Source organism: Pan troglodytes, chromosome 11, assembly GCF_028858775.2.
Source record: "Pan troglodytes isolate AG18354 chromosome 11, NHGRI_mPanTro3-v2.0_pri, whole genome shotgun sequence".
NCBI classification, from domain to species: Eukaryota; Metazoa; Chordata; class Mammalia; order Primates; family Hominidae; genus Pan; species Pan troglodytes.
The window spans coordinates 115,158,037-115,279,932 of NC_072409.2; the positions used below are offsets into that span (position 1 = coordinate 115,158,037).

A 121,896-nucleotide genomic window follows, 5' to 3' on the forward strand; every position below is an offset into this window, starting at 1 on the left:
TGGCTTTCTAGAAGTTCAATATCTAGAGTCTATAGATAGGGGCATTCTTAATCCTCAGCTTTTCTTTTTTATTTCGTTTTACTTTGAATTCTGGGATACATGTGCAGAACATGCAGGTTTGTTACATAGGTATACATGTGCCATGGTGGTTTGCTGCACCCATCGACTCATCTAGGTTTTAAGCCCTGCATGCATTAGGTATTTATCCTAATGTCCTCCCCACCCTTGTCCCCCACCCCCTGACAGGCCCCAGTGTGTGATGTTCCCCTCCCTGTGTCCATGTGTTCTCATTGTTCAACTCCCACTTATGAGTGAGAACATGTGGTGGTTGGTTTTGTGTTCCTATGTTAGTTTGCTGAGAATGATGGTTTCCAGTTTCATCCATGTCCCTGCAAAGGATATGAACTCATTCATTTTTATGGCTGCATAGTGTTCCATGGTGTATATGTGCCACATTTTCTTTATCCATTCTATCATTGATGGGCAGTTGGGTTGGTTTGAAGTCTTTGCTATTGTTAATAGTGCTGCAATAAACATGTGTGCATGTGTTTTTTATAGTAGAATGATTTATAATCCTTTAGATATATACCCAGTGATAGGATTGCTGGGTCAAATGGTATTTCTGGTTCTAGATCCTTGAGGAACTGCCACACTGTCTTCCACAATGGTTGAACTAATTTACACTCCCACCAACAGTGTAAAAGCATTCCTATTTCTTCACATCCTCTCTAGCATCTGTTGTTTCCTGACATTTTAATGATCGCCATTCTAACTGGCGTGAGATGGTATCTCACTGTGGTTTTGATTTGCATTTCTCTAATGACCAGTCATGATGGGCTTTTTTTCATGTTTGTTGGCTGCATACATGTCTTCTTTTGAGAAGTGTCTGTTCATATCCTTCACCCACTTTTTGATGGGGTTGTTTCTTTCTTGCAAATTTAAGTTCCTTGTAGATTCTGGATATTAGACCTTTGTCAGAAGCATAGATTGCAAAAATTTTCTCCCATTCTGTAGGTTGCCTGTTCACTCTGATAGTTTGTTTTGCTGTGCAGAAGCTCTTTAGCTTAATTAGATACCATTTGACAATTTTGGCTTTTGTTGCAATTGCTTTTGGTGTTTTAGTTATGAAATCTTTGTGCATGCCTATGTCCTGAATGGTATTGTCTTGGTTTTCTTCTAGGGTTTTTATGGTTTTAGGTTTTAGGTTTAAGTCTTTAATCCATCTTGAGTTAATTTTTGTATAAGTTATAAAGAAGGGTCCAGTTTCAGTTTTCTGTGTATGGCTAGCCAGTTTTCCCAGCACCATTTATTAAATAGGGAATCCTTTTCCCATTACTTGTTCTTGTCAGGTTTCTCGAAGATCAGATGGTTGTAGATGTGTGGTGTTATTTCTGAGGACTCTGTTCTGTTCCATTGGTCTCTATATCTGTTTTGGTACCAGTACCATGCTGTTTTGGTTACTGCAGCCTTGTAGTATAGTTTGAAGTCAGGTAGCATGATGCCTCCAGCTTTGTTCTTTTTGCTTAGGATTGTCTTGGCTATAGGGACTCTTTTTTTTGTTCCATATTAAATTTAAAGTAGTTTTTTCTAATTCTGTGAAGAAAGTCAATGGTAACTTGATGGGGATAGCATTGAATCTATAAATTACTTTGGGCAGTATGGCCATTTTTCACGATATTGATTCTTCCTATTCGTGAGCATGGAATTTTTTTTCCATTTGTTTGTGTTCTCTCTTATTTCCTTGAGCAGTGGTTTGTAGTTCTTGAAGAGGTCATTCACACCCCTTGTAAGTTGTATTCCTAGGTATTTTATTCTCTTTATAGCAATTGTGAATGGGAGTTCACTCATGATTTGGCTCTCTGTTTGTCTATTATTGGTGTATAGAAATGCTTGTGATTTTTGCACATTGGTTTTTTTATCCTGAGATTTTGGTGAAGTTCCTTATCAGCTTAAGGAGTTTTGGGGCTGAGACCATGGGGTTTCTAAATATACAATCATGTCATCTACAAACAGAGACAATTTGGCTTCCTATTTGAACACTCTATATCTCTTTCTCTTGCCTGATTGTCCTGGCCAGAACTTCCAATACTACGCTGAATAGGAGTGGTGAGAGAGGACATCCCTGTCTTGTGCTGGTTTTCAAAGGGAATGCTTCCTGCTTTTGGCCATTCAGTATGATATTGGCTATGGATTTTTCATTAATAGCTCTTATTATTTTGAGATGTTCCATCAATACCTAGTTTGAGTTTGTAGCATGAAGCAGTGTTCAATTTTATCGAAGGCATTTTCTGTGTCTATTGAGATAATTGTGGTTTTTGTCATTGGTTCTCTTTATGTAATGGATTATGTTTATTGATTTGCATATGTTGAACCAGCCTTGCATCCCGGGGATGAAGCCAACTTGATTGTGGTAGATAAGCTTTTTGATGTTCTGCTGGATTTGGTTTGCCAGTATTTTGAGGATTTTCGCATTGATGTTCATCAGGGCTATTGGCCTGAAATTTTCTTTTTTTGTTGTGTCTCTGCCAGGTTTTGGTATCAGGATGATGCTGGCCTCATAAAATGAGTTAGGGAGGATTCCCTCTTTTTCTATTGTTTGGAATAGTTTCAGAAGGAATGTACCAGCTTATCTTTGTATCTCTGGTAGAATTTGGCTGTGAATCCATCTGTTCTTGGGCTTTTTATGATTGGTAGGCTATTAATTACTGCCTCAATTTCAGAACTTGTTATTGGTCTATTCAGGGATTAAACTTCTTGGTTTAGTCTTGGGTGTATGTGTCTGGGAATTTATCCATTTCTTCTAGATTTTCTAGTTTATTTGTGTAGAGGTGTTTATAGTATTCTCTGATGGTAGTTTGTATTTCTGTGGCATTAGTGGTGATATTCCCTTTATCATTTTTTATTGTGTCTATTTGATTCTTCTCTGTTTTCTTCTGTATTAGTCTGGCTAGCGGCTTATCTATTTTGTTAATCTTTTCAAAAAAACAGGTCCTGGATTCGTTGATTTTTTTCAAAGGGTTTTTCATGTCTTTCTCATCCAGTTCTAATCTGATCTTAGTTATTTATTGTCTTCTGCTAGCTTTTGAATTTGTTTGCTCTTGCTTCTCTAGTTCTTTTAATTGTGATGTTAGGGTGTCAATTTCAGATCTTTGCCGCTTTCTGATGTGGGCATTTAGTGCTATAAATTTCCCTCATAACACGCTTTAGCTGTGTCCCAGAGATTCTGGCACGTTGTGTCTTTGTTTTCATTGATTTCAAAGAATTTATTTATTTCTGCGTTAATTTTGTTATTTGCCCAGTAGTCATTCAGGAGCAGGTTGTTCAATTTCCATGTAGTTGTGTGGTTTTTAGTGAGTTTCTTAATCCTGAGTTCTAATTTGATTGCACTGTGGACTGAGAGACTGTTTGTTATGATTTCTATTCTTTTGCATTTGCTGAGGAGTGTCTTCCAATTATGTGGTCAATTTTAGAAAAAGTGAGATATGGTACTGAGAAGAATGTATATTCTGTTGATTTGGGGTGGAGAGTTCTGTAGGATTCTATTAGGTCTACTTGTTCCAGAGCTGAGTTCAAGTCCTGAATATCCTTGTTAATTTTCTGTCTCGTTGATCTAATATTGACAGTGGGGTATTAAAGTCTCCCACTATTATTGTGTGGGAGTCTAAGTCTCTTTGTAGGTCTCTAAGAACTTGCTTTATGAATCTGGATGCTCCTGTATTGGGTGCATATGTATTTAGGGTAGTTAACTCTTCTTGCATTGATCCCTTTACCATTATGTAGTGACCTTCTTTGTCTTTTTTGAGCTTTGTTGGTTTAAAGTCTGTCTTGTCAGAGACTAGGATTGCAACCTCTGCTTTTTTTTTTTTTTGCTTTTCATTTGCTTGGTAAATATTCCTCCATCCCTTTATTTTGAGCCTATGTGCGTCTTTGCATGTGTGGTGGGTCTCCTGAATACAGCACACCGATGGGTCTTAGCTCCTGAATACAGCACATCGATGGGTCTCTTTATCCAATTTGCCAGTCTGTGTCTTTTAACTGGGGCATTTAGGCCATCTACATTTAAGGTTAATATTGTTATATGTGAATTTGATCCTGTCATCATGATGCTAGCTGGTTATTTTGCACATTAATTGATGCCATCTCTTCATAGTGTCATTGGTCTTTACATTTTGATGTGTTTTTGCAGTGGATGGTACCAGTTTTTCTCTTCCATATTTAGTGCTTCCTTCAGGAGCTCTTGTAAGGCAGGCCTGGTGGTGACAGAATCCCTCAGCATTTGCTTGTATGTAAAGGATTTTAATTCTCTTTTGCTTATGAAGCTTAGTTTGGCTGGATACGAAATTCTGGGTTGAAAATTCTTTAAGAATGTTGAATACTGGCCCCCACTCTCTTCTGACTTGTAGGGTTTCTGTAGAGAGATCTGCTGTTAGACTGATGGGCTTCCCTTTGTGGGTAACCCGACCTTTCTCTCTGGCTGCCCTTAACATTTTTTCCTTCGTTTCAACCTTGAAGAATCTGAGAATTATGTGTCTTGGGGTTGCTCTTTTTGAGTATCTTAGTAGTGTCCTCTGTATTTCCTGAATTTGAATGTTGGCCTGCCTTACTAGGTTGTGGAAGTTCTCCTGGAAAATATCCTGAAATGTGTTTTCCAACTTGATTCCTTTCTCCCTTTCACTTTCGGGTACACCAATCAGTTGTAGGTCTTTTCACATAGTCCCATATTTCTTGGAGGCTTTGTTCGTTCCTTTTCATTCTTTCTTCTCTAATCTTGTCTTCATTCAGTATTTCGGTAAGTTGATCTTCAATCTCTGATCCTTTTTTCCACTTGATTGATTTGGCTATTGATACTTGTGTACACTTCACGAAGTTCTTGTGCTATGTTTCTCAGCTCCATCAGGTCATTTATGTTCTTTTCTAAACTGGTTATTCTAGTTAGCAGTCCCTGTAACATTTTATCAAGGTTCTTAGCTTCTTTGCATTTGGTTAGAACATGCTCCTTTAGCTCAGAGGAGTTGATTACCCACCTTCTGTAGCCTACTTCTGTTAATTTGTCAAACTCACTTTCCATCCAGTTTTGTGCTCGTGCTGGAGAGGAGTTGTAATCATTTGGAGGAGAAGAGGCATTCTGGTTTTTGGAAGTTTCAGCATTTTTGCGCTGCTTTTTCCTCATCTTTGTGGATTTATCTACCCTCAATCTTTGAGGCTGGTGACCTTTGGATGGGGTTTTTGTGTGGGGATCCTTTTTGTTGATGTTGATGTTACTGCTTTTTGTCAGTTTCTCTTCTAACAGGACTGTCTTCTGCAGGTCTGCTGCAGCTTGCTGGAGGTCCACTCCAGGGCCTTTTTGCCTGGGTATCACCAGTGGAGGCTGCAGAAAAGAAAGATTGCTGCCTGGCTCTTCCTCTGGAAGGTTCGTCCCAGAGGGGCACTAGCCTGATGCCAACCAGAGCTCTCCTGTATGAGGTGTCTGTCGACCCCTGTTGGGTGGTCTCTCCCAGTCAGGAGGCACCGAGGTCAGGGACCCACTTGAGGAGGCAGTCTGTCCCTTAGCAGAGCTCGAGCGCTGTGCTGGGAGATCTGCTGCTCTCTTCAGAGCCGGCAGGCAGGAACGTTTAAGTCTGCTGAAGCTGTGGCCACAGCGGCCCCTTCCCCCAGGTGCTCTGTCCCAGGGAGATGGGAGTTTTATCTATAAGCCCGTGACTGGGTTGCTCCCTTTCTTTCAGAGATGCCCTGCCCAGTGAGGAGGACTCTAGAGAGGCAGTCTGGCCACAGCCGCTTTGCAGTGCTGTGGTGAGTTCTGCCCAGTCCATACTTCCTGGCATCCTCAGCACTGTCAGGGGAAAGCCACCTATCCAAGCCTCAGTAGTGGTGGACATCCCTCCCCCAACCAAGCTCGAACGTCCCAGGTGGACTTCAGACTGCTGTGCTGGTCGCAAGAATTTCAAGCCAGTGGTTTTTAGCTTGCTGGGTTCCATGGGAGTGGGACCTGTTGAGTGAGACCACTTGGCTCCCTGGCTTCAGCCCCCTTTCCAGGGGAGTGAAAAGTTCTGTCTCGCTGGGGTTCCGGGCACTGCTGGGGTACCAAAAAAATTCTCCTGCAGCTAGGTTGATGTCTGCCCAAACAGCCACCTAGTTTTGAGCTTGAAACCCAGGGGCCTGGTGGTGTAGGCAAACGAGAGAATCTCATTTGCAGATTGCAAAAACCATGGAAAAGCATAGTACCTAGGCCAGATAGCACAGGCCCTTACAACTTCCCTTGGCTTGGGGAGGGAGGCCCCTGGGTCATTGCGCTTCCAGGGTAAGGCAATGCCTCACCCTGCTTCTGCTTGCCTTCTGTGGGCTGTACCCACTGTCTAACCAGTCCTAATGAGATGGACAGGGTACCTCAGTTGGCAATGCAGAAATCGCCCGCCTTCTGCATTGGTCTTGCTGGGAGCTGCAGACCAGAGCTGTTCCTATTTGGCCATCTTGCCAGGGCCACCCCCAGTCCTCAGTTTTTCTAGGAACTCAAATTGGAAATCAAAAACTAGATCTATCTTTTTTTTTTTTTTCTATTTACATTCCTCCTATAATAGTGTCAAACCTCCCTGAGGCATAAGAATCACTTTAGGCTTACTAGGGGAAAAGTCATTTACAAAATATAAAAGAGAAAAATACATTTAAAATATATTATCCTTATTACATTCTTTCAGACTTTCCATAATGTCCTTTACTTTATCGCCTGTCACCCAAACTCCCTGTCAAGCCCTGCCCAAATTGCCAACTGGGGTAATGACAGTAACGATTGTTGATTGGCTCTTAGTATCAGACAAATGTGCTTTTAAAGTTTACCATAAACTTGTAGATGTTCATCTCCCCATTGAACAGATGAGAAGTGGGATCTTAGGAAAGGAGACTTGTGCAAAGCAGCAGAGCTAATTTCGGGGAGAAAAATAGTTTAGAAAACTCATTTGTGTCTTGTCTGCTTTTTCTCACTTTGGCTCAGAAGTCATTCATTCATTCAAATGCTGCAACTTTAAAACACAGCTAGAAAAACATCCATTAAATAATATGGATGTTTAACACACTGCTCAGTAAACAGCAACCAATATTACTTATTAATATTTATGATGACCAGGAAGATAAATATCTTAGTGTGCAGAGAACAGAGTCCATCATGGCCAACATCTTGGTACAGTTTGATATTTCAACAGCTGGGCAGGAAAGACAGTAAAGTGCTTTGTGAAGACAGGAGATCCTGGGTGAGATGGAAGCAGGGGGTTTGGTTTCCCCTTTTCTTTTGGATGGGAATTCGGAACACCTGGGATCTTGTTCAGGTTTGGCTAATACTGTGGAGAGACCATTTAAGGACCTTGTAGTTTAGTTTCCTTACCCATAAAATGACAGGTCAGGATGTTGGCAGCGAATCTGTATGGCTCTGCAGCAACTTCAGTGCTTGCCACCTCAGAAGAAAGAATTTGAGGGGCATAAGGCAGAGGGAGAGACTGGGGCAAGGTTTAGAGCATGTCGACGAAAAGAGTCAAACTCTGTAAAGTATTTGAAGACATTTATTCTGAGCCAAATATGAGTGACACAGCCCCCAGGAGGTCCTGAAAACATGTGCCCAAAGTGGTCAGGGTGCAGCTTGGTTTTATACATTTCAGGGAGGCAAGAGACATCAATCAAATACATTTGAGCACTACATTGGTTTAGTCCAGAAAGGTGGGGCAAGTCAAAGGGTTGAGAGGGTGGGGCGTGGGTTTCCAGGCTATAGGTGAGTTTAAATATTTTGACAATTGGTTGAGTTTGTCTGAAGACCTGGGATTCATAGAACAGGAATGTTCAGGTTAAGATAAAGATTGTGGAGACCTAAGTTGTTTTGAAGTCTCACAGTGCTGCCCTTAGAGACAACAGATGACAAATGTTTCTTATTTAGATCTTAGTTAATCTCTTTAGGATTGGGAGGGTCTGGAAGAAAAAGATCCAGCTATGTTAATAGATTCTTTACAGATGCAAATTTCCCCTATACAGAACAGCCTTGCAGGGCCATCACAAAATATGACGAACGTGTTTTGGGGTAAAATATTTTGATTTTCTCCCTTGTCTCATGTTATGCCAGAGTCAGTTTGGAAAGTAAGTCACAATATATAGGGCTAATTAAAACCCATCTGATGAGAATTTGTGATTTGTAGGGAGTGATGCCCCAGACCCCTTAGATAGGAGTTTGGGCAAGATTAAAAAACATAATTTAGTCCTCGTGGGGGTTTCACCCTGTTGCCCAGGCTGGTCTTGAACTCCTGACCTCAAGTGATCTGCTTGCGTCAGCCTCCCAAAGTGCTGGGATTATAGGCCTGAGCCACTGCACCCAGCCTGATCTATGCTTTGCAGGCACTTTATCTGTGATATTTCATTTAATGTGTATAACATCATACCCATTTGGCTTTCTAGAAGTTCAGTGGTTACAAGTCTAGAGACAGCCATTTTTACCATCCATATTCTATAGACGTAGAAACTAGGGCTTAAAACGGTAAAGTCCCTTGCTCGAAGTCTCGCTGGTAAACGGGAAGCTAGGAGTCTCAGGTCTGTCTGGTTCCAGAGCTGCTGCTTTCTGGAACCCTGCAACATGGTGGCGCTTGTTCTCCATTGCAGAGCATTGGGGTTGGTCGTAAGGTGATGGCGATGGCGGTGGCCGTATCGTGGAAGGAACTTCATCCTTCGCAGACCAAGGGAGATCGAGGAGAGTGCAATGTGCAGATTCAGACACTAGGTGGCAGAGTGCCACAGGGCGGACAACTCGCTAGGCCTGGACCTGCGGGGTGTGGTTCTCTCCTGCGTCCTGGATTCTTCTAAATTAAGAAAAGGCGACGCGCTCCTGTAAACCCTGTGGTCTTTTACACTAGGGCCAGGGTATGTGCAACTAGATATATGCCCAAACTGTACGTGTTTCTTCCTTTATTGCGAGACATGAAGGAATTAAAGAACGAAAGAGGAAAGGAAAAGAGCAGGGGACTCAATACTGTAAAAGGCAAAGATTCCCTTTAAATTGCTTTTTAGAAAGTTTTTTCAAAAAGATTTTTAAAGTTTTTTAAAAACCATTTTAATAAATTATAATGTTTTATTTGGAAACATTTAATATTAAAATTCATTTAATTTCCACTTAGTTTTTAAAATTATTTTTATTTTACTCTGTCGCCCAGGCTGGAGTGCAGTGGTGCCCTCTCCACTTACTGCAACCTCTGCCTCCTCAGCTCACGCGATTCTCCTGCCTCAGATTCCGGAACAGCTGGGATTACAGGCGCCCACCACCATGCCCAGCTCATTTTTTTGTATTTTCAGTAGAGAGGGAGTTTTGCCATGTTGGCCAGGCTGGTCTCGAACTCCTGATATCGAGTGATCCGCCTGCCTTGGCCTCCCAAAGTGCTATGATTACGGGCGTAAGCCACTGTGCCCGACCTCCACCTAGTTTTTGAAAGAAGTAGTTCTCTTTGAATTTTTATTTTTTAATTTTTATTTATTTATTTTTTGAGACGGAGTCTCGCTCTGTCACCCAAGCTGGATTGCGGTGGCGCAATCTCGGCTCACTGCAAGCTCTGCTTCCTGGGTTCACGCCATTCTCCTTCATCAGCCTCCCGAGTAGCTGGGACTACAAGCGCGAGCCACCACGCCCAGCTAATTTTTTGTATTTTTAGTAGAGATGGGGTTTCACCGTGTTAGCCAGGATGGTCTCGATCTCCTGACCTCATGATCCACCTGCCTCGGCCTCCCAAAGTGCTGGGATTACAGGCATGAGCCACCGCGCCCGGCCCCAAAATAGGCTCATCTTTTGATGTTGCCCACAAGTGAATAACGTTAAGGCAAAAGGTAGGTCTAGTGTAGCTGGCCCTGGAAGCCCGTCTTTTGGCCTTCACCTTACTTTAGGACGAAGTAGGGTCTGTCCAGTGGCCTACAAGAGGAAGTAATTCTGCTTTTTCCAAAGTTGCCTGGAGCATGTTTTCAAAAATGAAGACTCTCACTTTAACCATATGAAGTCTGGTGCACACTATTTTGCATGCTGTGATTACTGGTTATTTAAGCTTCATCAATGAAAAGAAACAGCAGAGCAAGAGTCAAGCTTTAGTCTAATAAGAAATGAGAAACTGAAGCTGTCAGCCACCGAATGGGAACGAAGGGGCACTGAGCCAAGGACATGCCACCTTCTTACTCTACAACTCGGAACCTCACAAGGGAGGCTGTTTTGCCTCTCTAGTTCCATGTTAAGCTGGTTTTAATCTCCATCTTGATTGCCTTCCTTCCAAATGGATGGATATATTCAGAGAGATTGTCCTGATCCATCCTGATTGTCTGCCAATGTGTCTTCTGATATGGGTAGGGCCACCTGGCATACACTTGCAGGGCCATGCTCTTGTGAATCAGGCAGTCACATTGCATGGCAAAGGAGACCTGCATTTGATGTTCAAAAATGAGAGAGCCCAAGGAGCCTCAGCTCTTGGTTGCAACACTGGGGACAAACTATGAATTATAAAGTGCGTGACACAAGGGCTTAAGGTCAGGAACTCCTGTGGCATTTTGGTTTAGCTCAGTTGGAAGTGTGGGAGGAGTGTGATGGAGCTGAACCCAGATTACGGAGGAAGCGTCATCATGCCAGACCAAGCTGAAGCCATTGAGTAGCTTTCAACAGGGAATAACATGACTGTACTGAAAGCGGCAGGGCTGACAGTGGGGAGACCAGTTCAGATGACCTTGTAGCAGTCCAGAAGAAATGATGGTGCTCTGAACTATGTTAGCAGCAGTGGAAGAGGGTGGACCCAAGAGCTGTGGGGAGGAAGAACCTGTAGACTTGATGACCACCTAGCTAACATATTCATGGGAATGAGTCTTGGAAGTTCTACAGCGCACCTGGAGGGTTGGTGGGATCAGCGAGGCCAGCACTGAGAGAAACGCAGGCGTGGATGCCCTGGCACAACCTCGCAGCAGATCCTAATTCCTGGGAGGACCCCTTTCCTTCCCACATTTGACAAAGACAGTCTACGCAGATTCCCTAGAAAAAGCTCCTCGCTGCCCACAGGTTGCTTTTTTTTTTTGTTCCCCATCAGAGCAGCCTGCTGGAACTCAGCAAGGCAGTGGACAATCCAATGGTCGTACCAGCTATTGTCCATACCTGTGGGATAACTAGGAAGATAGTTATTTTTGTGTGAGTGCCTGTGTGCTCTGGGGAGAGATGCCAGTGAGTGAAACTGGAATGAACAACCTGACCTCGAGGAAAAAAATGACCTTATCGTTAACAAAATAGCGAATGCTTCCACAGTGCCTGTTTGTACAGAGTGCTTCACAAGCATGAGCTCATGTGATTTCCTCATCACTTGCTTTTCCAGCTGTAACAGGTTTGGAGAAGGCAGCTGTGGATTCTCTCTAGCTTTTGTTTGAGAGGTTTCTCTCTTCCTGGTCAAGAAGCCACATGACCTGAATGTAACTAGGACGGTGTTGTTGAGCACTTGCTTGTGGACTCCTCTGGGGTCTGCAGATGACTGGCAGGATGCTGGAGCCTGCAGGTTTTGCTAGTTTCCTACTTGCATGGATTCTTTCTTGCCCCAGCTGTGGATAGGTTCCCAGGCTTCATTAGAATTCATGGACGGTTATCTGCAAAGACTTCTGGACAAGAAGGTATAATGGTTCTTTTATGTGTCAATTTGACTGTCAAGGGATGCTCAGAAAGCTGGCAAACCTCTGCGTGGGTGTCTCTGAAAGGGATGAGCATTTGAATTGGTGACCGAGTAAAGAAGGCTTTCCTCACCACTGCGGGTGGGTACCATTCAGTCTACGGAGGGCTTGAATAGGACAAAAACATGTAGGAAGATAGAGTTCCCGTTCTGCTTGAGCTGGGGCCTCCATCCTCTCCTGCCCTCAGACACTGGCTTCCCTGGTTGTTAGGCCTTTGGGTCTGGGCTGGAGCCACACCCCTGGCTTTCCTGGGCCTCCACCTCACAGATGGCAGACCACAGGACTTCCTGGCCTCAGTAATTGCATATGCCAGTCCCTTGTAATCGATCACTTTCTATACATCTATATATACCCTATTGGTTCTGCTCCTCTGGAGAGCCCTAATACAATGGAGTATCACAGGAGTGTGTCCCCCAAACCCTATGCTGTGTAGCACCCTGATTGCTGTGGCACCTTTCTTCTGATGTAGGAGATGTTAATACTGGTGGTAAGGTTGAAAATAATTTTTTAAAATGGCTAGACACACAAAGTAGCAGTGTATTTAAACCTTGTCTGCTATTTTAGTAGCATGAGGCGTTCCTGAATAAAAAGGAAATAGCAGAAGCAAGCAGGCTGGTCGCTTGGGAAGGGCACCTTGAGGGGCCCTTATCAGAGCTGCAGCCCGAGGTACTGTGGCAGGTAAATAAGTTCTGTTCTTGTTGACCGATCAATGGAAGTGTTTAGACTTGCCGGTGAAAACCACAACCTAGAGAACACAGATGGCCCCCCTGCAAGGGCAAGGAGTCTCTTGGAGCTCAGACTTTCGCATAATACATTTTCTCCACAGCGCCTGGAAATTGTGTTCTTGTTGATTTTCTGGGAGACAGCAAAGCCTCCCTCCTCCTTCCCCTCATCCTCAGGGTGGGAGTGACAGCCTCATCACTTGCATTTTCAAGTAAATCTGGCTTGGAGAAAGCAGCTGTGGATTGTCTTTGGCTTTCTTTCTAGAAGTTTCTGTCTTCCTAGTCAATGAGTCACATGATTTAAATGTAACAAGGGCATGGTTCTCAGGTGCCTGATGCTTCTGGGCTTTGTAGAGTACTGGCCAAACCCGCCATGGTGGCCACGGTAGGCTGGGGTGTGGGACTCAGGCACACAGAACACTGCACAGTTGGGACTTCAAGAGCAAGGGCATCTCCAGAATCAGACTTCTGTGTCCTTAAGCAGGGTCTAGAATGTGTCAGGGAACCAGTTCTGGGCCTGAAGAATTGTCATTTGTCCTGTTGTTCCTAGATTGTCATAGTCAGAGGAAGAGACTGTCTCTCAAGCCCCAGGCAGAATTTGGGACCGTCGATGTTTGTGTAAAGGCAGGTATGACTTGCAGTCTTGCCTTTGGAATACATTTGTCTTCCTAAGTTAATCTGTCACAGGACACCGTATTTGATTTCTTGTCTGGAATTTGAGTCTCTTATCACTAGAAATACGGTGTTGCTTTGGTGAAGAATGCTTTTCTCTCTGCAAGAGGGACCTGCCTGGCTTTCTCACTAATAGCTGTGTGATCTCGGACAAGTTACTTAACCTCTCGATGTTTCTGTTGCTTCATCTATAAAAAGGGGATAGTAATGGTGTTCAACTACTTCATAGGTTTCTGGAAAGGAGAAAATAAGGGAACGTGAGCAAACACTCAGAACAGCGCCTGCTGTGTGGGTAAGTGCCATCTAAGGGTTTGTTATTTTTCACGACTTGGAATTGGAACAGAATATGAAATAAAGGGTGTCAAGGCAAAGCAGGCTTGTCAGTAGCTTGGAGTAGTGGCACAAGTCTTGGCTTAGAAGGCAGGAGGCCTGCTTTTTCTGATCAGCCTTCCCGCTAAGTAGTGGGCTCACCCTGAGCCAGTCTGAGCTTCACTTTATTTTAAAATGAGGTGGTAGCTGGGTGTGGTGGCTCATGCCTGTAATCCTAGCACTTAGGGAGGCCGAGACAGGAGGATCATTTGAGACCAACCTGGGCAACATAGTGAAACCCCATCTCTACAAAAAATTCGCCAGGCGTGGCAGTGCGCACCTGCAATCCCAGCTACCTGGGAGGCTTTAGGTGGGAGGATCACCTGAGCCCGAGAAGTCCAGGCTGCAGTGAGCCATGATTGCGCCACTGCACTCCAGCCTGGGTGACAGAGTAAGACCTTGTCTCAAATAAAATAAGATGAGGTGGTGATAACAAATGAATGCATAAACAAAAGGCAGACTATACATACAGTGCACTACTATTCAGCTATGAAAAGGAATTAAGTTCTGACATGTGCTACAACATGGATGAACCTTGAGGACATTATGCTAAGAGAAATAAATCAGACACAAAAGGACAACTGTTGCATGATTCCCCTATGTGAGCTATCTAGAATAGGCAAAGGCATAGAGACAGGAAGTGGAACTGAAGCTACCGGGGTTGAGGGAGGGGATATGGACAGTTTTGCTTAATGGTTATGGAGTTTCTTTTATGGGTGATGAAAAAGTTTTGGATCTGGATAGTGGTGCTAGTTACAAAATATTGTAAATACAATTCATGTCACTGAATTATACACTTAAAATAGTAAAGATGGCAAACTTCATATTATGTATGTTTTACTACAATAAAAAAGTCGAACATAATTAAAAAGAAGAGTGAAGTAGGCTGATGTTGAAAGAAAAAGTTACTTGCTATAAACGTGGAAACTTTTCTAGACCATGAGGCTACCAGACAAAAAAGTGACTAGCCTGGGCAACATAGTGAGATCCTGCCTCAACATTAGCCTGGTGTGGTAGAGTGCGCCTGTGGTCCCAGCCACTTGAGAGGCTTCAGTGGGAGGATTGCTTGAGCCCAGGAGGTTGAGGCTGCAGTGAGCCGTGATTGCACAACTGCACTCCCGCCTGCGTGATAGTGAGTCCCTGTCTTAAGGAGAAACGAAAAAACCCCAAACACATCTTATTTTGTGACTGACATGATACACACACACACACACACACACACACACACACACACACGTAAAGCTTCATGAAATGATGTTACCATCAATATATCTGATACAATCAAGATTTCAGCTTTATTCAACTTTTAAAAATGCTTGTAGTTACATTAATTTTGTAACCCATTATGTCCTGTTTTAAAAACATTGTTGGTCAGGCACGGTGGCTCATGCCTGTAATCTCAGCACTTTGGAAGGCTGAGGCAGGTGGATCACCTGAGGTCAGGAGTTCGAGACCAGCCTGGCCAACATGGTGTGAAACCCGGTCTCTACTAAAAATACAAAATTAGCTAATGTGGTGGTGCCTGCCTGTAATCCCAGCTACTTGGGAGGCAGAGGCAGAAGAATCGCTTGAACCTGGGAGGTAGAGGTTGCAATGAGCTGAAATCGTTCCACTGCACTCCACCCTGGGTGACAGAGGGAGACTCTGTCTCAAAATAAATAAATAAATAAAATTAAACGTTGTTGGGAGACTGGGAGACACATCCAAGCATGAGCCACTGGCCACTAGGGAGAGCTGATAGGTCAGGCTGAGGAGTGAAGGGAACTGGTGGGGTTGCAGGTAGTAGTAGTCTCTGTGCTGGCTGGGACCCTTCTCAGCTAACCTCTCGCACTCCTTACCAAGGCCTTTCACAGGGGGGCGGGTGGTGCTCATTTGGAGTTTAGTTGAACAAGTGTCTGTTTATTTGAAGAAACCTTCCCTGCCTCATTCCCGCCTGGGGGAGCCCATTTAAATGTGTGCTAGTTGTTGGATTTTTGGCTCAGCACTTGGACCCTCTTCCTCCTGGAGAAGCACAGAACATGTCTCTTTCCTGTTGGCATAACGGCCCCCTTCAGATGTGTTACTGACAGCCTTAAGACTTGCCATGAACGGGCACGGTGGCTCACGCCTGCAATCCTAGCACTTTGGGAGGCCGAGGCGGGCAGATCACGAGGTCAGGAGTTCGAGACCAGTCTGGCCAACATAGTGAGACCCTGTCTCTACTAAAAATACAAAAAATTAGCGAGGTGTGGTGGTGTGCGCCTGTAATCCCAACTACTTGGGAGGCTGAGGCAGGAGAATCGCTTAAACCTGGGAGTCGGAGGTTGCAGGGAGTGGAGATCTCGCCACTGCACTCCAGTCTGGGCGACAGAGTGGGACTCCTTCTCCAAAAAAAAAAAAAAAAAAAAAAAAGTCACCTCCTTCTCCAAAAAAAAAAAAAAAAAGTCACCTATCTTAGCTCCAGGATCTCTTCTGTTTTTGCAGGGAGAAGCCAGAGGTCGTCAGGCATTTCAGCCTCCCTCCATGAGCAGGAGGAGGATCAGACCACTGGCTGATTAACCCCATCATGTTCAGTGCTTCCAAAAGTGTTGAACACGATTTTTATCTTTGTTCCCCCACTAGCTCCACCTGCTCTCCTGTAAGGCTGTTGTTCATGTTTGACCAAAGTGATGACCACAGCATGTTCCACCTTCAGAGCAGGCAGAAGAGCTGAAATGTCCTTGCGCAATGAGGATTCCCTTAACTTCATTAGCAAGTGGTAACCTCTCCTCTCAGTCAGCTCCTCCACTTCCTCCTCCTGGGGTTAGTATGGCACAACCAATGTCCAACTCCTATGTGACAAGTTAGTCTGGGATCAGCTGTCAAAGTTAAGGAAGAGATGCCTTCAGGTCACTGCCCAGAGACAGAGCTAGACTTGCTTGATAAGACTGCCTCAGAGTAGTTCTTCCACAGGAATTCAGAAATGACTATGCAGCCTTTTCCTGTTGGCCACAGGAAATAGCCATGGCTTGTGGTGAAATAACGCTCACCAGCTAAGGGTTTAAGGGGACTCTACTATGACTCATGCCTGTCCTTGCTTTGATCCTCAGTTGGAAGCCAAAGGCTGTGGAGGTCAGATTTCCGTAGTGCTTTATGGTACAGTCTCCTCAGTGGGAACAGGCTGGAGATGGAATTCTTCCCTCATTGGTGCTTCACCCCGGTACTCGTCAAAAATACCGCTTGAAACTAGCTCCCAAGGCTGTGTGTGGTGCTCACGCCTGTAATCTCAGCGCTTTGGGAAGCCTAGGCGGGTGGATCACTTCAGGCCAGGAGTTCGAGACCAGCCTGGCCAACATGTTGAAACCCCGTCTCTACTAAAAATACAAAAATTAGCCAGGTATGGTGGCACATGTCTGTAATCCCAGCTACTCAGGAGGCTGAGGCAGGAGAATCACTTGAACCCAGGAGGCAGAGGTTGGAGTGAGCTGAGATCGTATCACTGCACTCCAGCCTGGTGACAGAGTGAGACTCTGCTTTAAAAAACAACCCCCAAAAAACTAGCTCTCAAGACTTTTATGATAGCTCTCTTCTCTTACAGCTGTTTTTGGGTTACCACCCCCATATTTTCCAACAAGCTACCATTTTCTACCTTCCGCTTACATTCACGGTCACTGGACACTTAGCAGATGATGGCTCTGGTTAGTGGCTTCTTGATGGCAGCACTCAAGGTAGTGATAATGGTGTGGCTGAGAACTTACAAAAGGGCTCCACCACAGGAAAGGCTCTGCAGACATCAATCTCAAGGGTGGACCAGAGTTCCTAGCTCCACCCTTCCCCACAGGTATTTAAGTAGGTTATTAGAAGTATGCCTCCTGAGCAATTCCAAAATCCTGGCCGGAGCTATTATTGGGAGAGAATCCCACTCTGATGGGTTTATTGCATTTTATGGCTGCAAATCCTCTTTCTTTCTATAGCCAAACATTGCGGCATGTGGCCTTGCAGTTCCTTTCACTGAAGGATTTGTTTCCCAATCTCTTTGAATCTGGACTGATCTTATGATTTGCTTGGGCCAATGGAGTGCTATGAAATTAATGGAGTACGAGTTCTGAGCCTGAGCCTCCAGGATCCCTGTCCACCTGTGTTCTTGCATTTCTGTTATGGCCATGAGGACGCACTTTAGCTGCCCAGCCTAGGTCAGCTGACAGCTGTGAGACCGGCCAAGGTCCGCAGAGCCACTTCGCTGGGCACCCAGAGGTGTGAGCAGTGCATGCTTACTACGGTAGGCTACTGAGGCTTTGAGGACTGTTACCTAACAATATCGTGACCATAAATAACCGAAATGTCCCACTTAGAATGATGCACTTCTTGAAGAGTTATCAGAAGCAACTTTCACCTTCAAATAAAATAGTTCCCTGTAGATTGCTTCTTTCCTTGCATTGCCCCAAACTGAGTATCTTTCACTGGTGTTTAGTGCTATATATGTATTTCATATCTTGGTAAAAACTGGACAATGAGCACAAGTGAAAAGTCATTCTTTATTAGGCATCAAATGAACAGGAGGGGGAAGCAAAGGGAAGAGTGACTGCCTACGTTTCTGTAGACTCTGGCTAACAGCCTGTCTACCTGGATGGGTGGATTGCTAATAGCAGTTAATGTTCATCATGTTGGCACCTGGGTGAAACTCCTTTCCATGCAGAGGTAAATGTAGGTACAGATCATTGAAAGGTAATCTTTAATTAACTGATTGTTTTTGAGACAGAGTCTCACTCTTGTCGCCCAGGCTGGAAGTGCAGTGGTGTGATCTCAGCTCACTGCAACCTCTGCCTCCTGGGTTCAAGGGATTCTTCTGCCTCAGCCTCCCAAGTAGCTGAGTAGCTGGGATTACAGGTGCAAGCCACCACGACCAGCTAATTTTTGTATTTTTGGTAGAGACAGGGTTTTACCACGTTGGCCAGGCTGGTCTCCAACTCCTGACCTCAGGTGATCCACCCGCCTCAGCCTCCCAAAGTGCTGGGGTTATAGGTGTGAGCCACCGCACCCGGCCGAGAGGTGATCTTCAGAAGACTTACTGGTGGGTGATGACAGTGTTTGGGCCCCTAATTTTAAAAAGGATTAGAAGCAGTGACAAGAATTTGGCAAAACAAATTTCTGAACCCAAGACTGTTGTGCACTGGCAAATGCAAGATGTTTGTCCTCAGCTGGAGTCCCTAAACTCCGACACACACAGGTAAGTAAAATGACTGTGCTCTACCTTTTTAAATATGTGCCAGGCACAGTGACTCATGCCTGTAATCTTAGCACTTTGGGACGCTCAGGTGGGCAGATCACCTGACATCAGGAGTTTGAGACCAGCCTGGCCAACATAATGAAACCCCGGCTCTCCTAAAAATATAAAAATTAGCCAGGCGTGGTGGTGTGTGCCTGTAATCCGAGCTGCTTGGGAGGCTGTGGCACGAGAATCGCTTGAACCCAGGAGGTGGAGGTTGCAGTGAGCCGAGATCTCATCACTGCACTCCAGCTTGGGCAACAGAGTGAGACTCCGCCTCAAAAAAAAAAAATGTTCTACAGACCAATATCTATAGCAAGGTTTATAAGACAGACACCAAGCTTCTGGCTCTTTGGTTATGTACTGGTCATATATCTCTGATGATGACTGAATGAAGCATATGGGGAACTTCATTAACGTTCCTTTGGTCATTCAAGGCCTTCCATCAATCAATCTCAGCAAGTGTCCTTTCTGAGTGTCTTGTCTCTTGGAGGTTAATTTATAGATGAGAGAAGATATAAACAAGTTGCCTCCTTTCCCAGTGAAACACTGATGTCTTCTCCCTGTTCTAACTCATCTCAACTTGGTCTCTGAACTTAGCGCTGTGTACATACCATATGTGTCCTTAGGCAAGAGGATCTTCAATTGGTTCCTGGGTTCATTGGGCTCCTGTGGCTTTCCAACACAGATTACTCAGTCTCTTGCATCTCAGTGTGAACACCTAGGATGACCGTTTTTCTGCTCTGGAAAGGAAAAACACTGTGCACTTCTGCCCGATGGCAGAATCAGAACCCAGGATGGAATGCAGAGGCAGCAGCTGAGAGGGCAGCAGTGCAGCACACTCTCCTCCATGCCACCTGGGTTTCCAGAGGAGACCATGATTTTTTAAATTATTTTTTGAGACAAAGTTTTGCTCTTGTTGCCCAGGCTGGAGTGCAACGGCACTATCTCGGCTCATTGTAACCACCGCCTCCCGGGTTCAAGCGATTCTCCTGCCTCAGCCTCCTGAGTAGCTGGGATTACAGTTGCCCACCACCATGCCCAGCTAATTTTTGTATTTTTATTAGAGACAGGATTTCACTATGTTGGCCAGGCTAGTCTCGAACTCCTGACCTCAGGCGATCCACCCACCTCAGCCTCCCAAAGTACTGGGATTACAGGCATGAGCCACCGCACCCGGCCAACCATGATTTTTAAAAATGTGCATTCATAAGGGAGTGAGCTGATACAGAAACTCATGGGATTAGCATAAAGAAACATTTCTTTCTAAGGGAAATGTATGAGTCATTTTTTTTTTCTTATAAGACTGCTGTGAGTCAAGTTCTATGACCAAATTCTGGATGAATACAGGATTTATAAACACTTGATATATTGTACAAGCTGTAGAAAGACTTCCTACTGGGCAATGGTATCTTTGCAGAATTTGTTTTTTATACTGGGAAGCAAAAGTTCCACAGGGAACAAGTTAACTCCTAAGGTTTAGTCACTGGAAACTGCAAAAGACGAAAGCCTACAAAGATGAAAGAACAGACACTTGAGAGCTCCCTGATGGACAGGAATCCTACTCATCAGAGCCCTTCCTCTACAGCAGCATTTCTCAGAGTGGGGCTTCTGGACCAGAAGCATCGGCACCACCTGGGAACTTGTTAGAAATGCCAATTCTTGAGCCTCTTTCCAGACCTACCGAATTGGAAAGGCGGGGTTGAGGCCCAGCAGTGTGTTTTCACAAACCCTCCTGGGGATTCCGATGCACACCAAAGTTTGAGAGCTACACGTTTCTAAGAGACAATCTGGGCAGACTGTACACAGGAAATGGCTTTCCTTTCCCAAAAATATTTCTTCCCTAGTGCCCTAAGGCATCCACTGTAGATAATGGGTTACATTCTCTCTCTGCAACTAGGATGGTACTGGTATGTACCATCCCTGGGGATTATTAAGAAACTAGTCATCCAAATAGTTGTCATTGTTCTATGATTAAGTCCCCAGTGACAGTTTTGTTGCTGTCCACCAATCAACTACTAAGCCATTTGGTTACACAGCAGCACTTCACTTCGAGGAACCAGTTTTTGTATGGATAAAGAAAATCTAAGTTACGCTGTGCCAGCAAGTCACTCCCTAGCTTCTCTGGCTTAGCATAAAAAAGGATTATTTCTTGTTCCTAATACACCTGCAACACAGCTTGGCAAGGAAACTCTATTCCACGTAGTCACTCAGGGACGACGCTAATGCGATGTCTGTGTCAACACTTGCTTCCGTGATCATCACTATGACAAGGGGAGTACAAGATACGGTAAACTGCACTGGCTTTTAAAGCTTCCTTCTGGAATTGACACATAACCTTTTCTGTTTAATTGGAGAAGTCACATGGCCAAGTGTAACTTCAAAAGTGTGTGGGTAGTACATCCTATCCTGTTGTGCCCAGAAAAAGAACTGGAGTATCTGAGAGAACTGGAGTATCTGAGAACGGCCCTCGTGACTGCTATTCAAGGTTATGAGTGGGCCACAATGGCCATCATGCAAAGCTATGTGTTCACATTCAAGAAATAGCAGGGCTGAGAGTTTCCAGTTTTTACCTTCTTTCACTATCTCTTTGATTATATTGACTCTCAAATCTGCACCTTCCTTCCCAAGGTCTTTTTTGATCAACCTTTTTCATTTTCTTAAACTTTAAAAAAAGAATTGAAGTTAATATACATACAAGAAAGCACACACGTGTGTCTACAGCCTGATGAATGGTCACAAAGTGAGCATAACAGTGCAACTACCCCCCAGGCAAGAAATTGACCATTACCAGGAACTCACCAGCCCCATTTGGGCTCCTTCCAGCTCCCTCATGGCAACACTCCTGACTTCTAACACCATCAGTTATTTTTTTACACTCATTCATTCAACTAGTATTTCTCAGCTAGGCACCGGAACTTCTCAGTCCTGGCAGATGGTGTTACAAACCGAAGCATGAGATTTCATCCTAGTAAGCTTCCTGTTGGAAGACTGGATTTTTCTGGGGGTGGGGGTGACATATTTTAGGCAAGATTGGGGGTGGGTGAGCTCTCTCAACTCTCAGGGATTTTACCTGATAAATATTTTCCTTATTACCTGTTTAAGCACATCCAGTACTTCCTAAAAGAGCAGATGGGACCATAGCAAGAATCTCTTTGCTGCCCAACACAAGAGAAGCGGCCTGCCCAGCTGGCACTTGCTCTCCTACAACCAGCCTCAACAAGGCATGGAGCTGCCTGCACCAGTGACAGCAAAGCAGCACCTGCCTGTCTGCAGCTCCGGGATTTTCTCTGGCTCTCAGTCGTGCAGCCTTAGCCTCCCAGGTGGTTTCTAGGGCTGGGTAACTAGTTCCTTCTGGGTTGGGGAATGGGGAACAAGTGTAACAGTTATTTTGGCTCAAATACAAGATTCACATTTGGTTTTAGAAATAGGAATATTTGTTATGCAGCTTCCATTTTATGAAAATGAGGGATCTGTTTTCCATCCTCTTACCTATTTAATCAACAAAGGTCTTAATGGAGATGCAGTGGGCAGCTGGATTCTTAAAATGCCAGCTCCTTCCCGATATCCTCTAAATCAGACATTTCTGTCTAAGCATGCACCTGCAAAAATGATACGTTGTTTTCCAGCTTCACTGCAAGATCCTTGCCAGAATTCAGGATAGGTATCTCAAGGATATCATTACAAGTTCCAAATAATGCCATCTTTCACGCTTGAAAAGCCATGACTGTCTGGTCCCTGCAGGGAGTAGCTGGTGCCTTCAGTGGGGAGGGGTTCGAGCGTGAGCAGCTCAGGAACGTTGTGGTCTACGGTTCAGCCACATCCTTTGTGGTAAGAAACTGCACCAAAATGTACTTTATATTTTTATAATCAGCTGGCTTTTAAATTACAGCCATGCTGAATAAGAGCAGAGAAAACATATGATTAGTAATTTCCTTATGCAGAAAGTAGAACAGTTTCTGGCTAACGCCTAGGGCTTTAAAAAAAAAGTGCTTTTAGTAAAAAAAGAAAATGGAAAACTCTTTATTCCAAAGCCAAAGCAATGGTTCATGGCCTCCTTCTGAGCAGTAATAGTCCAGCTCCACGAGGAAGTGGAAATGGAAAAGATTAGCTTGGGAAAATATTCTAAGAGCTGTCTGCCTGCCCAGCCACTGTCACCTATATACTGAGCCACCTTCTCTGGTCCTTACAAGCACGGAAAAATGGATCTGTGGCAGCCATGGTTCCTGGACTTCTAGAAATGACTATATTCCAGGAGATGCAGAAATGCTACTGAACATGGATGTGCAGCACCACAGAAAACCTATGTGGGATCCTGATCACCAGTGGAACCCTGGCTCCTTATAGAGCTAAGGTAAAGCCAATGTTTGTTTTGAGGTAGTTCCCCCACCCTGCCTAACATGTTTGGGGAAGAACAGATGTATCATGTCTCATACTTTGGGAGCAACAGCTTCTTACTGTGGACCAAAGGCTATGTTCAGAAACACCTGGGATGCTTGTTAAGGATGGGGATTCTCAGACCAGGCTGGAAATTTGCTTTTTTGTTTGTTTGTTTCTTGAGAACAGAGTCTTATTCTGTTGGCCGGGCTGGAGTGCCATGGCGCGATCTTGACTCACTGCAACCTCCGCCTCCTGAGTAGCTGAGATTACAGGCGTGCACCACCACGTCCGGCTAGTTTTTTGTAGTTTTAGTAGAGATGGGGTTTTACCATGTTGCCCAGGCTGATCTCAAATTCCTGAGCTCAGGTGATCTGCCTGCCTCGGCCTCCCAAAGTGCTGGGATTATGGGCCTGAGCCACCGTGTCCGACTGAAATTTGCATTTTCTACCTGCTCCCTCTGGAAATTCTTAAGTATCTCATGAAGGGAAGGCTTATACAAAATCATAAAAATGTAATTCTACTTGTAGCAAGTTCCCCCAAAAAAGATCTAGCAGGATTTAAAGAAAGGTTATGTTTGGTCATTATTTCCTTTGAAGGAGAAATAGTTTTCATATGTGATTCCATCTGCAAGGATTGTCAGATATCAGCAGTACTTCAGTAGTACAAAAATCAGGGATAATGTTGTTCTCCCAAGTATTAACTTACAAGGAAAGGGCTCAGAGCTTCATTTATTTTGGAGACCAGTGCTCCTAGTAAACGTCTCCAGAAGCACCCTTCCTCCACCTTGGTGAGACATTTAGTTGTCAGTTTAGTTGTAATAGTGTCAGGACAAGTTGCCAGTTTTTTTCCCTTTGTTTGTTTCTTAAAGAGATGGGGGTCTCACTACATTGGCCAGGCTGGCCTCAAACTCCTGGACTCAAGCAATCCTCCCACCTCAGCCTTTGTCCCAGTAGCTGAGATTACAGGTGTGAACCACCACACCTGGCTTAGTTTTACTTTCTTAAGGTTAAACTCTCAAAAGTCCCACTGTTCCACTCCTGTTGTCTTGGGGTGGCTCCCAACTGTCCGTGGTTCAACTTCCAAGGCAAGGTTTCTGGGAAATTGTCTTTTCATCACTTAAAGATTTAAACCTTCCTTTTTTTTTTTTTTTTTTTTTTTTCCGAGACAGGGTCTCACTCTATTACCCAGGCTGGAGTGCAGTGGCACAATCATGGCTTATTGTAGCCTCAACTTCCTGGGCCAAGGTGATTCTCTCATCTCAACCCCTAAGTAGCTGGCATGCCACCAGTACATGCCACCACGCCCAGCTAATTTTTCTTTTGTAGAGATGAGATCTTGCTATATTGCCCAGGCTTGTCTCGAACTCCTGGACTCAAGTGATCTGCCTGACTCAGCCTCCCAAAGTGCTAAGATAATGGGTGTGAGCCACCACACCCACCTAGACTTCTCTTAAGCTGGAAAATAAGATCAGGAGTTGCCAACCCCATGCTGGTCTTACTTGGGAACCTTGCCCAAGCCTCCTGTCACAAATCCCTTTTATGGAGTTTGTGCCTCAATAAACTGCAGCTGTACCAATGGGCATAATCAGGCTTGTTTATATAGTATACCAGGATCCCAAGATAAAAGGCATTCTAAATGCCTAGTGTGATTAGAGCAAACAAGGTACCAGCTAGCATTCATTACTTAGAGGTCAGATACCTATCTTGTATCTGATAAAACAAGCACTCATTTTCTTTTTCAAAATCTAGCATGAGAAATCAGAACGGCAGCATGCAGACACGGGGATTCATTTGCTCATTCATTTACATTCATGCCTTTCCTTTCTCAGATGGAACAAAGAAAATTCCCAGGCCCAGGAACCACCCCAGGTACTACCTTATTTGCTCAAAAGGTAGGTTATGCCCATAAGGGGCAGACCACGCATGGCTCTACCTCTCTCTCTCTCTCTCTACACACACACACACACTCTCTCTCTCTCTCCTGCTTTTATTGTGCCATTTTGGATCTGTAGGAACTTGGGCTTGAAGAGCTACATGATCTGAAATTCAGCATGTATCAGCTAGTAGGTTATGTCCCGAGAGGGATGTGCCTCCAGGTGGCTGTGACCTCACTTTCACAGTTCATGCAGAGGAAAGTCATCCTTGTGGTCCTGGGAGAACTGGTCTGTTGCTGCCCAGGTTTGCCTGCACTGCCAGCATGGCTCTCACAGCCCCCCAAGTTGTTTTCCTCTGAAAGGTTCAAATCTTGACTCTGAAACAGACCTCATAATGAAACACCTATGGGAAAAGTCTATTCTCTGGCCTCTTTCCTGAGCTCAATAATGTTTAATTTTTAAAAGCGGGGGAGGGAGGGAGGGAAAGAAGTCTCTGATATTTCTCCAGTGCACTTGGCTCTCATAGATGGCCTTGGCCAAAACTCACCACCAGCGATTGTGCCACAACAGCTGGTTTGAATTCTGGCTGTCATGCTGCTTCATTTAATGAGATGGTCCCAACTTACTTTACTGTTTAAAAAGAATTTGAGGCCAGATGCAGTGGCTCATGCTTTTAATCTCAGCACTTTAGGAGGCCGAGGTGGGCTGATCATGAGGTCAGGAGATCGAGACCATCCTGGCCAACACGATGAAACCCCGTCTCTACTAAAAATACAAAAATTAGCCGGGCGTGGTGGCAGGCGCCTGTAGTCCCAGCTACTTGGGAGGTTGAGGCAGGAGAAAGGCGTGAACCCAGGAAGTGGAGCTTGCAGTGAGCCAAGATCATGCCACTGCACTCCAGCCTGGGCAACAGAGTGAGACTCCTTTCTCAAAAAAAAAAAAAAAAAGTGTCCGGCTTCATCTCTCTCATCTCTCCTTTCTTGTCACTACACGTATCACCTAGTCACCCAGCAGTTGTACTCAGAGTCAAGGACTAGTGCTTCTGCACCTGAGAAGAACCATCTGGGGCTCCCCATCGGAAAAGCGCTTTGTCTAAGGAGGCCTCAAACTTCAGCCTCCCGACTTGCAATCTGAGTCAGGAGCCAAGCTGTGGAAGTGGACAAGCGCCCTCGGAAGACCCTGTCTCCCTGTCAGAGCCGACTGGCACACTCACCCTCCCTGCTCAGCTCAATCCATCAGCCTGTGCTGCCACTGCCGTAAGTCAATCAGCTCGGGGCGGACAGCTATCAGAGATGAAACAGGGACAAGGAAAAGAGCTTAATGAAATTTTATTTTGAAAATATGGCAAGAGTCTAAGGCACTTCAAACATTTAAATACATAGAGGACCAAAGTAAATGTGACACGGTAAAAAGGAATCCATAAATACAAAGAGAACTACACTGTGTTTCTCTAGAGGCAAATACAGAGCTGATTCCTCTGACACAATCCAACCTTTAGCATTGGAGTTGTGCAATTAATACAAATGATGATGTTACGTGTAGTTCTTCATGGCTTCAGTATGGAATACAACAGCTGAAAATACTGTGTCAAGTTCATATAGATACCCTTTTTATAAAAAGTCATATATTACATCTACCTGGCTAAGACCAAATGAGCATCATCTTTTCTAAGTTTTATACTTTGAGAGTTGTGTCTGGCCCAGGCCCACGTTACCAATGATCAAAGTCATCTCGACTTCCTTATTTTAAAATAAGACAAAAGAAAAATCCAAAACTATGCTGGAATGAGATTTTGGAAGAACTTTCTGGTGGTTCCACATTTAGTAAATATAAATATTTGTGGAAAAATCTTAAAACGTCTCAGTGAGAACCAGACACTTCTTTGTGGGAGTGAACAGAAGGTGCCCCTTCAGATCAGAATTCCCTATGACTGTACAAAACAGAGCAGAGACTCAACAGCAACAGAGACTGGGTTAAAGTGTGCCCTACACAGAAGATGGCCAGAAAGGAGGTGCGTGTGCCCAGGCTAGCAGTCTCTGCACTGTGAAAGCTTCAGCCTTTACCCCTGGGCTTGATGCTTCTGTTTGCTGGTGAGCTCAGGCACAATACGTATACATTCAGTATCTGTCACCCCAACAGGAACAATTAGCAGCTTAATAGTGGCATGTAAATGAAGGGCTATTTGCATACAATCAATCAAATGAACCTCGGTGGGTGGGGCCAGGAGACGTCTTCCTTCCAAGCCTAGGGGTGCCCTAGAGACCAGGAAAGGAAAAAAACTGGGGGTTAATAAGTGACCTCAGGCAGATGTGTACCCTGTGACATAGGTTCTTGGCCCACCACAGCCAACAAACAGCTGTGAGCCCGAGCCAGGAGAGCTCTGGCTGAGAACAGGGAACAGGTGTCCACAGCTCCAAGGCCAGCTGGGCTCAGCAGTGCTATGTCCGGCTGTCCTGGGAAGTCACCTTCCCACTCAGAGTGAAATGTGGAGTACACTTCCCACTCAGAGGGAACTGTGGACTACAGGCTGCCTGCCATCTGCTTCAGGAACAATGCCAGAACCATGGTGAAATATCCCCATGGGCTCAGGGGGTGCTATCTGGATAATTCTGCACAGAATCAAAACCTCTATGGGAAGCTGTGAGCATATGTCTTGCAAGGACAAGCAAGGCCCAGCCTCTGCTAAAACATTAGTTCTCCTGCCTTTTGCGGGGTGGAAGCAGAAAGGATGAGCTCTTAAGCTCCAGATTAAAACTTCCATTTTCTGAATCAACATAAAATCTGTCTCCCGTCAATTCCTGGAGGAAGGGGGTCCACCAGTCTGGTAGATTTCAGCCTATTTACAAATGCCAAATGCACAACACTGACCGGAGACTGGGCTTTTGCAAAGTTGACATGGGCATAGAGAAGAACAGCGATGTCCTTGTGTCCCGCTTCCAGGGCGATTGAGAGTGCAGTGCTGCCATCCTTAAGATAAGATGGAAAGAACAAGCCATGTTGGGTTTCTCAAACCTCCAGACAACCGAAAGGTAACTAACAGAACAAAACACCCTCCAATAATTGGCAAGGTTCCCCAAATATCCCTACTCGTTCGGGCTTCTGGGAAACTTTTTTGGGACCTCTAAGGGTGAAGGCCTGAGGATGTGAAGATGAATGAGGCAGGACTCCACCCTCCAGAGGTCCCGGTTAAGAGGATTATCTTACTCAACCATTCTGTCCACCAGGAGGGGGAAGCAGAAGATGGGGATAGAAAGTTTTTTTTTCTTCTAATTATGAATGACCAGGCAAGCAGCAGTAGTGTGTGTTTAGAGACTCTGCAATTTGCCAAAGATCTTTTACCTTTCCTCTTAGAGAGGGCACTGTGATCCTAAAACCCTAACCACCTCGGTTTAAGGCTACAAGTAACATCTGTGTGTAAGCACACAATCGCAGTGGGTTGCACAGATCCATCTTCTGGAAATAAGAGGGGAAACACTACATATGGGTGAAAAAAGCTTCACTTAACTGCTTGATTTCCATTAAATTTCAGGGATTTAAATGGATATAAAGGAGTATCAAGGGAAAGAACAACACAACTTGTTTTCTGTCTAGTGTGTTTTTTGAGACAGGGTTTGTCTCCCAGGCTGCAGTGCAGTGGCACGATCACACATCACTGTAGCCTTGACCTCCAGGGCTCAAGTGATTCTCCTGCCTCAACCACCACCGTATCTGAGACTACAGGTGCATACCACCACACCTGGGTAATTTTTTTTTGTAGAGAGAGATGGGAGTCTCACTATGTTGCCCAGGCTGGTCTTGAACTCCTGGGCTTGAGCGATCCTCCTGTCTCAGCCTCCCAAGGTGCTGGAATTACAGGAGTGACCCACTGTGCCCAGCCTATCTAGTCTTGAAATAAGGATTTCCCTCTGGTCAGCAGCAGCAGCAGGACACAGTTCTCTTTGGTTTAATCTTATGATCCTTCCCCTCACGAGCTTTGAAAGATAATAGAAGTAAAATTAAACAAAAACCACAGCACAGCTAACAAACTCTTCTGGAAGAAAGAAGTCAGAAGCTCTCCCTCCCACAGAGGGGGGGAAGGGAATCTGCTACAGCTGCAGCTTCCGTGTGCTCCTGTGGAGATGGCTGAGTGTGAAGCTAGTCAGTCCCTCATACCAGTGAAAAACTCCGCTGGTTTTTCTCCCTGCTGGCTTGGGCCCAGAAGAATCTGACCTACAAAGGATATTTTCCTAACTTTTTGGTGTTTTGAGCTAAAGAAGCTCTGATCCAAACCTGTGATCCATAGAGATAGACTTTGAAAACCGGAACCAAGCCAACCCGACCTCTGTGACCTTTAAACCATCTCACTGCCTACATGCTAGTTCCTACCTTCTACCTATCACCACTCCTCTCCTTTGGCCTAGAGACACGCAGAAGTACCCGCTTTGGTTGAGTTTCCCGGTCAAGGAGTTATCTGGAAATGTGGACAGCCTGGGAACTGGGAGAAGAGAGCAGAGTGGTGTTGATGGGACACACTAAGCAGAAATGGGAAAGTGCTTCAAGAAGTCCAGCTACTCTACAGGCTCCGGCATATGCTGGTCACAAGCTACTCACTTTGATGGGTCACAGTGCCTTCACTTTGGGTGGGAAAGGTTCACTATAGTAGGAACTGGTTTCAGTCACCGTGTAACCCCAGCCTGTAATGATAGTCCAGATTTCCAAGTGCACCTGTCAGAAGTCACCTACACTGAATTTGATTCTGCAAATCCACTGATTTCCCTTTCATAGAGGGGCTCTTGGACACGCCCGTTAAATCACTTTTTCATTTCATGAATTTTTGGGGTAGGGCCTATTTATTCTGCTTTGGGTGCTAGTTTATGACAGTGTTAGTTTGCACACAGTAAGTGCAGCCAAGCTTGGCTGTGAAGGGAGGCACCTAGATGGCGACACAAATCCCAGAGGAGAGCAGAGGAGGATTTGGTCGCTCCTGGCCAAAAGGCATTCCCAGGGCTCCCGTCCAGAGTCCCCCAGACCCCTGGCCAGGAGGCCCGATGGAGACAGCTTACGTTGTCCTCTAGGTGACCGTTGCAGCCGGGCTGGGCCAGCAGCAGCTTGACGATCTCCACGTGCCCGTGCTCGCTGGCACACATGAGGGCCGTGGAGCCCTCGTCATCCTGGATGTTGACATCAGCCCCACAGGCCAGAAGACCCTTCACCATGTCTATCCGTCCGTGACTGACCGCCAGCATGAGGGCCGTCTGTCCCGCCTATGGGAAGAGATGACAAGGACTTCAGAAGTACGTACTGAGCTGGCAGTGGTGGCCTCTAGTGGGGCTGTGCTGGGGGAAGAGTGTGGTGACAGAAGGGAAAGAACTGGCGATGGAACTACTTGGGGCAGGTGGTGGCAAGCAGGGAGAAACCAGCTTCCCATGAGCTCTGAGCAAAGGAAGGGCATAAAGTAAGGAGCCAACTTCATTTTAGCGTGGAGGATGTTTCAGTAGAGTAAGGGGCTGGGAGTTCAGGTCGTGTTTAAAAGTCAAGCTGTGGGCCTGGAGTGGTGGGTCACGCCTGTAACCCTAGCGCTTTGGGAGGCTGAGGCAGGCGGATTGTCTGAGCTCAGGAGCTCAAGAGCAGCCTGGGCAACACTCAAACCCCACCTCTACTTAAAAAAAAGCCAGGGGCTGGCGCAGTAGCTCATGCCTGTAATCCCAGCACTTCAGGAGGCTGAGTCAGGTGGATCATGAGGTCAGGAGATCAAGACCATCCTGGCTAACACGGTGAAACCTTGTCTCTACTAAAAATACAAAAAATAAGCCGGACGTGGGGGTGGGCGCCTGTAGTCCCAGCTACTTGGGAGGCTGAGGCAGGAGAATGGTGTGAACCCGGGAGGCAGAGCTTCCAGTGAGCCAAGATCGCACCACTGCACTCCAGCCTGGGCGACAGAGTGAGACTTAGTCTCAAAAAAAAAAAAAAAAAAAAGCCAGGTGTGGTGGTGTGTGCCTGTTAGTCCCTGCTACTCGGGAGGCTAAGGCAGGAGAATCACTCCAACCAGGGAGCCCGAGGTGGTTGCAGTGAGCCAAGATCACGCCACTGCACTCCAGCCTGGGGGACAGAGCAAGACTGTCTCTTAAAAAGAAAAGTCAAGCTGTGAACACATCTGGACCTGGGACACTGTTTGCTATGAAGACACTACAACACAGAGTCAGGAAGCAACAGTCACTGAGTATCTGATGGGGATGCCCAATCATTTATATGTAGGGGAACTAACAGTATTTCCATGCAAAGTACGCAAATGGATGAAAGGCAAGGCAAAGGAGGGAGAAGTTTCCAGTGTGAAATTTAAGCCCGTATTTCCCTGGTATGTTTGGTCAGCAAGGAGTACCAGGCAGTGTATGGACTCAGGGCAGGCCTGCAAACAAGTGCACTGTGGTGGGAGCGTGGCATCTATGCCTGCTCTGCCAGAGTGGCCACCGCAGTCCTGTCTGCTGCCTGCTGGTTAGGGGTGCATTCCTGAGCACAGGAACCAGGCGCACTAACCTGACTAGCTTTGGCATTCACATCCCCACAGCCAAAGAGTTCTTCCACAACCCGCATGTCCTTCTCTGCTTCCACAGCGGCGAGGGCCGCCAGCATGATGGGGGTGTAGCCTGCCTTGTTCTGGTGATCCACATTACACACATCTGCCAAAAAAAAAAAAAAAAAGTCTCTTAGGAAGCAGCCCCTTCTAAAGACACTGAAGGGATGGTGTTTACAGGAGCCCAGTAAAATGGTACCAGGTGGCTGGAGACCAAGAGTGACTTAGAAGGAAATGTGAGAGATGTTTTCATACTAAACCGAAAACCTTTCCCCCCCCCCCCCCATTTCACAAGACCTGAAGCAAGAGAAACAACGGTAAGCTTCTACAGCATATCTTGTTTGCAACTGGTGGCTGAAATGCAATGGCTTGGAAGTCTGGGTGGTGGTTCTAATGGCTGCTCTTGAGAATAAACGATCATATGGAATCTAGGCACTCAGCTGTGTTTAGGAAAGTGAAGCAGGTAGTGAGCTACTCATCAACGAAGTGTTTGTAAACGCTTACGTATGGAACGTTGGACAGGGTGGCACCTACTTATCCAAACACTACTCATTCTGAGACTCTGAATTTACTACTCTGGCCTGTCGGGGGTCCTGAAAAGCAGAATTCCAATCACATAACATCCAGCTCCAGAATTCATGGTCGAGAGCAAGTGCAGTTAAGTCCCCTCAACAGAACCGATGAACCAGACCTTTTCTATTCTCGTAATTCTTAAGGAGTCTTCAGGGATAAAATTATCCTTCGGGCATTTAAAAGTTCCTTCGGCCCTTTCTTGGAAATGACCGGAATGGGGAGTGCCAGAAAGCAGCTTTTATGTGGGACCAAATATGAAGTTAAAAATGTTCAGAATGTTTCTATCATAAAGGAAAATAAAAGGTACCATGAACATTTACCTTAAGATCCCAAACAACCCCATACTAAGGACATGTTTTTAAAAGCGGGTGTTTTTAATGCAGAAAATAAAAGGCCCTGTGGCGGAGAAGCAGGTGAGTTCGTGTGCGCTTCGGGGCTCCTCAGCACCTCGGACTTTGCGGACTTTGCTCTGCATAGATGCTGAAGCATCCTAGATCTACACCTTACGGAGCCAGAATCTCAGCCTAGAAGGGGGAGCAGTAACCATCAAGATAAGTGATTAACCCAAACCATCCAGCAATGGAATTAAAATTACTTAATTTGCCAAGATGTTTTATCAACTTCTAAGGGTATACTAAGCTGTTCCTGTCAGGAGTGATAGTGAAATCTTGTTTTCAGCTTCCCTGGATATTATCTACTTCTGTTTAAACAATCACTCCGGCTGACTGTATCACCAGCTCTGTTTATAGTCTAGAAAGCCTGAAGAGGAGGGGCTTGAAATTCCTTCCTGTAAGATGGAAGCAGTTATACCCTAACATGGCTCCAAAAAGAGGGAACAAACACACTTAGAAAGGAAGGATAAATCTGCTTGGCTTTCTTCTCTGCATCAATTCCAAGTTCCCAAAACAGAGCAGAAGCGATTGGACAGTGGATGAAGACAGAATTTCAGAAAATTGGACAGTTGGATTGCATATTCTAAGGTTCACACTGCATCCTCATTAATCAGACTGAGATACGGTGACTTCTCTGTCACACACTAGAAATAAAAATATGTATTACAAAAATTAAAAGATTTGGGGTCTATGTGGCATCAGGCTGCTCCATTTGAACAAGAAGTTGAAAGCTCACAGTTTCTTGAGGGTACCATCTGTGTATGTGCCCCTCCCTCACTTCATGTCTAAGATGTCAGCTGGCTCTATTCTGGGATAACAAGTTTCTACTATTCTATTATGGTTGAGAGACAAGAATAACATGCCCTTTGCTCTATGCTGTTTCCCCAGTAACAGTATATTTTGGTGAGAATGGTGATCATTTGACCATCTGTTAAGGTGGCTTTGCTTAGTCCCCATCTTGACTAACCACACACTTCTGCAAGGACAGCAGTCATGGAGTAAGGTCAAATCAAGTGGTCCACACGCACCAAGGCTGTGACCCTGGGCCCGTAAGCAGCACTCTGCCTCCTGAGTGCAAACCGGCCAAGCCCGCGTGATTCAGCTCAGGAGCGAACGTGAGTCATGCTTCTTACCAGGGATACACCTCTCACTTGAATGCAGCTGAAGTGCAGCAATAAGATCCTCAAAACCTCCTTTCAAAAACAGATCTAGAATCTGTGTCACGCAGTTTTGTTTAAACTTCAAGCCTCTTATGAATGACTCAAGAAAATTCTTGCCATGTCATGTGGAAAAGCAATAAAAAGGATTTTAGCATGGTCAGAGAATTCAGGAGTGGCTCAACCAGGTTCTCTGAGGTGAGTCACAACCCAAGTGCTGTCAGAGAAGAGGGGGTGGAAGGGCAGCCAACATACCGGCATCTAACAGCAGCTTCACAATCTCGAAGTTGGAGTGGGACACGCTGTAATGGAGGGCTGTGTTGCCGTTGCCGTCTGCCAAGTTGATGACATAGCGGAGGACATCTGGGGACATGGCCTCAAAAGCAGCTATGTAGTCCCCCACCATGGCTGGAATGGCTGACTTCTGACTGGACACGCGGAACCACTCGTGCTGGAGGGTGTTCAGACAGAACCTCTGCCAAAACACCAAGTGGTCGTTAGTTCTTCTATTTATAGACTTTTTGAGACCTAGTTGAAAGCACAAGTAACCTGTCCTTTTATAGTCAAAGTATATATATGCAGTTAGAATCTGCTCTCAAAAACCAACAGCCCTAAGAGAAGCTTCAAACACCAAACTGGGACATTTCTCCTGATTTTAAACGACGTGTAGATTCTAATGTCTATAAAGGAGACCAGACAGCACCGTGCAGAAGCAGAGGCTCTGGAGCCAGACCACTGAGTTTCAAATGCAGGCTCTGCTACCTAAAAGCTTTATGACCCTAGGGAAGTTATGCTGCTTCCGTTTCCTCATCTGAAAAATTGGATAATACCATGCTTTCATAGTTTTTGTGATGAGAATAAACACTCAGGCTTGGCTCCATGTATTAAGCTATTAATATTATGTAATCATACTGGCCTTGCAAACAATTTTCATAGAAATTAGGAAGAAATTAACTAGCCTACACTGAATTATGCTGCTTCCTTCCTATCCAGACCAAACTCACCTCCTTCAACTCCTCAGCACAGCACTAGGTTGGGAGACTGTACGTGTATAGCCAACCCAATTCCCACCCCAATCCCAAATACAACTGTTCAACCACGGAAAGGGAAAATAAAAGGGAAGCCCGTCTGGAACTCATTTCATTCTCTCATCAGCTCCACTCTGACTTCCTTAGGCTGTGGACACATGAAGAAGGCACTTGCTTTGTGGATGATCAACTCAACCCTGGGTCACATGAAACTCAGTGGAGACTGAGTAGTCAGTACTGGTGATGAGGATGACTACAGTGTCTTTTCAATGGGCCTTCATATGAGTTTAATATTCATTTCTGCTGTGCTTACTCTTTAAAAGTTTAAAAATGTATCAAAGAAAGACAGCCTATGTCAGAAGCACCAGAACCCAAGAGTCCTCTTTCTGTAGAAAAGGTAGAGTTGGGATTATAGAGCTTCCATCTCTTTATCATCCTGCTACTGATTATTTAGTTTTAACCATTTCAATCACATTTTGGGTCACGTGAAAAGTGTCCTTTTTCTTCTGTATATATTCAGATTCCTGTGTCTTTGGAGTTGTCACACTGAAAGAAGGGAAATTACGTGTTCTGGTCATCCTAATTCTATTACTGCTAAATAACTGGTGTCCTGACATGATTATCTAGCCCTGGCATTGTGTTCACTCGTCCACTACTTTCATACCAAATGAAAATTCAATTAAAAAGATGTACCCATCACAGTGTGTGTGGATGACACCATGCTCGGCAATTTGGAGGATGCAGGAAAACAGAATCCTTCCCAAAGGCCACGTAACCTAGTATTTTGAGAACAGTGAAAGAAAAGTGTACTATGGCTATAAAATCTGGGGTTGTAAGGCACCAGTTTTAAGTTTAGGTTAAACCTGATGGGAAATACTGACACTGCAGTGAGATTTTATGGTTTTACTAGTGACCAAGGTATAGCCAGGTATTTTCATGAATACAAATCCAAGAATTTCAATATGTAGTTCTATGTTTCCCCTTGACTAGGAATTTTTTTTTTTTTGAGAGGGTGTCACTCTGTCTCCCAGGCTGGAGTGCAGTGGCATGATGATGGAGCACTGCAGCCTGAACTTCCTGGGCCTCCAGCTATCTTCTTGCCTCAGCCTCCCAAGCAGCTAGGACCATGGGTACATGCCATCATACCTGGCTAATTTTTGTAGAGACAGGGTTTTGCCATGTTGCCCAGGCTGGTCTCAAACTGAACTCCTGGGCTCAAGTGATCCACTGCCTTGGCCTCTCAAAGTGCTGGGATTACAGGTGTGAGCCCCTGTGCCTGGACTTGACCAGCAATTTTATTTAGTACAGCTGGCCCTCTGTATCTACAGGTTCCATTTCCATAGATTCAACCACGGGCAGAGTGAAAATATTTAAAAAATATGTAATACAAAACAATACAGTATAACAACTATTTATATAGCATTTACATTGTGTTAAGTTTTTGAGGCCAGGCACGGTGGGTCATGCCTGTAAATCCCAGCACTTTGGGAGGCATGGTGGCTCATGCCTATAATCCCAGAACTTTGGGAGGCCAAGATGGGCGGACCACGAGGTCAGGAGATCGAGACCATCCTGACTAACACGGTGAGACCCGGTCTCTACTAAAAATACAAAAAAATTAGCCTGGCGTTGTGGTGGACGCCGGTAGTCCCAGCTACTGGGGAGGGTGAGGCAGGAGAATGGCCCGAACCCGGGAGGCGGAGCTTGCAGTGAGCCGAGATCACGCCACTGCACTCCAGGCTTTTTTTCAGACAGAGTCTCACTCTGTCACCCAGGCGTGAGTGCAGAAGTGCAATCTTGGCTCACTGCAACCATCACCTCCCGGGTGCAAGCAATTCTCCAGCCTCAGACTCCCGAGTAGCTGGGATTACACGGGTGTACCACCATGCCTGGCTAACTTTTTGTATTTTTAGTAGAGACAGGGTTTCACCATGTTGGCTAAGCTCGTCTCGAACCCCAGACCTCATGTGATCGGCCTGCATCGGCCTCCCAAAGTGTTTGGGATCATAGGTGTCAGCCACTGCACCTGGCCCTGTATTAGGTATTATGATATAGAAATGATTTAAAATATATGGCAGAATTTAAAGTATATGCATAGTTTATATGCAAATACTACACCATTTTACATAAGGGACTTGAGTATCTGTGCATTTTGGTATCCTTAGGGGATCCTACATTTTCTCAATGCACTAATAAAAAAGACAGCTGTCAACCAGTGGGTTAGTCTGGCCTATGAAAGAATGTGCACATAACTTCGACACATGAGAATATGTCATTCTTGGCCATGGTGTCAGATTAACCACTGCCATAGAAATACTTGTGTCCTATGTTGTACCATTCGTGATCACTAAGGCAACCACAAACTCTTTGCTGTTTGCTCTGAATTTCTTAGACTGCGAGATGACAAGTGCGGTTATTTTTAGTTTAAAAATAGTGGCCGCCTGCATTCCACATCAGAGCATAACATACAGTTTCATAACTGAAAGGAATGCTGACCTTGGCTCAGATAGGTTTCTTTTAAAAACATATGCTAACTTAAAAAAAAAAAATTCTTGGATGCTGCTCCCTGGATCTTACTGTTCTATAAATAGAAATGAAATGTGTAGAAAGATGACGACTGACTGCAATTAGCCCTCCTTTCTGTCTGCAAGTGTATGCCTCACAGATGCCTCCACCCCAGGAAAAGTCCAGGGTGGGTAAAGGATGTCCGAAGTTGGGCCTCAAGGAAACGCTGGCAGTGTGATCCAGGGAGCAAGACCACATGATGTTCACCCAGCCCACTCATGCTGGAAACAGTTCAGGAGAAAAGCATGCAAGCAACAACTCGGGCAGCCTACAGCTGGCCTTGACAATGAACCCACTCATGCACTTTGTACACACTGGGGATGGTGTTTGCAGGTCAGACTCACCATATCTTTGCTGGTCAAAGCTTTGGGGTCATTTATAGTATTTTTCAGTAAGTTGCATGCAGACAACATCTTTTCACTTAATTCATACCTGAAAGGAGAAAAATCAAGTTATGATTGGTCACAAGAAGAAAATCAATCATTTTTATTTCAACCCAAATATGTAATTTTTTTTTTGAGACAGGGTCTTGCTCTGTTGCCCAGGCTGGAGTGCAGTGGCATGATTTTGGCTCACTGCAACCTCCGCCTCCTGGATTCAAGCAATCCTCCTGCCTCAGCCTCCCTAGTAGCTGGGACTACAGGTGTGCACCACCAGGCCCAGCTAATTTTTGTATTTTTAGTAGAGACGGGGTTTCACTATGTTGGCCAGGCTGGTTTTGAACTCCTGACCTCAGGTGATCCACCTGCCTCGGCTTCCCAAAGTGCTGGGATTACAGGTGTGGGACACTGTGCGCAGCTTCAACTTTTAAAAATATATTTTTAAAAGGCAAGTGGCCCCAAGCCAGCCTAGGCAGGTCATTATGGCACAAGGTGCTTGGGTGGAGGCAGCACAGAAATCCTTAGGGATCTAAGGGTTACGTCCACTGTGCAGAGCCAACACCTCCAGCCAGAGATTGAGGCCTTGTTTGGGAGGGTGACATTCGGCTTCACCAATTGGCCTTTATAACATTCTGGAATAACATTTAGAGATTTTTTTTGCCGTTTTTAAGTTTGTTTTTTGTTTTTTTTTTTGAGACAAGGTCTCACTCTGTTGCCCAGGCTGGAGTGCAGTGGTGCAATCACAGCTCACTGTAGTTTTGCTGTCCCAGCCTCAAGCAATCTTCCTACCTCAGCTTCCCAAGTAACTGGGATTACACGTGTGTGCCACCGCACCCGGCTTTCTATTTGTAGAGACAGGTTTTCACCATGTTGCCCAGGCTGGTCTCGAACTCTTGGGCTCAAGCTATCTGCCTGCCTGCCTCAGCCTCCCAAAGTATTGGGATTATGGGTGTGAGCCACTGTGCCCAACCTGTTCTAAGTTTTTAAAAAATATTTTTAATTTTAAGGGGGTTGAAGGAGACCCAAATTACTTTTTTTCTGAGACACGGTCTTGCTCTGTCACCCAGACTGGAGTGCACTGGCTCACTGCAGCCTCAACCTCCAGGGTTCAAGTTATCCTCCCACCTTATCCTCCAGAGCAGCTGGCATGTGACACCATGCACAGGTAATTGATATTTTTGTAGGGATGAGGTCTTACTATATTGTCCAGGCTAGTCTCAAACTCCTGTGCTCAAGCGATCCTCTTGCCTTGACTTTCCACAAATTACCATATATCCATTGTGCTGACCAGTAAACCACACATCTGAACCCACATTTGGTGACTCAAGTGTTTAACCCATATGAAGAGTAAAAAAATGACATATGGTATATAAATTACATCTCAAAGCTGTTAAAAAGCCACGTGAAACACTTGGAAATATAAACTAAAAACACTTACCTTGTGTTAATGCAGTTAAACTTTCATTTGCCAAATTAAATAGAGGTAAGTTTTCTGAAATGTTCTATTTATATTTCACATAGTGAAGAACCACACTGAAGTTTCCACCTTTTCTACTCTATTTTATGAGCATCAAATCCTTATCTAACGGTCTTGAAAACTTCCACTTTGAGGCACATGTTTCAGCCAACCAGAGTGTTTCTCAGCTACTATTTATGATATACCCAACTCCATTCTTGTGGTATTCCTGATCATTCAATGTGTAACAAAATACAAACATGTAAGTGACATGCATCATCTTTACAGTATATGTGATGTTTGGCTGAGGCCTCATCCACACAATGATCCTGTAATAATGATACTGACACCTGTATCAAGATAAATGGCTAAACATAAAACCTGGAATCCTAAAGTAGGTTGGCCACCAAAAAATTAAAATGTCTTTATAAGGTAAGGTGTTCAAACAATGGAAGTTTTAGTGGATTGTGGTTCCATATGTTAAATTATATAGCAGAGTTAAGGTTTCAGAAAACAAGGGTGATTAGGTATCAGGCCATTCTACCATAAGAGATCTAAGAGTTGCAATACTCTGCACTTGTATATATTAGTATCTCAAGATGTGTATACCTCTGAGGAACAGATAAAAGCAAACATTTAATTACAAAAGCTCTGAACTGGCCAACTCTATTGCCAAAGTAGATTAAATGTGGGAGGGGCAAGGGAGGGAAGGGGAATGTACCACACCTCTCTCTGATTTCCACCTTCTCGGGTTCACATTCTTGAACCTGCATTTCATCTTCCACCCTGGCAGACTTCAAACCTTCAATATTAACTGCATGGTGCCCTTCTGCCATTCCCCGAGTGTCTTCATCCTCCTCCTCCTCCTCTTCTTCAAGAGGATACTCAATGACATCACACTCGTCATCTGACTCGGAAGAAGAGCTTTCATCTGAGCTGGAATCATCACTTGAAGTTGTTTCATACCTAGGTGGCAATTGGGATTTCAGGAGATGCAAGGTGTGCTCACGAAGACCCAGTGATAGAAATTTCTATGAAGGGATTTGCTAATTGACTCCAGAAATTTCACTAGTGGTTTTAGATCCTGCACTTAGAAGTTCAAAGTAAGGTCTATTTAAATGCCTGGTGGTTTTGAATGGACTCCAACTTAAATTGGTGATCGGTATCATATAACCAATTGGTATCATGTAACACTTGTTAAAGAAAATAATGGCATCTCCGGCTTAGTATAAATCAAGAGAAAACATACTGTATGGAAAACAGATCGGTAGGTGCTTTTTGTCCCCCCCACCCCATTTCTTCCTATTTCATCCTATTAATTCTCCCAGTATCAAGGTGAATAGATTACATAGGCAATCAATAGTTTTTCTGGTGTATGCCCTCCAAAATCTCCTGGCCATTATCACTGAATAAAACTTCTAGATTTGGAAAACAGGCACCATAAGGTTAAACACTAATGGTACACTTTGTATTATTTCTTTCTTGTGGGGGCCATGTATCAATTCATTGATTTGATTCAATTGTAGGACAACAAAGGGGCTTAACTATGTACGTGGGCCAATGGAAAGAGAAGGAACAAACAATAACCATTGTATTTAGAAAGCAAACTGGTGATGTGGTTATCAATTGTGAAAGGCCCTACAATTTGGGTCGTAAACATGGAGAGCTAAGCACAAGGACCCATTTTGAAGGAATAGATGACGATCGTTGGCCCAGAGAGTGATGCTCTCAGTCTTTTTCTGCTCAATTGTGAGTTCTCATATAGGTAAGTACAAGTTGTCCAACACAGTGCAGGAACCCTGCTGCGTTGCTGAAGACTATTTCTTTCAGATCAGAGGTGAGGAGATGTAAACCGCTCAGCTTCATCAGGTATCCTTAAGAGAGTGACAAATCCTTAAAGACAGCACCAGAGGAGGAAAGAAAAGCCCAAATGCACCTTTCTGCCTTTCTGAGGAGGGAATCTTTCATCACTGCGCTGTGGCCGCTTCCCCGACTAGGCACCTTGAAATGTGACTTAGGCAGGAGGCAAAGGAGACTGACAGCATTAGCCTCTGGAACCACCATCTTTCCTTACCCTCCATTAATGCCAACAAACTGAAGATTCTTTTTTGCGCCATTTGAATCTTTGTTACCATCTTTCTTCTTCATGATGGACTTCAGTGTACTTTCATTGTTTGTACATGCTGTGAAAAAGTCAAGGCAGTAAAAATGAAAACTCACACCCATACATGTTAAATGATCTTTTTTCCTGTACAGTTCTTTTCTCATGCATGTAAATGTAGATCTTGGCATATATATGTGAGAAGTTTCTACAAAATTCAATGGGAAAGTGTGTGCATGCAAAGAAAATAATTCAAAGTTCCATTAATAACATTCTTCACATGGGAAAAAACTCAATTAGTACTTCCAGACATAACAAAGCCAGTGAAAACTGACATTTGTATCTGGCTTTATTGCTTATAAAGTGATGTCGTGTCTCACGAGCCTCAAGGACCATTTACCTACTAAACAGGGATTATTATTTTTCTTCAGCTGAGATAACCTGAAAAAACTTATGCCTGCCAGAACGTGAATAAAATGCTATTTAAAATGTTTCATAATTTGTAATATCAGGTAAGCTTTCTTGTACAGCTTTCTTTCTTTGGTAATTTTGAGACAGGGTCTCTTTCTGTCACCCAGGCTGGAGTGCAGTGGCGTGGTCTCAGCTCACTGCAACCTCCACCTCCCAGGTTCAAGTGATTCTCCCACCTCAGCCGCCGGAGTAGCTGGGACTACAGGTGTGCACCACCATGCCTGGCCAATTTTTGTATTTTTTAGTAGAGATGGGGTTTCACCGTGTTGGCCAGGCTGGTCTCGAACTCCTGGCCTCAAGTGATCTGCCTGCCTTGGCCTCCCAAAGTGCTAGGATCACAGGTGTGAGCCACCATGCCCGGCCTCTTTGGTAACCTTATTTAAAGATATTCTGGGCCTACCTTCGGAATAACGATATTAACTTTCTTCCAGGTCAATTTAAAAGGTACATTGACATTAAATTGGAATGCTGGCAATGCTGGCCCTAGAATCCTGATGCCAATGACTGTGAGTGAGAAAAGTTACCATAGAGGCCAGCGGCGATCTGGTCGTCTGTCAGGTTCACTGGAGACAGCGTACCTTCCTGAGTGGGGAAGGCATCCAGGCTGCTGATTGGCTTTCCTTCTAAGGTCCCCACTTCTTGCTCAGACTGGGATGTCTGGGAGCTTAAGGGACTTCCTGACTGAAGGCCTCCACACTTACAGGTATATCCCAAATAATTGCCTATCAGGAAAAAGAAAGGTACAGAGTGTGTGATGCTAGGACTGAAAAAGCAGGCTTAAAAAAAAACAATTCTTGCCATTCATAATTTAAAATGGGCCTATTATCCCAGCCACCAAAACTCAGAAGCCCCTTTGACTCTCCAGACTTCCTGATTTCATGAGCATACGCAGACTGCCGAGCCATTCTAACTCCACAGCACCTCTCCTTTTCTCTGTTTTGGCTGCTACCATCGTAGCCTTGGTTTCTAGTCATGGAAGTAGCATTCTTACTGCTCCTCTTCCATTACTGTTTCCACTCTGGCACAACGCTTCAGAGCATTACTCCCAGCCAGCTCCAATGCCATCATTATTCCAGCTAAAACAAAATGTGACAACGCCTAAAAAGCACCCACTGCTCAGGAAATGTAGTCCACACTGCAGAGCCAGAGATTCTAAACTATCCATAACCTGGTACTGGCTGACCCCCCAACTTCCTTTTCCACCCCTCCTGTCGTCCTTACTGGGACAGGGACTGCATCCCATTAAGTGCCCGTACTCGCTGTATAGAGATGCAGGTCTCTTGTTTCCCGGCAGCATGCCTCAGCTTATGCCATTCTACTACCTGGAATACCTTTCTTCCCCCATCTTCACACAGCCGCACCCTCCCATCACTGCCTCTCCAGGCCCTTCCCTGATCTCCTTCACTAACAATGTTCTTGCCCTGAACTCTCACAGCCCATCTTTTGTACCTTCTCCTGGGATCTGTGATACAATGTACAAGATGACTTGTATGATGGTTTTAGACTCCCTTGTAGATGGTCAATATTTTGAGGGCATCAAACAGTTCTGATCAACTTTCTCTTAACAAATCTACTAGAGTGCTTTTGTATATGTTAGCCACTTAAAATCTGTATACTGACTGAAGCAATTTGGATTAAATAATATGTTGTAATTAATGTATACAGATATGTCAATGAAAAGAGTCAAACTCTGTAAAAAAAGAGGTTTACTCTGAGCCAAGTATGAATGACCAAGGCCAAAAGCACAATCTCACGAGGTCCTGACAACATGTGCCCAAGGTGGCTGGGTTACAGCTTAATTTTATACATTTTAGTGGACTAGAAGTTACAGGCAAACACAAATCAATGCATGTAAGGTATACACTAGTTTAGAAAGGTGGAAGAACTCAAATAAGGGTGGGCTTCCAGGTCTTCGGTAGATTCAAAGATACTCTGATTGGCAAATGGTTGAAAAAGTTAACTTATTATCTAAAGGCCTGCAATCAACAGAAAGGAGTGTCTGGGTTAAGATAAGGGGTTGTGAAGACCAAGGTTCTTATTATGTAGATGAAGCCTCCAGGTAGCAGGCTTCATCTACATAGATGGTAAACGTCTCTTTTCAGACCTCTATACAGATGGTAAATGTCTCTTTTCAGACCTAAATAGGTACCAGACTGAATCTCTCCTGATCAGGAAAAGGCCTGGACAGGTAAGGGGATTCTCTACATAATGTAGATATTCCCCACAAGAGACAGCCTTGCAGGGCCATTTCAATATACATCTAAGAGGCCGGGAGCAGTGGCTCATGCCTGTAACCCCAGCACTTTGGGAGGCCAAGGCAGGTGGATCACCTGAGGTCAAGAGTTCGAGACCAGCCTGGTCAACACGGTGAAACCCCGTCTCTACTAAAAATACAAAAATTAGCCAGGCATGGTGGGGGGTGCCTATAGTCCCAGCTACTTGGGAGGCTGAGGCAGGAGAATGGCTTGAACCCGGGAGGTGGAGGTTGTAGTGCCTAGATTGTGCCATTGCACTCCAGCCTGGGTGACAGAGTGACAGAGTGAGACTCCATCTCAAGAAAACAAAAGAAACAAAACAAAAGACAAAATACATCGAAGAAATATATTTTAGGGTAAAATACTTCAATATCTTTTAGGGTCTGCTGTCATGTGATGCTATAGGAGAGTCAGGTTGGAATTTGTTATCTTATTGCTATAAAGAGTCTGTTTGTCACTCCTAAGATTTCTGTTTTAATGTTAATGCTGGTCAGTTGTGCCTGAATTCCAAAGGGAGGAGGGTATAATGAGGCATTTTTGACACCTCCTTCCCATCATGGCCTGAACTAGTTTTTCAGGTTTACTATGGAATCCCCTGGCTGACAGGAGGGATCTATTCCGTTGGTTAGGGGGCTTAGAATTTTATTTTTGGTATACAGATATATTGTAGAATTTTCAATGTGGGTGATGTGGAAAAATGTTTGTAATATATGGTTAATTGAAAAAAGCAGATAATAAAATTCCATGTATTGTGTGATCCTATTAAAATACATTACCACACACACACATACACATACACACACACACACACACACACACACACACACACACGAAAAGTTATCTGACTCTGTGCTAAATGAAACAGCTATGGTAGTTTTAATTTTTCCCTGGATTAGGCTGGGTGTGGTGGCTCATGCCTGTAATTCCAGCACTTTGGGAGGCTGAGGCAGGTAGATTACTTGAGGTCAGGAGTTTGAGACCAGCCTGGCCAACATGGTGAAACTCCATCTCTACAAAAATACAAAAATTAGCTGGGCATGGTGGTGAGTGCCTGTAATCCAGAGCTACTCGGGAGGCTGAGGTAGGAGAATCACTTGAACCCGGGAGGCAGAGGTTGCAGTGAGCCAAGATCGTCCCACTGCACTCCAGCCTGGGCGGCAGAGCGAGACTCTAATAAAAAAAAAAATTTCCTTGGATTTGCCATTTTTTCTATAGTGAATATGGGTTAACTGTGTTCAAAATCACTTTTAAAAATGAAAAATTATTTCACTTAATTGTCTAAAAGTTTTATCCTAAGGATGTACAAAAAGATACAGAAGGCTATTGTTTCCATGTTTAAAACAGTAAAAAGAGGCAGACAGTCTGCTTGTAAGAAACAACCATATAAGCACTGGTATATTTATACAAAGGAATTCTATATGGCCATTACAAATCTTGATATAGGAGAATATTAACATAGATGAGCATGATGTGTATTAAAAATAGGTCATACAATAATACGGAGAAAATAAACCTACTTTGGTAAATAACTTTTTATTTTAATTGGGAGAGTGTCTTGTCTTGTGCTGTTGCCCAGGCTGGAGTGCAGTGGAGCAATCCTGGCTCACCGCAACTTCTGCCTTCTTGGTTCAAGAGATTCTTGTGCCTCAGCCTCCCGAGTAGCTGGGATTATGGGCACCTGCCACCATGCCTGGCTAATTTTTGTATTGTTAGTAGAGATGGGGTTTTACCATGTTGGCCAGGCTGGTCTTGAACTTGTGACCTCAGGAAATCTGCCCGCCTTGACCTCCCAAAGCGTTGGGATTATAGGCATGAGCCACCACGCCTGGCCTTATTTTTAATTTTTGTCTCCGTTCAAGTTTTTTTCTTTCGAGACAGAGTCTTACTCTGTTGCTAGGCTACAGTGCAGTGGTGCGATCTTGGCTCACTGCAACCTGCGCCTTCCCGGTTTAAGCAATTCTCCTGCCTCAGCCTCCCGAGTAGCTGGGGCTACAGGCAAGTGCCACCATGCCTAGCTAATTTTTGTATTTTTAGTAGAGACTCGGTTTCACCATGTTGGCCAGGTTGGACTCGAAGTCCTGACCTCAGGTGATCCACCCGCCTCAGCCTCCCAAAGTGCTGGGGTTAGAGGCATGAGCCACCGTGCCTGGCCTCTCAGTTCAAGTTTAACGGAAACTAGAAAAGATCAATGGGCTTATTCCCTCTAATGATACATCACACAAATCAGCGGCCTGCCCCACAACACAGCTCAGGCCATTCCCCACCAAGAGAAGAAAGGCTGGCCTCTCCACCCCTTGTAGGAAAGGCCTGCCTTATAGCACACCAGAATTGATCTGAATCTGAAGTCTTATGTTTGACTCATGGGGAAAAAAAATACAAAAGAGGTTTTGTTCTCACTGCTGCCTACTGGCATTAGTAAATAATTATATTTACATATATATGTATTAGAAAAATCATGGAAGGATATACAGGAAACCCATTTAACACTGCTTTGCTAAGGCTAAAGAGTCACAGGCTACTATAACTTTTTTGTCTCTAGTATTTCCTAAATTATACTTTATAAATTACTAACAAAAATTAAACATTTAAATCTACTCACAATGTCAGGTGATTACAACTTTATCCCTTTCACAGTAAAGCTCTGAAATCTCTTAGATTCTTAGAAGAAAAGCAGCTTAAGTGTTGATTGTATTTTGAGGCAATATGAAGAAAAAGAACGAATAACGAGCCCTAAAACTGCTCTGAGTTCTATTCTTCCTAAGAATCACCTGTGACATTGGCTAAAATGCAGATTCCCAGGCACATGCTGCCAGAAGATCATTCTGCAGTTCTGGGATGGGGGCCAAGTGATGGCATTTCTGACATTCCCCACCACCTACAAGAATCACTGATGCAGGTGGCCCACTTTGAAAACTGGTTTAAAACAATGACGCTATAGTAAAAGAGTGAGAGCTGGCAAAAAATTCAATGTAAGGCATTAGAAATCATCTAAATTTTTTTTTTTTTTTTTTTGAGACAGAGTCTTGCTCTGTCACCCAGGCTGGAGTGAGGGCTGTGGCGTGATCTCAGTTCACTGCAACCTCCGCCTCCCGGGTTCAAGCAATTCTCCTGCCTCAGCCTCCCAAGTAGCTGGGGCTACAGGTGTGCACAACCACGCCTGGCTAATTTTTGTATTTTTAGTAGAGACCGAGTTTTACCATGTTGGTTAGCCTGGCCTCAAACTCCTGACCTCAAGGGATATCACCTAATTTTTAATTCTCATACTTCCAGCTAAGGATTCTGAAGGCCAGCTAGGTTCAGGACTTGCCCCAGGCCACAGAGCTGAACTAGAACTCACATTTCCTAATTCTGTGAACAGTCCCTTGTCCACAAATCAACAGCACAATGCTTTCTCCTTTAGCTGTGGGACATGGGGGCTACCTGGACGATTCCTTTACAACTCCAACTTCCTCCTCAACACACATACACACAATACTGAATTCAGCCGTCCAAACAACGTTTAACACTATGTGACCTGATGTCCCCTAACTGCAAATATGAAATGCCTAATGTGCCTTTGACTTATTTTAAGCAAAGTAAATAAAGGAGGGCATTTATCTTCATTTTTCCTTCTCCAAGTCCATTCATCATTACTTAGAAAATATTGCAGCGGCCTCCAAAAAGTCTCACTAGTTAATCACTGAATGCCAGAACACTCTTTTTTTTTGAGATTGAGTCTGGCTCTGTCGCCCAGCCTGGAATGCAGTGGCGCGAACTCTGCTCACTGCAACCTCCACCTTCCGGGTTCAAGTGATTCTCCTGCTTCAGCCTCCTGAGTAGCTGGGAATACAAGCGCCCGCCACCACGCCCAGCTGTTTTTTGTATTTTTAGTAGAGACGGGATTTTACTATGTTGGCTAGGCTGGTCACAAACTCCTGACCTCAAGTGATCCACCTACCTACCTCGGCCTCCCAAAGTTCTGGGATTACAGGGGTGAGCCACCGTGCCTGGCCGCCAGAACACTCTTTTTAGAGAAATGCTTGTACGAAGCACTTTCCTCTTCAATAACCAACAATGACTTTTTAAATGCAAATACATGATAGTTTTGACTATTATTGAAACCATAAAACAGATACAAAAGTAGATAATAGTTTAATAAACTCCTGTCTTCCCATTACTAGCTTCAACAATGATTAGAAAATATCTGGTTTCCCTGATAACTCCCTCTGCCCACTCACACTGGATTATTTTGAAGCAACAGCTAGAGATTCAATCATTTTCATCCATAAATATTTCAGTATATGTCCCTAAAAGAACTCTAAAAAATGCAAACCATTGAGGCTAAAACTATCAAATCTTAAAAAAAGATAAGTATGATTATCACATAATCCAGTCAGTATTCAAATTTCTCCAATAGTCTTTTTTTTTGATATGGCATCTCACTCTGTCACCCAGGCTGGAGTGCAGTGGCGTGATCTCTGCTCACCGCAACCTGTCTCCCAGGCTTAATCAATCCTCCCACCTCAGCCCCCCAAGTAGCTGGGACCACAGACGTACAAAACCACTCCTGGCTTCTTTTTTTTTTTTTTTTTCGTATGTTTAATAGAGATGGGTTTCACTATGTTGCCCAGGCTAGTCTCGAACTGCTGGGTTCAAGCTCTCCACCCACCTTGGCCTCTGAAAGTACTGGAATTACAGGCATGAGCTACTGTGCCCAATCTCCAATAGTCTCTAAAAAATTTCTTTAATAGGGTGTTTGCATCAGAATTCCAGTCATGTATTTCCATTGGTTGCTACTATTTTAAAGTCTTTTAATCCATAGGTTCTCTCTGTTTAAATACAACTTAAAATTTTTAAAAAATTCAAACACAATTTATAGACAATAAAATGCACAGAATGAATTACAGACAGGGTCTCACACTGTCACCCAGGCTAGAGTGCAATGGAATGTGATCATAGCTAACTGTAGCCTTGAACTCTTGGGCTCAAGCAATCCTCCCACCTTGGCCTTTGGAGTAGCTAGGACCACAGGACCCAGGGGCTTGTGACCATGCCCCACGAAAATGCACTGATTTTAAGTGTAAGTCGGATGGAATTTGGTAAATGTATACGCCTGTGTAACCACCTCTGTAACAGAGATACAGAACATTTCTAACAACCTGGTAAGCCTTTCCTCCCACCCCTTCCAGATAGTGTCACCCAGGAATACCAGGTGCTATAATTTTTCTCACCACAGCTTACTTTTGTAAACTAGGGCTTTTTAAAGCTTCTCCAATCAAGGTCCACCTCCTCCTGCAGGCATCCAAGGGTCAAGGTGGAAGCTTTCATCTTGCCTGCGGGAACTTTACCTCTCAGCTACTCCTCCACTCTGTCCATTCTGTTCAGAGTGGTCCTGTGACTTAATTACTCCAACTCTGTGAGTAGGGAGTAATTAGATCATCCTACAGGTCTGGAAATGCACCATCCTTCACCAGCTGAATTTGACCCATACTCTTTTCAAGGCTTGGCCCAAGTTCTATCTTCTCTAGTCTTTTTTCTATGATACCATTCCAACCATTCCACAGAGATCTCTTTTTTCCCCATCATTGTCCTGCAGCACTTACGGTCCAGATTCAAATATGCCCTGTCTCCTCAATGAGATGGTCAGCATCTTGAGTTCCTCCATGCTACATTCTTATTTGGTGTCCTGTCCAGTGCTTAGAACAGTGCGGGACCATTGAGAGCCTTTAATAAGTGTCCATGTAATTCAACCAAAGGTCATGAGGATTCTACTGAGGCTTAACTGGTAAGGAAAAGAACCTCATTAAATTCCAAACTGGCTCTCCTTTGTGAAGTCAGAGGGAATTGGTCACCTATATTGCCAGAAAATGTTCTTTGGATGGTGTTGAAACTCTGGCTGGTCTTGAGTAGCCTACAAACAATCCTCTGAACTTGATAAGGACCCATTTGTAGTTGTAGGCACCACATGCACCAATGTAAGACTGACAAATGACTGCTGTGTTTGAGCAAAACGAAGAAAACGTGCAGCCAGGAAAGCCAAAGAATAAAGAGGCCAACAAACAAAATTCAGTCGTTTCAACCCTAGCTACCCTTTAGAATCACCTGAATCGAGGGTGAGACTTTAAAAAATGTAGATACAATGAACTATCTGGATGGGTCCAGATATGAGAGAGAGACAGAGCAAGAGAGACAGAGACAGAGAGAGAGAGACAGAGAATGAACATTTATTTGCAGTTGAAGTGAAACTCCATCTCAAAAAAATAAAATAAATAAAATAGAATTCAGGGCCCTTCCATAATTCTAACCTTGTGTGCTTTCATTAGTTTTACAAAGGCAGTTTAGTCTTGGGAAGGGCTATTATCATCCTTGCTTTAAGGTTAAATTATAAACCAAATTCTACCCACAGTTAGCTTGGCCTGTGCCTAGGAATGAACAAGGACAGCTTGGAGGTCAGAAGTAAGACGGAGTCAGCTATGTCAGGTTTCTTTTACTGTCATGATTTTGGAAAGGCAGTTTCAATGTCCCCACCCCCTTGGGTTTCGGTACACCTCAATCCTGAGGTGTGAGCTATGGAGATGGGAAAGGCTAATGACAGCTCTAATTTCTTCTTGCTTATGGAACATTGTTGGGGAAGGGGTTGCCCCCAAGGTAAGAGGAGTGAAACCGTCTTGAAGTTGACCGTATGCCTTCACTGGTGTCTGGTTGGGGTCATTCTTATCCACAGTTTTAGTACAGCACATAAGTGAACAGCAGACTGTAAGATTAATAGTAAGCCCTACCACAAGAAGTGCAAGTCCTAGCTTCAGGAGTCCCTGTAGAACCAACCTGAAGCCTTGAGGGACCCAGGTAAATGACCCTGAGAACCAATCAATTATTGAGTTATCAGCAGATAACCTTATCCAAAAAAATGGACAAGGCTGGAGTCAATAAAAGGGGTACTACAGTTTTTCTGGAACATAATTTTTCTCTCTCTGGTTTTCTATTTCTACCAAAGACCAATCATAGTAGGACCAATTTATTTCCAAAATAAGTTTTAGTCTTATTATGCTTGGGCTAATTATTTGCATGAAGTGCAGCAAGAGTAAGTATTTGCCATATAGCCCCCCCTTTTTCTTTTACATTGACTTTGCTGAAATTTTTCATAAGGAATCTCAAATTAGACCTTTTACAAACCTCTTGAGCCCAGCCAAGAATTTATTTGTGCCTGCAGATACCTATATAAATTAGGTGACTTCCTCTTTTCCTGAGGTCCCAAAGTAACTTGGGGCTCCTGAGCTTGTCAGAAAGTGACATTCTTTACTTACCACAGGTTAGGAACCCTGTAAAGGACAAGGTATGAGGGAGGTCAGTTTTTCCAAGGGGCTTCCATTGGCTCTAAAGATCAACTTCAGTTCCCCAAAGCAGTCTGTAAACATGCCATTCCAGTCAAAGCCTTGGTAATACAACTAGTGTCTCCAATTGCAGGCATCAGTATTTTCAAACTCCTCCCTAGGTGATTCTATTGTGCTGCCAGGATTGAGATCCACTGAATTAAATTAACCAATATAAAAGTTGACTACTGAAATGAAGAATTTAGACTCCTCTCTAGTTTCAACCCATCAACTTGGATCCATGTGAATTTTTAGGAACTGCTGGTGGTTTAATTAACAGCCCTGGGCCACTAATGGTAGATGTTCATACTAAACAGAAAGTAAGTGCTACCTGAACAATAGGGATAAAAACAGGAGTCATTACAGGCTGGGAGTGGCTCACACCTGTAATCCCAGTACTTTGAGGGGCTGAGGCTGGAGGATGGTTTGAGGCTGGGAGATTGAGACTGCATTCCAACCTGGGCGACAGAATGAAACCGCGTCTCTGAGGAAAAACAAAAAACAGGCCGGGTGCATTGGCTTACGCCTGTAATCCCAGCACTTAGTGAGGCTGAGGGAGGTTAACTGCTTGAGCCTAGGAGTTGCAGATCAGCCTGAGCAACATAGTGAGACCCCCTCTCTAACAAACAAAACAAAACAAAACAAAAAACAGCTGGGCATGGTGGTAAGTGCCTGTAGTCCTAGCTATCGGGAGGTTCACGTGTGAGGATAGCTTGAGCTTGGCAGTTAGGGGCTATGGTGAGCTATGATTGCACCACTGCACTCCAGCCTGGAAGACAGAGTAAGACCCTGTCTCAACAAAACAAAACGACAGCAACATGTGGAGTAATCACAAAACACCTTCAGAATTCTGGCACTCTGGTCTAGATGCTCAAAATTCTCACCAGGTGGCAACGGTTTTCACAGGCACAACTGGGAAGTTAATGGACAGCAGAGTGGGCAACTGTGAAGTCTTCTGTCATTAACTCAAACTTATAACGGCCATAAACACCAATAAAGCATGAGCCTCATTTTACGACTTGGTCAGATTAGTGATCACTAAAGGACAACCAGTGACAGACATCTCAGTGTCCTGGAAAATAAGAGGAATACCTTTGATGCATTAATTATCATTCCGAAGTGCACTTAGCTTTTATAATTATCCATATATTAAATTCTAAGGCAAATGAGATGACTATAATGAAAAACAAGCCACTTAAAATGAAAACTTTATGTCCTTGACGTAAAGGAATGTTAAAAGCAAACTGTTTTACAAGAAAAATAATTCAATGAAACTAGAGCTGGAAGGTGGGAGGATCACTTGAGCCCTGAGCCCAGAAGTTGGGGGCTGCAGTGGCGTGAGCCCGGATCATGCCACTGCACTCTAGTCTGGGTGACAAAGCAAGACCCCATCTCTTAAAAAAAGAAAAAAAAAATCACCCAAAACTAGAGCTGAATGGGTTTTAAAGAGATCAATTCTCCAGTCTTCTGTGTAACATTTATCTGTCCAGAATGGGTATTAGTTATTGGTATATAGCCATGGGTTTCCAAATTTGTTAGAAAATCAATTTAAAAAAATATATTAAAATGGATTTTAAAAGTTGCTCTGTTCACCTATTCCAACTGTTCTGGTATGCTGATCTATATTTGTATTGATAGTGCCAAGAACTTTCTGAAAACACAGAAAAGAAGAGTGTAGCCAGCTAATTAACCATGTTGCTGTGCCACATTTTCAGCTTGACATTCTGATTTAATTTTTAAAGAACATCTAAACTTACTCATTGAGAACAGGTAGGACTGAAATTTCCAATTCATTATGGAGTCCTTTCAAATATTTAGGTTAATTTCCCACAGTATGACTAAAAATTCAAAGGGATCTGAAATAATGTTTGTTTTTAAGAAAAAGGGCTTGAGGCCAGGCGCGCTGGCTCCTGCCTGTAATCCCAGTACTTTGGGAGGCCGAGGCGGGTGGATCATGAGGTTAGAAGATCGAGACCAGCCTGGCCAACAAGGTTAAACCCCGTCTCTACTAAAAATAATAATAAAAAAAAATTTAGCCGGGCGTGGTGGCGTGTGCCTGTAGTCCCAGCTATTCAGGAGGCTGAGGCAGGACAATCACTTGAACCCAGGAGGTGGAGGTTGCAATGAGCCGAGATTGCACCACTGCACTCCAGCCTGGGTGACAGAGTATGACTCTGTCTCAAAAAAAAAAAAAAAAAAAAAAATGGGCTCGAGCATGAATTCACTCTTTAAGTCCAAATGATGGTTTGGGGAACAGGCAGTAGAGATTATTCATGAAGGACCATCTTCTTTTTTGGTACATACTACTTTGTGAGGAAAAGCATGTAGCTTTGATAGAGGAGAAAGGACAAATATGTTGTTTCTACGCTCTCCTCTCAGACCTCAGCCTGAATGCTAATACATGTGTGGTCACCAACATAAACAGTTAACTCACACTTGTACAGAATAATCCTGCTGAAGGGACTGTAGGAGAAAAACTAATCTCACCCTATTTATTTGACACAGGAGGCCATGGAAGTCCACAATCTCCCTTTCTAAAATGATACAGTGGCCTGGCATGGTGGCTCACACCTGTAATCCCAATAATTTGGGAGGCTGAGGCAGGCGAATTGCTTGAGCCCAAAAGTTCAAGACCAGCCTGGGCAACATGGGGAGACCTTGTCTCTAAAAATAATACAAAAATTAGCCAGGTATGGTGGCATGCACCTGTAGTCCCAGCTACTCGGGAAGCTGAAGAGGGAGGATGGTTAGAGCTTGGGAAGTTCAGGCTACAGCAAGCTGTGATCATGCCACTGCACTCTAGCCTGGGTGACAGAGTGAGACCCTGTCTTAAAAGTAAAAAAAAAAAAAAGACACAGCAAGTTACCTACACAGCCAGTATGAGAGGTCAGCTCTTCTGACTTCTAGGCCTTCCACTACCTACATCATATTTTTATATCTGCAGGGTCCCAGAAACACTTGGATTGCATTGTTTTGGTGCTTTTGAGCATTAAAAGAAAGTGATTAAGAAGCCAAGTGCTAAGACAGGTAAATGATATATTATTTGAACGAGGAGAAAACTACCTAGAAACGTATTTTGTAATGACTACTTTTGCTTTGGCTCAGATCTCTTGTCTACAACTTACTTTCATAGTTATGGGAATGACTTCGAGTTCATTAACTTTTGATGAACTAAGATAACTAAGAGTATAAATACGGAAGCTGATTTTAAAAAGCAGGTCTTTTCAGTATGAGAGATGAATGTTCTATAAATCATGGGGCAGGCAGTTAAATTCCACTGTTATAGTTTTGTTTGTATTTGCTCAGAGACAGTTATATATTTTTAGAGTATCTGTAAGTCATTTGTCTGGAATTTTCTCTCTCCTCTTCCCTCTCTAGAAGAAAATAGTAATTAAAAAAAGAAAACACTAATCTATGTCTCAAACGAAAACAATCCAACTGATTTACAGGAAGAATAAACTTTTTTTAACCAACATTTTTGTTATAACAGAAACTCATTTCCTCTTAACTTTTTTATTTTATAAAAGAAAATATTAAATGCATTAAACTCACACTATCAGGAATTAAAAAATACAGAACACCTCTGGTCACTATCAGGTTCCAATTCCATCAAAACCAAGACATTGTCTCTCAAATCCTAGAAAAATGTTCGTGACCTTTTAGGTGAAAAAACAAAGAGGCAGACTATGTATGATTCAAATTTTATTACAAAAAAATATGTTTCTAAAATACAGACGTGCAAGCATGGACATCTGTAAATACCAAACACACGCGGGCTACCACAGGAGTGCGCCAGGGAGGCTTTAACTCTTTTATTATATGCTCTTCTGAACTTTTAATTTCTTTTTCCTTTTTCTTTTCTTTTTTTGAGACAGGGTCTCACTCTGTCACCCAGGCTACAGTGGGTGACAATCATGGCTCACTGCAGCCTCCACCTCTCGGGCTCCGGTGATCTTCCCACCTCAGCCTCCTGAGTAGCTGGGACTACAGGCGTCTGCCATCACGCCTGGCAAATTTTTGTATTTTTAGTAAAGACGGGGTTTTACCATATTGCCCAGGATGGTCTCGAACTCCTGGGCTCGAGCACTCTGCCAGCCTCAGCTCTCAGAATGCTAGAATTACAGGTGTGAGCCACCGTGCAAATCTCCCCCCACCACCCCCACCCCCGACAAGGTCTCATGCTGTCACCCAGGCTGGAGTGTAGTGGTGTGATCACAGCTCACTGCAGCCTCAAATCAACCTCCTGGGCTCAAGAGATCATCCTACCTCAGTTTCCTGAGTAGCTGAGGCTACAGGCACAGGATAACATGACCAGATAATTAAAAAAATTTTTTTTGTAGAGACAAGGTCTCACGTAATTTCTTACGATGTATGCTCTAGTTGTAATTTTAAGAAATTAAATATAGTGTTAAGCATTATGATGCTGCTAAAAATAACACTTTTTTGCATACTGAAAAGTGACACCATCATCAAATCTTCAACTCTAGGAGAAATGAACAGAATTCTATGGATTGGCCACTAATATACTTCGTTTTGAGCTTTGACACGGATTCTGAATGACTCTGGACTGAACATTTATCAATTTTGTGTTTCCCATTGTTATCTATTTACTTCTTTATATTGATACAATGGTTAGTTGGAGAGGTATAATAATTGGGTAGGGGCATCGCCCACAATAATGAAGATAAAAATTTAGGTCGAAAACAAAAGACCACTTGTACAATTTCTGTGTGGCATCATTTGTTCTAGATCTACATTTCTATTTCTGGAAATACTCTAACCATAACAACAACGTCAGCCAACTTTCATTGAGCATTTATACTCTGTGCTTTACTCCTATTGACTCACTGAATCTTCATTACAACCCTGTGAAGGAACAAAGACAATCTGTTCTAGTGACAGAGAAAGAATGTGAACCCACACTGTCTAGCTTCAGAGCCCAAACTGAACAACTTCCTTAAATTAGAATACTGTGTTAGGTTCATACAAGTGATCATTTATATGCTCTTTTTGGTAGGTGTCAGACCCCAATTCCCTACTGTTTTATTTGGGGAAAACAAACATTGAGATGAATACCCTTCTATACTCCAGTATATCTTTTGGTTCAGAAATACATTCTAGACCGTGGTGAGTGCTATTCTGTATGGTATGGTGTGCACAGGAATGCACAGTGCACCCTGAGCCACCTGGATTCTCAAAGCTTCTAAGTGTTGAGCATCTCCACTTTACTATATCAAGTTGCTTTAATTTTCAGTCCACATGACAAATGCCAGATAACAAAAATGGAATACTCTGCGTTCATTTCCTAACCTAATTAATTCCTCATTGGAACGTTAAACAAAATGGTGAAAACACAAATATGATGTGCATTACAGAAATACTTAAAATTTGTTCTTGTGTGCTCTGAGAGGGGCTGCCATTGTGACTAAATAAGTGCTGTTAAAAATATTTATTGTTTTGTTCACAAGTGCTGTAGGTCTTCTGTATTTTAGCTGATTAATTAGGTGTTTGTTAGCAGGGTTGGATCTAACCAGTGATGTGTGGCATGTCAGTGTGACTGGAAATAGACCAAAAAACACTGTCACACAGCCAGACCAAACTTGCTCCCTGGTCTCCGTGCTCAGAGGGTCAGCAAATTACTTCAGTGTTACAGCTGAATATTTTTGGCAAGAATGTGAAATAGAAACCCCAGTTTGGGGAGGAGGGAGGAAGGCTGGGAACAAAATGCTTTTATAATGGATGATCCACTGTGCCATCTGTGTCTGGAGGTATTTAAGAATTTTATTTTGACTTCATCTGACATCATGATTTTTAAAAGGATGTCAAAGCAGACATGGCATGAGTTCTTGCAGACTCTGAGTCCACAGATCATTTTAATCCTGTTTATTCTAAAATGACTTCCCTGTATGTTTATTAGACTCTTTGGATTCTAAAAGGCAAAAACCCCACACATGAGCTGTCATATTCATTTTTTTCTTCCACAACAAACTAACTGTCCTATAGCACAGATACTGAAAACTAACAATAATTCAGGTTTGAAAGTGGAAACCTAGGAAGATATAAAAATAATATATTTCAGTCTATTTTAATCATTGCCCCATCAGACACTAATAGAAAGACTGGAATTTCTGTGGATGGCTTAAGTCTGTATTACACATTTTCATGTAAAATTAATCTAATGCACACTCTTTCCCAGGTCACACTGATTCATGAGAATTGGAGAGCCAGCAACGGAAGCCAGGCAGTGTGCTCCTAAGCTGAGGATGATGTTATACACTGTGAGAGGCAGTGCACATGGTCACAAGCAAAATCAGGTTGGTAAGGCTCACAGCGAATTACTGTAAGCCATAAAATCATCCAGGGTGGCTTTCTGATTATTAGCTTCAATTTCAAGAAGGAAGAGTGAGCAGGAATCCCAATGAATACGAGAAAGAATAAGACAGACAAAAATGTAAGCCTATCGGCCTATCGGGCCAGGTGTGGTGGCTCATGTCTGTAATCCCAGCACTTTGGGAGGCCGAGGTGGGTAGATCCTGAGGTCAGGAGTTCAAGATCAGCCTGACCAATGTGGTGAAACCCTATCTCTACTAAAATACAAAAAAGTGGCTGGGCATAGTGGTGGGCACCTGTAGTCCCAGCTACTCAGGAGGTTGAGACACAAGAATCGCTTGTATCTGGGAGGCAGAGGTTGCAGTGAGCCGAGATGGCACCACCACCCTCCAGCCTGGGTGACAGTGCGACTCTGTCTCAAAAAAAAAAAAAAAAAAAAAAAAAGAGTGGGAAAAGACTCCCTTCTCTCCAAGTTTGACCACCTCATCTCAAACAGCCCTCACCCTGACCACTACCACTCGCTGTTCCCATAACCGGAGTTAATTTCTTCACAGTATTTATCACCTCCTGACATATTATAGATCTACTGTCTATATCCTGCACCCCACCTAGAATGTAAGCACCGCAGGGACAGGGGCTCTGTTCTGTTTTGTTCACACTATCTTCACAGCCTATAGCTTGAGACAGAGTAGGAATCCAAGTAATAATAATTTTTACTTCGTATTTTTTTAGAAATGGAGGTCTTACTATGTTGCCCAGGCTGGCCTCAAATTTCTGGGCTCTAGCAATCCTCCCGCCTCAGCCTCTAGAGTAGCTGGGACTACAGATGTGTACCATTGCACCTGGCTCAAATTCAATAATTATTTGCTGAATTAAAGAATGAATTAATGGAGTCTCTCCTCTCATAAACGTTTTAACTGAAAACATTTTATGCCAGTATTTCAATTGCTAATATACTGGTAATAGTGGGTACAAACAGGGTAGGATTTTTTAAAGGCAGTTCTATAAATAATGAGCAAGTAAATAACTGAAAGACAAAGAATAAAGCATCTTACCAAACTAGCAGCCCCAGAAGACAACCTCTAGGCCAGCCAACACCAGTTTACTTTTCTGCCAGCGTTAGTCCTCAGCCAGAGGCCAGTGAGGCTACCAGATAATAAGAATCAGCAGAGGTGCTTATAGATTTTGATTCTTAGTTTTCATTCCACAGATTACCACTCTAAAACTTCCTGCATTTCTCCTCCAAAAATGGTTCCAGCAGTTAAGAAATAATCCTTAGCTTCTGGAAAGACATTTTCCCCCATGCTTCCTCATTCCCAGGTCCTCAGGGTACCACCTACCTGTGATTTTACCCAGACTGGTTTTCTGGAAGTCAGGGTTCCTCAGCTCTTCAGTGCTTGCAGATTTCATGACAGAGTTGATAGACGACAGGGTGCTGATGAGCTGAGAGTTGAGGGAGCCAATCTGTGAGTGAGGCTCCCCGAAAGCTTCTGCCAGTTCACTATAGTTCTCAGCCAGCAGTGTCTGCTGTTCTGCCAGCAGCTTCTGGATGCGCTCAATGTAGTGATCCAGGCCGGTCATCATTCCAGGTGGAGCTTGAGGCTGGGGGTTCTCCGGAGATTCCCCTACAGGGTCACCCCCAACCCCCACGCTCCTTCTGCTGGCTGTCAGCCCCACAGTCAACTGTGGTGGCCCACAAGCTATGGTCCTCATTTTCAGACCAACCAGATAGTTGTCGTTAATATTTATCTGCCCCACACCTGACTCTTTGGTCTTCACAGCTGATGGCCTGTCAAACCCAGAATGGCCAGAAAGCAACGTTCCAACACCAATGGACCGCGTCTTGGTGGAGGAGGTGATGTCCTTGACACGGCCTTCTCCTACAGCTACTGTCCGTGTCTCCACAGTCTGGGTGCTGGTCTGCTTGTCCCAAGTGCTTAGACAAGTGTTGGTGCAGGACTCTATGAGGGTGGCCGTCTCGGTGTTGGTGAACTGGTGCACCTGTTCCAAATCCGTGCTAGTGTCCTGGTCTGCAGTACGAGGCACTGCCATGACGGCAGCTTCCACCTGGCTAACAGCCTCAGTGTTCACGCCCCGGGAGGCGCACTCCTTTGGAGAGCAGACGGTCACGTCAACAGAACAATCTCCACAACCGATAGACCGCACTTCTTTGAGATTCAAGTTTGTCCTGAGGAGTGTGAGGTCGTTCACAGACTCCTCTGTGTTGCTGCCTGTTTCGCAGACGCTGACTTCCACACTCACACTCTTGTCACACATTTCCACAGACCTCCCAGCACATCGGTCATGCATTGCCACCCTCTCCTTAACAATCCACCAATTCATAGGCAGCTCAGGCCCTACGACTTTATTCTTACATTCGGGCTGGCAGGAGATGCCTACACTGTTTGTTTCCACGGAGGTCCCAACACACGTGTCCACCAGGTCCATGTGACTGCCGACCATTTGGTCTCTGGTCTGCACCACTGCCTCCACCACCTTACTGAAAACAAGCGGCTGGGCCATCGTGGCTTTGTCAACCTTTTTCCTCGATCCAGCAGCCTGCAGCTCTTGTTTTAGTTTAGTCATCTCCCGGTCATGGGTGGTTTCTCTAAGCTGTACTTCTAGGCGATAGATCTTTTCCTTCAAGGCTTCTATGGTCTGCTGTTGCAGCTCAATTTCTTTGTCGGCTTCAGTCATCACTCCAAGCATGGCCTCTGTCACGCTGACCCCACAATTTCTCATCTCAACAAGTGTCCCTACAGCTGCATCCTTACAGGACCTGGAGCCTCTGTGGTACACGACGATGTCGTTCATGTTCTCCTCGGCACCCACAGCCACAGACCGGCACTCTCCATTCTCCCTGAGCTCTGAGGAGGCCTCACAGCTGCTGTCCTGGATCTTCTGCTCCAGGGCTTGCATGTCTGCTGTAAGCTGCCGGAACTCCTTTATCCTCTGCGTGCTCTGTTCTACGGTCTCCATTTCCTCCTCCTCATAGTCAATGTATAATTCCCCGCCACTTCTTCGGGCCCGGGAGAGCTGTTCCAGCTGGGAGGCGTTCCCCGCACTGTAGGACCGCTTCCTCACACCACAGACATTGTTCTGGGATGCAGCCCTTTGGTTTTTCAGCTGTGAGACCAACTGCCTTTTCTCTTCTTGCAAGACAGAGATCTTTACCTGGAGCACAGGGATGGTTCGCACCTGCTCCTCCAGCTCCTTCAGGCGTTTCAGAGCAATGGCCATCTGCTCGCGGATGTGCTGCAGGTGCATGGGGCTCACGTTGGTCACTGGGGTGGAGATCCCTGAGCTCAGGGGGCTGTGGCGGATGGAGCTCCCCATGGAGGAAGTGGTGGGAGCAGCTGGGGCATAGCTACCATAATCCCCATTACCTTGGTATCCATTCTGAAGCTGGTGCATGGCAGGATTGTGGTTTCCAGAACCCACAAAAGAAGGGAGGGAGCTTGTGGAGCCCATGCCTCCAAAACTGGCCAGCCTGGGCCTTCTGAACTCACCCGGTGTCATCTGCATGGTGGCTCTCTCCTGTTCCAGTCTTCTCCGGGTCTCCATCAGTGTCTTGGTGACATGAAGGTTATGCTTTGGGAGTTGTGGTGAGGGAGGTGGCAGCTGTCGATTTTCTGCGATGGTAAGAAAAGGGAGTGAGGTCTCCAGAGGGGGAGGTGGCTTTGAGATTGCAGTTGATGTAACTTGACTTCTGGCTATGAGGAAGTTGGGGCACTGCTTGTTGTCATCACTGTTGGAGGATGAGAGGGATTCAGTGGAAGTCCATACGCCTTGCTGACCAGATGTGGTCCTGGGTTCTGGGCATGGCACGGATGGCTTCCGCCTCTTCTGGATGTTCAGTCTTTTGATGGTATTTCCCTTCTGTATGTCATCCACATATTTGAGGAAATCTAAGTCTAGTTGATAACCATAGGGGGTCTCCACAAAGTAAGGGTCTTTCTGTTCCTTGTCCTGGTCTCCATTGAGAATATCACCTGCTTTTCCTAGAAGAGGGAGAAAAGAATATTATAATGACATGCAATACACCTAATGGTAAAAACTAATATTTGTGTTTGTTGCAGTACAGCAAGCTGGTATGATTTTAAGAGTTGACACACCTATGTTTTGAACCTGGATCTACAACAGCTGGGTAAGCAAGTTTGTTTTGTTTTTTTTTTGAGACAGGTCATTCTGTCACCCAGGCTGGAGCTGCAATGGCATGATCTCAGTTCACTGCAGCCTCCGTCTCCTGGGATCAAGCAATTCTCCTACCTCAGCCTCCTGAGTTGCTGGGATTACAGGGGTGCACCACCACGCCTGGCTAATTTTTACACTTTTAGTAGAGACAGGGTTTCACCATGTTGGCCAGGCTGGTCTCGAACTCCTGACCTTAGGTGATCCACCCAACCTGGCCTCCCAAAGTGCTGGGATTACAGGCGTGAGCCACTGCGCCCGGCTTGGGTAAGCAAGTTAATAAACCTCTCTTAACTTCAGTTTCTCCCTGAGTAAAAATGGAGATGCAAATATTTAACTCACAGGCTTAAAAAAAATGTAATGAGATAATGATTGTATTATTTTTTAAAATTGTATCTTAGATTCAGGGAGTACATGTGCAGGCTTGTTACAAGGATATATTGTGTAATGATGAGCTTTGAGCTTCTAGTGTACACATCACCCAAACAGTGAACACCGTACTCAATAGGTAATTTTTCAACCCTCACTCCCCTCTTTCCCCACTTTTGTAGTCTAAAATGTCTACTATTTCCATCTTTTTCCATCTTTATGTCCATCAGTACTCAGAGATAATGATTAACGAGACAAGCACATAGTAAGTCCTTACTAAATATTTTTTAAAGAATTCATTATAAAAGACATGAAAGGCTGGGCATGGTGCTCACTCCTGTAATCCAAGCACTTTGGGAGGCCAAGGCGGGTGGATCACCTGAGGTCAAGAGTTTGAGACCAGCCTGGCCAACATGTGGTAAAACCTCGTCTCTACTAAAAATAAAAAATTGGCTGGGCATGGTGGCAGGTGCCTGTAATCCCAGTTACTTGGGAGGCTGAGGCAGGAGAATTGCTTGAATCCAGGAGGTGGAGGTTGCAGTGAGGCGAGGTCACACCATTGCATTCTAGCCTGGGCAATAGAGCAAAAACTCCGTCTCAAAAAAAAAAAAAAAAAAAGACATGAAAGCATTGTCCAGTAGATAATTTCATTGGTCATCTACAGTCTCTTGGAATATAGACAGCAGACATTAAGATTCCTGTTTTTCAAAGTGTTATCTGAGGCACACAGAAAAACTAAAAGTCAGTAGCAGACAGACAAAGTCAGCAGCGTAACCAGGAGGCCTGGGATGAGATGTCCCTGCTGCTGTCTTTTGCAGACTGGGCTGCCTTTCTACATGGAGGTCAAGGGCACTCAGCTCCTGACTACCTCCATGGGCTTACAATTTGCCTTGGCACCTCCCTGGCTGAGAAAGCTGGGGCATGGGATATTTAGTGATTAACTCTGGCAGCATGAGTAGAAGCACACAGAGGAAAGACTTCAACTCTATTTTGTGTTTTCCACTTCTCAGTTTCTCTCCTCATTTAAAAACAAAACCAAACCCTGTCTTAACTGTAGGAAAAGTTTTCTCCGTGTTGACTTCTTTTGGACAAAACATTCCCTATCCCAGGAACACCTTGTTTTGTATTGTCATGAGTTCAAACAGATGCAAAGAATGAAGATAAGGGCAAAACCTACATACTCCAACCACTGGATCATGTGGCACTCAGTAAATACTACTTAAGGCTAAACCAGACATTTAAAAGAGGAAGCACAAGAACCTTTCAAAGCGCAGACCTTGTCGCTGACCTGGGCTATGCATTTCAAACTTAAAAGCAAGGTCATTTTTATTTTTTTAAATTGTAGGATCAGGTCATGTGTTGTTTTCCCAGAGCCACGCTAATAAGCTGTGCATGTTTAGAGCGATGGAAAGAACTCAAAAGCAATGAGTGAAAATGTAAGCCATCAGTCTCCTTGCCCTCTCCTGAGTATACAAACCCACTTCACTGCTGTCCAGTTTGAAGTAACTTCCAGCAAACCTGGTTGCTGTCTGCCCTCCCAACCCCCAGCACTGCCGAACATTTACACCCGACAGTGAGAATGCTATGAAGAACACTTCTGCTTCCATCTGCCCGCTTTCTTCCCAAATGTTGGAAAGAAAGTACAAAAATAAGATTGCCAAGCAGAGGAATAAAAAGGACATATATTCCTTACGTCCCAATTTAAAACAATATTAAATTGCTCTAGCTGTTCGATTCTAACACGTGTGGGAAGTGAATTCTCTGTGAAAGAAGTGCCCAGCAGCAGTCATGCTCCAGCCTAAGAATGGGAGGGCTGGTCGGGAGTGCTGTGCCTGGAAACTTGTGCTCGTGTTAATAGCACGAGAAGGAAGTAGCTGTCCTTCTCTCTTTCCCTTTTAACTTTCATCTCCACATGGAGAAGGTGATCACTCAAAATATGCAGCCAGACCTGTTTCCAGTACTGTCTGAAATTCCATTAACAAAGAGAAACTGCAGCTTGGGTGTCAGGCAGGCGGATCTGGCCCTCCCGGGATGTGTGTGTGAGCCGGCGAGTCTAAGCTGGACTCCTGTAGACCTGTGGGGTCGCTGCGGTGGAGTAAAGTGGCCGAGCAGCGCACAGCCTTCCCGGCCGGCCCCCCTCGCCCAGGCCCCCCTGGAATTCGGCCAGCGGTGACCGCCCCACGCCACTCGCAGCTCACCTACCAGGTGGCGCCCGCTGCGCTCCCTGCCAGCCCGCGCTGCACCGCACACCAGCTCGCTCCCAGCTCACCCGGACCCAGCCTCAGACGTCCTCGATCCTCACCCCATAAGGAAAAGTGGCAACATTCGTGTAAACTTGGCCGGCCACGCACAAATGCCATAGGCTGAGTTTTCACCAATGAAGTCTCCCTCCGGCTGCAGTGACACCGCCCCCACCACACTCAGCTGTTCCGCATTCCCTGTTTTCTTAATGAAAACAGGAAACCGGTATCTTCTGAAAATGTGTGTTCTTCACTCCCGTTTTGCCAGTTGATTTTTAAATAAAGCTAGCACTTCAAGCATCTCTACAGAGAGGCTCTGTTTTTCCTATACTAGTCACTTCTTCATGAAAGAGTCTGTGTCCTCCTGCTCAGCCCTCGGTCACCTGAGGAGGTGCAGAGGCACAATCAGCCCCACTGTTCTCTGTGGGTTCTCAGGATCCCGGCAGCACTCACTGGTTTCAGAGCCCTGCCTGACTCTTCTCAGCCCTGGGCTTATGACACGTGGCAAGTAGTTATCCTTTATCATTAATTTCAACTGAGCCTTTGCCACTGATGAAAGCTTCTTCTTAAAAAATGAAAGAAAAACAAACCTTTTTCCAGATACAAAAGTAGTACATGCTTGTAAAACATTTAAAAAAAAAGAAAAAAGCCACGTACAGATAATTTAAAGAACGTAAAAAAAAGGGCACTCAGATCTTACCATCAAGTGACAAGCGTTAATATTTTGGTGTAACTCCTACTTTTTCTATGTATTTCTTAACATAGCTACTTTTCCCACTTAAGGATTTTCAGTAGGAAAGATGAAGTGACTCAACATCAGTATTTAAAACACAACAAAACTTATCACAGTTTTTACCAAAACCTAACTGGTCCATCTTTAGTTATTTCTTTAGTTCACCTTGTAGAAATCACAAAAAGCCTGTATCAGGTTGAATTACCCCCAAATGAACTTTGGACTTCTGGGAATCAGGAGAGGTTAGAATTTAACTAAGTTAGGCTTGCTTATTTCCTAATACTGCTCAAACCAGGCTACCCAAAGGACTTGTAATTCAAGTTTCATTCTCCAGCAAGTAAAAAAGTAAGATGTGTTTTCAAGGTGTCATTTTCACAAACAATTGTCCATGGTAAAAATTATTCTACAGGCCGGGCGCGGTGGCTCACGCCTGTAATCCCAGCACTTTGGGAGGCCGAGGCGGGCGGATCACGAGGTCAGAAGATCGAGACCATCCTGGCTAACACGGTGAAACCCTGTCTCTACTAAAAATACAAAAAATTAGCCGGGCGTGGTAGCGGGCGCCTGTAGTCCCAGCTACTCGGGAGGCTGAGGCAGGAGAATGGCGTGAACCCGGGAGGCGGAGCTTGCAGTGAGCCGAGATCGCGCCACTGCACTCCAGCCTGGGCGACAGAGCGAGACTCCGTCTCAAAAAAAAAAAAAAAAAAAAAAAAAAATTATTCTACAATGAAACTACCCGGTGTCATTATTTTTTTAATATCCTGTTTTCTAGTGTATGTTTACATACATCAACATAAATTAGGCACTTATGAGTCTCTGATTTATTTCCCAACTTTAACAAGACCAAAACACTTTTTTGTCTTTTGTACCAGACTATAAGCACCCAGAGAGCAAAAAATTTAATTAAAAAAAATTTTTTTTGGAGAGCACGCTGGCTCACGCCTGTAATCCCAGCACTTTGGGAGACCGAGGAGGGTGGATCACTTGACGGTCAGGAGCTCGAGACCAACCTGGCCAACATGGTGAAACCCCATCTCTACTAAAAATATAAAAAATTACCCAAGCATAGTGGCGGGCACCTGTAATCCCAGCTACTTGGGAGGCTGAGGCAGGAGGATCGCTTGAACCTGGGAGGTGAAGGTTGCAGTGAGCCAAGATCACACACATTGCACTCCAGCCTGGGCAACAAGAGCAAAACTTCATCTCCGCCCCCACCCCCCCAGAAAAATATACATTTTTTTTTTCATTGCTTCCTCTCCCAACCACACACCAATTATCAACATGCTGGGAAGAAAGGAGATGTTTGACAACGTTTACTGAAGGAATAAATAACTGAATATACAGTATAACATAATAAACTTGCTAGAGTGCAGTGGTGCCATCTTGGCTCACTGCAACCTCCACCTCCCTGGTTCAAGGGATTCTCCTGCCTCGTCCTCCCGAGGAGCTGGGATTACAGGCGTGTGCCACCACGCCCAGCTAATTTTTGTATTTTTAGTAGAGATGGGGTTTCACTATGTTGGCCAGGCTGGTCTCAAACTCCTGACCTCAGGTAATCTGCCTGCCTCGGCCTCCCAAAGTGCTGGGATTACAGCTGTGAGCCACTGTGCCTGGCCAACAGTACAAGATAATAAACTTTGAAAAACATCTTGATGCTCTGAAGACAGAAGTTGTTCGTTAAATATTAGCGTTAAGGACATTTCTTCCATGATACTGTTTCAGTTGTTATCTTTAGGTTGTGGAATTATAGATGATTTTTATTCTTTATATTTTATAATTTTTACAACACATGGGTATTGCTCTTTTTTTTTTGAGACAGGGTCCGACTCTGTTGCCCAGGCCGGAGTGCAGTGGTGCGATCATGGCTCACTACAGTCTCTATCTCCTGGGCTCAAGTGATCCTCCCGCCTCAGCTTCCTGAGTAGCTGGGAACTATAGGTATGTAGCACCACGCCTGGCTAATTTTAATTTTTTAAAATTATTTTTAATAGAGATGAGGTCTTGCTATTTTGCTCAGGCTGCTCTTGAACTCCTGGCCTCAAGCAATCCTCCCACCTCAGCCTCTCAACATGCTGGGATTACAGGTATAAGCCACTATACCTGGCCTGGGCATTTGTCTTAAAATATATTACAAGAAGTCACTGTTTGGAAGGCGAATGGAATTGACTGCAATAAACTGAGAAAGTTCACTTGGGAGGTAAATGAATGGGGGTGGCCATGGCAAAGACAGCTTGATGTTCTTTAGTATGCATTATCCCCTCCTTCCACACTAATAGGGGCAAATAAAAGTCTGTAAGCAGAAGTGTCATGTAGTATACCCCAGGAACCTCCATTAAAAAACAGAAATAATCCTTTCACCTATGTTCTTCTTTGTGCCTTCCTCCATCCTGCTGCCTGGAATGCAGATGTGATGACTAGAACACTAGTGTAACTTTGAAACATGAGTTCATATCTAGGGGTGGAGGAACGATGTACTAGAAGGAACTTGGGCCTCAAAGGACTTTGTGGATCAGAGCTACTATAACATTTCTGAAAAGCCTACCTCTATACTTTTAAGTGAAAAAGATACAAAGGTCTATTTTGTTTTAGCTATCGTTTGTTTTGGGTCTTGTTTACTTGGAGTTACACTGAATTCTAACAGGTACTACAGTTCTTCCCCCTTCCCCTCTCAAAAATTAAGACTAGATCTTAAAAAGGAGAAAGATGCTAAATTATTAACTGGAAAAGCGTTACAATAAAACTTAAATTATTAATTCAGGATCAAGAGGAAGTATAAAAACAACAGTTTTGGCCGGGCACAGTGGCTCACGCCTGTAATCCCAGCACTTTGGGAGGCCGAGGTGGGCAGATTGCCTGAGGTCAGGAGTTCAAGACCAGTCTGTCCAACATGGTGAAACCAGGTCTCTACTAAAAATGCAAAAAATTTAGCTGGGCATGGTGGTGTGCACCTGTAATCCCAGCTATTCAGGAGGCTGAGGCAGGGGAATTGCTTGAACCAGAGAGGTGGAGGTTGTAGTGTGTCAAGATCACGCCACTGCATTCCAGACTGGGTGACAGAGCAAGACTCCGTCTCAAAAAAAAAAAAGCAGTTTTAAAAAAAAAAATCTACCTGGGTTATAAAGAGACTCTTAACTAAGCCTTTTTGGACTAACAGAACTATGCCTGCTTTTGCACAGTCAAAATTGCACTGGCTATATCTGCAACTGAAATCCTGAGAGTAATAGCTTCCAACTAAATATTCTGGAATTGGAGGGCTGTCCCTGGTGTTTACAAGAATTTTTTGAATGTCTGGAAATCCAGTGGTGGAGACTGCTCCTGGCACCACCTCTACCTTCATTATATAAACATTTATTGAAAGCTTAATTGGCTACAGGAAATGGTCCTATTCAGTGGAAGGAGTAAGAGGAAAAATTTATAAGAAATAAAATGAGATATAGTCTAGCTGAGAGATGACTACCAAACACCCTTAACATAACACTGATTGAGATCAGTGACAAAGGCATAGATCAACAATGCAGGCCATGAGTGGAGGCTCATGCCTGTAATCCTAGCACTTTGGGAGGCCAGGGTGGGCAGTTCACTTGAGATCAGGAGTTCGAGACCAGCCTGGCTAACATGGTGAAACCCTGTCTCTACTAAAAATACAAAAATTAGCTGGGTGTGGTGGCACATGCCTGTAAACCCAGCTACTTGGGAGGCTGAGGCAGGAGAATCGCTTGAACCTGGGAGGCGGAGGCTACAGTGAACCGAGATTGCACCACCGCATTCCAGCCTGGGCAACAGAGAGAGACTCCGTCTGAAGAAACCCCAAACAACAACAACTCCGCCCCCACTCCAAAAACCAAAACACAATGCAGTATGAAATTATGTAAACTAGTGATCAAAACAGAACCGAGTTAGCCAGAGATGAGTTCTGAAGACAAGGTAAATGACAAGAGTAAAAAGGTGAAGAGCCAGGGCAGAACCTGTTGGTGCTGCTGAAGGAATGCCAAGGTTAGACAAGGGGAAGAAGATGAGTACAGGAGAGGCCACCAATCTCACATCCTGGAGCAGGGCAAGTTTTTCCACTGAAACTAGGGGCTAAAAAGCATCAACAAAGATCGTCTTGACAATTGTGTGTGCGTGAGACTGACGTAGGGAAAGAGGCTAAATTCAATAGGACCAGTTCAAATGTTATAATACCCAGTGGGAAGTGCAGACCAAATAAAACATTTATTCACACATTCGACTTACATTATAATTGATATTGATAATAAAGGCACATGAATTAATATCTACTTTCTGTCTCTGTCTCTCTTTCTCTATCTCTCTAGTTTTCTGTGGATCTTCACTTACTATTTACCATGCACTGTTCTAGGAGCTGGGGACACCAAACAAAATGGACAAAGTCTCTGCTCTCACAAGGCTCACAGTCTAGTGGGGATGGGGTGCATAGAAAAGTCATTAAAGGCAGAAGTGAAGCAAACAGCTACATGACAGCTGGCATTGCCAGAATGTATACCAGTGTCTCAAGGTAAGTGGATGGCCTGCTAACTAACACTGGGCTCCATGTTGTCTCAGGTTGGCATCATCTCTGAGCCAACTCACTCCTAGACACCAAGGGGCACAGAGTCCATTTCCTCCCTCTCGCTCCCAACTAAGTTTGCACAGTCTGCAATTTGGGGTAACCAAACACCAATGCAACGGCATCAATTAGAGAAAACTCTCCAAGTTCAGACCAAATTCCTACGTGTTCAGAGAAAAGGTGAAATCAACAAACTGATGGCAAGTCTGCTCCTTATTTATATATTTATCTCCTATAAAACTTAGTGCTCTGTGAGAGGGGCCCAATTTACTGCCTCAAGAACAGTGCGAAATTTGCTTGCAATTCTTCTGCATTAACAAAGTGAAATGGAGTTATGGATATTTCAAAAATCATTTCATCTAGATTCATAAAGTACTATATGATTTTAACTTTTAATGAAACTAAACTTGCTGTCCAAATAATACATAGTTTTGAAAGACATAAAAATTAACATACTCACCAGGAAGAAGATTAGATCGCAGGAAACTAGTTGAGTACTAACCTGCTTGCAGTGATTCTCAACTGGAGGTAATTTTTCTTTTAAACCAACCAAACGAGGCGTGGAGTTGATTTTGCCCCCGCAAAGGGACATTTGGCAATGCCTGAAGATATTTATCGTTGTCACTGCTTGGGGTGCTACCCGAATCTAGTGTGTAGAGGCCAGAGCTGCTGCACACATTTTGCCATGCACAAGACAGGCCCTCCTTCCCCCAACAAAGAATTATCTAGCTCATAACGTCAGTAGCGCTGAGGCTGAGAAAGCCTGTGCTGGGGACAGCGAGAAGAATAAAAATTCACAGATAGCAACTGAAATTTTGGCCATATAATCTGTATTCTTCCATTGGGCATGGAGGCTCATGCCTGTAATCCCAGCACTTTGGGAGGCCAAGGCGGGTGGATCACCTGAGGTGGGGAGTTCGAGACCAGGCTGACCAACATGGAGAAACCCCACCTCTACTAAAAATACAAAATTAGCCCAGCATGGTGGTGCATGCCTGTAATCTCAGGTACTTGCGAGGCTGAGGCAGGAAAATTGCTTGAACCTGTAAGGCAGAGGTTGTGGTGAGCCAAGATGATGACATTGCACTCCAGCCTGGGCAAGAGTGAAACTCCATTTCGGAAAAAAAAAAAAAAAAATCTGTAGTCTTCAAGTCTTTCATTTCCTTTTGGGGCCAATAACACTATGCTCAAGTGCTCAAGTGATAAAAAACGCCACTTTTGAGTAAAGAAAAGCATTCAATACTTTCTACATACTCTACCACAATGAGCCATTCTTTAATATGAGCAAAAAGCACTGGGGTGAAATAATGTGTCCTGTGGACTTTAAAATGGAGGAGACTTTGATATTATTACTTTATCTATTAATTAGGACACACTGACTTCTTTGTTCTGATTTCACTGCTGCACACTCTAGGCCCAGTTACTGACTGACGGTGCTGTGAAAAATAATTACGCCCCTGTGCCACAACTTTCACACACTATTTATGTGTTTTTCTTCGCCAGATACCACACCTGACTGTTGAAACTGAAGAACTTTGCTAATTCCCATTAATGTTATTGTCCCCTCTCACATGAAGCATGAAGATTTTGCTTGAAGAGCTGAGTCAGTCCTAGAGAAGTACATAATTATCACAGATTTCCACATTTAAAAGCCCCAGAGTGTAAGCATCCTGCTGTTCAAAGCAGTCAAAAAGATCCCACGTCAGCAGGAAAGCAAACCAGTAGGATGAACTCAGGAAGAGAGGCAAGTTCTCATGAAGCTAATTACTCAGAGTATGAGAGTAATTAAGTTAGCACATCAACTTTTCCAGGAGTGGAAAGTGTTCTAAGAAGACAGCGAAGTACAACAGCGTCCTTCTGAACGGGTTTAGCAGGTGGCATCTCCTGATGACACTGTTAGCATTAAGCTCTTTGAGACCCAGCAGCTTCGCTACCTGTATCAAATTTGTGTGAGGAACACCATTTGTTAGAGAACACACAATAAAAAGGGTAGCAGTATGAGTGTTCCTCCTTCTGGTTTAAAGGAAATGTATAACAGACGAGATTTTCTTTTGCTCTTGCATTTACCAAAGAGTTGTTTTTAAGCCTGCTCTTTTCCCTCCCAGATAAAACCCATTCATTCAGTCATTCAAATGATGGGCACCTGCCAAGTGCTAGGCTTTTTCTAAGAAGCCTGAAATCCTTCTCCTCACAGAGTTTATACTGCCTACTGCAATTCACCAATACCTCTTCAGGTTACAGGTAGGTAGGTAGGTAAGTATGTATTCATTCATTCTTTTAGAGACAGGGTCTTGCTCTGTCACTCAGGCTGGAGTGTAGCGGCACGATCACAGCTCACTGCAGCCTTGAACTCCCCAGCTCAAGAGATCCTCCTGCCTCAGCCTCTCTAGTAGCTAGGACTACAGATGTGTGTGACCAAACCCGGCTAATTTTTAAATTTTTTATAGAGATGGGGTCCCACTATGTTGCCCAGCCTAGTACAGCTGTTTTAAAAAGCTACCTAAACACTTCATGCAAATAAAATTGTAACATTAAAGAAAGCAAAAGTATATGCCAGAAGTTCCTAAGAAATATCAGGTCAGTTGACACATATGTAGCATAACTGCAATTTTACAGGCTTGGTTTGTTTATATGATTAAGTTAGAACGTGGTCTTGCTTCCTGTACTCCTAACTCTTCCTAACTCCTTTTGGCTTCTCCCCACAAATCTTTGGATTTCCTCTCACAGATAATCTGATCTGGACTTTTTTAACAGACATTAACCTGCACACTACTCCTACATCTTCCACTGTCTCCCATCACTACCCTTCTCCATACCAGCTCCATCTTCCACATCTACCTGTTCCCACACTCTGTAAAGAGAATGCTGATGTAAGGAAGATGCAGTTGTTACACTGAAAGATGGATGTATTCTCTCATTCAGCAAATATTTATTAAGTGCCTGCAATAGGCCAAACACTGCTAGGTGCTAAGCAAAACAGACACAGAGCCTGTCTGGGTAGAACTTATGAAGTATAGGAGGAGACAGACAAGTGATCACATCAATAACAACTGTATTAAGTGTTGTGAAAGTAAAATGCAGGCGTTATGTTGGAACAGAGCAGGGACCCTGCCTAGGCTACGGGTAGGGAGGGTTCTTCAAGGGAGCGGTAGCTAAGGAGTCCACCGGGCAGTGTGGTGGGGATGTGTGGAGGGATGGCAGAAATTCTAGGCAGAGGAAAGAGCATATGCAAAACCTGCCACTTTTAAGAACTGGGAAGGGGACTTTGCAAAGACTGCAGTGAGGCAGAAAGGGGACAGACAGAGCCCTAATTCCACAGGACCCTGGGGATCAAGTTTTTGCATCATAGATGCATTGGTAAGCTATTGAAGGGTTTTAAACAAGGGAGTGAAATGATCAGATTTGCATTTTAATAAGATTGCTCTGGCTAGATGCTGGAGATTAAAATGCATTCTCCATTAGGGTTTCCATGGATTATTCAAGTCCCCATGAATTTCTGTCTAGGTATAACAGATTCCTTTGCACCATATGAATTTTATCTACCCAATTAGATAGTAAGTGGTAATAGTAAGGTAAGTTCTGGTGGTATTCAACAACTAGAACTTTGACACTGTCTGCATTTGGGCTAGCCAGCCTGTAGCCTTAACTCTGTCTGCCCCTAATACTTAGGAGGAAACTGAGAAGGCCTGACAAATTCCAGCTACTCTGGGCTGAGCTGGAGACCGGGATCAGGTCTCTGGGTTTGTCTTCTAGGGCTCTGTTACGTCATTCTGCTATTAAAAAAGAAAATTTTTTCTTTAAACCAATGGATGACTCACCACAGAGAAAAGTGATGGGATTCCTTTTCTGAAGGTCATTAAAGTATGAGAAATCTAACCTGGGAAGGACGGATATGGCATGAGTGAGGGCAGGAAGAAACAGGAGACAACATTTTAGGGAATCCAGGTTCTGATTTAGCATGTTGAGATGCAGAACACAGACTTGCCCTGTGTTTGAAACTCTAGGATGGGAAGAGCAAGGACTGAAAACGCCTGTGAGGCTAAGACAACACCAACCCTGGCAGCCAGCAAGCGTCTCTGGAGGCAGGAGAGAAAGGCGGGCAGCACGCTGTTTCCAGCTTTGTGTACCTCTCCACCCGCATCTGACCAGGGCCTGAATTGGACAACAGGGAAAGCTAAAGGTAGAAGATAGGCCTGGGGAACTTAATAGACTCTGAAAACGCAAAACTTCCACCCACCAGATGGTCTCTGACAAGCTGAATTTCAGGTTGGCTTGCCTCTAGGGTCCCGAGTGTTACTGTTGGCCTGCCTACCACAGATCTTGTTGCAGGTGACCCATACTGTCTGAGATAAATACATATCTAGAACTCAGGTAACACCCTCCGCCTACCAGTTATTAGTCTCAATCGTCAGCACACATCAGATTGGCTATTTAATGCCAGTGTCAAGGGTCTATTTGATTCAAACTCTTTTGAACCCCCACTAGCCAAATCTAGGATAATTTGAGCATTAAAATAATATAATTAATGACAGTAACAAGTTACAATCCAGAGAACAGGTATCTCCTTGTGAGTCCATCATGCTATAATAAATATGTAGGAATACCAACTAATATATACAAGGAATTATGTCAACAGAAAATCACCATGGACCAACTATTAGAACAGTGGCGGATTCAGGTAGGAATCACTAGCTAAGGCTACTGGGTAGAGATTTCCTACTAAAGACTAAGATACTGATGTGGTCTCAGAATATCTCACCAGAAAATATTCCTGGCAACGTCTACAACTTCTCAATTACTATCCTTGCAAAGTGATGTGCCAGGACCTCCATTTTAAAGAATAAAGCCTAAAAGCTCTTTTCTGTGGCATGAAATGTCAATCATAAAAAAAAAATGGTGACTCTATGATGAGAAAGCTGACAAATAACCACCTCGACCAGGTGATCAAAGTTGACATCATGTATCTGCATGGGGAAGAGCAGAGCATCACTTTTGCACTGTCCTGCCAAGAAGGCATGGCCTGGACCCTGCCTGAAACACATTCTACAGAATGTCAGGCCTCTCTTTTTAAAACCATCATGGCCATGAAAAAAAGGTAAAAATGAGAACTTTTCAGATGGTAGGAGGCCAAAAAGACATGACAACTGCATTGCTACACACAGACACACACACACACACACACACAGATGGAACAAATATGGTAAAATGTTAACCACTGGGAAAGCTGAGTCTGGGTGAGGAAGACATGAGAGCTCTTTTTATGTACGATTAAAATTATTTAAAAATAAATTTTATTTCTGTCTTTCCTTTCTTCATCTGTGCATCAATGTCCTTAGGGTGCACGAGTGCAGTCTGCCTGCCACTAGGGAGCACAGCCCAGACTCTGTGGTTACTCATACTGCAAATATGCAGCCTGTTTTCAGGGGCAGATGGCTTTGCTTTCCTGTATTACATATTATTTGAGAAATTTTACATGTGTTTCAGGTATTCCTGGAAACGTCTACAACTTCTCAATCACTATCCTTGCAAAGTGATGTGCCAGGAGCTCCACTTTAAAGAAGAAAGCCTAAAAGCTCTTTTCTGTGGCACGAAATGTCAACAATTTAGCCCCAATCCAGCACCTCCCAGGTTCCTCCCCACCCCAAACCTCAACATACTGAGAAATTTTCAAGCTTATCTATCTTTGCTCATTCTATCCCCTCTACCCAGCACACCCCTTCCCCACACTCTCCCATCTGTCAAAATCAGCTGCATTGTCCTAAAGGGCCCACATACCTCATTTTTGTAAAGCCCTACTTACCCTCAACTGCTCTGTCCTGGGAAGAACTGGTCCCCTCCTTCCCTCTTTTTTCCTAAGTCACTTTGCCTGTATATGCGGAACTGTGTTACAGTTAGCAAGCACATGCCTGTGTTTCTCTACCAGACTCTAAGTGTCTACGGGAGGCAGAAGTCAAGCAGTTGTTTTTTTTTTTTTTTTTTTTTTTTTGAGATGGAGTCTCGCTCTGTCGCCCAGGCTGGAGTGCAGTGGCGCGATCTCGGCTCACCGCAAGCTCCGCCTCCCGGGTTCACGCCATTCTCCTGCCTCAGCCTCCCGAGTAGCTGGGACTACAGGCGCCCACCACCACGCCTGGCTAATGTTTTGTATTTTTAGTAGAGACGGCGTTTCACCGTGTTAGCCAGGATGGTCTCGATCTCCTGGCCTCGTGAGCTGGGCTTCCCAAAGTGCTGGGATTACAGGCGCGAGCCACCGCGCCCGGCCCTCAAGCAGTATTTATGTTTGTATTCCTCAGTACTTGGCGCTTGGTACATGGCCCTCTTAGTATCTGCTGAAGTGTAAAGCCCCACATCTAGGCATCTACTGATGAATAAGTGTAACAGAGGAAGAGATGTAGTGATTTGAAGCAGGCACTCTGGGGCCAGACTGCTTGGGTTTGAATCCTGGCTCTGCTGCTTTGCAGCTGTCGGCAAATTAGACTATATTCCAATTGTTTGAGAAAATAATAGTACCTGCATCAGTGTGTTGTCACTTAGAACAATGTGTGGGTTCTATTGTCACTACTAGTGGTACTGGATCACCCTCTGTTGTCTGGAGAAGAACACAACCCTGGCCCCCCAGAGAGGATCCAGAACCCTTCCTCCTCCATACCCTGCCCCCACCCCCATGAAGTCAGGGTTTAAGGTATTTGTGATACTTGTTCAAGACCAAGTAAGTCTGCTAAAATCTTGAGTTCTACATTGGTTTCTTCTTCTTAAGAGTGTATGAAGGAGATGCCAGCAGGGAGCTGTAGGGGATGTGTGTGTGCGCACACGCTGCTTGGGCAGAGTGGTATGTACTAGTTAGATAAGGGGGAGTCCCAGTCCAGCACAGGAAGGAAATAAAAGCAAAAGCAGACAAACACCCCCCAACTTTTAAAGCATATTATGGCCAGGTTAAAATATCTCCATCTCACAACATGAGGACAAAGGTGAGTGCTGATTATTCTGCACACTCATTCTGCAGCTCTCCCAAAGTCCTCAGGGCACAGTGCTCTCTAACACACTGTGCAAAGACGGTGCTTTAAACCACCTCCATGGCAGTCGTCCTGAATGGCCTGCCTAGGCTGGGGGAAGGTATACTTTTGTTTTCATAAAACAAGAACAGGAACTATGATCACTTCCTAGTTCATGGATGAGCAATGGGCAAGAGAGCCCTGGAATCGTACAATGCAGTGATGTGATTCATCCCCTTAAAATGAGGGGGGTCAGTGGAACTCTGATTTCCAAAGTTGCTTCCAGGCTATGAGTAACTGTCGACTATACTTGATACAAAATTTCTTAACATGGCATGAAGAAAAATGAATCACAGCAGGTGTCAGACCAGATGAGCTCAGGCAGACAGAGCCTGCCGTCTTCCCCTCTGCACGTCCCACTCAGCAGCACCTTTCCAGCTGCATCCTAACTGGCATGACCTAACAATCCCCAGTGCAGTGTCCCTCCTGGGTATTGCCAATTCTACTCTGGGCATGAGTTAAGAGGCCAGAAGCCAGGCTGCACGTAAGAGTGAGGGGAAGACAGCGGAAAGGGTTACTATTCCCAGTAGTGGAACGGCCTGTCTTAATAAAGGGCACATTGTGCTAGGGAGGCATGTGATGGTAACAGGGGCCTTGCGGTTTATACAGTGGCCCTCTTCTCCAGTGTTCAGTGCCAACCACAAGATGCAGCAACTCTTTACCCCAAATCTGTCTCAAAACAGCCAAAATGCCATGGGCTCCTAAGTGCAACCCCAACTATGCTGCTCTCTAATGTCCACTGTCTCATTTTAAAAATTATTGCTGAAATACAGCCCAAATCAATCACGCATGCACAGAAGAGAATGAGCTTGGACTGTTATTTTCCAAACTTTCTTCAAAAGTAACATGCTGTTCTAAGCGTAAAAAGGAAATGTGCCAGTTCAGAGAGTAATTCTGTGAAAAGCAGAAAAGGAACACTGGCTAACTTAGGGATAAAACAGGCTTTTCTAACAAAACATTACAGTTTTTTGGCCAGGGGGAGGTGGGGTGGTAGTGGAAAACTAGTATTTGTATGAATCCCTGTCCTTATTTTGTTTTATAGTGTGTTTATACAAGAAGCCAGCTTTAATGAATATTGAGCAACTCCCTATTGGAAAAACAGAGCTGAAAACAAATACCCAAAGATGGATTTAGCAACAAAAAAGGAAATTATTGAATTGAACTAAACCTTAAACTCAAAAACTCAAATCTTAGCATATATATATGTACAACCATTCACTCCTGCAACAATGACATCTTTATGTTAAAGCCATAGGTAAAGCTGAAATTTTCACTGGACCAAAAATCAAGTACTGGGTTATTCTTTCTAGCTTGAAGTAAAAGCAAATCTTTTTCACAACACACACAGCTCAAGTTTATATTTCACCAACCCCCACGCAAACATCATGCTCTCCTCCTCTCTTTCTTTTGTGGGCATTCTTACTTACCCACCCAGAAACAAAATAACTGTGATTTTCAGCGAGCAGGAAGCCAGGTCTCAGGCAAACTTCCCTCAGCATTAAAGGGACTCCACACATTAGCAGGCAAAGAGCCCAGGAGCTGTTGCAGAGAATTTATTTATACCCATTTGGAATTTCCTGACGAACTAACAGCCTGCTGGCCACGGGGTTTAATTCCAGGACTCCTGGCGTCAGTGAGACAGCAAAAATTACCAACAAACCAAACTGCTAGCAATATCTTAAAAAAGAGGCAAAGCCCTCTCTCATCTTCCTTCTGATTTTTCAAACTATCCTCATACTCTTCAGGCATATGAAATGCTGACTTAGAAATGCAGCTGTAAGCCTGTTAATTCTAGGAAGAAATCAGAAAGGCAGCAAATGTTTCCTCATTGTTTGTGCTGACTTACTCCCTCTTTCCCCGACCCTCCACTGCAGAGAAAGGCTCTCTGTTACAATTTGAGCTACAGCACAGCAGCTGGCTTGTGAAGGAAATGATTGAGTTTTATGCTGAACCGAGGCTGGAGTGGAGGCAAGTGGTTCCTTTTTGGTTTCTTCTTATTTAATGCAACATATAATTAGAAGGCTAAAAACAATCACCATTTGTAAACCATAGGCCCAAGCCTCCTTCCCTTGCTCTGTATCCTCATACTCTTAAACATTTTATTCATAACATCTTCGAGCAACCTTTGTTTTTGTTTCAAAAAGTTAGTAAGAATGGTATGTTCCCCTAATGATTTAAATTCATTACCTCAAAAAAAAAAAAAGTTCTTTTTTGAGATAGTGTATCACTCTGTCACTTAGGCTGGAGTACAGCGGTGCAATCACAGCTCACTGTAGCCTCAACCTCCTGGGCTCATGTGATCCTCCCACCTCAGCCTCCAGAGTAGCACGACACCCATGCTCAGCTAATTTCTGTATTTTTCTTGTAGCGATGGGGTCTTACTATGTTGCCCAGGTTGGGCTCGAATGCCTGAGTTCAAGAAGTCCTCCAGCTTTGGCTTCCCAAAGTGCTGGGATTACAGGCATGAACCACCACAGATGGCCCAGAATTTTTTTTTTTTCAAAAGCAGAAGAAAACATTTCTGTCAAAAGTAAATGATAACATAAACCTCAAGAGAATTTTTAGTATTATGGGTATGTTCTAAAACTGGCTTGTGGATATACAACTGTCCACATATACTAAAACTTATCAAACCATACACTTCAAACAGGTGAATTCTATGGTATGTAAAACAGCTCAATAAAGTTTAAAGTAAAAAAAAAAAAAAAGGAAGAAAAAATCTAACCCAAATCTCTTACTAATGGAGGCCTTGTTGGGTAAAGTAATATGAAATTATTTGGATCTGCTGTTTCAAAATACCCGGCACTTGAAGCTTTGTTTTTAGTTTGTTATTTTTTAATCTGTTGGTTTATTTGGTATAAACCAAGCCCAAATAAGTGCCATGGTCTTATAGAGTTTAATCTTTGTGTCTTCACACAGGAAAGTATGTGTCTCAAAGATAATCACCTTTAAGGTCTCCCATCAGTAACTGTGGTCACCAGTAGGAGACGAGACAGAAGGAAAGTAAATGGAATAAGGCAGGGCATGTGCAGGCACCAAGATGAGCCAAACTAGGCAGGTCCAGTGAATTCTTATAAAACTGTGCCTCTCTCTACACAGCTGTCCCCTGTTTTGAATTTTACAAAGCAGGCTATTTAGAGTCATCCCTCATCTTTGTTGATCTCTGTTTTATTGTTTAGAACTGGCTTTGCCTGCCTGCCCTGTGATAAAATTCAGTAAATCTTGTTCAACTAGTGCCACATTTACCCAATGTACTTAGACAAAGGTGAAGAAGGCATTTAAAAGAACCCTTTTTGGGGGGCATGGTGGCTCATGCGTGTAATCCCAATTCTTTGGCAAGCTGAGGAAGGAGGATTACTTGAGCCCAGGAGTTTGAGACTAGCCTGGATGACACAGTGACACTCTGTCTCTACCAAAAAAAAAAAAAAAAAATTAGCTAGGTGTGCTGGCTTGCCCCTGTAGTCTCAGTTTCTCGGGAGCTGAGACTGGGAGGATTTCTTGAGCCTGGGAGGTTGAGGCTGCAGTGAGCTATGATCATGCTACTGTACTCCAGCCTGGGTGACACAGTGAGACTCTGGTCTCAAAAAAAAAAAAAAAAAAAAAATTCTGGTATTATTTAGTTACATTATTATATTCCAAACTAAGATTTAATATCGGCTGGGTGCAGTGGCTCATGCCCGCAATCCTAGCACTTTGGGAGGCCAAGGCAGGAGGATCACTTGAGCTCAGGAGTTTGAGACCAGCCTAAGCAAAATAGTGAGACCTTGTCTCTATTAAAAAAAAAAAAATATATATATATATATATACACACACACACACACACATAAAATTTTAAAACTATCAAAAGACTTGTTCTTAAAAGTTAAACGAATAAAGTACTGAATGTAGTGTTTCTTGATCCTGCAAAAAAAAAATCTGCTACATTCATAAATATTGTGTTCTGGTAAGAGTTTAGATTACATAAAGCAGTCGAAGTCAATCATTTTGCTAAAGTAGCTTGTATCTGACCCTATGGGTGTTTGCCTCTGTGCTTCTGTGAAGGTGAGGTCCAGCAGAAAAAGTCATTGTATGCAAATAAATGCCTAGTCCTTTATCAGACGATGACAAGGGTTGGGAAGGGAAACAATTAAAAATATGAACCCCTTCTGCCTGGAAACCATCAGTCACAAAGGTTCCCACTGAAGAGAGAAACACACACCTATCTGCCTTTACTCTTTCAATATACATACAAAGAAAGAAGCCAAGTAAGATGTGGGAAGATGAAGATAGACTCAAGGCTTGGCCTCTGACAGGTGGAGAGTAGCCAGAAAAGGGGACACCCAGTGAGAAAAGGAACCTGCTGGAGACAAAAGCCTTCTGTGGTACCAGGCTGGCTGAGAGTATACCAGCACAGTCTTTATCCCTGGGATGGTGGCTTCGGAACTTTGAGACTTCAACCTGAACCTTCAGTTCTTACACTTAACAGGATTACTGCAGCAAGACTTTTCCCCCAGAGAGCCTGCTCCCTTAGTCTAGAGATAAGAACAAGGTTAAATTAAGTAGTGAGTGGTGGCCTGAATTACACTGTGGACAGGTCAAGATGCCTATTTCTTGACATCCATTGAATTTACTTTCCTCCCCCAATGTTCCCTGCCCCCATCTTTCCCCACCACCCACTGTGCACAATTCTTCTGGACTCCACTGCTGCAGGTGCCTTACACATACACGAACTCATTTAATCCTCACAACAACCCTACAGCAAGGTATGATTACTTCGGCCTTTTACAGATGAAGCTTATGTCATGCATAAGCATGCTGCTATTCTACTGCTACTGCTTACTCTAGTGCTGAATGCATACTATTTTGGTACTGAAAAGCCATAAACTAGGGACATTCTCTCTTGTAGCCTTTTTTTTTTCTTCTTTTTTTTGAGACAGAGTCTCGCTCCGTCACCCAGGCTGGAGTACAATGGCGGGATCTCGGCTCACTGCAACCTCTGCCTCCCGGGTTCAACCAATTCTCCTACCTCAGTCTGCTAAATAGCTGGGATTACAGGGGCCTGCCACCACACCCAGCTAGTTTTTTTTTGTTTTGTTTTTTGTATTTTTAGAAGAGATGGGGTTTCACCATGTTGGCCAGCCTGGTCTCAAACTCCTGACCTCAGGTGATCCACCCACCTCGGCCTCCCAAAGTGCTGGGATTACAGGCGTGAGCCACCATGCCCAGCCTCTTGTAGCTCTTATAAACAACAATAACAACAGCAACAACAAAACCCAAGGACAACAATCAAAACAATCTCACATTCCTCCCACCCTTTCTGGCTCAGGTAAGCTTACCTTGCAAAAACTCTACCTATGAGTATTTGCCTTAGAAAGAGACAGAGTGAAAGGAGGATGCTCTGCTACCCCACGCTGAGGGCCTGGGTTATTTCTGTTATACTGGACTTCCCCAAACCCCTAAAGAGTTCAAATACTGTATTGTGCTGCTTTAACCACCCCTCCCCTGAGGTGCTTGGGATGGGTGTGAGACCCACACTGTGAGCTGCAATGAGGGAGAAAGTGGGTATGGCCCTTTCCACAGCACCAAGGCTCTTCTGCACCCATCTCTTTCATAGTCTTAGGGTGTGACAGGATTTAGGGGATTAAAAGGAAAGTCCAGCAAAGGCGCCTGCTTTTCCATTCCTCCTCCTGGGAGGTGTGCACCATGTTGGGTCTTGGAAGAGGACTCCTCCTTTACATGCCTGGATTAGCAGGATCCGCTCAGAAGACTTAACAGGAGGGGAGATTTTCCAAGGAGAGGCCACCCTGCCTTCCACATGAGGAGGGTGTGCCGCGGCAGAGGGGTCTGATTCTTGTCAGGAGAGTGACTTTAGGAAGACGATGCTATCTGATGGTCCTACCTTAAAAGACAAGAAAAATAAAAAGTCTTCTGTCTTCTGATCCTTTATTCAACAAATGCATTTCCCCAAACACATGTGAAGGCTTAAAACTAGTGTCGCATGGGCTTTCTACACCTTAGGCTTTCTTCACAGTCTGGATTGCCCCATGGTTATTACCTTTGTCACATCTAAAGAAGCGATGGTCTCATAATATATTTTCATCCAAGATTTGAAATCAGCATTAAGAAAAGCCAATACCAAATGAATTGGGGGGACACGGAACTAAATAAGAACATTAAGACCTTAACTTAGATTACTACAAAGACTCTATGAAGGCTGTAAATAAGGGATAATAAGGACTATTTATCTCCTCACACCTAAAAGAGGTGAGGTCTGTAGAGACCTTCCCAAGAAAACAGTGGGAAAGAAGGAAAGCAGGCCAGCCAGCCATACCCCCAGGGGCTACCAGCTCAGGTTCTTACCTACAGTTGCAACCAGCCCACCAAGCTGCACCAGAGAATAAGCCTGAGACAAAAGGAACCAACTGGAGTCCCATCTCCTCCCTAACTGGTTGTGCTGCTAACATGCCACAAAAAGCAATGAAAGGCCATGGCAGCCAGCAAGAACTTTCCAAATGGCCCCTGACAATAATCTTCCCCTTAAGACAGCCACAATGTACCTGGTCACCTCTCTCTGGAACCCAAGGCACTTAACAGACAATACCATCTTTCTTTCTCACTCTTTTTTTTTTTTGAGACAGAGTCTCGCTCTGTCGCTCAGGCTGAAGTGCAGATCTCGGCTCACTGCGACCTCCACCTCTCGGGTTCAAGCTATTCTCCTGCCTGAGCCTCCCAAGTAGTTGGGATTACAGGTGCCCGCTGCGACGCCCAGCTAATTTTTGTATTTTTAGTAGAGATGGGGTTTCACCCTGTTGGCCAGGCAGATCTCAAACTCCTGACTTCAACTGATCTGCCTGCCTTGGCCTCCCAAAGTGTTGGGATTACAAGCATGAGCCACCACACCCAACAACAACACCATCTCAAGCCTGCCTTAGAGCAAGTGAGGGAGAGAAAGCAGATAACTACAACTTTCACGAGAGGAGGCAGAACGTAAGAGTGTGTGTGTGACACAGTAAAAGCCATCTGTTCACCCAGGAAACACACCCAGGTGAAGTGTCACACATGAATTCACAGAGCGACCAACTGGGAACTTAGGGGAAAAGGCTGGAAGAAAACTGCAAAGAATATAGCACATCAGATTGGCAACTGGCAGGGCTCAGGCCCACAAATTCTTAGGCAGGTGCTGGGCCTGATTTTTGACCTGTATTATATGCCCAGCATCATGCCAGCACAAAGTAGGTGCTCTGCAAATATTTGCTGGTTGAACATTGAATCTGTTGACTCTACAAGGATTACTAAGCAAGGCATTGTTGGGCATATGAAGAAGATGACATGATTCTTGCCTCTTAAAACACTCAAGTTTATAAGATTAGTGAGGCACACAACCGTAACTCTTAATTAAAAGCAACTGATGGCAATTATGTAATAGAAATAATAATAGAATAATAACAGAATAAAAGGAATAAAGAAGAGGAAGAGAGGAACTCCCATTGGGAGTATCTGAGAATGCCTGTTGGGAGAGGTAAGAGAGGTAGCAAGACTTGAAGGATAAGAAGGGCTTATATTAATAGATATGGGAAAGATATCCAGGTCAAGAAAGCAAAGACACTAACTGGGGAACAGGGCAGGGTGGGGCTGGGAAACAGCACTGGGAGGGAACAGATGCCCCTATCTTACACAACTCTTTGGATACAGCTGGTCTCTGAGTACCTGTAGTCATGGACCTCCGGTAAGGCCTACTGTGATTTTTACAGACACAAGAACTGAAGAAACGGAAATAGAGCATGATTTCAGACAAAATAAGGTCCAAAACAAAAGTTCAGAGTTAAGATAAGGGAATAATAGTTAGAGATTAAAGTTTGTGAAAGTGAAAATGTTTGGGGAGACAGAAAAATAACAGAAAATACAAAGCTCAATGATCCTTAATCTTGCCAGCCATCCTTACATACACAAAACCACAAAGCAGGGAGAAAAAGGCAAAGGACCAATGCTCGCAGCCTTGGGTCTGGTCCATCACACAAAGAAGGAAAATGGCAAAGACTAATCTGCCAAATACATCTGTATGGTCATTTAAAAGTGAGCCACTGAATGAATGAACTCACTGAATTGAAGTATTTCTATGGAGTTTCATAACATTCCTTCCAGTAGTCCCCAAACAACACCCCAATTGAAATGCAGCAGTATTAAAAAAAAAGAAAAGAAAAGAAAAGAAATTCAGCAGTATCTGCAAAGTCTCACCTCAAAGCATCCAGGGACAACATGCCAAAGGATAAGAGCCCAGAGGAAAAGCCCCCAGCCCTAAGCCCCCTTTACCTTTCTAGAAGATGTTTAGTCTCAGGATTCTTCATTTACAATCAGCGTCCTGAGGTGTTGTGAATTCCAGCTGCTGTCTTCTAGCACCCAAGTAACATCCTAGCATGTTCCTCAGAGAACACTCAGCTCCAGCACGTGTGTGATGCTTGGGCCCACTCAGATCCCTTACCGGATAGGCTCATAAGTAACAATCATTGCACTTATGATGTGATGCTGCCATTTCCCCTCACACTGCCAAACAGTTGTCCCTGGGGCAGACTTGGAAGCTGTATAAAGTGTGGTGCTAATGGAAAAATTTGGTGGCAAAGGGCATCACAGTGTTTTGTAATTAATTTTTTTTTCCTGTAAGCTGCATTGTTGAAATGGTTTGACATGCAAACCATCCCTCCCTCCCCGACCAGTGTACAGACTTCCAGGTCTCCACCCTAGCGTGTTCTAAAAATCAGTGTATCATCAGGCTGATTCACACTTGAAGAGGTGGGGCCCCGGTTGGGGTACATGCTGCCTAAGCTCAGCAGGTACTTCTGCCTCCTCTGCCAGGTCACAAGAAGACAAACCAGTCTTTGTCCTCACGCTGAGGGGGAACATGCCAAACGGGTTGCCCCAAAAAACATATTCATGGTGCGTCCCTGAGTTGAATAAAGCATCCCAGTCAATCCACCTAAAAATGCTTAGGGAAAAATAAATAAATCGGCTGCACCGTGTTGGGTAGATAGACTTACAAGAGGGGGATACTGAGAACAGAGGAAGAGAGAACTTTTTTCTGGTTTTAGTTAGAAAAAAGTAAGAGCTGATGCACATGAGTAGGGTTTTTAAGATATTAAGCACTGGGCATATAAGTTACTGGAAATACCCCATCTCTCTCTTTGATGTTTTCAGTTTGGAATATTCTTCCCCCTTTCTTCCTGGAGAGTCTTAAATGTACCTGCTGTACAGAAACACTTCAAACGCCTTGGCCTAATGGACAGTGGATGCAAATGGAAAAGGCACTCAGTAAACTGGGCAGGGATGGGAAAATTGGGCAGGACAAGCTGAATCAATGTTTTCACAAAATTATTTGCAAAGCTGATGGATGGGATTTATCAACTAAACCAAATATTGTGAGACTAAATTCAGAAAGCCACACAGCTATCTTTTGATTCTGCCTAACAGAGATCATGTCCAAAGTATAAAAGATCCCTGAGAGAAAACTTTTCCAATGGAATAAAATCATGAAAAAGGAACTAAAATAAACTCAGTACTGGTAACTATTAGTAGCAAACTGTTTCCACAAATGGTTACTCTAGTACTACCTCCTTTAAGTAAAGGTTTGTATGATGAAATTCCAATTCCACAACCTCTGATCCAGTTGGGAGGGAAATCAGGGATCAGGCAAATCTGGCCATAAACAAGGTAAGAGTACAAAGATTTAACTTTCAGGATAAGAACAAATCCTACAAATCCAACAATTTGTCCCTTAGCACAGCTCTCCCTTATGTCTATATTTCTGTTTTTCTATCTGTTGATTAGAGTGGCCTTCTCATTTTTATAGAATATTGTTTAATCTGAGTTTCAGCCATGGCTTGCTTTAACTAGGATAAGAAATCTGGTCACTATATATATTTTTAAATCTCAAAATAGCAGCGTACTTATTTTTAAGTGGTGAGATAACTCATCGTATAGAACTACCAGCTGAGATGACTAATGCTATATGTACAAATGGGCTGCATTTCAAAAACCTGTGTTTTCCAGATTCATAATGAACTGCAGCTCAAAAGCAGAACCAGGCTTAGCCTGTAAAACATGAGCATACTTTTCCTAAAGCATGTGGAAATGAGTAACTCAGTTAAGGCTCACTCCAAAAATACCCAACAGAGAAGCCAAGGAAGGAAAAAGAAAATAGTCTGCTTTTGGTTTTTGAACTTAGAATTTCTACAACTGTTTGAATGAATCTTATAATCTGATTTCCTGGATGGGTCTTCTTAAAGGTTTTATTAGAGATGTCTACCCAATTAATTTTTTTTTTTTTGTCAGGAAAGAGCAAGAACTTATCATTTCTGTGAATTTGAGAATTATGATAATATTTTTCATGCCAGATCAAATCAAACCACCTTTTATAGAAAAGGAGCCAAAGCGGTGACTGTGAGCTTTAGTCACGATCATTTTCCTCCAAGCCCATACAAACCTTTCTCAGAAACTGCACAAAGGAGATGAACTGAAATTATCCCAGACACAGGAAGAAGGCAAACCCTGGAAAAGGAAGCAAATGAGCTATACCTTTGATGGGCTCAGCTAGCCCACCCAACTCATTCAAGAAAGAGGGGAAGTGCATAATCAGAAATAAATGCCAATACTCACAACGAGAAGTCTGCTGAGGAAGAGCAGAGCACAGAGTTTTCAAATCCTTGTAGGAAGGGCTGTTTTAATCCTTTGGCTACCCAGTCTCTTAGAATAATAGCAACAGCTTGAGTTCTTAACACAGCGAATCTCCCTATTGGGTGTTTATTTTGTATGTGTTGTTTTCTTTCTTTCTTGTTGGCACCTATAAAGTTGGTACTAGGCAAAAATCCCCAACCAAAGGGTTTCTTTGCCCAGTACCCAGGAGCAGGAGCACAGATTTTTCTCCTTCCTACACTCAAATAGGCTGGTACTCACTGGAAGATAAATCATCCTTTCTTGGCTTAGCTGGAGAGCTAATCGCCTGTCTGAAATCTGATGCTTAAGCCATTATGACTGGCTCAAGGCTTGGAGCAAGAAAGCTTATAAGGTGAAGCTGGCTACAGGTTAAAACAAAGCCTTAAGAGTTTATGAAACAAGCAAGCTCTGATGAGCGAGGGGCTTTTCAAAACCTCTCCGGGGGCTGGGTGAATTCTGAGGTTCTGATTAACCACACAGGCAAGACTTCAAAACCCAGGGTGTCCCCCATTTGTAGGTGGTCCCAACATTTTAAGGGTTATGAAACTGAAATCTAAGAAGTAGTTACATTATCTTCTCAAACACCACCACTATAAGAAAATTATTTCATCTATAAATTTCAGCGTGAAATTAGCCTTCAAAAGACTAACAACTACAGTTTCATTGAAAGTTGAAATGCATAATCTAATTAAATGCAATTATTAAACACACTAATACTAGGATGAAGCTGTATGATGCAATAAATAAAGGAATAAGAATATGTTTATTAATTTGAAATAATCCATACTAAGAAAGAAAGTAACTTACCAACATAATCCCTATCAGGGAGGACGTTTTATTTTTCAACACTGTACTTTAGGGTTTTATGCAGTTTTCTGAAATACATCCTTTTCACTTGATCTGTTTAATCAGAACTTCACAGATATCACACTTCTGATTTTAAATGTCAACATAATAAATAACCTTGAACAAAGGAAAAATGTTCTCCATGTCCAACTTCTGGCTTAGTCATTAGCTGCGTGAGCTCAGCAACTTGTGTTTTGTCATCTGAGAGTATGGAAGGAAGGCTGGACAACTGAAATGAAAACACGCCCTTTTAGTTCTTACCTACGTGCTTATGGCAGGCTCCTACCTATGTGTTTATGTTTTACCCTCTCAGCTATTCTAATAGTCTCCAACACACTACTTATGGGAGAATACAAAGCACAAATAAGAACACACATTTTAATCCTTCTGCAAATTCATTCAACCAGGAGACCCTGAAAAGTCACGGAGGGTACCCATGAATTAAAGCAGCCATAGTTTCTAATCAGCAAACTCTCTGCCTTCGGGGTAATGCTAACACAGATGACAGGTCTAAGACTCACCACCATGGGCACACTGCCTCTGCTGTGCTGTGTGTTTCCTTACAGATGATCTCAGAAAACACCAGGTGGGTTCTAGCCAGACCAGTCACTGCAAACTAGTCTTATACTTGACAAATAGCACGTAATTCCTGCTATCAGGTTCACCGCAGTGGGCTCAGAGTTCTGTTTGAGAAACGCTCCTGCCCAGAAAAATATTTACACAAGCGAGAGTGGGGTGCCCCGCACTGCAGCATTCTGCCTACCCTGCCATGAGTCTGGCTCTGTCTGGCTGACCCGGTCTTATCAGTGGCCTTTGTACTCATTTAAGATCAGCATAGAGACAAAAGCTGGAGCCAAATAACTGACCAAGATAACAAGATTCAAGCCCCACAACAGTTACTAAAGCCATGAAAACATTGTGCCCTTTAACCCAGTCATCCTGCTTCTTTGAAATTGTTGGGAAATAATAAAAAAGGAGGAGAAAAATGACCAGGCAAGATGTTCTCTGCAACATCATCTACCATAGGGAAAATGTGGAAGCAGTCCAAACATCCAAACAAAAAAAGAATAATTCAACTGCTAGAAACACCATAAGGAATATTATACAGTCATCGAAAACAATAATTTGAAAACTATTTTCCATGAAGACTTGGAAAAATGCAAAGAATGTTAAAGTCAAGAGCTGATATCCAAATTATAAAAGCTTATTGAAACTGTGTTTAAGTTTGTTAGCCTGAAAAGGATGAAAAATCAATACTAAAAATAAGACCTAGTGTGGAATTTTGAGTAATTCTTCTCTTCTGGTTTCCTATCAAATTTTATGTTATCATTAATTTAAATAACTTTTCTTTTTTTTTTTTTGAGACGGAGTCTCACTTTGTCATGGAGGCTGGAGTGCAGTAGCACTGTGTCGGCTCACTGCAACCTTCGTCTCCTGGGTTCAAGCAATTCTCCTGCCTCAGCCTCCCGAGTAGCTGGAATTACAGGCGCCCACCACCACACCCAGCTAGTTTTTCTATTTTTAGTAGAGACGGGTTTTCATCATGTTGGCCAGGCTGGTCTCGAGCTCCTGACCTCAGGTGATCCACCTGCATCGGCCTCCCAAAGTGCTGGAATTATAGGCGTAAGCCACCGTGCCCAGCCTAAATAACATTTTCATGCAATTCAATAAGCATCTTTAATAAATAAATATGTATCTGTCTGAAAAAATATATATCCAGGCTGCAAAAAAAGAAATAGCATGAGGGAAAAGCTATAATCAATTGGGGAAGGCAACTATTAGCAAAAATAAAGATGATAAGAGCAGGCATAAAAAGTCACCTCCCAGTGCTCATCCATTTATGTCATTTAACTGGGTTTAATGAGGATGTTAATACAATTCTGGCCCCAATATCATGGCGTCCAGCAGGGCCTGACATGAGGGTACCTGGGATGTTTCCTGATCAGCGGCTCATGACAAGGACAAGAGAACAAGGGGAATGGTGCTATCCCCTGATATCTGACCAGCACTTTATGTTTTAAAAAGTGTTTTTACAGCTATTATTTTCTTCCCCGCACAACCACCTTGTGAAGAAGGTAGGATAGCTATTATTATCTTTCTTTCACAAATAAGCCACTTGTTATTTGGCTTCTAAAGCATATCTAAGCTCTAATTAAAGTTTCACAACATTAGTGTTTAGAGAGGTATCAATCAGTGCATTCAGTTTACAACATGATTCAGAAACTTGGGGGAAAAGCAGACTGCCTCATCCCTACACCCCAAAGAAACACAGCTATTTTCCTAACCAACAATCACCATTTACTTCCTAGCTGGCTATGAGAGAACAGTCAAGAGCAATTTATGATGCTCTTACCTCCTTAACAAAAGACACTGCAGTACTGTTAGCAGTACCATAATAAAATGTTTTTTGTTTTTTGCTTTAGAGATAGGGTCTGGCTCTGTCACCCAGGCTGGAGTGCAGTGGTACCATCATAACTCACTGCAGCCTCAAACTACTGGGCTCAAGCAATCCTCCCACCTCAGCCTCCTGAGCAGCTGGGACTACAGGTGCATGCCACTATGCCTGGCTAATTCAAAAAAAATTTTTTTTGTAGCGATGGAGTCTGGCTATGTTGCCCACACCGGTCTTGAACTCCTGGCCTCAAGCAATCCTCCCTCCTCGGCCTTCCAAAGTGTTGGGATTACAGGTCTGAGCCACCCCATCTGGCCTAAAATGTTTTGAATTAATGAAAACAATACTGTACCAATCAAGAGAAGTAGGATGGAGGATCTGGTGAAAAAGAGATAACACTACGAGGAATGATTGATTTTGATGGGCTGGTGGTAAGGAAGGGCAGGGGGTGCAATCTGGAAGGGGTACACAGGTAGGGCTGCACACAAAAGTAGAGCACCATTAAAATGAATTTTAGATAAACAATGAACACTTTTTTAGTATTTTTTTTTCTGGCAACCGTGTACACAGGAGACTTTAACTTTCCCTAGAATGTACAATCCTTGAGGGCAGAAATTTTTGCCTCTTTGGTTCACTGCTGTATCCCCAGTACTTAAAACAGCACATAGCAGGTGCTCATGTATATCTGGCCTATATTAATAAGGTTTATTTCTTAAGCTAAGTAGTGTGTACAAAGGTGCTTGTTATATAACTTTCACACATTTTGTATGTCTGAAGTGTGGCACAATACATTTTACAAATTACAGCATTAATGAATAGCTCGTTTTAAAAGCAGTTTCTTTTATCCAGCCTCCGTGAGGGACTCCAAGGGGAAGTCAGAGTATAAAAGGTTGTGAATCACCCCTTATCCCATGTAAATGTTACATGGGAATGTCAACTTGAGATGATCAGTCGTCGGATGTATTTTGTGCCAAGGGCATGGTATGGCCTTTCCCAGAGGCTCCTCTTTTGCTTGTTTTATTACTAAGACTATGGAAAGTGCTTCTTCTGCCACTGCCCTGACTCCATCGTCACATGAAATTTCCCCTCATGCTCTATGAAGCCCAAGCAGCAATTTTTGGAAATTGAAGAAACATATAATTTACTCCACATCTGAAACTCCTACTAAACCCAAATAGCTTATCCTTTTCTCATAGGAGACCAGTAACTGGCCCTCACTAGCTGCCATGCAGCCCTCTTTATCTCATCTTCATCTAGGTTCTCTAAATGTTATTTACACGCATAGAAGTGTATTTATAACCCGCATCTCTTACATGGAGTATTTTTTTAAACATTGGAGAGGTGTTTCTTTTGTAATACAAAGTGGGAAAAGGTAAAGGAATGATTTTTATTAACATATTCTCAACCATGTGAAATATATAACATTTGACGACTATATAAAAAATAGGAAGACATTTATTTCTAGGTGGTATTATCACCAGCAATTCTTGCTTTTGTTTTGGTTTTCAGAGAATACAACACGCATCTATACTTTTAAATTTTCAGCTGGGTGCGGTGGCTCATGCCTGTAATCCCAAAGTGCCGAGGTAGGCAGATCACCTGAAGTCATGAGTCCAACCCCAGCCTGGTTAACATGGTGAAACCTCATCTCTACTAAAAATACAAAAATTGGCCGGGCGTGATGGCATGGTCCTGTAATCCCAGCTACGTGGGAGGCTGAGGCACAAGAATCACTTGAACCCAGGAGGCAGAGGTTGCAGTGAGCCGATATAGCGCCACTGCACTCCAGCCTGGGTGACAGAGCAAGACTCCATCTCAAAAAAAAATTTTTTTTTTCTATGAGTGTCATATATATGGTGTACACACATTTGTGTTTGTATATACATATATGTATGTATATATTACTATGTGTGTATATACATATACAGACACATACACATATATGTATGTTTGCATATATATTACTGTTTATGGTTGAGTCTCTAATTAGATTTGCTTATAGATGTACATGGGTCATGGTGACTAGAATAAGTAAAAAATCTTCCCCTGCACAGTCCAGATAACTGTCTGCAGTAACAATTCATACTCTGACACCCTGAAAGTCACAAATCAGAGAGCTTTCTTTTGCTTTCAACCTCAATGCCCAGACCTGTTAAGCAGGATACCAGGTGAGAAGGAAAAGTTACAGCTTGCTTATTAGATCTCAGGAACAAAGAAAAAAGGTAAGCACAGAACAAACCAAGTTGGAAAGGAATTAGTGGGGTAGTATCTAAACCCATGAAGAAAGGATTTTGCCCAAGGCACCAGAAGAAGGTTGAGGTCTTGAGGCACCAACAATCTTAAACACCCCTTCCCCTGAGCATGTGAATGGAAGCAAATGCAGGGCAAGGGAGGAAACCACATCATCAGAGGGAATTAAAACCCACCCACTACACTTGAAATTTCATAATGTTTCAATCTCCTCTCTCACCAAATATTTTACTGGAGAAAGTCATCATAATTCTGATTTATTTTATTTTTTGATATGGAGTCTCACTCTGTCACTCAGGCTGGAGGGCAGTAGTGCAATCTGGGCCCACTGCAACCTCTGCCTCCCAGGTTCCAGCCATTCCTGTCTTAGCCTCCTAAGTAGCTGGGATTACAGGCATGCGCCACCATGCCTGGCTAATTTTTGTATTTTTGTAGAGATGGGGTTTCGTCATGTTGGCCAGGCTGGTCTTGAACTACCGACCTTGGGTGATCCATCCCCCTCGGCCTCCCAAAATGCTGGGATTACAGGTGTGAGCCACTGCCCATAATTCTGATTTTTCTTACTTCATTTACAGTAAGTCCCCGAACTTCTCTGTGACATTACATAGGGATGATGATGACAGTAAAATAATAGCTTAATCTCATTAGATTATTGTGAGGATTAAGTATGAAAATGCAGGCAAAGCATTTTAGGCACCATGGTGCATTTAAGTGTTCAATGAATGTTAGATATTCTCATTCATGTCTTTACTATTGATAGCAGTCCCACAGCAGAATCTATAAAAGTCTCAAGAAGCTGGGCAGTAAAAAGGTCAAAAATGGAATGGACAGGGAAAGATCAGTCATCCCAGAACAAATAACTGAGTTTATCTGGGTTTGGGTTATAGTGTTCTACCCAGAGGAGATGCTTGCAGCTGAGACCGCTAGAATAAAAAGTCACATTCATGGGCTGGGAATGCCCACTTTAGAGGTCACTTCCTGCTGTTGTCTTCAGAAGTGCTTTACGGCTTACATAGCTCCTGTAAGTATGTTTCTGGTGCGCTCACTGGTCCTAAACCGGCAGGTGGATATACTTACCGATGGTTTACATGTGGAGAAATAGCCCTGCCCAATATTTCACGGTTAGTGCTGGAACTAGGACTCAAATTCAGGTTTCCTGGCTCCAATTCTACACTTGCTCCAGTATATAATGTTGTCATTTGAAGGTGTTCAGAGCCAGCAGACGTAGGACTCTGGACTCAGATGCTCAGAAAAAATTTCTGCATAGACAATTACTATTCTCACTCATTCAGCTATTTGGCACATAACTCAAAAAAGAAATGAACACTTGGCATGCCATTTTGGGCAGGTTGTCCCCATGGTGATGTGTCTCTTAGGAGGATCTTCTCTGCATTTCGTGTACAGATTTCTCCCGAATCTCACAGAAGCAATATTGGAACAGAAAGTGAAACTATGTAAGTCTCTAATATAACCAAAATAAGAATTCAAATACAGGTCTTTATGATTCATAATATGGCTTGTTGCGTATTCCTAAGAGAATCATTTTACAGAATATATACTTCTCTTCCCTCCTTTCTCTTTGTTTAGCAACATCAAACAAAAGCTGCTTGGGAGTGGCTACTAGGAATTGGTTTTAAGCATCCAAACTAATTTCCTCTCTCCTCATTCAATCCCTCAGAAAGAAGTGCAAGACGAGTATACATTACATTTGCATCAGCATTCAGCATTTACATTTGTCTTTCAACACTTCAACAGAATTGACTTAGGTAATAATTTACTCAACTGATTTCAGTGCAAGACTCTAAGATAAAAGCAAATTTTCTGAGAGTAAAACAAAAGAAACCCAAACTTCAATGGACAGAAAATTGCTTTGAAATCCTAGTTATCTAGGCAACTTGCTATTATCCGTTCATTATTAAAGAGAATAAAAAATTAGTTTGAGAAAAGACATACATTTAACACACAAACTCCAGAGCACAGGGTTACCTGAGGCACTGCCGTTAACCTTTGTGGTGTGAGCCATGCTGGCTTGAGTCCAATGAGAGATTCAGAAAGGAGTGAGGAGTCATGCAAATTTTATGCATCAAGTTCTCAAAGGCATTCAACCTGAAACAATAAAGAGAGCCCCATCAAAATGGATCATTTAAAAAATGTACAACACTAAATCTTAGACTTCCGTTTACAAAGATGACTGCTAACAGAGAAAGGAAATCGGAATGGGGGGAGAAAGACTATAGATCCAGGAGGTGACTGCATTGGACCTGGCAGTATGGAGATAACACCCACGGATGTACCAGTGGCTACATACTGAAAGGGGGTCTCTACACAGAATAATCTATGGGAAACAAAATTGGTTCTCTAGAAATGAGACTATTTTAGGAAAGTGGTCACCAAATACAAATGACTTCCTAATGTGTAGCACTCTACAAAATATTTTTGGTTTTTAAGCATATCTTCCTTTCCAAATTCTGGTTCAAAAAGTTCATTTATTCAACTGCAATTTCAAAGCAATTATTGCACCAAATGTTTACATTTTTAAAAAGATTAACTTCATGGAAATTCTTTTGAGATATCCGAAGTCTTTCTACCAACGCCTCTTTCTTACATGCAACCACCTTTCTAAAGCACAAATCTGATCCAGTCAGTCCTCCTCCTCTTAAACAAAAATTCATTATCTCCCACTGTGCCGCTGGATAAACTTCAAATTATTAGAGGCATTCGGACCAGAGCAACTCCATCTTGAATAGGGGCTAGATAAAATAAGGCTGAGACCTTTATTTTAAGTCTAAATTCCTAGGAGGTTAGGCATTCTTAGTCACAGGATGAGACAGGTCAGCACAAGATACAGGTCACAAAGACCTTGCTGATAAAACAGGTTGTGGTAAAGAAGCCGTCCAACACCCACCAAAACAAAGATGGAGATGAAAGTGATCTCTGGTCATTCTCACTGCTCATTATATGCTAATTATAATGCATTAGCATGGTAAAAAACATTCCCACCAGCAGCAGGACAGTTTACAAATGCCATGGCAATGTCAGGAAGTTATCCTATATGGTCTGAAAAGGGGAGGACCCCTCACTTCCAGGAACTGCCCACCCCTTTCCTGCAAAACACAAGATGCTAAACACACCTCTTGTTTAGCATCAAGAAGTAACTGTGTGTATAATCAGATGAGCAGCCCACGCTCCTGCTCTGCCTATGGAATAGCCATTCTTTATTCCTTTATTTTCTTAATAAACTTGCTTTTACTTTACTCTATGGATTCACCTCTAATTCCTTCTTGTGAGAGATCCAAGATCTTGGGGTCTGGATTAAGACCCCTTTCCAGTAACAAAATGATAGAGCATGGCACATAGTTCTGAAACACCGGGGTCCACGTTGGGCAATATATTCATTTTACATTGATATTTCTATTTAAAAGTTACCTGAGATTACCATAATAAGACTTATATTTCAATCACAAAATTTAAAACAAAAAAAGAAAAAAAAGAAAAAATACAAAAAAGAACACCGTTTCCCCTTTGGTTTTTGCAAATACCTTCCAAAAAATACTAGCAAACAGTAAACAACAGTACATATAGAAATTCCATTTCCATTGTGCCCAAACTCTGACTCTAGACCCATGAAATCAGAAGAAGTTGGGAGAAATAAACTCTAAGTTGAAAATTAAAGTGTCAATTCAGAAACCCACATGACCTCTTAACAACAGAATGCTAAAATAATATCCGTATACACTAATTCTAATGCAGCCATTGAAATCATATAAGTTTTTAATAAGGTAAAATATTCAAAGTATGTTGGTTAAAAGAAAAACAAAACTATACTATCCTAAACCTAATTTTATTAAAAATATGTATGTGTATATGTACACATTTAATTTAAACGATGAGAAGTAAATGTACCAAAATGTTCACTGTGGTGGTTGCCTCTGGGTGATGAAATCATGGATTTTAGCTCTTTTCTTACTTTTGTAATAATAATTATTAAAAATAAATATTTAGGCCAGGCGCGGTGGCTCACACCTGTAATCCCACACTGTGGGAGGCTGAGGCGGGCAGATCACCTGAGGTCAGGAGTTTGAGACCAGCCTGGCCAACATGGCAAAACCTCGTCTCTACTAAAAAATACAAAAATTAGCCAGGGCTGGTGGTGCACGCCTGTAATCCCAGCTACTCAGGAGGCTGAGGCACCAGAACCACTTGAACCTGGGAGACAGAGATTGCGGTGAGCTGAGATTGCACCACTGCACCCCAGCCTGGGCGACAGAACGAGACTGTCTCAAAAAATAAAACTAAAAATTTAGACCCCTTCTGTCTTATTTGCTTTAAAACCCTCAGGGAAAAGAAGAGGTATTTTTTTAAATGCTATTCAAAAAAGGAAACTATCAGGCTACAATCACGAAGATTATAAGCGGTCAGAAATATAAGTAAATAAAAAGGAAGGAAAAGGAAATGGCTGATTGCTTTGATCACACAGGGTGAGAATTTCTTGCCACTTAGTGAAATTTCCCTCATTGTTTAAATGGGTTTGCACCACAGTTCAAAGCTAACTACTGTGAAAGCAACTCAGTGTAAACTCAAAAGGACCCTTTTTTCTCTCTCTCTTTTTTTTTTTTTTTTTTTTTAAACAGATTGCTTCTGACAAGCCTGCCCGCTGCGTGGCTTTTCCAGCTACACTGACTAGCACTGTGTTCACCTGGAGAGAGGAGATTCTAAACCATCCACTCCCTGCTGATCCTTAGTTTCTGGCTGGTGACACACCAGAAGGATAGGATGGCTCCAATCTCCCTGATGAAGGGGTAATCACCCGACTTTCTCTTGGAAACAGAGGCACTGGTTCAGGTCCACAACATTGAACTTGGAGAGCAATAACCTCTGTGTGCACAGTCATTGCTGGCTGAATCAAAAGGCAGGCATTAGGGATAAACACTGTCTTTTAAGAATAGGAGTGAATGTCTATACATTTCTGACAAACGCAGTTTTATTTAAAAAAAAAAAAAAGTGGAGACTGGGAAGACCAGAGAGGGAGGGGCAAATGAAGGGGCAAAGGAAAGAAGCCCAGTTTCTGGAATTATTCAACCAAGTATGCTTTTAAAAGCTAACAACCACAAAACCCTAAGCCAAACCCTGTTTACTGGCCCCTTGCTAGCCTTGTGTGTTTGCACTCTTGCTCCATAACGGCTTGTAAATACCACCATGTAAAACCTTGAAGGCAAACAGAAGACAAGAAGGGACAAGCTGCATGTGCTAGGGGTGAATGAAGTATGTGTCAAGGTATTTGGATGGAGATGTGCCCAGAATCTTCCTAGTGAAGCTTAATAAACTTTGGCCCAAGGTCCTCTCCTGTTATTGAAACTCTTTCATCTGGCAGATCTTTTTCTCAGATCCAAATTGGTGCCTCCCACCCTTCCCCAAACTGAACAATAAAACCAAAATAAGGAGGAAGCCTAAAATTAGGAACTATAAGCATATCACTGGTAAAATAACAAGACACTGTCGGCCTGGCGTGGTGGCTCAAGCCTATAATCCCAGCACTTTGGGAGGCCGAGGTGGGTGGATCACTTGAGGCCAGGAGTTCAAGACCAGGCTGGCCAACATGGCAAAATCCCATCTCTACTACAACTACAAAAATTAGCTGGGTAGGGTGGTACACGCCTGTGATCCCAGCTACTTGGGAGGCTGAGGCACAAGAATCACTTGAACAGGGAGGCAGAGGTTGCGGTGAGCCGAGATCACGCCACTGCATTCCAGCCTGCACAGCAGAGTGAGAGACCCTGTCTCAAAAAAAAAAAAAAAAAAAAAAAAGAAGACACTGTCACTGGGTGTGAATCCTGGCAGTGTCTGTGCAAAGAGAACAGTTGTATATTGTGTATTGATTTTTCTCAGTTATTATTCATGCTGACAGGCGGCCTCAAATTGTGAGTGCTCATTCTTCTTAATGCTATGCAGATTCTTATGTCGGTGCATTGTATAAACCAGAAAAGGTTTGGCCACAGTCCATTCCTGTGTTACAGATCAATAAATTGCTTCTTTTCTCCCTCAGAGGACAGTGCAAACCAGTAAATCTTAAGTGGTACAATGGTGGCTTAGTTCTCCTAGCTAAGAAAGAAACCACTCCTGCGAAAGGATTTAGGAAAATACATCAACAGAGAAAATAAAGAATTTGTCTTTGTCTCTATTTATTTCGGGAGACTGAAGGATGCTGATGCATGTTTTAGTAGATCGCCAAGTAAGGTACAATGAATGACGGAAACATTGCATGAGCTGACCCCATAAATACTTTATATTAGCTAAAATGATACAAATATGAAAAACAGCACACTAGAACTTTGATAAAAATACACCAATGCAAACAAGTAGTTAGATAAAATTGAGATTTGATATATACTCTAGCACTGCTAAACTATCAAATGCCACTATCTCAGTTAGAAACAAGATAATGCTGATGATAATATTGATGGTAATGTTGATGGCAGCTAATGTTAATAGACCTCTTACTATTAGTTATTGAAATATAAAATGTCACCCAAAGTGTAACATTAAGTACTACTAATAAAAAAGATGTCACTAAATGATAAAATGCTTATTAAGAAATTACATTCATTATAAGACACATCCTCATTTCAGAGGCCATATGAGAAAAATGCATACCTTACCACTGATGCAATTGTTACATTCAAGGGACTTTTAAAAACACTTAACAGTTATTACCTTGTTTAAACTTCACAACAACCCTACAAAGTACTACCCCTTCTCTCCACTGTATACATAAGAAACAAGCACAGGGAGTTATAGAACTTGCTCACATCACACAGCTAGTATGACAGCGCTGACATTTAAAGCTGAGCAATTCAGCCCTAGGGCTCTTGTGATTATGTGATTTAGAGTAAGGGCACTATTGTTTCAACAAATGAGAACTTAGGGCATAAATGAGTGATGCATATACGTAAGGTAGACACCTTAGTTACCTATATGCTTACTGCAAGGAGGCTTTGCGCAAATCCTTTTTAGATAAGAAAGCTGCATCTCGGAATTTTATGTAATTTTTTTTCTTTTTTGAGACGGAGTCTCGCTCTGTCGCCCAGGCTGGAGTGCAGTGGCGCAATCTCAGCTCACTGCAACCTCCGCCTCCCAGGTTCAGGTGATTCTCCTGCCTCAGCCTCCCAAGCAGCTGGGATTACAGGTGTGTACCACCATGCCCAGCTAATTTTTGCATTTTTAGTAGAGATGGGGTTTCACCATGTTGGCCAGGCTGGTATAATATGTTTTTAGAGCAACTGTATTTGCAACCTTATTCCTTGGAGTAACACATTTAAGAGCCTGAAGTACTTACATGACACAAAGGCAATGCTTCTCAGTACTTAACCAGTACACTCTTTTCTTCTTCTTCTTTTTTTTTTTTTTTTTTTTTGAGACGGAGTTTTGCTCTGTCACCCAGGCTGGAGCACAGTGGCGCCATCTCGGCACACTGCAAGCTCCGCCTCCCGGGTTCACGCCATTCTCCTGCCTCAGCCTCCCGATTAGCTGGGACTACAGGCACAGACCACCACGTCCAGCTAATTTTTTGTATTTTCAGTAGAGACGCGGTTTCACCGTGTTAGCCAGGATGGTCTTGATCTCCTGACCTTGTGATCTGCATGCCTCGGCCTCCCAAAGTGCTGGGATTACAGGTGTGAGCCACCGCGCCCGGTCCCAGTACACTCTTTTCTAGACTGCACAGAATTAGTAGAGCAGGCTTGATTATCAACCTTGTTCTTTATATGAATGTCAACTGTTTCAAAAAATCAAATACTTCCAAAACTGAAAAACAAAAAAAAAAAAACTCCACCAGGTAGAAGGTTCTAAATGCAATGGTAGGAGTTTCAAAAATGCATAAAAACTAAGGCAGGATACTGGAATCAGATTCTTGCCACTCAAAATAAGAATTATACTTTAAAAATGTAGATGAAAGCTGGCTTCACTTCTCCCCACAGAATAACCAAAAAAAATATACATCAACGAGATTATCACCAGCAATCTCCCAGAACTCATGAAAGAGAATCGGTCAGTTCCTGGGGCCACTGAGAAGTAAAAAACAAAACAAAACAAAACAAAAAACAAAACAAAACTCCAGCAGACAGTAAGAGAATCAGATTTTCATATCTGTGACACCCTTCCCCTAGTCTGCTTGGTATCAAGCAGATGTAAAACTTCCCCCAATTCAGATACTACACTGGAAAAAGTGAGATTAAGTTGGACACACAACTTGCCTACCATCTTGGCTTCTTTGGCAGGAGACCTATCCATGCCTCAACCCATGAGAAGCATCAGGAGTGCCTGAAGGGAGATACCACCCTGTGGACAGCCGGACACAAAGGAAGGAGGCAGGATTACCATCTCCAGCCCTGGAAGCTCCGCTCTGTAACTCAACCAAAGGAGATGCCAAATCAGAGTGGCTGTTCGGCAGCACTACGCTGTAGGAGGTAGATTCCACAGGTCTCTTGGGCATGAACTCCTAGCCAGCCTCTCCATACCACAGGGATAGCTCCTTTGGAACCTCCCCCATTCCAGCCAGGCAATCCTCTGATCCTTTGCTAGAAGAACAGAGGCAAACCTGGGTTTTAAGTACCATTTAGTGCTGAAAAAGAGGCAGTGACCTAGCGGGAAAAACGTGTAAGAAATTCAACAGCTAAATTACAAATAATCTCTAAGCAAACATACCAGTAAAAACCAAAACAGACTAGACAGAGAAGATTGGAATAAATAATAAATCCTTTAATGCAAAGACACAGACATATATCCATAAGAACATGGAACCATGACCTCCCCAAATGTATAAAGCAAGGAACCAGTGACTGACCCTAATGAGATGGTGATTCATGAGCTCTCTGACCAAGAATTCAAAATAGCAGTTTTACAGAAACTCAGGGATCTCCAAGACAACAAAGAAAAGCAATTCAGAAACTTATCAGAGGAATTTAACAGAGATTGAAGTGATAAAAAATCAAACGAATCTTGAAATTGAAAAATATATTTGCTAACTGAAAAATTTATTGGAGGCTCTCAACAGCAGAATGCATCAAGCAGAGGAAAGAATCAGTCAGCCCAAAGACAGGCTCTTTGAAATTACATAGAGGAGAAAAAGTAAAATGAATGGAAATATATTATACAAAGATTGCCTACAAGATACAGAATATTACCTTAAAAGACCAAATCTAAGAATTATTGGTGTTCAAGACAAAGTTGAGCAAGAGTGAGGGGTAGAAAAAAGCTTACTCAATAAATAATAACAGAAAACTTTCCAAAATATGAGAAAAATATCCAGGTAGAGGAAGGTCAGAAAACACTAAACAGATTTGACCCAAATAAAACTACACCCAAGGCATATAATAATAAAACTCTCAAAGGTCAAGGACAAAAAGAGGATACTAAAAGCAGCAAGAAAAAAGGAGGCTATAACATACAAAGAAACTCCACTTCAGTTGGCAACACACTTCTCAATGGAAACCGTAAGTCAAGAGGAAGTGGAACGATATTTTCAAAGTGCTGAAAGAAAAAACCCCAAAAAACCCTGCTATCCTCAAATACTTTATCTAGCAAACAGCAGAAATATCCTTCAAGTATGAAGGAGAGATAGTCTTTTTCTGACAAACAAAAGCTAAGAGAATTTACCACTACTAGATCTGTCTTACAAGAAATGTTAAAGATGGTTCTTCAATCTGAAATGAAAAAACATTAATGTGCAAAAAGAAAACATTTGAAGGTATAAAACCTACGGGTAACATCAAGTATAGAAACCCCCAGAATATTCAAATACTGTAATTGTCATGTGCAGTCCACCCATAAGTTACCCATAATTCTAGTATGACACCTAGAAGACAAATCTATCAAAAACCCTAACAGCTACAGCAACCTGTTAAGAGATAGGCAATATCAAAATATGTAAATTCAGACCAACAAAAGTCAAAATGTCAGGGGATGGAATTAAAGATGGAGGGTTGTTTTAAAGTTTTTTATTTATTCTTTTTTTTTGTTATCTAAGACAGGGATCTCCAACTCCTGAGCCATGGACCAGCACTGGTCCGTGGCATGTTAGGAACCAGGTCACACAGCACTGCCTGCTGCACCTCCTGTCAGATCATTAGCAGCATAGATTCTCATAAGAGTGCAAACCCTATTGTGAACTGCAAGTGCGAAGGATCTAGGTTGAGCGTTCCTTATGAGGATCTAATGCCTGATGATCTGAGGTAGAACAGTTTCATCCCAAAACCATCCCCACTGCCCGATCTATGGAAAAATTGTCTTCCATGAAACTGGTCCCTGGTGCCAAAACAGACTGGGGACTGCTTATCTAAGATAAGCTGTCATCTCTTTAAAATAACTTGTTATATCTATAAGATGTTTTCTATAAGCCTCATGGTAACCACAATGTAAAAACCTATAATAAACACACTAAAAAAAACCCCAACAAATTAAAACATAGTTCCAGAGAAAGTCACTTAACCATAAAGGATGACAGGAAGAAAGGAGGAGAAGAGTTACAAAACAACCAGAAAACAAGAAACAAAACGGTAATTCTCCATTCAGAAATTTATCAGAGAAATTTAACAAAGAGACATTATTCAAAAAATCAAAAAGAAATCTTAGAACTGATTAATACATTTGATGGACTGAAATTCAGCTCCCAAGTATATAAAGCAAACACTAATAGATACAAAGAGAGAGAGAGAGATTGTAATACAATAATAGTGGAGGACGTCAAATACCCCACTTTCACCAATGAATAGATCATCTAGACAGAAAATTAACAAAGAAACCATTGCATCAAACTACACATCAGATCAAATAGGTCCAACTGATATTTATAAAACACTTCACTCAACTATTCAGAATACACGTTTCATCAGTACATGGAACATTCCCCAGAATAAACCATATTTTAGGCCACAAAACAAGTCTCAACAAATTTTTAAAAGTAGAAATCATATCAAGTATCCTTTCTGGCCACAATGGAATAAAACTAGATATCAATAACAAGAGGAATTTTGGGCTGGGTGTGGTGGCTCATGCCTGTAATCCCAGTACTTTGGGAGGCTGAGGTGGGTGGATCATCTGATGTCAGGAGTTCGGGACCAGCCTGACCAACATGGCAAAACCCTGTCTCATTAAAAATACAAAAATTAGCTGGGTGTGGTGGTGTACATCTGTAATCCCAGCTACTTGGGAGGCTGAGGCAGGAGAATCACTTGAACCCAGGAGGTGGAGGTTGCAGATTGCACCACTGCACTCCAGCCTGGATGACAGAGGGAGACTCCATCTCAAAAAAAAAAAAAACAAAACAAAAAAAACAAAACACCTTTGGAAATTAAACAAAAACATGGAAATTAAGCAACATGCTCCTGAATAAACAGTGAGTTGATGAAGAAATAAGAACATTTAAAAATTTCTCAAAACAAATAAAAATGGAAACAGAACATATCAAAATCTATGGGATACAGTAAACACAGTACTAAGAGGAGGTTTATAGCAATAAACATCCACATCAAAAAAGTTGAAAGACTTCCAAAAGACAACCTAATAATAGAGCATCTCAAGGAACTAGAAAAGCAAGACCAAGCCAAACCCAAATTTACTAGGAGAAAGGAAATAATAAAGATCAGAGCAAAAATAAATGAAATTGAGATTAAAACATTACTGAAGATCAACAAAACACGTTTAGTTAAAAAAAAAAACTGACAAAACTTTAGAAGGACTAACTAAAAAGAGAGGACCCAAATAAATAAAATCAGAAACAAAAAAGATACAAAACAACAGAGACCATAGGAGTACAAAGAATCATTAGAGACAATTGCCAACAAATTGAAAAATCTAGAAGACAAAGATACATTCCTGGAAATATACAACCAAAATTGAACCACGAAGAAAGCGAAAACCTCGACAAACCAATAGCAAGTGATAAGATCAAAGCTATAATTAAAAGTCTCCTATCAAAGAAAAGTCCAGGATCTGATGAATTCTATTAAACATTTCAAGAAGAACTATAATAATTCTACTCAAACTCTTCAAAAAAAAAAAAAATTGAAGAGGAAGGAATGCTCAAACTCATCCTGCAAGGCGGGCATTACCCTGATACCAAAACCAGATAAGGCCACCAAAAAAAAAAAAAGACAACAATAGGCTAATTTCACTGATGAACACAGATAGAAAAATCCTCAACAAAAAATATTAACAAACTGAATTCAGCAAGATATTAAAAAGATCATTCAACATTATCAAGTGGGATTCACCCCAGGGATGCAAAGATGGTTCAGCATATGCGAATCAATAAATGTGATACACATTAACAGAACCAAGAACAAAAACCATATGACCATTTCAATAAGTGCTGAAAAGTATTCAATAAAATTCAATATCCCTTTTGATAAAAACCCTCAACAAACCGGGTACAGAGGAAACATACCTCAAAATAATAAAGGCCATATATGACAAATCCACAGCCGACATCATACCAAACAGGGAAAACCTAAAAGGCTTTCCACTAAGATCTGGAACAAGACAAGGGTGTGCACTTTCACTACTTTCATTCAACATAAAGCGGAAGTCCTGGCCAGTTAGTCAAGAAAAATAAATAAAGGTGTTCATATTGGAAAGAAAGAAGTCAAATTCGCTTTGAATGTAGACGACAGGATCTTCTATTTTTAAAAACCAAAAAACTATTAGAAGTAATAAGTGAATTCAGTAAAGTTGCAGGATACAAAGCCAACATACAAAATTCAGTAGCATTTATATATACCAATAGTGAACAACCTGAAAAAGAAAGAAAGCAATCTAATTTATCGTATCTACACAGAATGTAAAATACCCAGGAATATTTTGTTTTTTTTTGAGACAGGGTTTTGCTCTGTCACCCAGGTTTGCACTCTGTCACCAATGCAGTGAGCACTGCAGTCTTCATTTCTTGGTCTCAAGCTTTGCACTCTGTCACCAATGCAGTGAGCGCTGCAGTCTTGATTTCTTGGTCTCGAGCTTTGCACTCTGTCACCAGTGCAGTGAGCGCTGCAGTCTTGATTTCTTGGTCTCAAGCTCTGCAGTCTGTCACCAGTGCAGTGAGCACTGCAGTCTTGATTTCTTGGTCTCAAGCTGTGCAGTCTGTCACCAGTGCAGTGAGCGCTACAGTCTTGATTTCTTGGTCTCAAGCTCTGCAGTCTGTCACCAGTGCAGTGAGCGCTGCAGTCTTGATTTCTTGGTCTCGAGCTTTGCACTCTGTCACCAGTGCAGTGAGCGCTGCAGTCTTGATTTCTTGGTCTCAAGCTCTGCAGTCTGTCACCAGTGCAGTGAGCACTGCAGTCTTGATTTCTTGGTCTCAAGCTGTGCAGTCTGTCACCAGTGCAGTGAGCGCTGCAGTCTTGATTTCTTGGTCTCAAGCTCTGCAGTCTGTCACCAGTGCAGTGAGCGCTGCAGTCTTGATTTCTTGGTCTCGAGCTTCGCACTCTGTCACCAGTGCAGTGAGCGCTGCAGTCTTGATTTCTTGGTCTCAAGCTCTGCAGTCTGTCACCAGTGCAGTGAGCGCTGCAGTCTTCATTTCTTGGTCTCAAGCTCTGCAGTCTGTCACCAGTGCAGTGAGCGCTGCAGTCTTGATTTCTTGGTCTCAAGCTTCGCACTCTGTCACCAATGCAGTGAGCGCTGCAGTCTTGATTTCTTGGTCTCAAGCTCTGCAGTCTGTCACCAGTGCAGTGAGCGCTGCAGTCTTGATTTCTTGGTCTCAAGCTTCGCACTCTGTCACCAGTGCAGTGAGCGCTGCAGTCTCGATTTCTTGGTCTCAAGCTCTGCACTCTGTCACCAGTGCAGTGAGCGCTGCAGTCTTGATTTCTTGGTCTCAAGCTTCGCACTCTGTCACCAGTGCAGTGAGCGCTGCAGTCTTGATTTCTTGGTCTCAAGCTTCGCACTCTGTCACCAGTGCAGTGAGCGCTGCAGTCTTGATTTCTTGGTCTCAAGCTTCGCACTCTGTCACCAGTGCAGTGAGAGCTGCAGTCTTGATTTCTTGGTCTCAAGCTGTGCAGTCTGTCACCAGTGCAGTGAGCGCTGCAGTCTTGATTTCTTGGTCTCAAGCTCTGCAGTCTGTCACCAGTGCAGTGAGCGCTGCAGTCTTGATTTCTTGGTCTCAAGCGATCGTCTGACTTCAGCCTCCCAAGTAGCTGCAACCACAGGCACATGCCACCACGTCTGGCTAATATTTTGATTTTTTTTTAAGAGATGAGGTCACACTATGCTGCCCAGGCTGGCCTCAAACTCCTGGGCTCAAGCAACTCTCCCGCTTTGGCCTCTCGAAGTGTTGGGATTGCAGGTGTCAGCCACTGTGCCTGGCCCCAGAGAATCAATTTAACCAAAGCTGTGAAAGATCTTTACAAGGATCACTATAAAAAACTGATTAAATAAATAGAAGATGAATCAAAAAATGGAAAAGATATTATTCCATGCTCATGGATTGAAAGAATATTGTTAAAATGACAATCCTACCCAAAGCAGTTTACTGATTCAATGTAATCCCTATCAAAATACCAACAATATTCCCCATAGAAACAGAGCAGACAATCCTAAATTTTATATGGAACCACAAATAACCAAAGCAATCTTGAGCAAAAAGAGCAAAGCTGGAGGCCTCACACTACTTGACTTAAAAATATACTACAAGGCTATAGTAGCCAGATCAGCACAGTACTGGCATAAAAAACAGACACAGACACCGACTGAACAGAATAGTGAACCCAGATATAAATCCATGCCATTTGCAGCCAACTAATTTTTGACAGAGGTGCCAACAATATGCAACAGGGAAAGGACAGTCTCTTCAATAAATGGCACTGGGAAAAGTGGACAACTATATGTAGAAGAATGAAACTAGACCTCTATCTCTCACCATGTACAAATATCAAATACAAATGGATTTAGACTTAAATCTAACACCTGAAATTATAAAACTACTAAAAGAAAACATTGGGGAAATGCTCCGGGACATTGGTCTGGGCAAAAATTTTTTGTTGAAGTTCTCAAAAGCATAGGCAACAAAAACGAAAATGGACAAATGGGATTACATCAAGCTGAAAAGCTTCTGCACAGCAAAGGAAACAGTCAAACAAGGTGAAGAAACAACCCATAGAATGAGAGAAAGTATTTGCAAACTACCCATCTGACAAGATAAATAACCAGAATATATAAGGAGCTCAAACAACTCAATAGCAAAAAGTCATTAATCTGATTTTAAAAAGGGCAAAAGGCCTGAACAGGTATTTCTCAACAGAGGACAAATGAACAAAGGGTATAAGAAGTGCTCAACATCAGTAATTATCCAGAAAATGCAAATCAAAACCACAATGAGATATAATCTCACCCCAATTAGAATAGCTTTTATCAAAAAAGACAGGGAATAACATGCTGGTGAGGATGCAGAGAAAGAAAAATCCTCACACATTGTTGGGGGGAATGTAAATTAGTACAGCCACTATAGAAAACAGTTCAGAGGTTCCTCAAAAATGTAAAAGTAGAATACTATATGATCCAGCAATTCCACTACTATTTATCTAAAAGAAAGAAAACCAATATATTGAAGAGAGATCTGTACTTGCATGTTTATTGCAGCACTATTCATAATAGACAAAAACGGAATCAACCTAAGTGTCCATCAATGGATGAATAAAGAAAATGTGGAGGCCAAGGCAGGTGGATCGCTTGAGTCCAGGAGTTTGAGACCAGCCTGGACAACATAGCAGGACTCTGTCTCTACAAAATAATAATAAATATTTAAAAAGAAAGTATGGTAAAAATACACAATAGAATATTATCCAGCCATAAAAAGAATTAAATCCTGTCATTTGGAGCAAGATGGATGAAACTGGGGGTCATTATGTTCAGTGAAACAAGCAAAGCACAGAAAGACGATGTCGCATGTTCTCACTCAGATGTGGGAGCTACAAAAGTGAATCTCATGAAGATAGAGAGTAGACTAGTGGTTACCGGAGGCTGGGAAGGGTAGCGGGGATGGGGAATGAAGAGCAGTAGATTAATGGGTACAAATACACTTAGAAGAAATAAGACTTGGTGTTCGATAGATCAGTAGGACAACTACAGTTAACATTAATCAAGTGTAAAGATCTCATGAAAACTCACTATTACAAGAACAGAATCAGGGTAACTGCCCCCATGATTCAATTACCTCCCATCGAGTCCCTCCCACAACACACGAGATTATGGGAACTACAATTCAAGATGAGATCTGGGTGAGGATACAGCCAAACCATACCACCTTATTTGAAGAGTTCCCATGATAGCATCTGCCTCCTTGTGTCCCAAAGTGGGCATGAGTGTGTTGAACCTTCCTAGAACCCTTCACTGCTCACCCATTCTACATCATGAAAGTAAACATTAGTATCTTTCCAAGAGTGTACACAAGGGCTGCACTGCCAAGGAACAGGTTAAAACCATCTCAGAGCCTGCAAATGCTTTCAGAATCCCGTGCTGGCTCTGCTCCAGCTGGGTCGGAGACCCACACAGCTTCCTGAACATTTAAAGATAACTGACACTTGCAAAGTTTCTTTCCAAGAAACTGTCTATGGTGAAGGTTTATCAGACCATGAAAACCTAGGCCGAAAATCAGCTGTTCTGCTACAAAAGAAAGCAGCAATAGACAGTCTAAAGAAGAGCATCAGAATGAAAATCAGAATGATTAAACTTTCTCTTTTTCAGTTAACCAACTTTATGTTTCTTCCTGACTTGGGAGGAAAATAATTTTATGACTCGGTATAGGTACATTAAAACAGTATTTACTGATTTGCTTTCATTTGTTTGTAATAGATTTAGGGAAAACAGACCCTGGCAGAAACCTAAACCTTGACTTTATAAATATGACTGTGTTAGTGGGGTCTTGCTCTTACTGAGCAAGCATTCCTACTGCTGGTAGTTTCAACCAAAACATCAGTGCTTTTACCTATTTAAGCATTAAAGAACAACAATGTAGTAGCCACAGATATGTTAGTTTAGTATGATTTGAAAGGCTTTCTGTTCATTTATTTATTTTAAATGTACAGTTCTCATTTATTTTCTGCTTAGCAAAAATTTTTCCTTTAATTCCACTGAGATTGGATTCTTGTATGACCTTCTCTGATCAACTCTTAAATTGATGAATATTGTTAATGACAAGCTCAAGTGTGCCTGGGACTGTCACTAAGTAAAAGGGGGACATGTAACACATCCTGAGATTCTTTTTTTTCTGAAAACAAGTTTTACTTAAATAAGGGTTTAGGCCTGGCGTGGTGGCTCACGCCTGTAATCCTAGGACTTTGGGAGGCCAAGGTGGGTGGATCACCTGAGGTCGGGAGTTTGAGACCAACCTGGCCAACAAGGTGAAACCCCATCTCTACTAAAAATACAAAAATTAGCCAGGCGTGGTGGCGGGTGCCTGTAATCCCAGCTACTTGGGAGACTGAGGCAGGAGAATCACTTGAATCCAGGAGGCGGAGATTGCAGTGAGCTGAGATCGCGCCACTGCACTCCAGCCTGGGCAACAGAGCAAGACCCTGTCTCAAAAAAAAAAAAATTAATTTTTGTATAAGGTGTAAGGAAGGGATGCAGTTTCAGCTTTCTAAATATAGCTAGCCAGTTTTCCCAGCCCCACTTATTAAACAGGGAATGCTTTCTTCATTTCTTGTGTTTGTCAGGTTTGTCAAAGATCAGATGGTTGTAGATGTGTGGTGTTATTTCTGAGGCCTCTGTTCCATTCCATTAGTGTCTATCTCTGTTTTGGTACCAGTACCATGCTGTTTTGGTTACTGTAGCTTTGTAGTATAGTTTGAAGTCAGGTAGCGTGATGCCTCCAGCTTTGTTCTTTTGGCTTAGGACTGTCTTGGCAATGTGGGCTCTTTTTTGGTTCCATATGAACTTTAAAGTAGTTTTTCCCAATTCTGTGAAGAATGTCATTGGTAGCTTGATGGGGATGGCACTGAATCTATAAATTACCTTGGGCAGTATGGTCATTTTCACAATATTGATTCTTCCTATTCATAAGCATGGAATGTTCTTCCATTTGTCTGTGTCCTCTTTTATTTTGTTGAGCAGTGGTTTGTACTTCTCCTTGAAGAGGTCCTTCACATCCCTTGTAAGTTGCATTCCTAGGTATTTTATTCTCTTTGAAGCAATTGTGAATGGGAGTTCACTCATGATTTGGCTTCTACCCATCTGACAAAGGGCTAATATCCAGATTCTACAAAGAACTTAAACAAATTTACAAGAAAAAATCAAACAATCCCATCAAAAAGTGGGCGAAGGATATGAACAGACACTTCTCAAAAGAAGACATTTATGCAGCCAACAGACACATGAAAAAATGCTCATCCTCAATGGCCATCAGAGAAATGCAAATCAAAACCACAGTGAGATACCATCTCACACCTGTTAGAATGGCGATCATTAAAATATCAGGGAACAACAGGTGCTAAAGAGGATGTGGAGAAATAGGAACACTTTTACACTGTTGGTGGGAGTGTAAACTAGTTCAACCATTGTAAAAGACAGTGTGGCGATTCCTCAAGGATCTAGAATTAGAAATACCACTTGACCCAGTGATCCCATTACTGGATATATACCCAAAGGATTATAAATCATGCTGCTATAAAGACACATGCACACGTATGTTTATTGTGGCACTATTCACAATAGCAGAGACTTGGAACCAACCCAAATGCCCATCAATGATAGACTGGATTAATAAAACGTGGCACATACACACCACGGAATACTATACCGCCATTAAAAAGGATGAGTTCATGTCCTTTGTAGGGACATGGATGAAGCTGGAAACCATCATTCTGAGCAAACTATTGCAAGGACAGAAAACCAGACACTGCATGTTCTCACTCATAGGTGGGAACTGAACAATGAGCACACTTGGACACAGGGCGGTGAACATCACACACTGGGGCCTGTTGTAGGGTGGGGGGAGGGGGGCGGGATAGCATTAAGAGAAATACCTAATGTAAATGACGAGTTAATGGGTGCAGCACACCAACATGGCACATGTATACATAAGTAACAAGCCTGCATGTTGTGCACATGTACCCTAGAACTTAAATTTAAAAAAAGGGTTTAAATACATTACACATAACATTAAAACTGGAGGGGAAAAAAAACAAACAAACCTCAAAACCAGTTGGTTACTTCCCATGACATTGGACAGCTGTTGCCATTAAGTTGCAAGCTCTACAGCTAGCTACATGACTGGTACATCAGTTTTGAGATTTGTTCCCTTGTCAAAGGTTTAACTTTGATGGAAGGTTGGTCTCACATTCTGGTGTTTGGACATCCCTTAGCTAGGGCATGTCTGGTCAAAAAGACCTTTGTGGCAAGCCAGATGTCCTATCACCTCGCTATTGGGAAGGGGGCCTCTCTAAAACTCTGCCCCTGGTCAGGTTATAGACACCAGGGGATCTTTCTTTGACCACCAAAGGCTCCCTTCCAGTGGTAGAGTTGCTGTTGCTGCCTTACCCCATCCTCTCCTCTTAGATTCACCGAGGATTGTTCGGGTGGTGACAGTCTCTTAGGGCAGGGAACTCTGCAGAGGGAGAGCGGAGGAGCTTCTGGCCAGACGTAGTTGTCTATGATCTTAGGGCTCTAGATGTGGCTGAAACATGACAGTATTGCTTTGTTTCAGGCTTGACACTGCCAGGCGCCTACTGCTTGACCTCTGTTTAAATGAGGGACTTCAAGACTAGACAGCATGGCTCTTTCAAGTTTACTGCATGAAGGAATTACACTAGGTCAAGTTAAAAGCAGACCACAAATGGTTACATTATACAAAGCTGTGAGGTTTTTAAACTTGTGACAAGGGACAGAAAGGAAATTCTACTCATTGCAAGGAAAACCTCATTCAAGCTTCAGCGAGCCACAGCACTTAAAACCCATGAACATTTAGCTGGTTGTCCTTAGCCATTCCAATCTCTAAGAGGAACTGGCACATGTTCTTGTGCTGGTCACCCTGTAGCTGAATGACCTCCATATTCTGGATGCTCAATTACAGTATCATTGCAGGCAAATTTCTTTTTAAATGCCTTCATTGGTTTCTTTTTATCATAATCATCAGCAGTCCCTTGGACAGTAGTAAGGGTCTTCCTGCCATTTCTCTGTTGGATGAATTCTTATATGGATATAATCCTCAGTGCCAGCAGGACAGGTATCACCCTTACTTGTATCAGCAAAGGGGTGGAAAGAGTGGAGGTTCTGGACTGTGGACATACGATTCTTTTTCCTCAGTGGAAATGGCTGCAAAAGCGGGCGGTGGCGGGAGAAGGGGGAGATGAGTCCTTGGCAGTGGCGGCTCAGTGACTCGGGCCTCTTCAGATTCTTAACGTTAAAACACTAGTGCTTGATACGGTTTGGATTTGTGTCCCCACCCAAATCTTATGAGTTATAACCCTCCGTGCTGGAAGAGGGGCCTGGTGGGAAGCGATTAGATCATGGGGGCGGACTTCCCCCGAGAACTGGTTGTTTGAAAGTGCATAGCATTACCTTCTTCCCTCTTTTTCTCCTGCTCCCACCACATAGGACGTGCCACCTTCCCCTTCGCCATCCACCATGATTGTAAGTTTCCTGAGGCTTCCCAGCCATGCTTCTTTACAGCCTGTGGAACTGTGAGTCGATTAAGCCTTTTTTCTTTATAAATTACCCAGTCTCAGGTAGTTCTTCATAGCAGTACAAGAACAGACTAATACAGTTCTCAAAGTGGGTTCCCAGAACAGCAGCATCAGCATTATTTTCTGGGAACTTGTTAGAAATCCAAATTTTGGGGCCCATCCCAGACCTACTGAAGCAGGAACTCTGGGTTTGGGGCCCTGCAATCTGCATTTTGATAACCCGCTAGGTGACTCTGAGGTAGGCCAAAAGTTCTCAAAATCCCTATCTTCAAAGATGGGTTAACTGGGAAAACAATTATGCCCTAAGGCTCCAAGAGCCAAGAATATCCTCTGATCTTAAGAAAACGATACCTAGGGATTTAGAAAACATCCTCCAGGAAGCCTAACTTTGTTTCACTCATTTATTCAAAAATATTGACTGAGAACTCAGCATGTAATAGGCACAGTGCTGGGCACTACAGTGGTGAACAAAATAAACTCAGTTCTTGCCTTTTTGAGGCTTATAGGCACGAACTATATGTGCACAAACAAAAAAAGTTATAAACGTATTATGCTAAATGCTACGAAGGAGAAAAAAACAGGTGTTGAGTGAGAATAACAGAGGTACCCTTCCTTAGGACTGCAGTTGAGGGTATGCAGATGTATAGGAATGGGTGGCCCTTAAGGGTCTTTCCACGGAAACAACATTGAAACCAAGACCTGAAGGATAAGTAGGAGTTAACTAGGGGAAAGGTGGAAGGTAAAAATGGTCCCAGGAACAGCATACAGCCCAGAAATAGACCCACACAAATGTGCCTATGCGATTTTTGACAAAGGCATTTCAGAAAAGAAAAACTCTTTCAGAAAAGGAAGGAAAGTCTTTTCAACAAACAGTGCTACAGCAATCTGGTATCTATAGTCAAAATAATGAATCTTCTTAACCTTCTGTCTTATACAAAAGTTAATTCCAAATGAATCTTAAATCTAAAATTAAAAAAAAAACTATAGAACTTAAGAAAACCTAGAAGATCTTTAAGACCTAGGGCTTGGAGAGGTCTAGACATAATACCAAAAGTAAGAGCCATAGAAATAAAAATTGACAATGTGGTCTTCATCAAAATTACAATCTTTTTTTTTCTTTAAAAGGTGTGGAGGCTCGGGGCCAGAAAGAGCTCCATATATTTCAGCTACTGGGTTTTTAAGAGAGGGAAAGAGTAGGTTGGGCTGAAGTGAGAGGTAAGCAAAGGCTAAGTTATGCGATTTCCTTAGTCCTGTTGGTCATAGTAGGAAGACTAGGTTTTCTTCTAAGTTAAAAGTCATTGATGGGTTTAAGCGGATGAGTAAAATAAAATAAATGATCTTATTTTTATGTGTTTTGTTTATGCATGGGCTTCTTACTATCTTTAAAGAGAGGCAGCTCTGGGCTTTGTTTATCATCACGGGGAAAGGACACTGGATATTCCAGGAATAGTTTATTTAGATTTCACATAGAGGATTTCACATTGAAGATATAACCAACCCTTCCATTTAAAAAAATACATGTATTTTTTCCACTGTTTAAAGCAGAATGGAACTGGGTATGGTGGTTCATGCCTGTAGTCCCAGTACTTGTGAGGCTGAGACAGGAGTTCGAGGCTGTAGTGAGCTATGATTGCACCTGTGAAGAGCCACTGCATTCCAGCCTGGGCAACTTAGGAAGAGCCTATACCACCCCCACATCACCACCACCAAGAAAACAGAAAGGCTCATGCCAAATGGAAATTTCCCATATTTTCTTGTGTTTTATTAAGAACATACAAGTTCCTAACTTAAGCTTTACAGAGGTCAAGTGTCTGACCTAGAAGGGGCTTTACAATTTGCTGCCTGATAAAAGCTCTCACAATGTTAAATTTATGTTACCAACGCAGCATACGCACCTCACCTGAAAATGGTTATGGGAAAAGCTGTAACCAGAGACTGAATCTGGAGTTTAAAAAGGCAGAACCAAATCAAAACCACAGTATCACCTCATACTCATTAGGATGGCCACTATTAAAAAAAACCAAGAACAAACAACAACAAAAAAACAAAGCATCGGTAGCATGTAGAGAAACCGGAACCCTACATTGGTGAGGGTTGTTGGTGAAACTGTAAAATGGTGCAGCTGCTACAGAAAACAATATAGAGGTTCCTCAAAAAAATAAGAAATAGAACTACCATATGATTCAAGAACCCTACTTCTGGGTATATGCCCAAAAGAACTAAAAACAGGAACTCGAAGAGACATTTGTATCCCCATGTTCACTACAGAATTATTCACAATGACCAACATGCAGAAGCAACCTAAAAGTCCATTAACAGATGAACGCCTAAGGAAAATGTGGTATATGCATACAACGGACTATTATCTAGCCTACAAAAAAGCAAATTCTATCACATGCTACAACATGAATAGAATGGAAACTTGAAGACACTATGCTAAGTGAAATAAGCCAATCACAAAAAGCCAAATTTCTATGACATATACATGTAATTAAACTCATAGAAACAGAAAGTAGAAAGGTTGGTGCCAGGGGCTGGCGCAAGGGGGAAACAGAGAGTTGTTTGATGAGTATAGCATTTTAGTCACGTGAAATGGAAAAGTTCTAGAGATCTGTCATGGCATTGTGCATACAGTTAACAATAATGAAATGTACACTTAAACATTCAGAGGGCAAATCTATGCTATGTGTTTTTCACCACAATAGAAAAAAAAGGAAAAAAGTAGAAGTAGCATTTACGGTGCTCCAGTCACACTGAAGGTCAAGCTGCCTTATGTTGCTATCCTTTAGTGGAAATAAACCTCACTTAAGCTTTTCCCTTTTTAATATAGGAGACTCAGAACATTCGCTGCTTTTTTATTGTCACAGACTCTCCTGCTAGGACAAGCACATCCCTTTAGTGATTCTTCAAGAGTTCTGCTGACGTTCACCTACCCATGCTAGACAGGCAAATATTCAGGCACTGGGAGGGAGTGGGGGCATCTGCCATGGAGATGTCCTTTAAAAATGGGAAATGACTGAAAAAGCCTGATCCCATTCTGTTGAGGAATGCCTTGGAGAATAGCAGTATGGTCACAGACTGACCAATGACAGGCCACACCCAGGAGACAGAGCCTTGTCCCCTGGTCAGCATGAGGTAGAGGCAAAAGGGAAGACCACTGGCTCAGCCCCACCCATTTCCCAAGGACACTTCCATAGCCTCTAATTCAAATATCAACCACTTCTGCCATGTTCAGCTGAGAAAATTCAACAAGCCAGGGGAAACAGATTCCACAGACGGGACTTAAACTCTTTCCTCCTCACGTGAAGGTCTTGTCTCTCCCTCTCTCCTTCTGAACAGGCTCTGACAGCAAGGTCTCAACTCCACCACGCTGGGAAAGGCGCCCGACTGTGGGACCTGCCAGATAAAAGGCTTCACCCCTAACCCAGGCCTGAAAGGTTGGGCTCAAGCCAGAGACACAGGATGAAGCCATGTCACAAGAAGACTGGCTCCCAGAGCCTGCAGTCTGACAGCAAGAAAGTGCCAAAAGTGACTAGCTCCTGCAACGAGGCCCTGGGGCATTACTAAACTTTCAGCCTCTTAGGGCAGTAACACCTAAAGGGCAGGGTCTGAGGCAAGGAGGAAGCCAGAAGGCAAGATCCTCAAACTCTGTGAATCCTGGGACCCAGTTACAAAGGGGAAAGGCCTGTTAATACATGTGTCATACTAAAGCAAAATTAATTTACAAGCATTTGATTGAAACTCTGAGTAAGCAGGTAGGGAGAAGCAAAAACAAAATGTTTTAGCCATCAAGGGAAGGGAAATAGTCATTAATGGCAAAATATTTATTGTTTCTAAGTTAAGGTATCTGAAATCTCAATGACATTGCTTTTATTTGTTCTATACTACTTAAAAATATATAAAAACTGTGTGTTGATAAGCACTTACATAGGTCAACACTTTCTAACCACCTCGCTACTCAAAGTGTAGACCCCTGGGCAATCTTAGCAGCATCTGCCTGACTTGATTTTAAAAAGCAGCATTTTGGGCCCTACCCTAGACCTACAGAATCAATCTGCATTCCAGCAAGACCCCCAGGTGATTTGTATGCACACTGAAGTGGAAGGAGCACTGGTTTAACCTTTATTTTTCCTCATCAAGTCTTAAGCTTCCTAACCCATTACCTTTTATCTGGAGCAACCTACAGTAATGGTTCACAATCTTGGATTTTTTTTTTTTTTTTTTTTAGACAGAATTTTGCTCTTGTTTCCCAGGCTGGAGTGCAATGGAGTGATCTCCACTCACCGCAACCTCTGCCTCCCGGGTTCAAGCGATTCTCCTGCCTCAGCCTCCCGAGTAGCTGGGATTACAAGCGTGTGCCATCATGCCCGGCTAATTTCTTGTATTTTTAGTAGAGACGAGGTTTCACCACGTTAGCCAGGCTGGTCCCGAACTCCTGACCGCAGGTGATCCACTCGCCTTGGCCTCCTAGAGTGCTGGGGTTACAGGCGTGAGCTACCACGCCCGGCTGGATGATTATTAGAATTACTGTCTAGGTCTCACCGAAGACCAATTGAACTATTCTCTGGGGGCGAGACCTGAGCAGAAGTATATTTCAAAGCTCCTCCAGGAGATTCCCACTGCTACATTTGAGAGTTATTGGTCTATTCCAGTGGTTCTCAAAACGTGTTCCGAGATCAGCAGCATCACCATCACTAGGGAACTTGAACTTGGCAGAAAACCACATTTCTTTTTCCTTTCTCCCTTTATCTCTCTCTCTCTCTCTCTCTCTCTCACACACACACACACAAATGCATATTGTGACTATGCTTATTAAAAAGGAACTCAGTAAAACTTGAGGAAATTCTCAGAAAGCAGGTATTCTGGTATCTCTTTCAAACAATATATTGGTACCTGAAACAAAAATATTTATGTCTTAGAAGGGTGACTTAAAATTCATTTAAAAATGTGGATGCTGCTAGGGGCTCATGGGGTCATAGGGTCAAAGCAGACAACGGATGAGAAAACGATTAGAGTGGTAAATATATTATATGGTCCCTTCTGGTTGAGTTAGTGTTTGAAAAAAAAAATTCTATTGTCCTGTGAGTGGTTTGCAAACAAGTGACACTCTATGGGGCTTACCTGGTAGCAAGAGAATAGTAGTTCCTCCAAATCTGATAATATAGTATTCCAAGGTTCTCCCAGAGATTTTGATTCAGTGAGTCTGACATGGTGTTAAAATTTACATTTCTAACAAACATTCTCAACTGATTCTTGTCTTCAGCAAAATTTGGAAAACACCCTGCCTTCTAAGACTGCTATTCTCTGGGCCACCGTTTCTCAAAGTGTGGAAGTGGACCAGCGATGTCAGCATCACCTGGGGACTTATTAGAAATGCTTGGGCCCCACAACGGGCTACTGAATCAGAAACTCTTCAGGTAAGTCCAGTCATCAGTGTGTTAACCGCTGCATGTGGCCATTTTCAAAACTTACATCTTTTAAGTAAAAACTATCTGCTCTTATTCAAATACCTAATTTTTGGTAAGAAGCCACTCAATTTCAGCCTCAGTTTGTGTCTTTCACGTGGAAGCATGAAAGGGCATAATGAACAGTCTTTGGCTGTAAGCAGGAAGTATCCATGTGGAAAGGAACAGGGTGGCACACTCTGCAGAAAATGAAAGCACTTGTGCTAGTGTGACGGGAGCTTTAGAAAGTATTACATCATTTTACTTTTATTGGAATGACAATCTAACAGCAACTGTAAACACAAAGACAACACTAAGTTTCCAATGTGATGAGGCTTGTTCATCTTCCTAGTTGCTATCCTTTCCTTCTTTTTTATTTGAAGAAAACATATCTGCAACAAAGGTATGAAAACCAAACCAGATCACAGTTCTGTTACCTCCAAATGCAAAAGAACTGCTTGAAAACAGGGGAGCACAAGACAAAGGACATTTAGAACCCAGGGACAGGCTTTACAGGGCTCTTGAAACCTCCGAAATCAAATGCAAAGTTTTGTGGTTTTCAGCAAACCTGCATCATTCAAGGGAAAGGTTTTGCAGCCTTTATTAAATATCCAAAAGAAGCCAGACCCAAGGAAAGTCAACAACCTCTGAAATTTCCATGTAACTCACTGAATGCAGATCTGAACAAAAGTCCTATTAATTTAATCTTCTCTTATATGACAAAAAAAATTCTCTTACCTGGAAACCTTTTGCTCTGGCCTTAAAAACTGCTTGTGACAACTGGAGACTCATCCACCAGAGCAGAGCTTGGAGACAAGCAAAGTAGTAGCACTAGAGAGACCAAGAGCCTGGGAACCGCATTTTCATTTCCAGTTGGCCTCGAATCACCTCTGGGACTCTGGGAACGTTACTTAAATGCTCTGGGCCTCAGACTCTTCATGTCCAGAATAGGACAGCCCTAATGACACTTTCAGGCCTGACAGACATTCTATGATTATGCTCTTCTAAATCCTGGGCCCAAAGGGAACACAAGGCTTCCTTGAGCTGACGTTGCTAAATAAAGTTAAGGCCATATGGGATGCTGCGTATGAGTCAGCAGGACACAGGTCTGGCCTCACAGGACCCAGCTGTGCGCAGAAAGCTTCTCTGGCACAGTGAGGACTATTCAGAGAATTCCCACCGCCAACGCCGGAACAGATGCTCAAACACCTGGGCTCTGTGTTCTCCTCTAACTCAGCTCCCAGGGTGGCTACTTTTTCCCCATCCCTTCCAAATTAAGTTTTCTATTCCCTCTCCATGCTAGTACTAAATATTCAACAATAAAGAAATGCATGACAGAGAAAGTAAAAAATCAGCCGTAATTCTACTACTATCAACGTTTTGGTGTATTGCTTCCCAGTTCTTTCTTGTGCTTTTATAAGCATGTATGTACCTATACATTCTTCCCAAATGTTCCTTTATAACTTTTAACTTCATATTATAGTCATCTTCCTAAGATAACAACCACATCTCTCTTTTATGGCTGCACAGTATTCCCCTTTCATATTTGTCTCATTTGACCTTCCTTTATTGTTGAATATTTAGATTGTTTCTTCACATTGCAAACACTTTATTTTACCTTTGAGACAGAGTTTCGCTCTTGTCGCCCAGGCTGGAGTGCAATGGCACGATCTCGGCTCACTGCAAACTCTGCCTCCCAGATTCAAGTGATTCTCTTGCCTCAGCCTCCTGAGTAGCTGGGATTACAGGTGCAGACCACTATGTCTGGCTAATTTTTTTGTATTTTTAGTAGATACGGGGTTTCACCATGTTGGCCAGGCTGGTCTCGAACTCCTGACCTCAGATGATCCACCCGCCTTAGCCTCCCAAAGTGCTGGGATTACAGGAGTAAACCGTCGCACCTGGCCCCCACTGCAAACACTTTGATGAATGTACTTTTACATATAGCTTTCTGTACCTGTCCAATAATTCCAAACAAATGTTTGCAATAATTAATTATAAATGGGTAAATTACAAGAAATGAATCTGTGAGATGAAGAAAATAGGGCCTACACATCTAATGGATAATGTCAGGCTGTCCTTCAAAAAGCAGGTATTAATTTATATTCTCACCAAAATGTTATAGCAGGGCTAATGAAACTAGATTCCATTCCTAAATTTATTGCTTCGAACATAGTAAACACATCCTCAAAACAATGTATCAAAAATCCCAGTATACTATTAATTTTAATATAGCAACTTTAGTTTTTTATCATGGGATTCTACATTTATTTTTCATTTCTGGCTCACAGCAATTTATATTTTATAAAACTCAACCTCTGTATATCATACAAACATTATCTATGATGGTAAATTTGTACATAATTTTTGAAATTCTCTCATCCACAAGTCTAAGAACTGAAAATCCCTAACCCACTTAGAGCATTTCATTATCCACTACATTACATGGAGCCTGATGTGTAAAACAATTAATCAAAATAGAGATGTGAATGAACTCCAGACTTCTGTCCTAAGACTGAAGACATCATTGTGTTGAGAGAACAGGCTGAGTATGGAACAGAGTTGGAGCCAAGGTAACTTGTGGAACGAACAAGCATTCCTTTATCCTTTCAACAGAGGATGTATCCAATGCATGGTACTTACACATACACCCAACACATGCAGATGCTTAGGGAAAATGCCAGTAAGTCACAGAAGAAAGTTCTAGCTATTCCTGCCACTGTTAGGCCACGTTTCCTAAATTAGTATGATGGAAGCAGAAATTAACACAGCCAACTCTGGATTATATAAAAAGACAGAAAATTTTTCAGGAATTTTGAAGCAATGAAACAAAATAGATTTTCTTAAAAGGAAGAGAACAAAGAATATAAAGAAAAATATAAAATGCACATGTATTAACACACACACTTGTTTTGGAGGTGCTCTAACAGAAAT

The 121,896-nt window shown here is 43.0% G+C and overlaps 1 protein-coding gene and 1 pseudogene across 21 annotated transcripts; both read right to left on the bottom strand.

Annotated features, from left to right (window-relative positions):
- Positions 1 to 26,249: 26,249 nt before the first annotated feature.
- Positions 26,250 to 94,970, bottom strand: KANK1 (KN motif and ankyrin repeat domains 1). Of its 21 annotated transcripts, none has more exons than XM_054657743.2 (11): positions 94,848 to 94,936; positions 58,885 to 61,545; positions 42,189 to 42,332; positions 41,113 to 41,221; positions 39,765 to 40,004; positions 37,547 to 37,634; positions 33,865 to 34,084; positions 31,451 to 31,593; positions 29,980 to 30,180; positions 27,806 to 27,904; positions 26,250 to 27,192 (listed from the first exon to the last, which is right to left on the bottom strand). In XM_054657743.2, exons 1-11 carry the CDS (start codon positions 94,882 to 94,884, stop codon positions 27,130 to 27,132), a joined length of 4,005 nt encoding a protein of 1,334 aa, XP_054513718.1. In that variant the 5' UTR covers positions 94,885 to 94,936; the 3' UTR covers positions 26,250 to 27,129.
- LOC129135911 (eukaryotic translation initiation factor 1-like) lies at positions 94,133 to 119,694 on the bottom strand (annotated as a pseudogene).
- Positions 119,695 to 121,896: the final 2,202 nt, after the last annotated feature.

Excerpts from the sequence above, each read along its gene's own strand:
- KANK1 (XM_054657743.2), bottom strand. The coding sequence starts at position 94,884 with ATGGCTCACACCACAAAGGTTAACGGCAGTGCCTCAG. Across the intron at positions 41,222-42,188 it reads TGCCTTCCCCACTCAGGAAG|CATGTACAAACAATGAAAGT; the intron begins GTACGCTGTCTC and ends ACTTTTTCACAG. Across the intron at positions 37,635-39,764 it reads AAGGTGGAAATCAGAGAGAG|GTATGAATTAAGTGAAAAGA; the intron begins GTGTGGTACATT and ends TTCTCCTTTCAG.